This window comes from Lacerta agilis, chromosome 3 (assembly GCF_009819535.1).
Source record: "Lacerta agilis isolate rLacAgi1 chromosome 3, rLacAgi1.pri, whole genome shotgun sequence".
NCBI lineage: Eukaryota > Metazoa > Chordata > Lepidosauria > Squamata > Lacertidae > Lacerta > Lacerta agilis.
Genome location: NC_046314.1, coordinates 76560428 through 76704606, shown reverse-complemented (window position 1 = coordinate 76704606; position 144179 = coordinate 76560428). Strand labels below are relative to the sequence as shown.

General features: G+C 40.5%; 2 protein-coding genes across 4 annotated transcripts; one reads left to right on the top strand and one right to left on the bottom strand.

The window, feature by feature from the left end:
- The first annotated feature begins 40242 nt into the window (after positions 1-40242).
- Positions 40243-138526, top strand: AKT3 (AKT serine/threonine kinase 3). 3 transcript variants are annotated; one of them, XM_033144373.1, is made up of 15 exons: positions 40243-40363; positions 49715-49858; positions 91749-91874; positions 97103-97214; positions 99016-99160; positions 102977-103108; positions 104080-104145; positions 106973-107041; positions 109429-109551; positions 115454-115582; positions 119143-119357; positions 121235-121322; positions 126369-126428; positions 134549-134651; positions 136689-138526. In XM_033144373.1, exons 2-15 carry the CDS (start codon positions 49813-49815, stop codon positions 136772-136774), a joined length of 1500 nt encoding a protein of 499 aa, XP_033000264.1. In that variant the 5' UTR covers positions 40243-40363; positions 49715-49812; the 3' UTR covers positions 136775-138526. The 3 variants fall into 3 exon arrangements, with proteins under 3 accessions (XP_033000264.1, XP_033000265.1, XP_033000266.1); XM_033144374.1 differs by lacking the exon at positions 126369-126428; XM_033144375.1 differs by lacking the exons at positions 126369-126428; positions 134549-134651; positions 136689-138526 and adding an exon at positions 124091-124109.
- Positions 66326-66838, bottom strand: LOC117044031 (protein transport protein Sec61 subunit beta). Its single transcript, XM_033144376.1, has one exon. The coding sequence runs from the start codon at positions 66782-66784 to the stop codon at positions 66494-66496; it is 291 nt and encodes a 96-aa protein (XP_033000267.1). The 5' UTR covers positions 66785-66838; the 3' UTR covers positions 66326-66493.
- Positions 138527-144179: the final 5653 nt, after the last annotated feature.

The following is a 144179-nucleotide window of genomic DNA, read 5'->3' as shown; positions in this document are numbered from 1 at the left end:
TACTTCAAACCTTGCAGTCGTATAGGGCAAGTAGACATAGGAGGGCAAATATAAATGAACCACAGGCACTTATTTATCACAAAAAGTAAGGTGAATTTATTTAAAGAAATAATATTTTACATGACATACAAATGGTAACACATCTAACCTATAATGCTTCTGGGTAAAGTGGACATCTTTCTTTAATTTGCAGGTATTTGATCCAGGTCAACAACTGATATCAATCTGTGTGATCAACTCATCCTCCCACTCCAGGCCAAGGGGAGTCCCTCCTGGCACATCGAGAAGCCCTTCGATTTCAATCTTTTCACAAGATGGGAAACATCTTTAATCATTGGTTTAATAAAGAGTGTTTTAAACAATCAATGTGTGGATTGACATACAATGGGAGAAGATTAAACCTTCAGTCATAGAGCGGCATGCAAATTTAGGCATTCCCACCCTTTATGCTAAACATGATTTCAGCTGTGGACATGACATGTGTGAGACATGATTCCTCCACAGAAAATACACCCCTTGTACACCCAGTTGATCCCTGCCCTCGGCAGGTGAGGCCCTCCTGCACAAAGTAGGAATCAGGCCTTTACCCATCTACCCACTGGAATTCCCTCTCTTTGAATATTAGACACATGCCATCTCCGTTGTATTTTTGGTGCTCACTGAAGCTTACTGCAGTATTTTAAGATGAGATCTTTCCCAGGCTACATCTGTACTGTGATTGTTTTTATGATGTTTTTAAACATTTTGTCTCTTGTTCGTTGCCTTGAGCTCTTTGGGGAGGAAGGTTAGGATAGATATTTAATGATGAATAAAAAATTAAAGTGGAAACAAATTGGGCTTTGTCAGGCACTCTGTACATGAGCCAATGGATAAGCCAAATTCATAGTCATTTGCTGGTGCTCACCATCTTTATTCAGTATACTTCCTGAATGGCTCTCCACATTTTGTGGTGCCCGTTAACCTTATACGCTGAAGTTCCAACTGCTTAGCAGTGTTTCAAGACTGGCATTAGATCATTACACCCATATTTTCACATTTCCCTTTGCTGAAAACTGCTTTGCATTGAAAGTACACTTATTCTTTAATGGCAATTCATGCTCATTCATACATTTCCTTGTTAGCATGTCGTCCACATGCATTTGTTCTCTAGTCACTCTCTCCACCCCTTTGCCATATGCTTATTGTGACTGTTCAAGGGAGACTGAAGGAAGTTTTTTTGTATTAACTGTGTGCCAAAAATAGTATTAACAATTCGTTCTAGGAAGCCTTCTCTGAATACTAGCTGGGATAGGTTCTTTCTTTGGCTGTTGTTTCTACAAAGAATGTGTAGGATCTGCCATTCATAAATCAGTGATTGACATAAAGATCATGTTGTCAACAGTTCTCATTTGTATTTCATCCTAAGGGACCATGGGGAAATGAAATACTGTATACAAGTGTGCAGATAAGGGCCTCTCCAGGCTGGTGTTTTGCTACTGGCGTTTTCTGCAGCATGCTCCCAACACAACCTGCAATGTTTCTCCAATGCTACCACATGATTGCTCTTTGGATGGGCTATAGCACAACAAAGGCAGGACACAAATAAGCCAGAACATTTGTGCTATAAAGAATTTCACCAAGAAGTTACAGGATGCACACTGATTTGAAATGAAGCAGTGTGACCACCCCAAAAAACCTTGCAGGTAGTTGCCTAGACGACAGTACAGATGGCGAAACTGTGGCTTTCCAGATGTTGCTGCGCTACATCAAACTTCGGTTGTGCTGGCAGGGGCTGATTGGGCTCTCTTGACAGAAATATCTCTAGACTCTATAAGCCTTCAGATTCTGCCATGATGGATGCTAATGTGTGTTGAGCATGTCATGGCACTGTTTCAAACACTAGGCATCTCCTTGGCACCTTGGATTTCCTTTGGATTGTTGCTTTACAGCTCTAGGGGCTATGATTGTGCTGTGGTGGTCCAAAAGGTTCCATTTCACATTCTAGAATGCTCCACCTACTTTTCAATTTGTAAAAGGGGGCGCTGTTGCTCAGTCATAGAGTTGGTGGTTTCCATGCAGAATACATGTCCCTGCTTTAGTCTGAAAACCACTGCTGGTTAGCACAGACAGTGCTGGGCTGAGCTACAAGATCTGGGTCACTATAAAGCACTTTCTTCTGCATCCGTTCTTTCTCCTTTCTCAATTTACACGGGTTACACCATCTCTTGGTGCCTAAATATTGGAGCAACGATTTTTGATGTGTCATGTGAAGTTTGGGTATTATAAGAATTTATTAGCGTTTGTAATCGTCAGATATGCTCAGATATTATGCTCTCAAGTACAACAGAAAATCCTATGGATACACAACATTTATGAACGTTGTAGGCTCCCTGAAACACTGAGATCTGCCAACACTAATCCACAAGAATTACACACTTTAGGTCTGAACATAACATACTGTATGCAGTAACTCACATCAGATCAACCCATATGCTACTGTTAACGTGCCAACTGACACATGTTAAGCCACAAACACAGGGAAGGATTGGAATTGAACTGAATTTTTATATTCTTTGTATTTCCAAGGTCCATATATTAAATTTTATTTAAACACCAGCATTTTTTTTTTTTGGTTTCTTCAATAAACATTCTGTTCCAGCTACTGCATCTTCTACACCCCCTAGTGGATTTCGTTTAAGATATATGTTGTCTCCTGAGGATTATATCTTTCAAATAAGTTAACGTGACCTCATGGATTTTTTTAAAAAAAAGTATGCATGGAAACCAGATTCCTGTTATAACTATATAGGTCACTCTGATGCCAGCCCCAATTATTGCTGTGCCAGAAAAATAGTGCTTAGGGTAGATCACGCTTGCTATGGCATCAGCCCACATTTTGAAACATACAACAAAAATATGACTCTGATACTTCAGGTAAATCAGCAATGTTCTCAGTTTGAAGTGGGATTCCTAGCAATTGGTTTGTCATTATCATTTTGCCCACCCAGAATGGTGTCTGATAAGATTCCAGGATTTGATAAGTGAATAATGTTTTTTTGTTTCTTTAATAGTTGTTGTAATAACCTCACCATGGTCTTCCAAAGTCAGTAGAATGTGAGGAAAGAGAGAGCAGTGTAAGAGTTATTTTTATTTATTTTTTACATTTATATATCACCTTTTTTCTCAAGGAGCTCAAGGTGGTGTACATAGTTCCCCTTCCTACCCATTTCATCCTCACAATGTTGAAAGGGTGGGCTGAGAAATGGTGACTGGACCAAGGTCACCCAATGAGCTTCATGGCTGAGTGGGGATATGAACCCTCGTCTCCTTGATCCTAGTCTAATACTCTAGCCTAGTACCTAAAGGACCAAAGCTGCCAGATTCATAAATGGGGTCTACCCAGCAACTTGATGGGCACTTCCATAGCCATTCCATGCTTACAGTAAACCCACTGAAATCAATGGGAATTTAAGTGAGTTAGGAATAACTTGCATCTCATTGATTTTAATGACTCTGCTCCAAGTATGACGTCTGGATCTAACCCAAGATGCACAGGATGGTGGGGGAGGAGGAAAATGGTGCTTCAACTTGGCAACTTTAAAAAGAACTACCTAAAGGTAAAAAAGGTAAGGTAAAGGACCCCTGGACGGTTAAGTCCAGTCAAAGGCAACTATGGGGTTGCGGCACTCATCTCACTTTCAGGCCGAAAGAGACGGCATTTGTCCACAGACAGCTTTCTGGGTCATGTGGCCAGCATGACTAAACCACTTTTGGCGCAGCAGAACACCGTGACGGAAACCAGAGCGCACAGAAATGCTGTTTACCTACCTGCCTATTTATCTTACTTACACTCATATGCTTTCGAACTGCTAGCGTGGCAGGAGCTGGGACAGAGCAACAGGAGCTCATCCCATCGTGGGGATTCAAACCACCAACCTCCTGATCGGCAAGCCCAAGAGGTTCAGTGGTTTAGACCACAGTGCCACCCACATCCCATAATCATATGGATGGGGGCGGTTAAATTCGGAAAGGAACAGCGCTCAGTAGAAGAGTACTTGCTTTGCATTTACAAGGTTCAATCCTTCATATCTGCAGGTAGAGCTCATCTCATCTGATTCAGTGTAGTCAGCAGCGATCTAGATGGGTAATTTCCTGTGCTCCTAGGTTCAATCTGATTAACAATCCTACTGTTTTAGGTCATGATTGCTTTTAGTTAGAGTATGTAACAACCTCTTGCTTTTATTGGAACAGCCAGCTGATGGAATTGTATCTAAAGTGAAATGCTTTATTGCTGCTGTTTTCACTGCTGTATTACTTTAATATTTTATACGGTTTAATTTTTTATTGTATGGAAAGTGGTATATGTTTTGAACCATGGCATACAGGTTTATTAAGAAATAAGTTGATAAATAATACTTTGAATTAATGGGGTTCGTTTCCTTAGGATTTGCATGCATTTATACCTTCCTCTTTGGTATGATCAAAAGCACAAAACCACACTGCAAATTCTGTCTGAACTAATTCACTGCAGTATATTTCAGTCTCGTTCTGTAATAAAGGAACTCACCATTTCTGGAGACCTGAGTGCTGCTGAAACACATAATTGCTGATTGACTCGATTCTCACTGAAGTGGAAAACAGATACAAATGTCCTTGTCAGATAAATGTTTCAAATTTCACCTATCGTACTGCATCAAGAACAGCGAGATCCAAAGGGACAATATCCAGAGAGGTAGCCTTGTTAGTCTGCTATAGCAAAGACAACAAAGAGCCTTGTGGCACCTTAAAGGCTAACAGATTTCCACGAAAGCTTAAGCTGTAATAAATCTGTTAATCTTTAATGTGCCACAAAGTTGTTTTTAAAGAGAAGACTGGTTTTTAAAGTGAAATATTCATTTTGCTAACAAACAATGTTTCATTGTTTGGAAATTGCAGGAATGCTATTTGTTATGTACAGAAAATTCTTGAAAAAAAGTTGCATAGACTAAGAACACCTCCAGTGCAAAAGTACCCTGGATAAGATTTTACACAGAAGTAATTTCCATTGAGTTCAATTGGGGTTTTTGCCTAAGTGTTCACAGGGTTAGAGCCTTATTTGTAGTAAGAGATGAGTACCCAGTTCAATTTCATTGTCTCTTGTAATCTTCATTGAAGTTAGAAGGTTTCAAAATATTGTATCCAGAAGAAGAATTTGACCTCTTGACTGTTGTGGATTTAGACCTTAATTAACAGAGTTTTCAGTAATGGGAGGGCTGCAGATCAGAACCACAACATTCCTTTAGACACATGAAAATAGGCAATATTGCAAGCAACCCTATCTAATATTGGGAACTTGAAAACAAAGGAATGGAGTCTGTGGCTAGTTTTCTAATGTCATTTTCCAGAGTTGCACTTTTTCTTTTTGAACAAGCAGTCTTGTGAGTGTCACTTATTTTATAATAAGTGGCTGGACTTAGTTTTTTCAGGCCTGCTTCTTGTTAATGGAATGCCCATTACTTTTTGAAACTTTTTATCATGTCACTTATTTTCACTTTGAGATTTTTACCTACGGAAGTCCCTGCAATATTTAAATAGCAGTACTGTCAAGTTGAGTGCTGTTTTAAATAAACTAGCACTATGAAAATGTGGCAAGCTGGCATTTGTACTGCATGCACCTATATAATCATTATGGCAAAGCAGATGCGGAATGCAAGACGGCCCGAACAATCAGCACTGCAATTTGCACAGCAACATTGTTTTAGACCTAATTAGTGCTTACGCAGATCCCTTACAAAAATATGAAAACTGCACCAGGATGTAATTGTTTAATGAATTTTGTGCAAAGCTCATCTGCATAAAATTACATTTCAGCAGGGGGAAAAAACGCCCCAAGTTCAAATGCTATTTGCTTAGGAGCCAAAACATTGTGAATTTTGCCCACTGTGTTTTAGCCTTGGTGGGCTGGCTTTGATATTTCAAATAAATACTACAAAGTTAAAGCCTCCAGCTGCAGAACAACCCATCTGTAGACATTGTCTGGTATATTTGGCAGTTCTGAAAGTTGATTTCCTCTCCTCCTGAAAATAACACTGAAAAAGAAGAGAGTTATGTCAGCAGGAGGAAAAAAAACTCTACAATGCTAAATTGAAATACTTGTCAGCCATATATATAGTGGGGACAGGCTTTAGTATATATTATACTTTAATTTTTATTATACTTGTTAGCCATATATTGTCAGTTCATAGAATTCTTAGAACATCAGATGTACTTTGTGGCTCATCTCATAACTAAGGGCATTTTCCAGGTGCACTGAAACTACCTGCACACTAAGAGAATCCTACATCCATGGCAGAACTAACTAACCAAATCCACATGGCATCACATCTTAGAGGCAGTGCCATGTCTACAGATGTTGCCATTGTCATAGGGGGCAATATGGTGTAAATGGAGATTTCTAATGAGACCTTATTTTTATATAAGATGTATGCAAGCAATAAGTTTATATATTAACATGACTGACGCTTCAAACCATAGCTATATGGCTGTATATTTGATTTTGCTTTAAGGACTCTTAGAAAAGCTTTCTATTGCCCATTTTTAGTAAAACAGGGTGGTGTTGGTGTTGGACAGGAATGAAGCAGCTTCCGTGCATCAGCTCCTCCCCTCTTTATATACTATAACCAAGTACGGTGGTTTTAATCATAAAATTATTTACTTTGGGGGGGTGGGCAATTCTGCTTCCTCATCTTCACCTTTCTTCAACACCCAATACCAACAAATTTGCTCTGGCTGATATCAAGGACTGTTTTGGTTTTTGGCATTCATTTGACTACATTAGGAAAGAGAAAAGGGATAAAAACTTTAAGCAAAAATTGTGGCTACTGTGAAAGGGGAACAAAGGGACATCTGTGAAGTAGGCCACAACTGGCAGAAGAGCTATTTTACCTCCAGTGCCAGCTGCAAGGGGAAATGTGTGCTGCTCACCACCCCCACAAAGACTCCTTTGTTTTGCTGCATAAACCATGGAGTGGCTGGCAACTTTTTAAGTGATATGCTTTGAAGGCTGAAATCTTGCTTGCTTTATTTATTTGCTCTGTTCTGTTATCTATACCCTTCCCTCCCCTTTTAAAAACCCGGAATGGACAGGACTTCTGTTCCTTTACAAGCTCCAGGAAAGGGGGGCGGAGAGACGTCTGTGAAGGGAGCATCTCCACCAAAATTATTGCCAGGCAGCTTGTCACATCTAAAATGATTATTGCAAAATATTTTTTAAAAAAACAAAACTTCAGAATATAAATGTTTAGCTTATTGCTGCCTGCCTTAGCTGCTGTGGCTGTTTCACTGGAAGAGGGGAGTCTTGTTTGTTAGCATACGCCACACAAGATGCAAAAATAACAAAATTCATTCTAAACCTTTCTACCACGAACCTAATTGTGGGATTTGCTGGATTAGACCAAGCCTTAGTCCGGTGTTTGTCTTCAGTTGTGAGTTGGAAGAAAAGTGAGGAGGCTTCAAAGGTGCAGAGAAGACTCACAAAAAGAGTGAGATTAAGATAAGCATTCGCTGAGAAGAACATAAGGAAAGTTTTGCTGGAACAAAGGCCTGTCTAGCCCAGCATCCCATTTCCTAGAGCAGCAACCAAATGCCTCTGAGAAGCCCTCAAGAAAACACCTAACATTTGGTAAATGCCCCAAACACCAGATAAGGCATGGTTCCTACATATAACCACACTATTCTACAGCAACATGTCCAGTGTAATAAATGTCCGAAACTAATAAGATTAAAACCAGTTTGGCACATATTTACACAAATACACATCAGCTAATTCCCTCACCTGCCACCTGTTCTGAAAGGGGAGTGCTTGTTTCACTCGGGTTCTCTGTGCATGGAATGGTGAATGTCAGTGGCTAAGAAACTAGACTGGCCTGCTATTGAGTCCAGTGGGTTGTCATCATCATCATCATCATCATCATTATTATTAATTTGTATACTGCCCTATATCTGCAGGTCATCTGCAAATCTTGCAGAAACTGGCTTTTTTTAAGGTAGAGCACCTCTGGTATTCCCTCCCAAACACAATTTGGAAATCCCCATTCATTGGAATCTTTAAATATCTATTCAAAATCCAATTGTTTACTCAGACCTTTTCTGATGTTTGGCTTGTTTCTCCTGTTCAGCTGTTGGCTGGGTCTGGTGGCAATTGTAGTTCAAAACATCTGGAAGTTGCCATGTTGGCAAAGGCTGCCTAAAGTCCTTTCTGCTTTCCTCCCTCTTCTTCTTTGCCCCTAGAAAGCATCTCTTTGTAGTCTTTAGACTAATACTTCGTGCAGTTCCATTATTTTCAGCCATTATAATTGCAGGCATCCTCTCCACCTTAACCATTTCCTTCCTTAGCTGACTTGTTATCATCATATTTTCATAGCAGTGGTCCACAACACCGCATTCGAATATTGTAGGACATGTTTTTATAATAAGACTTGATGCTTGGCTGTTACCATAGATACAGCTGACAGGATGCAAGAGGATTGTGTTTTGTTCCAACTGGTGGCAAAGGAGACACCAGGAGAATGAAGGGCTTTCAGAGATTATGCTGCGCTACACACCCGTGATGCGTTGTTGCCACAAAGATATGTAACTAGAAAATCCCCAATGCCAGTTTATGTTTCTGTCTTTAATTAATTAATTTACCCTTCTTGAACCCACTATGCACTGTTGGTGCCTTCTCATTTTGCACATCAAGACAGGATCTCCTTGCCTAAGAAATCCAAGGATGGATTAGCTAACACAAAACAATGATTTCGAGTGCTTAAGAGACTAACAACACAACCCTTAATATCTCTGTGAGGTAAGTCCTATTTAATTAATTGGGCCTTACTCTCAAGCAAGTGGGTTTAGGACTGCAGCCTTTGACTAGCCCCTATTATTTACATGCATAACTCACCTTTCCCCCAAGGAGCTCAAGGGGGCTTACATGCTTCTCACCTTCTCCATTTTATCTCCACAACAACCCTGTGAGGCAGGTTAGGAACTTGAGAGACTGTGGCTGCCCTCCAAGGTCACCCAGTGAGCTTCATGGGTACTGAATCAGGCTTTGCACCCTGGCCTCCCCATTCCTAGTCAAACACTCTAAATACTACCCCACACTGACACATTTACTTCCCAGTGTATACGCATTTGTTCTGCCTGTTCTCACACCCCCTCACAAAAATTCAGCTGGTTGGTCTGAAACTAAAGGCATGACTTCCTTTGACCTGAGCTATGCAGCAGCAGCAGCTGCACAAGACTCACCTGCTGCCATTTTGTGTGTGTGCATGAGAGGGAGGGGCCGGGGCTGGTGAGGAAGTTCGCATGTGCCCATTTGCTAAAAGATGGGATCCTGCCTAACCCTGTCATATCTCTTTCCCAAGAGGTACTTGACTTGGGAAATACGTTTGTGAGAGTGATTGAAATACTCTGACCCTAAGAGCTTCCCTCACAACCCCTGTGTTTCGACGCCAGTAAGCTCAACCTTATAGAAGACTGTAGCTCCTTTTTACATTTCTTCTTGAAAGGCTGTTGGAGAAGAGGCAGCACACGGAGCAGTTGCTGAATGGGATTAGGAGGATCTTCCTGAGCCAGCTGCTGGTGTTTCTGTCCCTTCTTGAAACTTTTCTGCCTAGCGATCGCTATCTGGGACAGCTGTTTTCTCTGAATGCCTTTGAGAATTCTCTCCAGGCCTTTGCTCCTGTCCTTGATCCTGTGAAATACTGGATGTCTTCCACCGATCAGGAAGAAAGCAAATGTACTCTGCTCCTCCACTGGCGCCCAAGACAAGCCATGCACTGCTTTTCAGTGGCACAAGATCAGTAGGAAAACCAAAGTTAGTGTTTCAATGGAGTTTCTTACTGACTCAAAAGACTTTTCTCATTCCATAGAGTCAAACATTGCAACAAAATTCAGGTCAGGGTCTGAAGGTGATCTGCACATTTCTTATATTAGAGGATGAGAAGACTTCCCTGTTACAGAATCATAGGACTAGAATGCATCTATAGATTATTTTGTCCAGAATTCTGCTATGGAGGAATATCACGTCAGCATCCAAATTTGGGGGATATTATCCAAATTAATGTATGCCACAAAAACAGAATTAACTATGTTTCATCGTGCCAGAATTACTTGTCATATGATAGAAATGTTTAACCAAGCAAACCAGTCCTACCAGTCTCATCTTCGCTTAGACCTCAAATGATGTTATTTTTTATATATATTTCTAAAACAACTTGCTAGATGACTAAACAACTTGCTAGATCCTTTTCTTAAGGATCTGCATGGTACCCTCCTCGACACCCACCCCACACATAACTTCTTACATCTTACATGCTTCTGATTTCCCATTGCACCCTTCTCCTCTACTTTTTTTCTGGCTCTGAAAAATCATAGAGCACAATCATTGAAATAATGTCACATGTTTGTGCACCCACTCTCTATTGTACAGATAAAAATAATTCGGAAAATGGAGTATTCAGGTGAGACCAAGGACTGTGTCCTTGCTCAAGCTATAGGGGCTGTTGCCTTCAATAGAAGTTATAGGGCAGCCTTCGCTGACCTGGTGCCTTCCAGATATTTTGGACTACAACTCCCATCAGCCCTGGCCAGCACAGCCATGCTGGCTGGACCTGCTGGGGCTTGGAGTCCAAAACATCTGGGACAAACCAGATTGGGAAAGGGTACTGTAGAATCTGCCAGCAGAAACAATATTTATATTGTACAATTTGCCTCCGTGCAATGTTCCTGCATGGTGTGCTGTAGCAGATGGAAAGAGACAGGGTAAAAAATGTTAAGCACAGACCCACCAGTCCTTATCCATTTTGAGGGAAAGCCAACATAGTAAGTAGATTATAGTAGCAATGAGGCTACAGTCAGATATAAATACATTAAATCCCAAGTGTTTCTCCCTGACAGGCTTCAGAGTTCCTTTTACATTTATGAAGCTATCCTTTGTGATGTTGATGTTCATGACCTTAAGTGGAGTTGACTTAGGGAGCAAAGGTGGGTCACATTTGGCTCACAGCATATCAGGAATCAAAAAATTTGGGCAAGCAGGGTTGTTAGGGAAGATAATAGCAGCATAGGTAGAAGGCAATTGGACACACACGCTCCAAAAGTTTCACTGATGTTCCCTTTTGTAAATATGTATGAACCCCAACATTAGTGATAGGGATGGACTCTCAACAGTGATAGGGATGGACAGCTGAGTAGATGTAAATATGGCATTTTTAGGTAGACCAGTGACTTTCTCAAGAAACTTCCACTCTAAAAAAAACAACCCAAGATCTTCGCTGGCAGTTCTGGCCTCTAGCACCTGGCTGCCCTCTGAATGCTCTATACAATTTAGAGGCTGTCACAAGGAAAGCTCTCTCCCATCCGCTATTCCCTGCACCTCTGAGGGTTGCAAAATGACCAAGAGAGCCCCCTCTGCAGATCTTAACACCTGAGCAGGTTGGCTGGGATAGAAACGGTCTTTCAGATATATGGGGCCTACATCACTTAGAGCTTTGAACACTAATGTGAGTGCTTTGAATGGGGCCCAGAAACACTGGTCAATCCAGTGTGGCTGTGTTAAAACAGGGTTTAGGTGAATACTAAATGGATTACTCTAGTAATCTGGCCACTGCATTCTGGACCAGCTAAAGTTTCCAAGTCGTCTTCAAGGGCATCCTCATATGCAGTGCGTTACAATATGCTCGACCCTAAGCTACAGCGATGGCTCTCAGGGGTGGCTGTGAAAACGACTGTACACATCTCACTATTCCACAGTGTGAGGAGAGGCTTGACAGGAACACCACCAAGGTCAGCCAGAAAATCCACCAAAGCATTGAAGAAACTGGGCTGTAGCTGCTACCACCCCTGACCATTGGCCAGGCTTCCTGGGGGTTTCTGGGAAGTTTATGGGAGGGCATCAGATTGGCCATTGCTGCTTTAAAAGGTCACATTTGTTTATGAACTCTTTACAAATGCATTTTGCCACATATGGCTCCCCCCCCCCAGCATTATTCTCAGATAACCTTTTGAAGGTACAGATTGAAAATTTGGATGTTTTTCAAGAACAAAATAAATTTCCCAGCTGACTTCCCGACAAATATACACAGGGCAAAATTGTCGCTTGTATGTTCTCCATGTATGCTTTGTACATATTTTTCCTACATAGATATTATCTTTTTTTATTAGGAACTGTCATGTTTGAAGGATCACTTAGAGAGCCTTACCTTGTTCTTTAGTCCCTACAACATGCAGGGACATTTCAGGGAACAATTGCTAGCTGGAATGTCAGCCGATGTTTGGAATATTGAATTTAAAAATACTGCAAAGCAGAGGTGCTAAGACTTTATAAAGAATAGTTGCCCATCATAAAGAGCCCTGTGTGTACAGATAAATATTACATAAGAAAAATAAAGTCTAGCACCGACTAAAATAAATGGAATATTTTTATATTTTATTCCTTATTTGTTTAACAAAATTCATATACCACTTGATTGTAACAAAACCTCTAAGTGGTTTACAATATTAAACTGATTAATACAACTGTTAAAAGCAAGTAGTTGAAATATTCAAAATAATTAAAATCGGCAGTAAATGTCAATATGTCTGGATGGATTTGCCATAACAAAACTGGTTGAAGCTGGCGCCAAAAAGAATACAGCGAAGGTGCCTGTGTGGTGTCAATAGGCAGGGAGTTCCAAAGAGTAGGTGCTGGTTCTGCTGATCAGAGGCGTCAGGTAAGCACATATGAAGTAAGGTAATCTTGCAAGCAATCTGGCCTTAAACTGTAAACGGCTTTATGTAACCATGCTAACACCTTGAACGTAGCCTGGTAACAAACTGGCAACCAGTATAGATCTCTGAGGTGTGGTGTTATATGCAGACAGGTCTCACTTCTGTTCGCAATCATGCTGCAACATTTCTGCACTAGCTGCAATTTCTGGATCAAGTAAAAGGGAAGCTCCACACAGAGTGCATTGCGGTAATCCAATGTTGACTGTGGTCAAGCTCGCCTGGTCCAGAAATGATACTGCTATCGTACCAGGTGCAGCTGGAAACGGATGCTTCTAGGCACTGAGGCTACAGAGCTGCACCCAGATGCATCTCCAGACTGCATACCTGCTGCTTCAGGAGCAACCATGTCTGGGATAGGCAATTGGCAATTGGCTCATTGTACTGACACAGGTTGGAGGGGCTCACTTGGCATGTATTACTAAGACTTATTATGGACTCACCTGACATTCACTAACAGCACCACCAGGGCCCAACGGAGGAGTAGGAGGGCTGAAACGGGGGACAAGGACCACCCCAGGTGGTGGTCAGCCCCTCCATTCTGACTATTTCTTCCCCCGCCCACCACCACTGAAATTGGGGCAGCATCTTTGCAACTCTCAGCTAGCTGCCCATCTAAGTCCATCCTAGTACCATCATCTGGTATCACTGTATACAGCTGGAAGATTAGGGCCACGTATAATCAACTGAGGCCCAGTGTGTATGATTGCATGCTGATAAAACTACTGCAGCATCTTGCATGAGAAAAGTGGAACTCGTCCACACTGCTGTATATTGTGTCACTTGCAATTCTTCCCTAAACACCAAGGTGCATGGCGCAAACCGTCATGTGGAGATGAATAATCTCCACCCATTTCTGTGCTGTGCAATAATTTTGGATGACAATGTTTGTTGTTCATAGAAGAGCAGTTTTGACAGGGTTTGCGTGTAAATACCCAATGGGGCTTTGCTGTTTCTTTCTAGGCAATATGGCTTCCCCAACTCCTTTTACAGCCAGTTATGCTGTTTTGCCACTAGGTTGCAGTAATCCAAAGAAACAAGGACACTGCAAAATAGGAACCCAGTTGCTCTTTGTCAATGAGGAGGGGCTAAGGGATGGATACCAGAGAGTAGGGCCAGCCCACCCATGAGGCAAGCTGAAGCCACCACCTCAGGGTCCATAGGGGCAGCAGACCTCAATGTAGATCTTTCTTCCCACCCCCTTGTTCCTGATGTAGATCTTCACTCACCCTTTCTCCCCTGGCAGGTGCCTAAATGTCTTGGGCCAGCCCTGCCAGAGAGACAAGGTGATTCACAGAACTCCTCCATTTGGAACCATCAAGAGAATATGGGTACCCAGAGGGCTTGGAACTTAATTGGGAAAATAAGTTTATTGGGAAAATATTTCATCCGTCACTCCCTCTGGGAAAATGAGAAATCGGCTTCAGCTGCCTGTTTGCCAAAGCAAAGCCAGGTTCACTTTTATTGGCTTAACACAGTCCACGTAATTCAGTATTGGCTACCCTGATTGGCCACAGCTCTCCGGGGTTTCAGGCAGAGGTCTTTCCCAACCCTACCTGGAGACACCAGAGGTGCCAACTTGAATAAAATATGGGGGGCAGGTAAGACCTGCCTTGCATAACCAATCACATGATGCAATGCATGCACACCATTAGAATGACAATGCCCATCAACTTGGAGGGGGGCAGGTCCCTCAAATATCTTATTGTGGGGGGTGAAGGGACCTCAGCCCCCAGGAGTTGGCTGCTATGCCAGGAATAGAATAGAAAATGCATGCTATACTAAGGCCCTTCCCCAAACTCCAGCTTCATTAGAAAATACCGGTAACAGTTAAACAGTTCAGAATAAATGTTTGACAAAAAGCTGATGGAGAGTCTTTACAGTGGTGTAGCAAGAGAGACCTGGATCTGACATGTTTAGGCTCAAGGGGCACCTCTGCCATTGATAAATTGCAGGCCCTTTGGAAAGTCACTTTCTTGAACCCTCAGTTTCCCAATCTGTTGTATTAAAATGAAAGTGTTTGAACCTCAGGCCTGGGAGTAGAAGATGGCCCTTCAGACACCACTATCAAGCACTAGGGAGTCTCTACAGGCTACCCCTGTTCTGGCCACTTTTGTCTCTGGTCCCGCCCACCACTGGTATGTGTGTGTAAATAAACTACTATCATTAATTACAAGCAGCGAGCGATTTTGCACGGGGGTTACGTTATGGACCCCTGCGCACATTGGCAGGGCCTGTATAAGGCTGTCCCACCCATGCCCTGTTCTGCCCCTTTTTGTGATGTTGTTGGGTCACTTCTTGTTTCGGCACAATGCGCGTGGCCACACGCGTATTGGAGGTGCCTATAAAGTATGCTGCCTATACTGATTATTACTAGTCAAATGCCCGTCATGATGACCAATCGGAACGGAGTGCAGGTATGTCGCAGGGGTTCCTAGAGGAACACTGTGCAACAGTGCCTTGCTGGGTCCCTCTAAGTAGAGGAACTATAGAGGTGGGGGCTAAGTGATTCCCCAGAGTCAGGCTCTGGTGCCACCTTGAGCTAGTTATCAGGGTCTGAAGGACTTGTATAGTATTACCACTGCCTTGATAGTTAGCATGGCTATAGCATGTGTGTGTTGGGGTAGAGAGACATATTGCACACTCCAAGGTGGATAGTAGGTTTCACCCTTATGGATAGAGTGTCTCCAATGGAGTGCTTTACTTTTCCCTACAGGAATATGTGGCACCTAAACATTGGTGGTGATGCCAGTCCTTGGGCTGAGGGCTAAGTCTGCCCTTGGTGACACCAGCCCTTGAGAATAAGCCTGATTCTATTGGCACGGCCTTTCCTCCTTATCTGCACAGCTTCATCCTGGGTTCTTAGACCACAACCCTGAGCACAGGGAACAACGCTTGCTGAACATCGCAGGATTTGCTTATGAACAGGCATGCTTAGGATTGTGTAGCTCATCATGTTGGACTTCAGTGGGACTTTGAGAATTGCCTTTTACTGACAGGCACATCATAATCTCACTTATCTCTTTAGCCTGGCCTAAAAATCCAATTGTGAGAGCTACTCACAAACTATAAGCCTTTTTGAATATGTGTATTTAAAAATCTATTTCTGGATTATCAGGCTTTCTGGAACAAAAATTGAACAGTTTCTTTGTTTTTAAGCTTTGTGCACAATTCCTTAAAAAAAAAAAAAAAAAGCAAACAGGTAACACATATTTGGCAGGAGTAACCCAATCCTGCTCTAGGCACATTGCTGTTTATCATCCTCCATTTCATTGTGAAGCACTGCACTTCAGGAGAATAGAAGAGAATATAACCCACCAATTTGATGGTAAACAAGCATTGGCTTTAAGACAAAGCTTGCTTTAATCTCCATAATCAGGATATAGATCTGAACATGTTTTTCAACAAATCTCTGATGAAGAAATCCTATTCATGATTATTATCTATATGAGATTTTTTCCTTTTTTTAAAAAAAGTGTCTAATTGCCTTCTATTAAATCTGTATTTATCAATTGCAGCTTTCTCTGGGAAATTATAATTTGCAAAAATGCTCTGCATTCCAAGCTTTAACAGTTGGAGGTGGATGTCCTTAAGGATAGTGGGGAGAAAGTTCCTTTTTAAATGGCACATTTACTAATTATAAAATGCTCTTATCTCTCTGCAGCCAAAGCCAAAATGAACATGTGCCTTGCACTAAGAAATCCCAGGATTGTCACAACTTGTGCCAGCTGTTGAGGTTATGACACCTGTGCCAGCATCGCCAGCTCTGCCCACTGTCATCTGTTCCAACTGTTCCATCTGCACTGTTTGTACCAATTCTCCCATTTCTGCATCTGTACCTTCTGTAGAAACGGTTCCAACAATGCCAGCTGTGTCATTGGTGCCAAATATGCCAGATGTTCTATTTGTCCACTCTGGGCCAAATCAATGTAGTTTTGTGCTCATTAGTTTTAGCTGGTAGATTCTATTTCACTTTTTTAAAAAAGACAGAATCATTACTAAATCACAACTACAACTGCTTAACATCTATTTAGTCATCTATCTGTAAACACAACTTTGTCACTGTGCAGTCTGTTAGCATTACCCTCATCGTATTAAATCATGTGTGACGACTGCAAGTTGGACAATGTTTTTCCTTTCCTAAAGACTTATATAGTTTGGGGATGGGGATGGGGTGGGTGGGGAGGAACCCTATAAGAAATAAAGCTATGGAATGCAGCCTGCAAACTGCATTAATGGTTATGACAACCATTTCACCAGCCCCAATATACAGAATTGCTTTAAAAGCTGCAGAATAATTCCGAGATAAAACATCAATTGAAATCAGGACTGTCTTCACTGAAGCCAGTTGGGCTGTGCTGCTTAATTTCTGTTGGAAACCTTGAATACCCATGGTTCACATATTATGAAAAACAGCCTCAAAGTTTGCCAGGCAGCCTTACTAAATCAGGGACATCCTCAGTGCAACTTAAACAAAACAAAAGGCAGCTGGTTAGCAGCTCTCACTCTCTGGATCCCTACCAACCCTCACAGGATCACAAGTACCTAAGTCCATAGTACCTAATGCTACTCCCCATTGAATTAATAGGGAGAAATCCAGACTGAAACTCTGTTTTCTAGTCCATTCAATTGTTGCATTGGAACTCAGTGTCAAGAGGAAAGTATCTCCCTTAGCAACTGCCTATGTCTGGAGTTCTGCTACACATGCTTTCACCTGCTATTTTTGTGGTATTTAAACTAAGGTAGCAACTACCTGCCTTCTCACTGTACTTACACATAGGTTTGTTTTTTTTAATAGGGCCTCTGACCAGGCAGAGTTGTGCTTTGCTGTCGTGAATTGTCTTTAGACATTTGCAAAGCTGTGTCTTCAAGTGCAACTGGTATTAGACCAGTTTAACTGTTATTCCCAGTTCTCTCTATACCCTTGGAATAATAGAAGAATATGTGAGGGAACTGGAAACCTCTAAAAATGGATCAAGACCACACATAGCACCAAACATCTACATGTTTACTCAGCTGTAAGCCTTGCTGTCAGTAGAGAGCACTGCATCCTTAAAATAATAAACCTTCCTTTAACACTTGCTTATGAGTAAAGTGAGAATTGTAATGCCTATTGAAAAGAAGAGGTAGGTTCCATTAGTATGCATGGTTAAGCTGCCACATCATCATCATCATCATACTAAATAATATCAAATGTCTCTTTTGACAAACCAAAATGTCACAAACCAGCAGAGTCTTATCAGAACTCTTCAGCAGGGTGGGGTGGCAGGAGAAAGGGAATAAGGGGAAAAATGGCTTAATATTGAAACTATGATGTCTGCATTGATCAAAAAATCATTTTTGTTGTTTAGTCTTTGAAGGGGCATAGCTATGGGAGCACCTGTACATTAGAATTTACCATGACACTGCTTCCAATTGCTGCTGTGGTTTTGAGGAAAATCCCTCCTCTGAGGCTAGTATTTTCATTTGAAGGAAATCTTTCCTCAAGTAAAAGAAAAAGAAAAAACCAAAATGCTGCATGTTAAATGCAATGACTCATTTAACACTGTGTCTGGTTTGGCCCTTTGCAATAGGCTTCCAACTGCTTAGGGGTAAAGACAACCATTCTTGGTACAACCCTTAAGGGTTAAAACATGACATGTGTCTTGGGAAAAGGTAATTGAAGCTCATGAATAGTCTCAAAGTCAACAGGCTTAGGTGCTACTAGAACTAGCAGAGGAACCCAGATCTTTATACAACAATGCCCCATAAAGCAAATTTCAAACAAATAAATAAATACCAGGTTTAATCTCATTGACTGAATTTTGTCTCACCGTTCAGCAGCCAAATCCAGTGAGCTGATGATCGTCTGAACAAATTCTTACTGTAAAAATGTAAACAGAAACAATGTATTTGCAAATAGGTCTTTGAAAAAGATGTCAGGCTGACTTGGAAGCAGCTCATTCCTGTCAGAATTGGGGTGAGCCATTTATACCAAGCCAGGTTCATCACAGTTCTCTTTTTATGACTGCAGCTGACCAGGTCAGTTGTTGACCATCAGACAGATGGCAATTGGATCCCTGCTGCATAGTACCTGGGCATTTTTGAATCGTTTATCAATTTTTAACACAGTCTTTGGGAGGAAGGAAACCACTATCCCTAGTTTATAAATAGGTTACGAGGGCAAAGCAGAAATTAATCACTTCCTCAAGCTGGGGAATTTGTAAGCAGGGATTATTTATTTATATAGGGCCTAATACGCATTAGGCATGTAAAGATAATCAAGAGATGTATGGCTAGGCAGCTCACAAGCTAGAGAGCGGGGCAGGGTGGGGGGGGTGAGGAATGGGCAAAAAGGTGTACAGGCAAAAATGTTACACTGTTGTTTGAGGAGTGTGGTGCATCATAAGAGAAGTTACAGGTGTTACGGAAATTATGGGGGGGGGGTCACCTAAGCAAAGTCTCCTCCTGAGTAAACTCATTTGGGGTATGGAGTGATGCCCTTAAGGGGACCCATCTCTCTGCCATGATCCAGAGAGACCACGTACACAGGGAGATGCCTCAGCAGGTAATCTCTGGGTGCTTCAGGAAGCCACTGGGCTAATATCCCTCAGCTGGAATCCCATTGTTCTCTCCAAGATAAGTGCTCAAGGTATCCTTGCCAATACTTAACACCCATTCACATTGGCCCAGGGCTATCTCCCTGATATTGCTCTGTTTCCCCCATATGCTAATCTTGTTTTTCCTGTTTTTCCTATATGTCAATCATGTATAACCCTTCCCTTTCGTGATGTAGTGATGATGTAGTAATGATGTTTCCAAACTGTATTCTGGGATATGATAGGAGTTTTTAAAAGTTCTTGTAACACGGCTCTGGGTGTGCAGTTTGCCTGTAACCTATTGCGCAATAAACCCTGTCTTGTCCTTGCTCCAGTGGCTGGACTTCTTTTATTTAACTCCGCAGAAACCGTGGGCTTATCCCTAAGGGCCAGGTGGCTGGGCAGTTCCACACCTGGGATTTTCCATTACACAGGAGAGAAAAAACGATCTGCTATGAAGAGACTTGAACTTGCCCCTCAGAAAGTTCAGGCAAGAACTCTGTCTTCTAAAGCTGCCATCCTTCTTGCTATAATGTGCAGTGTGGAAAATGCACACTGCTATATATTGTTATGAGAGGAAGACCAAGGCTGAGGGTGGGTAAGTGATGCTTCCTGCTTCTTCAGGGAAAAGACTGGGTATTTTACAGAGGGGAAGGATGTTTGATAGGTACCTGATTGCCCCACTGACGGCCTTCCTTTTATCCTGGTTTTGTCACAGTCGTCCAGAAAACACCACCAGATCCACAGTGGACAACTCTGACAAAACCAGGATAAAAGGAAGGCCATAAGTGGGCCGATCAAGTACCTATTGAAGATTGGCCACAGAAGAAGAAATGTTGCTGGAGGGGAGTCAGAGGGGGGGAGGGGCTATGGGAGTAAGATTTGCTTGTTTTGATTAGTATGTATATATTTTTCCCAATTTGTTTTATGGATTTGTATATTTTAATTTTAAATCTCAATAAAGTTTCTCAACATTAAAAAAAAGACTGGCCACAGACCCATGAGTCCTAACTGAGGGATAATTAAGACAGCCATTGAAGCTATCCTCTAACCTTTTTGTACATCTTCTGAGCAATGCCTTAGAGCAATGCCCCTGCCAGTTGTAGCTCTGTAGCATAGCACCCGATTTGCATACAGGAAGTCCTGGGTTTATTGTCTGTTGCCTGTGCTTTAAAAGGTCAGATGGTAGGTGAGAAAGTGAAAGATATCTGCCTGCGACTCTGGGGGACTCCTGCTCAAGAGTATTGTCAAAGTAGACAACACTGAGGTTAAACAGAGGACAGGTAATGTGACTTGGTCAAAGGCAACTTACTAAGTTCTCTATGTGTACAATAGCAAGCCCACACATTAGCCAATCTGTTGTAGTGCCATAGCTCTGGAATAACATCTGCTTTTCACGCAGAAGGTCTCAGGTTCAACCCCTGGCATCTCTAGGTAGGGCTGGGGAAAGACTCTTGTCTGAAACCCTGGAGGGCCATCAACAGTCAATGTAGTCAGTTCTGACCTAGATGGACTCAGACTAAGGCTGCTTCCTATACTCATATGGATTTCCTTGGAATGGTGGGTTTAGCTATGCTGCTGTTTGCCGCTTACTTTAACAATGGCTGGGGAGAGAGCAGCATTGGGAAGGGGAGCCATATGAAGTGTCAGTAAGAACCTCCTGCTTGGACAGCAGCACATAATGCAGGAACATATAAGTTCTTTTTTGCTTGCGTTGTGAAGTGGGAAAGCACCATCCAACAAATAACTGAAATGCAAATATCCACATTTACTAGGAGGAAGATCCTGCTTGCAAGAAGAGATTGTAGTAATGCTAGGTGAGCAGCAGTTGCAGTAGCACTGGCGATGGTGGGAAGCAGGCCAGAGCACCTGCCAATTTCAAGCCCATTCACCATTTTGGCGCGATAATGTGCTCGCTTTTGGTTGTGTCTCTTTTACCTCCTCCAATCTATTTGTCCGGTTTCTTCTCCTTCAGTGACAAGAAAACAAGTCTGTCTACCTACTTTCCATGACCCTTTCTTCCATAGGGAATATAAAGGACCAGTATAATTTAGCTGGCTGGGTGATCAATGAGCAAAACTTGGATATGTATTCTTTGTGGAGACAGTGGAGCTGCTGGATTTGGTGTGTGTGTGTGTGTGTGTGTGTGTGAGAGAGAGAGAGAGAGAGAGAGAGAGAGGCCCACTTAGACAACTATCATGGTACAGCTGGACCTGGACTGGAAAAGTCTAGTTTCAAGTCTACAATCAACTGTGAAGTTCACTAGGTGGTCTTGGGCAAAGAATTATCTCTCAACTGAACCAATTTCATGGGATTGGTGTGAGGATAAAATAAAGCTCCTTAGAGGAAGGATGATCTAATAATGTGCTAAAGACACTTGAATTGTAGAAACCAAGGCTGTATTGCTCAATTACTAAAAATGTACTACATCCAGCATACTAAAACAAACAAACAAAAGCCCGAAAAGGGTGTGGGCAAGTAAATTGTGGAGATAACTTGTGCCACAAGTTGTGCACTTCACAGCCACCATCTAATAGCTGCCCTCATGTCTCACACAAACACTTTCCACATACTGATAATATTAGCAATGGCTCATATTTGCTGATAGGAAATTGCATTTCCCCAGAAACGTCCTATAGCAGTTTGAGTGCTGGGAACATGTGATATGGCGGCGACAGAGGGAATACATATGCGAAGATACAATAATTTGCAAAGGCATTGAGAAACTTTGTGTCCCCTTCCTACTCAACAGCTTTTAATATTGGAGCAATTATACTGGAGGTTAAGCCTGTGTTTTTATCCGAGTTCCACATTGCCATGCAGACAAACAGCATGTCACCGTAGAGACATAATATTGTGTGGCAAATGAACAAATGGCTTGCATAAATTCAAGCTGCAACTGTCTCTGACCAGTTTGAATCAATAGAAGTGACAACTCATCCAAGAAGAGTACAAATGAAAGAGAACAAAGTGTGGGCGGGTGGGGGGAGTTAACTGAGGAGAGATTTCTGAGAGCTAATAAAGGAAACGGGATGTTTGAACACAGAAAATTAGAAACTATCCTCAAAGTCATGCCCTGGTTTTTTGAAAAATGCAAAGCCCATTTTCTAAGGACATCATCTTGAGAAAGACAGCACCATTTAAAAAAACCCAGCAATTCAATAAAACAATTTAAAGCATTCTACTCTATTCTTTTTTGGTTTTCCAGCTTGTATTTAAGCAGGGTCACTTTTCTTCTCCGTTAACTCATACTTACCAACTGTACCTCCCAAGGGATGGCTTGCAGAGGACCCTGGGGAAGGGCTTGAACAGGGGGTATGGGAGGTTGCTGTCTGTTTCACGGAAGCCCAATGCTTCCAAAGATCTGGGGGGGGGGGTTTCCCCTCAACCTGCTCTCACGCCCTATCAGCCACTGCAGCGAGAACTGCAAGTCCCACTGTCCTCTCCAAAGCTGTCATAGTCCATCTCTTATGCTTCCACTGTGCTCACTCCACCTCCACAGGTGTCAGACATCAAGTCTAGACAGTGGTGGACCTTGGGGTCTTAAATTTCAGCTGTGCCCTGTGCAACACCAAAATTCAACACCCCGCCACCTTTCACATTCCATTCTAAATCATAGTTGTGGTATCCCCAGCGACGCCTCTGAGGCTATGCGCCCAGTGCAACCAACCAGTTGAGCTCCTCTAAATCCCCCGCTGGTCTAGCCCTGCCCCTTCCAGAGAGGAACGCTGCCCCTTCCCCTCCAGCTCGCAGGATGTGGGGACACCTCCCCCTGTCACCTAGGTCCCGGAGACACCTATGGTGGTGTGACAAGATGGAGCAACCCCAGCCTTGAAGCCAGGGTGCTAGACTGCTTGCTGAGAAGTAGAAGTAGTAGTAGTAGTAGTTTTGGATTTGATATCCCGCTTTTCACTGCCTGAAGGAGTCTCAAAGCGGCTAACATTCTCCTTTCCCTTCCTCCCCCACAACAAACACTCTGTGAGGTGAGTGGGGCTGAGAGACTTCAGAGAAGTGTGACTAGCCCAAGGTCACCCAGCAGCTGCATGTGGAGGAGTGGAGACACGAACCCGGTTCCCCAGATTACGAGTCCACCGCTCTTAACCACTACACCACACTGCTTGATTAACTAAGTTGTGCCCACCCCATTCCTTTAAGACAGGATTGCAGGGGGTATGGCCTTGTTGGGTCAACGTCTTTGCTTGGGTAGCCATATTGCCTGCTGTGCCTTTGCAGATCTGTGCCTTTGAACAGTTGCAGGCTTTGCCTGTTGTTGAATAGTGGTTTTGCATATGCATCATTACAACGTTTGGGAAAACCCATCATGTGAGTCTGTGCTCATCAGCGAATGGGAGCCAAGAAAATTAATCTCACCCTCTTTTCAGCTTTTTGCTCCAATGGACTCTTTTGTCCTTCACCCTTTCCTAGTGATCTCTCCCAAATGCTGTCACCTGGGAGGGGCTGGTAGAGCATATGCTTCGCAATCAGGTCCCTGGGTTCAGGGGTGTTCCGAGGCGGGGGGGCACCCCAGGTGCCATTCCAAAGGGGGGGGGTTGACAAAATGCCTACCCCCGATTGGCGGCACCTTCCGGGGTGCACACCACTTGCCGAATACCCCCTGGGATGTGCGCCAAGCCCCACACGGGCGGCGTACCACACCCCCGGGATGCGCACCACATGCTTCGCAGATGGCACACCACGCCCCGGGACGCACACCATGCCCCCTCGTATGCACGTCATGCCCCCTGGGACAAGCACTGCTCCGGGTACAGAGCAGGTTGTTCCGCCTCTGCCTGGGTCAATCCTCAGCATTTCCAGAAAAACACAGCCAGCATAGTCAATGGTCAGGGATGATGGGAGCTGTAGTCCAGCAAAATCTCCAGCAAGCCATTTTAGCTACTCTGGTATAGAGGAAGGCTGTTCACTGGATTCAGCTGAGGCCCAAATCTCAAGCCAACTTAGACCTATTTGGAGGGATCCAGATGTTGTTCAAGTCAGGCTGAGGCAGCCGCAGATCACTGCAGATTGGGTTAAGCGGCCCAGAGCCATCTGGGGTGTCAGAGGACAAGGCACCAGGCAGGATGGAGTCAGGTGGGGGCGAGAATAAGGAAAAACTACAAAAGGAGGAATGCACTGGGTAGCTGCATCTTCACTGGAGAAGGTGTGAGAGCCTTTCCCACCAGGCCTGTCCTTGCCAGGCCTGTCCTCCTTTGTGGCCGCTGAAGCAGCACCACACAGATTGGATCCTTCCATGAGCAGGAGCAGCACCACACAGCATCAGTAGTCTGCTTGGATTACTGCAATGCGCTCTGTGTGGGGCTACCTTTGAAGGTGACCCAGAAACTACAACTAATCCAGAACGCGGCAGCTAGACTGGTGACTGGGAGTGGTTGCCAACACCGGTCCTGAAAGACCTACATTGGCTCCCACTACGTTTCCAAGCACAATTCAAAGTGTTGGTGCTGACCTTTAAAGCCTTAAACAGCCTCGGCCCAGTATACCTGAAGGAGCATCTCCACCCCAATCGTTTTGCCCGGACACTGAGGTCCAGCGCCGAGGGCCTTCTGGCAGTTCCCTCACTGCGAGAAGCCAAGTTAGAGGGAACCAGGCAGAGGGCCTTCTCGGTAGTGGCACCCACCATGTGGAACTCCCTCCCTTCAGATGTCAAAGAGATAGACAACTACCAGACATTTAGAGGACATCTGAAGGCAGTCCTGCTTAGGAAAGGTTTTAATGTTTGATATTTTATTGCAGCATTGTTGTTGTTGTTGTTGTTGTTGTTGTTGTTGTTGTTGTTCTGTTGTGAGTTGCCCAGAGTGGCTGGGGAAAACCAGCCAGATGGGAGGGGTATAAATAAATAAATTATTATTATTATTATTATTATTATTATTATTATTATCATCATCATCATCATCATCAGATCCTTCAGTTTAACAGATGTTAGGCAGGAGGATCCGGACCTGTAGCTACCACCTCCCTATCATATTTTAAAGGATTTTAAAACCACACTGATTTGCTTAATGGCACAGGATGACTCAGCCCAATTTGGCGGCCCCATATCAGGGCCCTGAGCAGATCACAGGATCCATGTACAGCCATAGTGTAGAAAATACTGCACCAGATGAATCAATATACTGATCTGGCAGAAGGCAACTTTGTATATTCCACCTAAAGTGTGTTTTGTGGAAGGGTCAGCCCTGTTTAAGTGATGAAACTTTGCAGACAGATATATTCAATATCATTCTCTTGCTGTCTGCAGATCCTCCCCTCCACTTCATATTTTATGAGCAATTAATTGAGTGCCTTAATTAGAAAAGCTCTTGGATCCAGAATATCTGTTCTTGATCTTTCTGGGATGGGAATAAAGCAGCATAAATGAAATATAGGAGCAATCTTTTATGTAAATATCCTAGATAATGGTTTTAAAAATTGACAATGAGGCAGACAGCCCTCTAATCAAGATCTATTCCAGCTAGTCTAACAAAACACCCATGAATCATTAATTTTAAAAGTAACTCTGTCTATTATGCACACAACACATCTACATAATCTTATGTTCTTATTACTGCTGCACATGCCTTCTCCTCCCTTCCCCTCCTACTGTCATATGTTACAGCCACCTGTTATGTCTTACTGGTATTTAAATTAAGCCATCTGAAGTAGATGCTATTTTTCAAATGCTGTACAGTGCCTAGCACAATGGATGGTAGTGATTATGATGGATTTCACAGAAGCCAAGGGTGGAGTGTATGGCTTGCATGTATACCATTGGGTTGCCATATTTCAAAAAGTGAAAATCAGGATACAAACATTAAGTTTTGGAGCTATTTCTTATTTTTGGCTGAGGAATCCCAGATAGGTCGTATGCCAGCCCTAGTATACCATCCTCAGTTCAATCAGAATTAGGAGAGTTATCTGTTGAAGGATTGCTCTGCATATACATTTTACATTGCTTTGCATGTACATTGTTCTTTCTTGGGCAGAAAAAATATATTGGGTCAGCTATGACAATAATAATAATAATAATAATAATAATAATAATAATAATAATAATAATAATAATATATTTATACTCCGCTCATCTGGTTGGGTCTCCCCGGCCACTCTGGGCGACTACCAGTGGACTATTATAAACATTGAGATTTAACTGATCAAGCTGGAAAGTGATGACAACCTGAGAAACTATTATCTGGTGGCTCATTACATGACAATCAATTAGGGCAAGCACACCTTCAGGGCTTCTTAAAGAACCCCAAAGAAAGTGTTGGTGTAAATGAACCAGTTATCCAACTTTTTAAGCCATGTACCCTGATTCTAGGTAGGGATGTAATAAGACATGTGATTTTTTGTGTGTATGACTCATAATGTGCTCATAAGAGAGCCAAGCCTATAGCCAAGCCATGCACTGAAATCTCACCGCAACCCAGAAATCAGCTGTCATTGATTTGGGTGTTGGTCATGTCAGCCAGGTCATACATTTGCCCTCAGTCACTCAACCAAACAAACAAAACAGTCAAAGGGAATTCTTTCTGAATGCCTGACTCCTATGGGGTGTCAAGTTCTGTAACAAGTGACCCGCGATATGTAAAGATAAAAGGCTGATGCAGTAAATAAGCATGCTTCAAAGAAACTGCCAAAAGAACTGATTTCCTGTTTGTTTCTGTGAAAGTATGCCAAGAATCAGTACAGTCAGTATTTTGCAGTAGCAGACCAGAACTGGTACATAGGAAAAGTCATACCTCTACTATAGAATTAATATAAAGGTAAAGGTAAAGGGACCCCTGACCATTAGGCCCAGTCGTGGACGACCCTGGGGTTGCGGTGCTCATCTCGCTTTACTGGCCAAGGGAGCCAGTGTACAGCTTCCAGGTCATGTGGCCAGAATGACTAAGCCACTTCTGAAATTAATATACTTGTTATATATATTAAAAAATGCACAAGTTTTAATATACTAGTTAAATAATCCTAAAGTATATCTGTTATTGTTGTTGTTTAGTCGTTTAGTCATGTCCGACTCTTAATGACCCCATGGACCAGAGCATGCCAGGCACTTCTGTCTTCCACTGCCTCCCGCAGTTTTGTCAAATTCATGTTGATAGTTTCAAGAACATTGTCCAACCATCTCATCCTCTGTCATCCCCTTCTCCTTCTGCCCTCAATCTTTCCCAACATCAGGGTCTTTTCCAGGGAGTCTTCGCTTCTTGTGAGGTGGCCAAAGTATTGGAGCCTCAGCTTCAGGAACTGTCCTTCAGTGACAGGGCTGATTTCCTTAAGAATGGATAGGTTTGATCATCTTGCAGTCCATGGGACTCTCAAGAGTCTCCTCCAGCACCATAATCAAAAGCATCAATTCTTTGGTGATCAGCCTTTTTTATAGTCCAGTTCTCACTTCCATACATCACTACTGGAAAATCATAGCTTTAACTTTACAGATTTTTGTCGGCAAGGTGATGTCTCTACTTTTTAAGATGTAATAATAATAATAATAATAATAATAATAATAATAATAATAGTAATTTATTTGTACCCCACCCATCTGGCTGGGTCTCCCCAGCCATCCTGGGCGGCTTCCAACAAATATTAAAATACATTAAAATATCACAGATTAAAAACTTCCCTAAACTTCCCTAGATGCTGTCTAGGTTTTTCATCACTTTTCTCCCAAGAAGCAGGTATCTTTTAATTTCATGACTGCTGTCACCATCTGCAGTGATCATCGAACCCAAGAAGGGAAATCAGTCACTGCCTCCATTTCTTCCCCTTCTATTTGCCAGGATGTGATGGGACCAGTGGCCATGTTCTTAGTTTGTTTGTTTGTTTGTTTTGTTGTTGTTGAGCTTCAGACCATATTTTGCACTCTCCTCTTTCACCCTCATTAAGAGGTTCTTTAATTTCTCCTCACTTTCTGCCATCAAGGTTGTGTCATCAGCATATCTGAGGTTGTTGGTATTTCTTCCGGCAATCTTAATTCTGGCTTGGGATTCATCCAGTCCAGCCTTTCGCATGATGTATTCTGCATATAAGTTAAATAAGCAGGGAGCCTTCCATTCCATATATATCCATTCCCAGTTATGAACCAATCAGTTGTCCCATATCCAATTCTAACTGTTGCTTCTTGTCCCACATAGAGATTTCTCAGGAGACAGATAAGGCGGTCAAGCATTCCCATTTCTTTAAGAAATGTATATTTGTAGTATGTAGTATTATAATGCTCACTACAGTGACACAATTCAGAATGACAAGAAATCCACACTTTTAACCTGTGAACCCAGGCTCTTGCAAAGGCCCTCTACCCTTTTTTGTTTGTTTTGGAAACAAAAGAACAACAACAATTGCCTTTCCACAACCTCCTCTCTTCCTCAGTTCTGGTGGTGTGGTGGGCTTCTTTAGTGGGTAGAGGCAGACGAATTACCAGGTCTGCTTCAATGGTGGTGAGGGGAACAAATGCCACTGTCTGTGTCTTCACCTCCTGCACCTCTCACCTTCCTTTGCCTCTGCTATTGGTGTAAATACTGTTTTAAATGGCTAAAATTAAAGCTCTTGGTGCACATCTGGAGAGTGGTGGAGCCAGGGAAAAGACTGCCACTCAACCTTGCTGATCATTGAGAGAATTAGCAAGCAGCAGGTGTGGAATCCCTGTGGCTGCTCCTGGGTGTGACAATAATTAGCAGTTATTGTGTTGCATTATCAGCAGACTAGCAACCTTTTTTCCATTAAAAACAGAGCTTTCAAACTTTTCATGTTGGCGACACACTTTTTAGACTTGCATCATTTTGTGACAAAGTAATTCAGTTTTAGTAGCAAACCGGAGGTTATACGAACACATTTCCAGCCGTGGGAGAAGCACAGGGAGCGTTCGTGCAACACAGCTACACACTGCAGCCAACACGCTAACGTGTCACAACACATAGTTTAGAAATCTCTGATTTAAAACAAAAATCCTTTAATTGCATGCATGGAAATTCTCCATTGCAAATACATTTTATAACACTGCCTTCCATGAAGATACTGCAGGTGAAAGCCATGCACCCAAAAGGCTCACATAGTCTAGAAAACAATTGTCTCAAGTACATTGTTGAAGTTTTAGTTTCTTTGGGAATAACTTGTAAAAAAAATACTAAAAATACCCCACAACCTGACATTTATTGTTTTAACTTGCGGCCTATTTGCTTGTTTGTTAACTTTGTACCATGCCTGTATCCCATGCTCAGGCTGCCACCGGCTCTCTCCTGTCTGCTTCCTAAGTATCAGAAGCATATAATAAAATTCAGAATCTGTTCCAAACTTTTCCTTACTTTTGTAAAAGCAACACCAGTGACAATTTATTGCAGAGACTTATCTGAGTTTAAACTGGAATTGAAGGAAATGCTCTCCAAGGTACTGAAACTGTCTGAATTAGGAACTTGTTATTTATTTAGTACTGTATTAAAGTTGCATACTACCATTTTCAGTTTAATCATGCTTGAAGGAGCTGTTCATGATGGTGGCACAATACAGAATTCGTATGGAAAAATTCAAGTTTCAAAAAACAATTTTCTTCATCGCTCAATGGCAAACGTTAAAGGTGATTAACTTTTTAATCATAATAACAACAACAACAACAATAATTTCTATACCACCCTTTATGTGAGGATCAAAGGGCAGTTTACAATATAGAAACACAATAATATAAAGAATAGTAACACACACACCCAGTTTAAAAGGTGATAGAATTTTTAATTAGCCAAAGGCCTGCGAAAAGAGGAATGTTTTTGCCTGGTGCCTAAAGATATGCAATGAAAGTGCCAAGTGAGCATCCCTGGGGAGAGCATTCCACAAGTGGGGAGCCACTGCAGAAAAGACCTGTTCTTGAGTTGCCACCCTCCAGACCTTTCATGGAGGAGGCACATACAAAAAGGGCCTCAGAAGATTATCGCAGTGTCCAGGTCCATTCATATGGGGAGAAGCGGTCCTTGAGAAGAAGAAGAAGAAGAGTTTGGATTTGATACCCCGCTTTTCACTACCCGAAGGAGTCTCAAAGCGGCTAACATTCTCCTTTCCCTTCCTCCCCCACAACAAACACTCTGTGAGGTGAGTGGGGCTGAGAGACTTCAGAGAAGTGTGACTAGCCCAAGGTCACCCAGCAGCTGCATGTGGAGGAGTGGAGACGCGAACCCGGTTCCCCAGATAACGAGTCTACCGCTCTTAACCACTACACCACACTGGCTCTCGTATGTATGTATGTATGTATGGATGTATGTATGTATGTATGTATAAATAAATAAATGAATGAATGAATGCTACAGGAAATACCTTTGTGTCAGCTTGTGTGGAGGAAATACAATTGGACAGTACTAAATAGAAACCCCTAAATATATATAGCTGTTAAGGTACAAGTAGCATATCCCTTTGAAATATGACATAAGAACCATTCAGAATCAAGAAGAATCTCAGAGAAATGAGAGATAATTCAGAACAGTATATTAAAAAGAAATTTGTTATGTTCCCAAGATACAGAATAACAATACAATGATAAGCATTTTTACTTACCATGTTCAGAAAGGTCTTCTGCTTCAAAAAAGATGTTTAGAATTTGAATCTACTAGAGTAATCCTACAAATGTTTACTCAAAACTATATTCTACTGTGTTCCATGGGACTTGCTCCCAGGAAAGTATTCATAGGGTAGGGGCTTCAATGAGTACTTACATTATGGAGCTGCTGTAGCATAATGTGTGTGTTGTGTGTGTTTTAGCAGCAACCACATGGAAGACAAGCCTAGTGCTATGACTTTTCCCAAGTATTCCAAATATCTTCCATATTTGAGTGTGCTGGGTCCCAAGATCTTCCAGAAGGTAGCTTTTGATCATGTGGTAAATAGCCACACAACAATTATGTTGTGATAAAATGCAAATGATCATACTTTGGCTGGGTGGAGCTTATAATGAGGTAGTTTCTTCGGTAATGTAAATCATTCTGGCAGATGTAGAAGCAGAAGTCCATGATCCAGCTAAAGTCAGTCATGAATCCTATTGATATCAGTGGGACTTAAGTTAGTCACACTTGTTCTACTGGTTTCCATGCAACATAGGCACAGCTAATAGATGACTACTATCCATTACTGCCATGGAATATTTCGGGATGGATACATACTTATGCAGCAGCAGCACCAAGAATGATTTGCATTGCTGCAATCAACCATAATGTTCCTATTATGTAAAGAAGGCAGATCCCATTAAATGATATCTCTTTTAGAGAAGATTCTTTTCATGCTTATATTAGTGTACACCACACTAATTAAATCAGAACTAAAGTGAGAAAAAACAGACCTGAAATGAATGCACTCTTTTTTTCAATAGCCCTGTGGCCCATACTTGGATAGAGTACTGTCCTAAAATAATTGGGCATTCTTCAAGTGACAAATTGTAAGTTCAAATGATTATAAAGTGTCAAAGAAACAATACAATGACAGAGACTTTACCAAAGGAAATAAATGTACAGCTGGTGAGTTCAGAACAAACAGTGTTGCTAAAAACTCAAATTTAGAAGTTTTCTCCAATTTAATTACAGTTTTGGACACCTGGTCAGAAAACTGGAGAGGAAGGATGAATTTAATCAACAAGAAATTATCTGGGTGCTTCATCATCAGGAGCAGCTAACAAAGTGGAAAGACATATTTCTGGCCTGGAAAACACATGAGTTCATCATGAAATTAAGTATAATCAGGCCAAAGTGCAATCAAGACATCTATTATAATCAGATGACAAAGACAGTATGTGTTCCATCAAAAGCATAACTACTGTCCTTCTAAAACAAATGAGAAACTAGATACTGCATTCTCCCCTTTACATGATTCCTTTATATGCTAAAATAGATCAAAAGCAAAAGCAAAACAAAACAAATTGATGGGTATATAAAATTAAATGTGGAAATATCTCAAAACAAATTAGTACCTATGTACTCTAACAAAGGATCTTTCCTTTTGCTTTGGAAGTGAACACGTTTTGCCTTCTTTGAAATTGGCTAATGGATGCCCCTGTTTTGTCATTTCTCCCTTTTATGGTGAAGGTGCTTCTTTACTGAAACATCTTTAAAATTGTAATTCGGTGTTCCAAAACTAAGGAAAACTAAGGAACACTATGAAAAATACACTTTTAAATTGCCAGAGGAAATTTCAAGCCAACCCTGTTGTTTAGTCGACTGAATGAGATCTTGTAAACTGTCCAAAAAACTATTATTTCTAGAAAACAGGAACAATTTAGACAAAATTGTTGTACTTCTAAGCCATATTCTCTCTCTCTCTCTCTCTCTCTCTCTCTCTCACACACACACACACACACACACACACACACACACACACACACACACACACACACTCACTCTCACTCTCTCTCACACACACTATGTACATTGGGACACATTAGCAATCGAAGCAAAAATTCAGAGCACAGTCACGAGCCTAGGGCCCAAACGGACTAGTCATAGAGTATAGCAAAACATTGTTCACTTCACTTATTTTATGGAGACCTGAGTATGTGAGCTGGGCAGTCCAGCTTTCCCTGTAAGGATACTCAGTCCAGACTGAAGGGGTGGGGAGGGGCATGTTGCCATCATTCATAAATGCTCCATCATCCTCTTACAAAAGCCTATCAGCCTTGTGATAGGATCTGAGGGTTTGTTATTGTTTTTGGTGTACCACCTATCCTGCTGCTCAACAGTGTCCGTGTCTCAGCTGCTGCTGGTCTCAGAGGTGGTGTTGGGACTTCAACATGTATGCCAAGGCTGCTGCCATGGTGCCAGCTCAGGATTACATGGCATCCTTGATAATCATGGGGCTGTCTCAGCACATCAATGTAACAGGACAGGTTGGGCAGTTGGTTGGGCAGCAGGGTAAGTAGTACTGTTCCAGAATCTCATTTCTGCTCTGCTTGCCCAAGCACAAAAAACCACCCTAAAATTGTAACTCAGCTGAACAGGGACTGTGAAGAAATAGATGGAACCCCTATTGATCACAGAAATGCTTTGAGAGTGAGCAGCAGTAGGACCAAAACACAAGACTTCCTCTCCACAGAGAGAACAGCAGACAGAAGAAACATGGTAGGTCTTTGGTGTTTCCTAGGGGCCGTGTTGCAATGTTTAATCCTTGCCTCTGAGCCGTTAAAAGATAAGGGTTAGTAAAATCACAGCTCTGCAATGATATAGCCAGAATGACTACTGTGTTGATGAATAGACTCACTCAAGTCTGGTTCATCCATACCCCAGGACATCATTTGTTGCTCACTCACCCTCCTCGTTCCAAAACTGCTCATTCCACAGAGTTTTCCAAAAGCAAATAGGAAGCACATGGTTAACTTTAAAGGCAGACATAACCTCAACAAATGGCCACTCTGCAACACCTTTTATTTATGTTATGTTTGGTTAGTCTTGTTAGGACCATTATATTGTAACCACCTTGTGGTTTATTTTTTAAATGAAAAATGGAATAGAAGTGATTTTAAATAAATACATAAAGTTAAAATATTCAAGAAATTTTGGGATAGGAAATGAAGTAGAAATCAGGGGCTTCAGAAATCAGGAGAGCCAGTTTGGTGTAGTGGTTAAGAGCGGTAGACTCGTTATCTGGGGAACCGGGTTCGCGTCTCTGCTCCTCCACATGCAGCTGCTGGGTGACCTTGGGCTAGTCACACTTCTCTGAAGTCTCTCAGCCCCACTCACCTCACAGAGTGTTTGTTGTGGGGGAGGAAGGGAAAGGAGAATGTTAGCCGCTTTGAGACTCCTTCGGGTAGTGAAAAGCGGGATATCAAATCCAAACTCTTCTTCTTCTTCTTCTTCTTCATTAAATTATTTCTATTGATGCATTTGTAGGTAGTTTCTACTTTCTGCAAGGATAGCAGGAGAGATAAAGTTAGGGAATTTCCAACCATCAGCTGCTATTTTTATTTCTTTCCTGTACAACTACTAAACTCTGTTTTCCTTGTTTGGGTATGTTTTGTTACTTAAAGTTAGGGAATTTACTACCTTTGAAACATAAGATAACTTGTGAACTTATTAAACAATTTAAATCATGTGTATGATTTTTAGAGGTTATGTACAAAAGCTTTTTCTACTAATACAATTTGATTTACCTAAATTTATTTTAAGAGGGGCCTTGTTTTTAACAATAATCTTAAATCCTAGTAAACTGAAGAATTAATTAGCAAGCACAGAGGATCAGCAAACTAATGCTTTAGTCTGTTAAACCATCTGTTCAGGAGCACCCTACTCAAATCTTGGCATTACTAGGAGATGGGTGAATACGTTTGCTTCTTATTACTAGTTGCAAGTTCCTATTCCTTGCTGAGAACTCCTTTATTTTAAACTATGGAGGAAAAATATTTAAAAGGTTAATAATTGATCCAGCTTCAGCTGTCATGCCAAAGTTTGTGCCAAGGAGACTGATGCATGTTGGCAGAAGATCTAATATTAAATATAAATCACATCTTGTGCACCAGATTACTACATACTGTATGTATGTGTAGATATACAGATAGTTGTGCATATACATGGATGTGTCAATATCACTAGTTATATATGTTCTACTGGGTACGAGTTGCCTGAGTGACACTATAAATCTGCTATAAATCTCACTTAACTGGCCTAAGTGGCACAGAGCAGCTTAAGCCTTCACTGAAATCTATGCCACTTAAAACTTGCTGATAGAATCTTATTGTTATTAAAGTCTGACTATAAAAGATTATTGGTCGTGAATACTTTTTCTTACCAGTGAAGGAGCTCAGTAATCTAGAGAGAGAGTTTTGGATTTGATATCCCGCTTTATCACTACCCAAAGGAGTCTCAAAGCGGCTAACATTCTCCTTTCCCTTCCTCCCCCACAACAAACACTCTGTGAGGTGAGTGGGGCTGAGAGACTTCAGAGAAGTGTGACTAGCCCAAAGTCACCCAGCAGCTGCATGTGGAGGAGCGGAGACGCGAACCCGGTTCCCCAGATTACGAGTCTACCACTCTTAACCACTACACCACACTGGCTCTCTCTATCTCTGTCCACTTCATCTGACAATGTTCAGCAAATTTACTTCTTCTGTTTTTATTCTGACACATTTTTAAAAAGCCTCCAGATAGCTAACAATTAAAAACAAATGTAAATAAATATTTAAAGAATAATTAAAAATAGCATCAAGAGTTATAAATAGCTGATTAACAGTTGATTTTCTTGACCAATCTCCTAAAAACTTACATTCAATGCCATCTCATATAATGATATATGATGGCACAAAACATATTTTGGGAGGTTCACCAGTTCCTTGTTCATTTCTACATATTTTGACTATTATTAGCATGTGCCCACGCACCTGACAGTATTTTGTACCTAAGGAAAGCTTTTGGCATGGTGTAATTCAGCACCATTGCATAAAGGACACTGCCCCAGATATGTGGGTGTATGATTTGTGGTGTACACTACTGGTTTCATATTCATTTATATACATTTTGACTATTATTGGTGTAAAGGTGACATATTTGACAGTGCCTTGCGCCCTAAGAAAGCAGTGGGCAGATGTGATTCATAGAGGACACTCACCTGGATGTTTCTATGTATAATTTGTAGCGTACATCTCCAGGTTGTTTTTCATTTCTATATATTTTGACTATTAGTGAATGGCATATTTGACAGCATCTTGCACCCAAGGAAAGCGCTGGGCTGGATTTGATTCAGTGCCTTCCTATCAGTGCTATAGTTGTTTTTGTTTTTTAGAAAAAGAGGTGCTGCAACTCACCATGAACACCTCCCTCATTTTCTTAGAATGAGAGTCCCATGGACTGCAAGAAGATCAAACCTATCCATTCTTAAGGAAATCAGCCCTGAGTGCTCACTGGAAGGACAGATCCTGAAGCTGAGGCTCCAATAGTTTGGCCACCTCATGAGAAGAGAAGACTCTCTGGAAAAGACCCTGATGTTGGGGAAGATGGAGGGCACAAGGAGAAGGGGGCAACAGAGGTGGTTGGATAGTGTTCTCGAAACTACTAATATTAGTTTGACCGAACTGCGGGAAGCAGTGGATGACAGGAGTGCCTGGTGTGCTCTGGTCCATGGGGTCATGAAGAGTCGGACACGACTAAATGACTAAACAACAACAAATAAGAAGCAAGTTTTCCTACATACACCTTCCTAGTTCAGTTATATGTTCTTTAATTATCAAGACAGCAGCAGTAACAATGGCAGAAATCCTAATTTTGTTAAAATCTTTTACTAACTTGTGTGACAGCACATTTTAACTAGGATCACTCAGCAAGTAAGTGTATTTGAACTTCGGGTGAACATATTGAGCCAGATGAGGCTGTGATCCTATGCATATAGGTGGGAATACATATTCTTTAGTGCTCTAAGGTGCAAAATAATCAAAGTTTGCATTTCCACCACATATGGAAATAAGAATCTAGCTGTTAACACCCTCTGCAACATAAAGGATTTTAACGAGAACGTAACCTGGTATTTCATGGATGTGTAGTGCCACTTGTGAATTGTTTTAAAACAATCTTCTTTCATTTTATCTGACACTGACTTAAAATGTTCCCCTTTTATGCCAATATGTTTTCATCTTTTAAAATACTTGTTCTGAAAGTTCTGTGTTGTTCAATATGGAGTGCTCCTACTAAAATATAGTACGAAACAATAAAGTGAGTTGTGTACCTCTGCAAAACACTTCCTGAAAATACAAACCATTCAAATGAGTAAAGAACTACTGAGAAAACAGGAAGCTGATTATTCTAGGAATAGAGGAACAAAGTAATACTAAACATACAAATTGCCCATTTTCTAGGAAATCTGTTTATTAATAACAGATAAGTGTTGTTTTTCCCCTTAAAGCAAGCCTGTTTTATTAGTAATTAAATGTTCCTTCAAGTTACAATCTTGTGAAATTAGGGTGTAGTATTTTAAAAGCAATAATAAAATCTAAATGGCTATGGATTCATATTTTCATATTTACAGGCAACAACTGGCACAGTAATGCTGTGAAAATACTCTTTTCCTGTTTAGAATTATACAATATCCATCTAAAAGTCACTACTAATTATAAATAAAATGTGTATTTCTACAGAATTGAACTGTAGTTCTAATTTCATCATTATAGATGGCCTCAGGCAAGCCATGCTTCTGTTCCTCTCTCTGCCCTAACCCTGCATCTCCTATGTGGACATAATGCTGGCATATCACTTTACTGGACTATTTTAAGGATCACTGAGACAATGTGAAGTTTATTGTTTTATTGCATTGCTTAAGTTTTAATTGTAAGTGTTGAAGTTTTAGTAATAAATCAATAAATAAATAAATACTTGAACTATTCAGGTGATGCAACTCTTACAATAATCTATGAGAAATTTATGCTCGCACTGAAGCTACTGGTCCTCCCCTGGGATAAACATGCTAGCATATGGGCCTCCTATGCCTCTGAACTTTAGAAAATTGTTACTTGAGAGACTTTTTTTAAAAAAAATCACTTTAAAATGTTTTGGTTTTTCCCAAAACATTACATTTCTCTTCTTGGAAGTTTTAATATATAGTCAGTTTTTCCTATATTATTATTAATTTAAGGCTGCAATCCTATGCAGTTATTGGAAGTAAGGCACATTTAGCTCATTAAGATTTACTTCTTCATAAATATGCAGGGAGGATCAGACTGCACTAATTTCTTTGGAATATGGAGTGGTGTGTCCCCCTTCAAAATGGGGGGTACAGTTTGAACTGGATAATTATTTTCTGAATAATATTATTTTTATTATTTATTACCCACCCTTCACCCTAAGGTCCCAGGGTAGGTTACAACATGAAAACACAACTACTTCCATTCCGATCTCTCAATCTTCTTCAGGGATGATACCACACTGAGTTGTGTTTTGTACCTCATTGACTGTTTCCCTTAAAAATGGGTGTGAAAGAGGTGGTATTTAAATTGAAATATTTACTTAGGATGCAATCCTATACATTTACCTGGAAGTAAGTTCAACTAAAATTAATGGGGCTTTCTTCTGAGTACAGTAGATATGCATAGGATTGCAGTTTGTTTATTTCTTTTCCAATATTTGTCAATCACAACAGCTCTCAAACCAATACACAATAATAACAAACCCAGATTTATAGGTGGATTACAGTGATAGGTCCAGAATACTAAGTGTTGCTAATAACATCAAATTGTGCCTTGAATGTACACCAAAATTCATTTTATGTCTCAATGCTATATGCATTCTGCATTTTCTTTCCTTTGAAAATGGCTGGTTTGAGGTACGTTTGAACTTGAAATGTAGAATTGTGGCCGATTATGCATTAAAAAAGGTCACTGTGACATTTCTGTATTCAAGTTACCATGCCACCAATGGGAAACCTGTAGCCCTCTATGTGCTGTACCAACTCCCAACAGCCCCAGCCAGCATGGCCAATGGTCACGGATGATGGGAGATGTAATTTAGCAGTATCTGGAGGAATACTAGCTTCCCACCCAAGTTAAACCAAAGGTTCATTTTCCTCAGCTAACAATATTTGGGTGTAAAATATAGCTATGGAATACCCAAATCCATAGCAAGGCAATACCTTACAACCAATCAAAATTTTCACAAACAGCAAGCAAGCTTCCAAGTTCTTCAGAACTCTTCGACACCGACAGCAGTTGCTCTGCAAAATGGGAAATCAATTTTAATTTTTAAAGAATGATAAACATCAGAATATAAATATGCATTTCACTTGTTTGCGAATGCACATGCATTCTTCTTGTGCGAAAAAGGGCAGGCTTGAGAGTGCCCTGGCGAAGTGCCAACTTTCAAACACTTCAGTGGGGATTTGTCGTGGATGGGTGGGTAGAGAAATACAAGGTGCTTCTTGTTGCAAGCTGCAACCTGTAAACTTTTGTGATAGGGAAGAAAGGCACAGCCGATAATAATAAGTAATAATGATGATGTGTGACGCCTGTCGTTGTTGGTCTGGACACAACAGCAGCACCATGATGATGGCAATCTCTGGGCACCGTTTGCCCCTTGTGCCTGGGAAAGGGGCACCCCTCTCAAAATCTGGCCGGGCAGAGGATTCTGGCTCCGGCCTTGCTCTGGTTTCTTCTTTCCTTGGTGGGGGCGCCTTCAGAGCCACCCTCGCCGCCTTCCTGCTCCTCCCAGCAGCTGCCTTTTCTGAGGTGCCTCTTCCTCCCCGCTTTCCCTTCATCCTCGTTTGCTCCCGCCCATCATCCTTTCCCTCAGCTTTCCCGCGTCTGGCGGCCTGTCTGGTTCCTGCCTCCTCTTTTTACCGCCCCGTCTCTTTTTCACCTCAGCTTCCCCCCCCCGCCCCCATCCTCGCCTGTCGGTTGGTCAGCCACGCCGGCTCCTTCCTGCGTGCCTCTCCCTCCCTCCCTCCCATTCATCCTCTTCACCTCCGCCTCCCTCCCTCCCTCCGCTCTGTCTGGCTCCCCCCGCCTTTTCCCTCCCTGCTCTGTCTGGCAGCCCCCCGCTCCGCACATCGGCGCTTCTCGCGAGAGCTGGGGGATGCCGATGCTGCCGCTGCCGCCGCCGCCTTGGAGGGGAAGACACTCGGGGGGGAGCCAGTGACGTCGGGAGTTTTCCTGAAAGTCAATAACGAGCCTGGCGGAGGCGGCCGAAACAACGGCGGCGGCGGCGGCGGCTGTAGCGGCAGCCAGACCGAAGGCTGGGCCCCGGGCGGCTCCGGGCACACTGAGCCGGGAGCGGGAGCCGCCGCCCTGACGTCCGCGGATGCTGCGGCCGAGCTGCCCAGGCGGGCGCCGCCGTGAATAGCGGGGAGGAGAAGCCGCTGTCTTATGTAGCCGCCGCCGCCCCTCCTGCGTCTCCCTCGCCGCCCGGGGCCTGGACCCTTCCCCACAGCGCTGAGGGGAAACAGCGGCCGCCGAAGGGCCGAGCCCGGCGGTGCTGTGGGGGGTGGGGGGCGAGGGAGGAGGGAGCGCGGGGGGGCCCCCTGCCCGGAACCGCCTCCGCCTTCCCGCCACTTCCACACCAACGGCCGAGCATCCGCCGCCCTCGCCTCCGCCTCAGGTAAACGAGCGTGGAGCTGGGATGGCGGGCGGGAGGGCGAGCAAGGGAGAGGATGGGCGGCGGGGGATGCTGGCTGGCTGGTTGGGCGCTGGCTGCTCTCGGGGCACGTGAGGTGAGGTGAGGGCGGGAGGAGCGGCGGAGGGTGGGGATGCCTCCTCGGCTGCGGCTTGGCACATAGGCGGCGGCTCCGGCCCCCTTCCCCCAATTTCTGGTGTGTCCCCTCCCCTCCCTCCTCGACGCTTCCCACCCTAAAGGTGGGACGACACATCTAGGGCCTAGTAGTGATGATCCCCGTCAGTATCCTTGTGCTGACAGAGGGAGGAGGCGGCGGCGGCGGCAGCAGTTTCCCAGCTCCTCCTTCGCCAGCCATCACTCACACCATATAAAATATAACAAGTCCCCTAGACTACTAGTGCGTGTGTTTCTGTGTGTGTGTTTGGCGGGGCCTGACAGGCTCTTGTAGAGACACAAGAGGTTATATAACATTAAAGACGCGCGGCGGGGGGGGGGGGCGGGGAGGAAAGGGAGAGAGATGTGTGCTTGGCCACGAGGCACAACATACAGCGGCGGGCGCGCGCGCGCACGGGCGCAGTTATTTATATGGAATGTGGCTTTTCATCTGAAGGGGATGCTCGGGGAGGGGGAGGAGGGCGCAGAGCGTTACCTGCGCACCTGGTCTCTCCTGATAATACTCAGCCCCCACATCCAGCTCCTCCACCCCCCCCCCCCGACGCACACACCTTCACGGTCACTGTGACTCCTCACACGTCCACATATTCCCCACCCTCTGTTTGTCGTGGATCAGAGGTAAATGTATATAGCGAATGGCCTTAGTTTAATGAGTAATAAACGTTTCATCGTCTCTTTAGAACGTGTCTGTTTGCTAAGAATAGAAATAGGAGAGGATGGTCTGTTCTGTTCATAGTAGTATATTGCTCTGGTGCTTCTGGCAGCTGTGGCTGCAAGTAAACAAACCAACCTCTTTCTGCGCATCAATCTTGCTGGAACAGCCATTATGATGGCTGCTTTGCACATAGAGGAGTTGATGTACAGTACATGATTACTCGACAGACACTGCTGCTTACCCACCTCCTACTTGTACAGACCATGATCTGAGGAGATTGAATAAACTGACACATGTTACAGTTTGTAAAAAAGGCCTGTTAGTAAATAGGATCATCCTTAGAAGTTAATCAGTTATTTGTAAACAAAACCTAAAATGCTACTTTAAAAATAACAATGTGGTACCAGAAATTTAGATATAAGGGCACATAAAATTTCTTTTTAATGGTATTCAAACAATTTGGCATGTTTTCATTCAAGTTTTATTATAATTACTTATAAATGTATACGTGATGGGTCAGGCATAATGCTGGCAGTTGGGAATAAATAAAATAGTTTGATGTGTTTTTATTGTCTATGTCTTAATTCAAAGTTCTTATAGATTGCACTTTAAACTGTGAAGTAGATTACTGAAGGTTGGGTAATCTAGTATTCTCAAAGTTTGGCAAATCTAACCTGTATTATTTGTACACACTGGATCGGTTTTAACAAAGTAAATCTGAAGATTGAATTTAATTTGCTAACAATATATTTTAGTAGCTGATTATTTGCTATCATGTTTCAGAGAGCTTAGAGATAGCTGTTTCTGGGGTACAACTGAGAAACTCTAATACAGTATTGGGGCTGGGTATCTTGCCAACTTTGCTAGAACATACAGACATTAAAATGCTATGAAATTCAAAGGAAGCTCTAATGTGTGTAATTTTATTTTATTTTATTTCAAATGTATTCTGTTTTGCCTTTTATAGAAAGTGTATTTTTACTTGAACAATGCAATTCAAGAGTAGTTACAAGACAAATAAAATGTATAGTACTTAAAAACTATTTGTTTTGACATCATTAAGTATGTTAATTAAGCAGATTTTGTTTGTGGTTCTGTTTGTTTTCCTGTGAAGAGTTTTAAACTGACCCCAATATCTTTAATTGGATTGGACTGCTAATTATAATGTATGTATGCCTTGATTGGATGAGGCAAACATGGATGTCCAGATGAATGGTTCAGAAGAAGAGTATAGTACACACAATTATATCAACTGTCAGAAGCTCTGTATATGTATATTTAGCTAATAAACTCACAGAAGAAGTCATTTTCTATCTAGAGATTTGAGCTTTCTCTGTTCCTATGACAAGGGATTTACTCCTAGGAAAATATGCATGGAAACAAAACCTATTGCTTTGGTTTATCTGATTTGAATGTAAGCAAGGCCATTTAAAAGTACTACCTGTTCTTTTTTTAAACTAGCAACTCATGCTAGTTATGTTTGTTTAGAAGTAAGTTCCACTGAGTTCAAAGAAGGCCCCTCCCCCAGTAGATAGCTCTGTTGGTAGAGCAAGAGACTTTATCTAAGGGTTGTGGGTTCAAGCTCCACAGTGGGTGAAGGATTCCTACATTGCAGGGGGTGGACTAGATGGCCCCTTCCACCTTTACAGTTATATGATTCTATGTACATATATTTGCAGCTTTAACATATGATATATTGTTGTCTAAATTGAAAATATTGCCTGTATGCAAATAATGACATACATTTTTCAAAGCTTTCTTGACAAATGGGAACTTAAATTGTGTGCAGAATTATGCCTGGAATACTTCATTAAGTTGTTTCATCTATAACATAATTAACTGACAGATTATTCCTTATGCTTTGAGCACCTCTGTAAAGATGGGAACAGCAATATATAATATTAAACATCAAATACATTGAGCATTAATACATTTGAGCAACAAGTTGAGCATTTAGACTAAAATCCTAAATTTATTTGCCTTGAGAGTTCATGTCCTATTCATGTTAAGTGGAATTTACTTCGAAGTAAATGGGATTAGAACTGGTTTGTAAGGGTATAGGTTTAAAATACATACTACAGGAGCAAGTTCCTTAGTCCATAACTTTATGCACACTTACCAAGAAGGAAGCCCAATTGAACACAGTGGGACTTGGTTCTGGGTAAACATGGATAGGATTATTCTATATGAAACAAAAGTTTTTTTTTAGTATGTTTGTGAGTTCATAATCTAGATCTTTAACAGGAAATTAGGAAGTAATCATTAGAATATGTTTAGATTCCTGTTATGGCTTCATAACACATGGTTTTATTGTGTGTGTTTTGCAGAAAGTGTAAGATTTTTTTTACTGCTTTGTTTTTTTTGCCATGTATGAAAATCTAAATCTGTTGGATTTTCTAAGCCTTTGACATGTTCTAAAACATATATTTCATATTTGCTTGGAAGAAACACCTACTCAGTTGAAGATTTACTCAACATTATTATTATTTACAGTTAACAGCGTTGAGACAGTATTGCTGTGAATTTGAAACTTGGGGACTGCATGAAGGATAATTTTTTGAACATTTGACATGTTTTTTAAATGGTGTTATTGAAGTAAATAGATGCAAATAGGTGACTTTACTTACATTAACAATTTTCTCTCTATGAGAAATGGTGGGGGGACCATATGTTCATGAAGATCATATAAATGCTATAGAATTTAGACATGTACTCCTGAAGAACCCTTATAGGAGTAACACGTTTATTCACGTGAATACAGCTTGGATAATGACATTCTAATGGTTTGAGCTGTGTTTAGAAATCCAGAAGAAATGTCATTATTGGAAGTCTAATAGAGATTTCAGAAATCTATCTTCAGGACTAGAGCAGAATCCTCACTATGGTGCTTTTGAAGCTGAATGTTGATGCTCAGTTACAGCCTCAGTGCAGGAGCTTGTTAAGAGGCATCCTGTAGAATTGCCATTGTGCTTTTTACTCACATGTATAAAGTTACTTGTGTGCCATGATCTTGAAAGAAATTGATGCTTTAGGAAAAGATCTACCTTAGCTGGCATTAATAATATATGTGTTTTATTCTTTCCACTGACTTGACTAGATACTGTTTCAGCCCTTCAGTGAATAAATACAAAAAGCGCTATCTTAAAGTTAACAGCCATGAAATAAATGCTGTATTATCCAAATTTTGAGAGATAACTGAATTCTCATAATAATTATTTTCTCAAAAGTTGAGTTAGCACAAGAAAAAGAAACTATATTTATCTCTCATGTAATAGAGAACCTCATGTTTGCAATCTTGGACATGACTATACTATTTAAATATAAACAATTAAACATTGAAATATATAGAAAGATGGTGGTGCATAACTGTATCCATCTGTATCCTAAGGTGCTTCTCCATTGATGGAATATTTTTTCATTCACAAAAAGCAAGTTAGGTTCCAAACTGGTGTCTTCCTATCTACAGCTTAAGTAAGACTATATTACGCCAGAAGCAGCAGTTTGTCTTACCCGTATATGTAATTCTCTGAGAAGTCTCTAAGGTACTTCTTGAACTCAAAAGTTCTTGTGGATTTCATAGTGTTCTTTTCTTGATCTCTCTAACATTTTGAGACTAAATTGCTTTATATTTTGGCCAGATTGTCAATACTTTGTCAGATTTAGGCAGATTTGGAGAACTATAGGTGGTTAAAACGAAAATAAATTGCGAAGAGCTCCAAAAGGACCTATCCAAACTGAGTGACTGGGCTGTAAAATGGCATATGCCATTTAGTGTAAACAAGGGTAAAGTGATGCATGTCAGGGCAAAAATATCTTAATTTCACATATATGTTCATGGGGTCTAAACTGGTGGTGACTGACCTGGAACAAGACCTTGGGGTTGTAGTGGATAGCTCAATGAAGTTGTTGATCCAGTGTGTGGCAGCTGTGAAAAAGGCAAATACAATGCTAGGGATCATTAGGAAAGGAATTGAAATAAAACTTCCAATATCATACAAATCTATGGTGTGATCATATTTGAAATACTGTATACAGTTCTGGTTTTCTCAGCTCAAAAAGGGTAGTATAGAGGTGGAAAAGAGCAACCAAAATGATCAAAGAGCTCTCCTATGAGGAATGGTTGCAGCCTTTGGGGATTTTTAGTTTAGAGAAAAAGTGAGTAAGAGGTGATGTGATAGAAGTTTACAGAATTCTGCATGGCATGGAGAAAGTGGGTAGAGGAAGTTTTTCTCACTCATGGCACTCATTAGCTTCCAATGAAGCTGAATGTTGGAAGATTCAGGACAGATAAAAGAAAGTACTTCTTTACACAGTGCATAGTTAAACTATGGAAGCAGTGGTGGCTACCAACTTGGATGGCTTTAAAAGGATTAGACAAATTCATGGGAGATAAGTCTATCACAGACTCCTAGCCACTATGGCCATCTTCCACCTCCACTGTCAGAGGCAGTATTCCTCAATCCCAGTTGCTGGGAATCACAGATAGGCAGATCCTGCTTGTAGGCTTCATATAGGCAGTGTTTGAAATTAGCCAGGCGCCTGGTGCATTTTGCACCTGGATATCGGCCACTTGTGACCAAGTGAAGATACCTTGGTCCCGGATGGCACCTGACGTCTCTATCCTCAGGAAGTGCATGCCCGGGGATCATTGGTTCTTGACTGTTTTCACACACTAATGCGACATCCTGTAGAATTCTATCAGTTATATTTTATCTGTACAATCAGAATGAATTTCAGGAACCAAAAAGTTGTATTGAAAAATACAACTTTCAAGCTGTCTGCCTCAAAGATGGCAACTAGGCATTCCATTTTGGCAACTGTAACCCTGGTTTAAGGAGCCACTTGGTGCCTAGCTTATATATCTGAGTTTCTAATACCGCTGATAGGCATAGGTTGGTCATTGTGAGAACAGGATGCTGAACTAAATGGATCACTGACACGATCCATCTTGGTGCTATATGGTGTGGATTTTGCCAAGGCTTATTTTGGAGTGCAGGAACATATAAACTTTAGTTCTCAAGTTTAGTACAGTGGTACCTCGGGTTACAGACGCTTCAGGTACAGACCCGCTAACCCAGGAATAGTACCTCAGGTTAAGAACTTTGCTTCAGGTTGAGAACAGAAATCACGTGGCAGCGGGAGGCCCCATTAGCCAAAGTGTTACCTCAGGTTAAGAAAAGTTTCAGGTTAAGAACGGACCTCCAGAACGAATTAAGTTCTTAACCTGAGGTACCACTGTAATTGATCTGGTTTGCAAACTTTCATGTGAATATGAAACTGGGAATTACTGGCCAATTTCTGCTTTTGGATACTCAAATATGTGATTCTTAGCACTTTATTAGGGTGGAGTGGGGAACCTGAAGACCTCCAAATGTTAAAACGCCAAGACTCCAAATCCCATCATTCCCAGTTATCCTGGCCAATGGTCAGGGATTATGAGAGTTTTAGTCCAGCAACATCTGGAGGGCCACAGCTCCCCCACTTCTGCATTAGGAGCTCATGGTATCAGAATTTTCAGAGTATATGTTCTTAAAAGTACTTTGATGAATAAGGAATACCTTCTGAACAGGTTTAGAATTGCTAACTGTAGTGCTATCATTTTTATAGGAGTTCTGTGAGCAACTGAAATGAAGGATTTCTATGCATTTTCGCCAAAGCATCCATTGCTGCTGTTGTCCACTGTGATATAAGGGGTAGCAGCACTACAGACATTCATATCCTTGTTCCAAATATTGTCTTGCACAGCTCATTTCATATTCTTCTACTGAAGAGAGATGAGAGAGAAAGGGGATACCTGAATTCATTTTTCTAATGTTGCAGATATCTATTCAGTTATGCACATGGTATGGAGGAATACCAAACTTGCACTATCCCTGCTAGATGTAATTTATCCTCCAAAGCAGTTTTTATAATATATTGCAGTTTCATATGTTATTTTCACTAATATATGGATTTTTATGCAGACATTACCAGGATGTATGTATGTTTGTACACATTGCTGGAGAAGTGCATTACAAAATTCAGATAAGTGAATTTCATACATTTGTTCAGTATGTGGTAGGTTCAGCTTTAAATACAAACTTAATTGCATTTTTCCTCCATCCCTAGGTTGGGGGGCACTATACTACCTTTAATAGCTACAGCGGTACCTGATCCTACCTTTAATAGCTACAGCGGTACCTGTATTTCCAGAATGTACTGTAGTTATTCATGGCCCTCATTCAGTGGCATGCAAATTGTATTGTTATCCAGGTTGTTTTAGCATCTGCCTGAATTTGCTGAGAGCTGTTATCTGGAGTTTTGTAATGAGGTGTTGCCAATATGTTGATGACACCCAGCTCTATTGTCAGTCAGCCTTTGGGACAATAAATTGAAGCTGAATCCTGAAAAGGCAGGTGTTCTGTGTTCCAAGTGCTTAAGTTTGTGAGGTGGGAAGATGGCCTATTCTGGACAGGGTTGCTATCACCTGGAAGGAGCAGGTCTTTAGCCTGGGTGATTCTCCTGGATCCAGCACTCGGGTAGCTTCAGTGGCTGAGAGTGTCTATTTCCATCTCTGGATAGTTTGCTGGCTATGGTATCTCTTGGACAGATATAACTTTGTCACTGTTTTATGGTTCCACCTCGCTTTTTGAAGTTGTTTTGTTGCATTTGGAATGGTTTTACTTTTTATAATAGTAACAGTTTTTCTGTTTTTATCATTGTATATTTTATTCTTATAAACTGCCCTGGGACTTTATGGCAAAGGGCGAGCAAGAACTCTTATAAATAAATAAACATGATGAAGCAGATTTGTGATCTGCATAAATTTCAGTGTTAGAAACTCAGATATATAAACTAGGCACCAAATGGTTCCTTAAACCAAGGTTGCAGTCGCCAAAACAGAATGTCTTGTTGCCATTTTTGGGCAAGACGGCTCTAAAGTCACTTTTTACAGGGATAATCTTACCTCTTTTTCTTAATGGTGACACAGACCATTCATAACGTAGGGACATTCTTAACAACTTTGAGCAGGGCGGTGGGATGGGGTAAGTGAAGACAAGTGACAACAATTAACTATAATGTTTTTCACTGCTCCTGCTTAGGATGCACAGAAAATGCATTTTGGTTCCTGAAATTCATTCTGATTGTGCAGATACCTGTAAAATATATCTGATAGAATTCTGCAGGATGTCACATTAGTGTGTGAAAATAGCCCAGATCCATTGATCCCCAGATGGTGGAGATGTCAGGCATCATTCTGGTGCCCAAGCACCTTCACTTGGTTGCAAGTGGTCAGTAGTTAGGTGCAAAATGCGCCTGGTGCCAGGCTAATTTCGAACACTGATATATTTTTATAAGAATAAGCAATTGCTTTTATTTTTAAGTGATGTCCTTAGGTATCAGAGCATGAACCTTCTTAGAAGGGGCATTCCCTTTGGTGTGGGAAAGAAGGGGTAATGGCTCTTCCAAAATGGCATTTCACCCTCCACAGTTTTGTAAATGTTTGTATTTAAAAGAATTCCCTAAAAAAAAATGTTACTTGATTAATCAGGGACATCCATTCAAACAGCTTTCTCCAACATGGTGCTGCTGTCTAGACATTGTTTAACTTGAACTTTATCAGCCCCAGCCAGCATGGCCAATTGTAAAGGATGATGGGACTTGTTATCCAACAAATTCTGGAGGGTAGCAGGTTGGAGAAGGCTATTTTGAATCAGTCAGAAGGGGTTTAACAGGTTGATCTAAATGACCAGCTAAAGTTCACAGCTCTGACTTTTACAAATGGTTTGGCTTTTCTGAGTCAGCAAGGATCAACATCTAGCAAAACAACTTGCTGTATTAATACAGTGATTTTTTGGGATATTGACAAGTATGTTTAGCAGTGAGCTTGTTCTTGAAATCAGCGACATAGCTAAAGCACTGTTTTTGTTTTCCCAGGTGTATTTGCCTGGTAGTATCATTGCTATCCTCTAGGTGCCAGGTAAAGGCTATTCTGTTCACCTATGCATTTAACACTGTTATTCCTCCCCATGCTGTTTTTAGGTGATATTTATGTTATTGATCTGAATTTTTGTAAGCCAGTTTTAGGGGGAAGGTGGCCTATAAAGTTCCTAAATAGTAACCATTTGAAAAAGAGCTGTTTGAGCGGATTGGGTGTCAGGCAACAGTACACATCAAGTTAATTCCCCCCCCCCTTTATGAGTATGGGAAGAAAAATATGAGTAACAAATGGGAATTATAACTGTACGTTATGTTAAATAAAACAAAACACGAAATACAAAGAGGATAATTGGAAGTTTGAGAATGAGTGATTTCAAGTGCTGACGGTTGGTATGTAGGGTATATGAGAATAAATGTGTGTATGTAAATTTTTATGTTTGAAGTTTGAAGTTATGTATGTAATGTATGTATGTAATTATGTTTGAATATGCTTGAATATGTAGTTAATATGTGATGAGTATGTTTTATTTGTTATAATTTTAAACAATAAAGAGATATTAAAAAAAATTCCCCCTTTATACTTACAGGTTGATTTAAGATACGGAAAAGTCAGAAGAGACTTAAAACTCAAAGCGATACTGCAAAACAATATTTCTCTGAATTGAAGGCTCATTGTGGAGCTATCATGAGCGATGTTACAATTGTGAAAGAAGGTTGGGTTCAGAAAAGGGGTAAGTGTTGAATTAAATAATATACTATCCTGTAAGAATTGTTCGTGGATAGTGGCTGTATTTCCTCCCCTTCATTTAGTAGTTGTTGGCCTGTGGTGTGGGGAGGCAGCGATGTGTGCTTCTTTACCGGGCTGCTGCAAGCTACAGCTTCTGCAAAGCATCTGTGTTGCAGCTGCTAGGGGCTTGCAAGAGAATTGGGAATCGAAGGTGAGGCCTAGCCTCCATCAGCTGGCTGGCAAGGAGCTGGTTTGGAAACCAGCATGGCTGTATTTAAACAGCAGTTGGTGGTAAAATGGGAGATAGGGCAAAGAAGAGCAACTAAGAAGAGAGGACAGTGGAGAGGAGATGGCTGGGAGGATAGAAAGAGGAGAAAAGGGGAACAAGTGGGCCAAAATCCTTAAGAGGCAACCAGAGGACAACATGAATCAGGGTTTTTGACTGGGAACATGAGGTGTGATTCAAAAGGAAGTGGGGAGAGGCTGGAGGTAGTGGGGGGGGGAGGACAGAAGGCCATACCAGGGTCCCACTAGTGGTTTAACTTCTCCCTTGGTAAATGTAGCAGTAGATCAACTGCTCTGAGTGAGTGAGGAGAAGGCAGTTCCCCATAATCATCCATGTGGACTAGGAGCTGTCCAGTACACATGGGCTGTTTATTCATGCAAACCTTGCTCCCTTAGCCCAGCAAAATAAACATGTAACTGCAACAGCAGCCCAGATGATCTAGAACAGTGTTTCCTGGGATTACCTGATCTCTGTAAATTATATACTAACGGGATTGATGGATAATAGCTGTTCTGAAATGCTCTCCCACCCGACCCATTCACTGTAGTATATTTATGCTTTTAAAAACAGGTGTTAATGGGTAATGTGAAGGAATGGGTTTTACTGCCCTGAACTGCCTGTATCTTATATGCGAGTGCATATTTATCCTGGTGTATATGCTTTTGTATTTTATGGTAATGTATGTTTCACTTGTATGTCTTGCTGAGTCCTAACTTCATGTCCATAACAATAATGTGCTACTCAGCGAAGCAATAGAGAGACCCTGGAAAACCTTTGGAGGCAGTTTGAAAAGAGGCAGCCTAACAAAGACATAGGCTGGATCTAGACACATCAAAGAAGCGATTCAGTTAAGTGTGTTGTAAACGTCTAACAGGGAAATCCTGTTGGCAAAAGATGCGACTCCACAGTGCCAACTGGTGTCAGTGTTATAACGCATATAAAGTGCTGTATCTTTACGAATGTAGCTGGGTCCAGAATCTCTTATCTGGTGGCAGCAAGTATCACAACAGTGGAAGGGTGGGTGCAAGCAGAGGGATACATTCTCTTGTGTCCAGATCTCTCTTCCTAAAACAGCATGAGGTCCAGGTGGTTGGGACAGGCCCATCACAGGTACCGTGTTTCTCCTAAAATAAGACACCGTCTTATATTTTTTTTGCTCAACAAAACACAGTATGGCTTATTTTCAGGGGATGTCTTATTTTAACCGCGTCGCATCGGTACGCTGCATAGCCATGCCTCTCCAGGCTGTTTTAATGGGAGGTACCACATCACTATGGCTTATTTTCGGGGTATGGCTTATTTTTGGGGAATGGCTTATATTTCGCAAATGCATAGAAATCCTGCTATGGCTTATTTTATGGCTATGTCTTATTTTAGGAGAAACAGGGTAGCAGCACTTTAATCTGAAGGCAGTTTTAACATATTGCTTTGATCACACACACATGAATTACTAAGAAGTCTCACTGAGTTCAGAGGTACTTACTGCAAACTAAGAGTTCATTGATTGCAGCCTTTATCTTTCTCATTTCTAAATATATATGAATCTTAAGAAACTGTTTTGGATCACTGTGTGACATTGCTTTAGCAACATAGTGTTCCGTAACTCTTATCCAAATACTATCAAAGAACATTGTGCTCAGACCAATGTTCTAACGGTAAAATGGTTTAAGTAGCTCAGTGAGTTTAAATTGTTTTTAGTAAGTGCTGATAAAGTTAAAATACATTATATTGAATCTAGAAGTTGAACAATTTATGGGTAAGATCCAGTATCATACCAGCAGCTACAATGTGACTTCCCCTTGCTGTGCTCCCCACCCCTCAGGCCATTGGTTCTGGAGTGCCTCCCAACATTCTGGAGCAAATTTGGAATGTGGGGCTGCAGAGGGAGAGAAGTAGAAGAAAGAAAACCCGTTTCCACAAGCAGAAGTTCATTGCCCAAGCAGGATGCAACAATTGGATATTACCCAATTTAAGAAAAACTCTACACAGGAAGGCATCATATGCATATTCATACATATTGATATAAAATAGTGAGTTCTGTACATTTTGTTTTAACATCCTTTCTTTGTTTTCTGTTTTATCTGATGCTTGCCACTACTTTAAAAACTTGTTTGATGGTAGGGTAGTGTTACAACGTCAAACTGGACAGTGGTCCACATTCTGGAAAGCATGTATGTATTCTCACTTTCATGTGTGCACACAGACAAAGGCTCAATTACATAGTAAGGCACAGGTATGCTCTTTCATGTAGACATGCAAATGCATTCTTTTTCTTAGTAAATGTTCTAAACAGCAGAAGCTCTAGACTGGCTTTGTAGTTAGGCACTGCTCTCTTTTTGGGTGGGAAGGGATCCAGTTATATCATGATCAGGAAAAGTTGGGGTTTTTTGTGTTTTTTTTAATTGTACGAGAATTTTACATTCATTGTATAATCTCCGTCAAGTATTGAATTTCCCATACAGTTTTTCCTTTTTCCCTTCCCACCCCCCTCCCCACCCATGGTCCATTGCAAGGGTTCAAACAGTTTTTTTGTTTGGAAAAGTTGGTTTTTGCTATTTTGGGCCCCTGTGGAACTTGCTCATTCATGATCTCTGCTTACCTGGGAGTAAAGTAAGCCCCACTGAACTTGATGCTGAAAACAAATTGGTTTTGGGAGGCGGGTTGCAATTGTGGCTAAACCTGATTTGAAGGGTGACTGAGGGCTATTTTTGTGCTACATTTTGCTGTGCGGGTTTTTAGAGATTTCTGCCCCCATCCCCATCTTTCATCAGGAGCTGAAAGGTACTACTTCCTGATTGGTAAATTGGGATTCTTACAGGAAATTAAAGGAAACAACAACACACGCTTTGTATACAAAATATAGCATTTCAGAAAGAAGCCTTAATCTTCCTTCCTGCAGTGTGTATGTATGTTCCTGCGTTAATTGGGACTTCCTAGTTGTTGTTGTTGTTGTTAACCTTGTTAACGAGGGCTGCTGCATCAAACAGCTGTGCAAGCCTTTGGGAGGCAGAGATGTGAGAGGGCATCAGAGGAGGGAGGGAAGAAAGGAGGAACAGAGGTCAGTGTTGCCCGCGGCACCCCTACCATCATTCAAGGCACCCCAGGGTGCCATGGCACACTGGTTGAAAACCACTGGTATATTTACACTGAGGCAGTCAAGGTGCCTGGTGACAGTTTCTGATGTCTTAAGTGACACTGTTGCTGACATCAGCCTCTAAATGGCTATTTCCTTAGGCAGTGGTTTCAAAACTGCCCCTGCCCCCCGACCACTTGAAACTTGTTAAGGAGAATGTTGGACTACTTAATTATTTTACTTTCTGCTGTAGCTGCTGTATGATTTCTAATGGTATTTTATTGCTTCCTTTATTCCTTATACAATTTAAGAAATAAAATAACTAATAAAAATCAATATGAATATTTAATATGATGGATGTGCTGCCTGAGATATTTAAATGCATATCCACAGACCATAGTTTGGGAAGCCTGTATTTCTGATTGCTTAGACACTTTAACTAACTTAAAAAACCTGCTTGTGTAACTTTACTTTGGTAAAACCTTTACATAGGGCATCCTCTCAGACTAACTCAGCCACTAGCTCCCTTTTCATCTTCACCAGACATACGTTAATAACACCCTACATTAATACATCCAAGTCTCAGCTTCCTCACCAGCTTTTCCTCACATCTTCTTCATCAAACTCCGTTCTTCCCCAACTCTTCAACTCACAAAAATCTCAACTGACTACTAGAACCTCCAGCCAGCAGAGCCTGTTGTCACCCAGACCAATCATAATGAATTTACCTGATCCAGGCTCTGCCCAATAAATGCACAAAGCAATCCTCTCTTTCCCTTTCCTCTTATAACCTGTCACCATGAGGCTACTGCTTAACAGGAGTAAAACGCAGTATCAGTACAAGGCCTTGAACTTTGACAGTCAGAGGTCCCAGAATCTTGCCATTGATGATTCTTTTTAATAAATGACATTTGTATTAAGTGGGATTAATTACAGCATTCCAATATTTTGTCAGCCTTCAAATGCTGTAAGAAACAACTCACTTTTGGGTGGCAGGCTGGAAAAATAATATCCTTGGGAACCTGCATTAGGCACCTGCGATTTCTGCAGCCCTGAACTTACTTAGATTGGTATTGTGAATTACTTAATTCTAACCATAGGAAGAAGTGCATCCGCAGAGAGTTCTGTAGGTAGCAAAACAGAAAAATGGGGTAAGAACGTAAAAAGAGCCCTGCTGTATTTCTGAAGTCAAACAGGGCGTGACTGCAGTCAGTAGCCTGCTTTTGCCTTTGTTGCTCCAAAACTTAAATTCAAAGACATGCTGCCTCTAAAATTGCTCAACAAGATGAGGGTATATACCTGTTGTCATGTGTAGAGAAAGACTGCACAATTCTTTCAAAGAGCAGATGAGGCACTAAACCTGTTTCCACATTACAACTTAGAGTTGCAGGTGGGAAACCACCTGAATGAGGTTTTCTCCATGCAAAATAATTCACATAAAAACATGCATTAGCAAAAAGGGTTGTTTTGATGTGCACCTTTTGAGATAGCATCATTCTTCTACATTATTTACATTTGTGCAGTTAAGAGTTCCCGGTAAGATGTATGCTGTTACAAACAAAAATGAAATATTTTTTAAAATGTGTAACCAAAATGTGGGTTTTTTCTTTAGAGGAAGTGTAAATATAATGTTTAAGAAATTGATAAGCAAAAGAACACCTGCTTTTTAAATACTGCTAAATGATAATACTTAAAAGGTTAAATAAAAATTAGAAAAGCTTTGAATTTTGAAGCATTTACAACAGCTAGTAATATCACTTACTGAAGACATTTTTGTCAAAGTTGAAGAAGTTAGAGCTAATTAATTTCTTGGGAGACATATGATGAAATAGTAGGTGTGATAACATATTTGAGTAACATATGGTCGTTATGAGGCACCTTTCTAATGCCTGAGCAGCAAATTAAAAATAGAATTTTCATTTTTTCAGTATGACTTATAAAAGGTCTTTGGTATACTGTATTGTATTTAACTAGGTTGAGTTTCATTGTAAGTTAACTTTACTACTTCATATTTGTAGTGGAATTATGAAATCATACTTGGACTGCACTACTTCTTGTGGTCTGTCAACTGTCTATATAATGCTCAGTGCTGAACTAGATAGGTCTTTTGGTTTTTACATAGAGATTTCAAAGAGAAGACTTCCTCTCAAAAGGCCTGAAAAACCTGGTCCATTTATCTTATACTCTCCCTGTATCTGCTGACTTGGGCACTGAATTCTTCAAGGGAGGCCTTCTAGTGAATTGGCCAACGATTGAAGCCTGTTGTGTGGTAACATAGGATAGGGTGTTCTCTGCATGGGAACTTTGTTTGTGGAACTCCCTCCCATTGGAAGTATGGCTATTTCCCTCTTTCCTGACTTTCTGGTGTCAGTTGAGGATAAATATCTTCACTCAGGCTTTCTATTTTTTTGGGGGGGGGGGGAAACAGAATTTAAAGTTCTGTTACTTGTATTTTAATGGTTCTTTTTGTGATTTTAATATATACTGTTTTAGTTCTGTTAGATTGTTTATATTTTGTATACTACCCTGAGATTCTGCGAAGTGAAGTGAAGTCTAAAAGTACTATTATTATTACTACTACTACTAGCTAAGGGCCTGAAGTTTGCTGGATGTGGTAGAGCAAGGCCTAGAGGATTTTGAGTACTAGGGTTTGTACTGTTTTTCAACATTGTGATATATCATCAGCTAAACATCATGAAGTATCACAATGTCTGAAATAAGGATGGATCTGTGTACAGTTGTACCCCGTGTTACGCAAACGATCCATTCCAGATCGCGCTACGTAACACGGGCATGCTTAACATGAACACCCCCCAAAACAAAAACCCCAGAAGTTCTCGCGTTTTTGAGCTTCTGCGCATGTGCGAAGTGCGCAGAACGCTTCTGCACACCTGTGTGCACCCGTGCGTTGCGCGCGCTCAGGGGAGGACTTCCGGGGCACGGAGGTCTGTAAGTCGAACATACACAACATGGAGCGTATGCAACTTGAGGTATGACTGTAGAGGCATTGACTGGCTTCATGGTCCCCCCCCCCCCATTGTGATTTTTGCACCCCCCCCCCCCAATGATCCACAATATATTGCCAGGTCAAAAATTATGAAACTGATATCACGATACGGATTTTAAACTGGCTTTGGACGATATATTGCCCAGCCCTATTGACTACTTTCCTAATCTTGTGCTCTTCTTGTTCCTCACTGTCCCTTTCGTTATTGTTGCTCTGTTCCTCAAACTGATCACAGCCTCTAGGCTGTTAGGATGAGGTAAGCCTCAATATATCCACTCACCTGCTTGCCCTTACCCGTTCTACATTCCTGTCAAAGAATTTGTCCAGCTTGTAATGCTTGACCATACAGTGAATGAAGCACCATATTCCTCAGAAGCTGTTCTTCAGCTCAGTATATAAAGCAAGATTATTTATATGAATGATCAGCACCCAGCCAGCCTGCTTTGTAGACTTATGCATAAAAGTCCTTTTGAAGACTCGGCTACATTAGTAAAGAAAAAGTGTATTATATGCATTATAAACTGTGACACCAGATGGCGCTGTGGAGTCCCGTCTTTCGCCCATGTGATTTTCCATTATGAATTTTACAATGCATTTTCCAAGAATGCTTTTTTGATGTGTCTAGATTCAGCCTGCGACTTTGTATGCCACTTTGAGACATTTAATGTAGTAACAGAAAAAAATCAATAAATAATAAATGGTAGTTGTTATTTAATATTACCCTCTTACTCTCAAGAAAACTTATCTGCAAAGAAGCCGCTTGCAAAGGAGCACCCACAGAAGTAACTCCTGCTGCTCTTGGTAGGGGATGGAGAGCAAAGGAGAGCAACATCTTAATACCCCTCTGCCCCTCCTGGCTATTTAATTCAGAACTGGATCCAAGGTGGGGCGGGTGGTCCTCAGGGTGGGTTTCCTTAATCTGGGACCCTGGATTAAGGTCATGGGGATGATGTGGATTGGCCTGACAATAAAAGCTAATTGTGTGCCTATTTCTATTTTGTTGTTGTGGCTGTAATTTACCCCCTCAAATGAATATATGGGATGCAGATTTTTAATAAATAAATAAACCATAGTGGCCAAATAGCCAGAAGCCTGCATTGTTACATACACTTCCTGAAAAAATATATAAAAGGATTTAAAATTCCAGTATTTCAGGAATTTTTAGTAATTCTTAAAATAAGCTTCACAGCAAAGCTATCACACAAGTGCATAAAATCTGGACTTCCAAAAATCATTTGGAAAGGCCATAAGTGTCACAAATAGAAGCAGAGGAATCCTACAGTATTTTTTCCTGCATAAATAACATTTAGGAAGACTCGTATAGCCAGTGTTGTTGTTTTTATTGTCATCTTCTCAAGAAAAAAGGAAGCAGTGTTGGCTTTGTTTCCAGTTTTGTAGGCTTATGAAAGTAGTCCAGACAGTTGTTTGACCTCAAATAGACCTTTTAGTCTCTGGCTTGTCAGAGGACTCAGACAACAGGGAGATCACAGTTGATTGGCATTCTGATCACAGGCAGCCACTAGGCTCAGTGCATAGCCAAATACTGCTTTAGGATTTAGACAGAGCCACTCTGGCAAAGCAACCTAGTTGTCAGAGTAGCTGGTGTTTTCTTAAAGAACTGTTACATAATGGAGAGACTGAATACAGCTATACATGCTGCTTTTTATAAATATAAAGTGTATTTACTCCAAGAAAATAAACATTTTCCCTTGGGGAGCACATTCCCTGCTTTTGTTGAACTTTGCAGTCACAATAGTAAGTCACCTTTATCTCTGTGTTTTATCTGTTTGGATCTATAGTTTTTGTGCTAGTGAGAAATTCTTTAAAATAAATTATTGTGTTATTAATAGGAGAGTGAGGATAAAATCGCAAGCTGGCTGTGCTGGACTTTTGGGGACCTAAGCAAGTGTCATCTGGGAGTTGCTGTCACCTTGTCCACTGTTCCCACCCCCATGGACAGCACCAGACTTCTGCTACTGCTGCCCTATTTTCTCCTCTTCAGGTCTAGCCAACTTGGATGAGCCATTCCCCACTCTCTCCGTGCTGCCCTGGTTATACTGTTTTCTGCCCCAGCTTACCAGGCAGTGTTGGGGAGTGCCTGCTGATGAGGCTCCAGCTGCACCATGCTGTCCTCAGTTCCCATAATTGTACTTAGAAACACTTGGGTGAAATGAAACAGTTGGTACCTTGGAAGCAGGCACTTTATTGTGTAGTGCCCCACCTGACCTCAACGTATAAAAGAGAGACAAAAGGGAATGTTGTGACAAACAGTACCAGTGGTTGGTCATGCTGCAGCAGTAATTGGTGTGTATATATGGCTACTCATGCTGGGTGCTGTCTGTTTGTTTTGCGCCATCTCCCCAGCATCTGCTGCTGACACCTCCTCTAGTGGTCATTCCCCCACTCTGGCTGTGGGACCCTCTAAATGGGCCTCAAAGTCCAGCCCTAAGAGAACTACTACTTTGCTTTTACTCATTTAATGCTCTTAGTCATCTTTGCTCTTGTTTTGATCTGATAAGTTTTTATTAATCTCTGAAAGTCCAGATAATTCTATAAATGTGCTAGCAATCCTTTTTGTTTTTGATTTTGTGACAGCGTTGTTGCTTCTGCAGATTGTGGTTATTAGCTGATGTTTGCTGGTTCTGTTTGGTCCATTAGGGTGAAATAATCACCAATCATTCCATCCTTTAAAACCCATTTCCTGCATTGTCTTCATTTTAGAAACAGGATATATTGAGGACAACTCCGTTGTGTGTTCGTCAAATGAATGTGACAAACCAATAGTGCATCTCAAAAACAATTCCAGTGTAAACTGTCACTTTTTTGCTATTGACTGACTTTTTGAAATTTCTACATGAATGCATTTATGGAATAAAGTTATGCTGTGAATTGATTTTGAAAGTATTTTTAAAAATCGGTGGAAGCAGCTGGCATGTTACATATTACACCCATTCTTAAACAGCTATACTGGTTGCCTATTGTCTTCCAGGCCCAACTCAAGGTTCATATGTTGACATTAAAGTCCCGAATGACCTGGGGCCCAAATATCTAAGAGAGTGTCTTCTCCAGTATCAACTTGCCTGTTCAGTATATTCAGCAGGTGAGGTTGTCTAGTGATGATCCCAGCTCTGAATGAAGTGTAGTGTGGGGGCTGTGGAAGAGCCTCTGTGGTGATGGCTGTGTCACATGACTTTGAAATGATCTCCCCACTGAGGTGTACCTTGCCTCTAAACTATTCATTTTGACAACAGGTGAAGGCACACCTCTCTCATTGGGCTTTCAGAAGTGGAGAGGGGCGATGTCTGGTTTCAGCATGACTTCGTTGCTATATTACTTATGTAGATATTTTATGTGAATTGGTTTTAATCATTTTATTATGTACAGTATTTCATTTCATTTCATTACATACCACCCTTTGACTGTTGTGCTGAAGGGCAGTTAAAAATATAGTAATAAATAAACAAATAAATAATTTTCACTGCAATGCATCAGGAGATGATCATCCTCTCAAAAGGAAGGAAAACTGCTGTACAAAAAGAGAAAAAATAAAACAGTTATAGAAATTTGTTTAATAGTTTCCCCCTTCACAGAATAATTGCAAATAACTGGTAATTCAGTTAAGTGCAGACAAAATTCAGTCTGCTCATAATGGAAGAGGTTGTCTACTAATGTTTTTGACATATTGTAATTATTGTGCCTCACCCCATGTGAAATCAGTGCGAAAACAGAAAGGCCTTTGATGAAAGCTGAATTTTCACTTGGCTTAGTGAATTTTATTGTGTAGACAGAATTAAAGGTTGAGAATAGGAGTGAGAAGTCCAATAAGGAGACTTTTTTTTGAAGGATAATGTAAGTGTTTCTATACAATAATTTGGTAGATGATCAGCGTGAAATGACTGGTAGTAATCCATTTTATTGCTGTTTGCTACTAGTTGTTTCAGTCAACTTACAATGACACATTGTGAATTTTTGTACCAATTTCTGTTAGGCCAAACAGACTAGCAAGATCACAGGGAACTGGTGCAACAAATGGTAGCACAAAAACAGCTATTGTAGCACATGGGGATTGGTTCCTTTTTTCTGAGAAACCTTCTCTTCCACTTCATGTTTGGAGCTGCTGCTATGGAGGAAGCTCTGTTTCAATGCAGTCTTAAAAAGGCAACAGTAACTTAGAATGCAAACATGATCTTTTTTATGTTTATATGCTTCACTGCTCACCTCTTTCACTCCCACAAGATTTGTGCTGAAAGTGTTGGTTCTTGATAGACCTTTGCTCTTTCAATGAGATAAACTCCTTTGTCAACAAGTATCTCCTTTGTCGGACTGTAATTTTTTAAGAAACAAAATCTTTTTATTTAGTTTATGGTTTGCAACCAGCACTATTGGACAGGTAGGAGGGGGGAAAGTGCAGGAAAACAGCTAATTATAGTAATTGCAGCTGGTTTCAAAGTACTTCTAACAGTTTGTGCATAATGCTTACTTGAAAGCATCAAATGGGCGCTAGTTGTGAAATAGAACACCTGTTTGTTGTTGAGCATGTGTTTATGCAGATGATTGTTGTTGTCAAAGCACCTTGATGTAGAGTAGTCCTGTTTACATTTACATTCTCCCCAAAGGATTAACAGTGTTCTCTCAATAAATTTGCAGTCTATTCTCCTCTCAAAGGCTGCTGTTTGGAGGGTGGTGTGAACGAGGCAACAAGTGCTTGCTAATCACTTGCATATACATAATTAGCAACAGTCTGGTGCACTGGAGTCTTTGTATAACCAGAACAATGCTGATTGGCAGCAGTAGATAACAATAGTTGTGGCAAGATGTTGCCTGCTGGCTGTTTTGAAGGTATCTTTACCTTTCTATTTGCTTCACAGTAGGTTTTTTGAGTTAACTGTGCCACTGCTCTAGTTTCTTATACACTAGTTTGCTTTGAGTTAGTAGCACAGCTGAGCCAAATGGTGGTCTCCTTCCACCATGACCCTAAATTGAATTTATTGGGGGGGGGGAGGTCCCAACATTTTTTTGGGGGGGGAACTAACTACACATCCCTCCCCCAGTCTTTATTAGGTTGGTAAAACCCATCACACGATCATATTTGATATCATACGTACTTGTGTGTTGAATACCTGAATCAGTGAGAAAGTTCTATCTCCCCATACAACCTGAAATTTATGGGGGTCTCAGTTGACTATGAGGGGGGGTAGCCAGGCCACCAGCCAAAGCTGATGGAAGGCACCCTGTGCCCCTGAGGCCACCTGAGCCTCAAGTGACAGGAAAGGATCCAGAAGTACCCCCAACCTGTGTAGCTGCTCCTTCAGGTATAACCATGATGAACTCCCATCCATCTGGTCTAGGGAACCACCCGCTAACAGTGCCTCAATCTGATCTGGATTGAGCTTTAGTTTGTTGGGTCACATCCAATCCATTATTGAGGCAAGCCAATGGTCCAGCACATCCACTGCCACATCTATAGATGTAAAGGAGAAGAAGAGCTGTGTGTCATCAGCATATTGCTGACAACTTACTCCAAACCTCTCAATAACTCCATTTAGTGGTTTCATGTAGATGTTAAACAGCTACCTGATCTTGTCCCTGCAACTGTTGGCTGTGTTGTTGTTCAATCGTTCAGTCGTGTCCGACTCTTCGTGACCCCATGGACCAGAGCACGCCAGGCACGCCTATCCTTCACTGCCTCTCGCAGTTTGGCCAAACTCATGTTTGTAGCTTCAAGAACACTGTCCAACCATCTCATCCTCTGTCGTCCCCTTCTCCTTGTGCCCTCCATCTTTCCCAACATCAGGGTCTTTTCTAGGGATTCTTCTCTTCTCATGAGGTGGCCAAAGTAGAGAAGAGTTGGCTACTTGTGTATATTTCTATTGCGTGAATTCCCCTTTCTTCCATTTCTTATAAATGTACTTCTTAAATCTCAGCTCATCTATAAGTTCCTTAGGCAGCCACACTGGTTTCTTTGGATACTTCCCAATCTTCTTTCCTGCTGGAATTGTCTGCATTTGTGCCTACAATATTTCACTTTTAAGAAACTCCCATCCATCTTGCACGCTCTTTGAATATTTCTGAACATGGACTCCCACCCAGTAGTTCCTTAAGCTTCTTGAGATCAGCCTTCTTAAAGTCCTGAGTGAATGTCCGACTATACTCAGCTTTCCCTTGCCTCTGTATCATGAAACCCAAGAGGCCATGATAACTTCTTCCCAAGGTTCCTTGTACTTCCACTTTATCAATCAGTTACTCCCTGTTGGTGAGGACCAGGTCCAAGATAGATGATTCTCTTGTTGCTTCTTACACCTTCTGGGAAATGAGACAGTCAGTGAGGCAATTGAGCAATTTGCTAGACCTTACATTCTTTGAAGAGTTTGAGTTCCAACAGATATTAGGGTAGTTGAAGTCTCCTATGACTATTATAACTACTTTTTGAAGAAGTGTGCATGCACACGAAAGCTCATACCAAGAACAAACTTAGTTGGTCTCTAAGGTGCTACTGGAAGGAATTTGTTTTATTTTTTATTTTATTTTGACTATGGCAGAGCAACACGGCTACCTACCTGTAACTGGTACTTTTTGAATGTTGGTAATTGCTCTAGGAAGGCTTCATCCAAATCTTTAGTCTGGCTTGAAGGTTTACAGCAGACACCAACAGTAAGGTCACTGTTGTTTCCCTCTCCTACAATTTTTACCCATACAGTATACTCTACCGGCCTTCCATGCTCCAGGTAATGAATCTCTTAACAAGTGTAAATATAATGCTCCTCCTCCTCCCTTATTGTTTGGTCTATTACTTTTGAACAGGTTATACCCTTTAATTTCTCCATTCACATCATGAGTCATCCCTCTAGGTTCTGTAATGCTTATGCCATATTTCCCACCCTGTATTAAGAGCTCCAATTTGTCTTGCTTGTTTTCCATACTCTGTGCATTAGTATGGAGGCAACTGTAACCATGAGTCATTCCTTCCAGCTGCTTCCTCCTTGTAGTTTCCTAGCCTTTAGCAGGTTTCTGTAGCACCACCTCAGTTTCCTGTGCATCAATGAAGCTATTATCCCCAGTACCAGGTGTTCCCCTGACATCTGTAATATTGTCTCCCTCACCCTCAGGATTTTGTTTAAAGCTTTCCTGATCAAGTTCACGAGACTCTTAGCAAACACATTGTTGCCAACCATTGTGAGGTACAGCTCACAGAAACCATGGTCCAAGAAAACAAACTTTTCCTGAGAACACCACCTGTGCAGACAGTGTTTAATTTCCAGTATTTTCTTTTCTTCCTGTTCAACAGGAACAAATGATGAAAAAACAACCTATGGCCCAAGGCACTTCAGCTTCCTTCCCAGAGTCTCTTAGTCCCTTGCTATACATCAAAGGCTGTGTCTGGCATTATTGTTTGTACACACATGAATCAGAAGGAAGGGGTTGTGGTTACTGGACTTTATAAGATTTGGAAACTTCTCTGTCACATCGTGAATCTTTGCACTTGGAAGACAGCACACCTCCCAGGACATCCTGTTACCTTTGGACACTGCTTCCTCTCTCCCCTTCAGTAGGGAATCACATACCACCACCACAAGTGTCAAGGACTGGCTGAACACTGAGGAGTGGTGGGTGGATTCTGATGAGTGGGCACTGGGAGAAGAGGGGTTGGAGACTCACTTGGAAGAAGGGATCAGTGAATTGCAGGAACCTGTAACAGCCGGAAAACAAGAGGCAGAGGCAGGAGAAGCTGCAGAATTGGAGCGAGAAGAACAGGGTCAGGAGGGAGAGATAGGTCAGGCTGGTATAGAAACAAGGGCTTCCACACTTACTTCTCCTGCTCCACTGTCTCCCAGGACCAGAAGAGGATTGAAGTGGAGGACTAAAAGGTCACATGCAGGTGGAGTCTTCGCCTGCTTGTGTGCAGTTCAGATAGGGGAGATACATAAGCCGAGTTTGGGGGCAGGGCCTCTCTGTTGCGGCAACTGCCTCAGCGGTTGCATACCTAGGAATAGCTGAGAGACATAGGACTGATGGGCTTCCTTCCCTTTCCCTAACTTGCAAGTTTACTTTTGACAGTAAAGAGTTAATTCCTAACTGGACATTCCATTCCTGTCAACAACACTCTCTTTCTCCTCTAGGGAGTGGCAGAAATCATTCTGTGCACTATATCTTCCACAGCTACCTTGGTGTCTTCTGGCACCTGCAACTGTTGTCCTTGTGCCTCTGGCTCATAATTTATGTCTGAGGTGAGGGCATGGAATCAATGTTGCAGACACAGTGTGGCTCCTGACAGTTCTGCTTCTGTGTGTCACGTTCCTCTAGGGGTTCGTCTCCTGCAATGGGTGATCTTCCTTCCTGGGGCACCCTAGCTGCGTCGCTGTTCCAGGATAGTTCACTCTGCTCTGTTGAGAAATTCCTCATCTTGACTAGTAGCTGAAAGTTTGAATAGGCAGGCCTCAAGTTGTTGTACCTTCTCTTGCAGCAAAGCAAGCAGGTTTCACTTGCTGCAGATGTAGTTTTGTACATTCTCAGACAGGAAGACAAACATGGTACAGGTGTTGCAGGTCACTGCACCAGCTCTCTTACCATCCATGTCTCTTGTTCCTACATACACCATTAGACAATACTCTGGGCCTCCCCCTCAAAATGCCTTCACAAATGTCCTGGTCACGATCTCCCAGATGCTGCAATCAGCTAAATAGAGCTGCTGCTGGCTGCTAACTCCTCCCCCAACTCACTTCCTCAGTCAGCCTGGCTTCTTCTCAGCAGTGCTATACTGTATACATAAACCATTCATGATGAAATACCTTTCATCAAATACCTTTAAGAGTTATTACAGTATATGAGGATCCATACCCTATTGCCAGTTTTTATGACCTCATATCCTGATATAATTGTAACCCTTTTTCCATCCAAGTGATTACCATCCAAGTTAAATATTTGGAAATTCAAACACTGATTGAATAGATGACGCTTTTACTGCTAAAATATGTCTGCATTTGTCCCATATTGTAAACCAAGTATTTATTATGTAACTTTGTCTACTCTAGAACTGTTTCCTAACTGCCTTAGGAAGATTTTTAATGTAAATGCTTAATGAAAATTCCTTCATAGGTCTAATAGTAAAACATTTATCTTTAATCAGGCCTTTTGTTGATTAACATTCTGTATCCTTTTAGATGTGTTTGTAGGAGGGGGGTTATTGGTTTGTTTTTTATTTCATTATGTATTTTGTGTTCTGATTTTGTATGTTTATGTTGTGAACCACTCTGTGATCTTCAGATGAAGGATAGTATACAAATTATTGTTATCATTTATTAACTAGCCCCATTTTGCTAAACATGACATAGTAATTAGTGAATGGATTTGATGGGTGTGCTGGAGCTGTTAAGTCTACTTGTCTTTTATTTCTTCATCATTTTAATACAACTGGCCCCTTGGCAGCTGCATATACAGTTTTCAGGATAAACTGCAAATGTTAACTTTTGTGAGATGAAGACGGTGTGGTGTTCCTCCTCTCCTATCAGACAAGCTTTGGACTTTTACTGTTTTCAACTTTGTGTGATCTAAAAGTGGCAGTGAGTGATCTTTCTCATTTCATTCAAATTTTGAAGTAGTGGTGCAAGTAGAATTTTTACTTGTAATGGGCATATTTGTTCCTAAACAGCATGTAATTTACTAGTATAATGGACAAGTGGTGTGCCAACAGTATTTAAAGGTGAAAATATCCATAGTCTGCAGTAACAATGAAAGTTCTCTTGAATTGTTTTAGGAGCAAGTCAGCACATTTTCAAGAAAATCACAATTAGCAAGTGGGAGGTCTGTGAAATGTTTTGAGGTTGAAAAGGGAGCCATGTACTCATAAAGGTTTGGAACTACTGTTCTATACATTGATTTTAAACACAGCTACAGTTTCATAATCCTGTAAAACTCAAGTTCCTCAGAAGAGTTGTTCACATCTGACATAATGACCACCATGTTGTCTGCATATAGGCTCAGCTTATGCTTCCTTCCTTCAGCCCTGTTTTTTTTTATGTAGACAAATTTTAATGAAATAATTTGCACTTTAAAGTATACATAGGAAATAGCAATAAACTTTGACAGAAAGGAATCAAAAACCCTTCTTAGAGAAAGTTTAAGAGTCCATTCAACAGCAAAACCAATTAAGGAAAAAAATCAATAGTTTTATCTAGAGAAACAGCTCAAATGACTTGACTCCAAGTAAACTCTGAAAGCTACCATACTTTTGGTCCAAATCGTAGTTTTCAAGTTGGCAGGTGGGATATAGTGAAGTCTATGACCGAGTGTATTTGCCCCAGATGTGCAACATGAATACAGATGCAATAAAGAGGAGACTCATAACGAGAACTGGAACAGGACCAACTTTGAGGCCGGGGGAATCCTCTGTATAAAATCTCCACATCCCTCCAGTGCCTGCAGAAGTTGTACGGCCTGCACTCCTTGTTCCACAGCTAGCACTTTTCCTCTGCCTGACGGTGGATCCTGGGGCCCGCGAGGCGACGGCTTTGCTGGGCGAGCGGCCGGAGGCGCCCACGTTGGTGGCGCTGGGATTGGGGCCAGGCATGGCGAAGAGCGGCTCCGTTGGCTTCTCACAAACTCCCTCAGCCGGCAAGTGTCGCCTCCGTCGTCGTGGCGGATTCCCCCTCCTCCTCCTCAAGCGACGAGAGCTTCAGCCCTGTTTTTAATCTTATCTTGATTTTTTATAACATCAGCAAGTTGTTAACATGATAATGCAAATAATACTTATAAGATAAGTAATATCTTATCAAATTCTCTTGTTGAGGTGACATTTTAGAGTTCTTACTATTGATTATTAACACACCAACATTTTTTTAATGAATGATGTTTATTTGCAGAAGTTTCCCCTTAATCCAAAACCTTTCATAAATTCCATACATTTCCTTAACAAGAACCATTCTAGCTTGTCATAAGCCTTTTTAGTGCCCAACAATAAATATGCAGTTGGAGTTTGACTTTTATTTATGTGGCCTATAATATGTAATGTTCTTCAAGTACTTATTGTTAAAGATCTTAATGTATGTGGTGATGATTTTATTTATTCTAGTAGCAAATAGCAGTGTTAAAATTTTGCTGTTATGGAATCTGAATGATGTTGCATCTTTATCTTTCCCTCTTGAATTACAGTTATCTTGCCCATTTAATGTTCCTGTGGCATATCATTGAATTAATGTGTTTAATCTGTTAGCTCAGGGGTTGGGAAAACTTTTGGTCCAGCAGACCAGATTTTTAAATCTCCCCATCTCCATTGAGCAACTTTGACAGGTGGGTGGAGCCACCCATTTTTTAGTCATGTGACTTGATGGCAGGTGACTGATAGGTGGGCCATATCACCTACTTGTCAAAGCTTAACCACAGGGGTGGATTTCCCTGCAAGATTGAAGTTTCCACTCATCAGCTGATGAATAGAGATTTGAGTCCTGCTCTTTTCAGGGATCCGAGCAAGGTTTCACCTTGTGCTGATCAGTAAATGTTGTTGCTTTGGCTAGGCTCCAGTTCCCTATGGGGAAGTGGTGGGCACAGCCAACAACATTTTCTTTTACTTTTGGCATTTGAAATTTATACAAAGTTTTAAAATACCTAATTAATTCTTCAATTATATCATCTCTGTAATCACTGAGCCTCTTTCCTTATTTGAAATGTTGGTTCAAATTTGCTAAATCTTCCTGCATTTTATGTAGTGGCACTTTGTCATCTCCTACCTCCAGACTTCTCTCCCCCTCTATTTGTAAGGCTTCGTTGGACAACCACTTTGCTTTATTGCATTTCCTTTTCCTTGGGATGGTTTTTGTTGCTGCCTCCTGTATAATGTTACGGGCCTCCATCCATAGTTCTTCAGGCACTTTGTCCAGCAGATCTAAATCCTTAAACCTGTTCCTCACTTCCACTGTGTATTCATAAGGGATTTGGTTTAGATTGTATCTTACTGGCCCAGTGGTTTTTCCTACTTTCTTCAGTTTAAGCTAGAATTTTGCTATAAGAAGCTGATGATCTGAGCCACAGTCAGCTCGAGGTCTTGTTTTTGCTGACTGTATAGAGCTTCTCCATCTTTGGCTGCAGAGAATATAATCAATCTGATTTCGATGCTGCCCATCTGGTGATGTCCATGTGTAGAGTCGTCTCTTGTGTTGTTGGAAAAGAGTGTGATGACCAGCTTGTTTTCTTGACAGAACTCTATTAGCCTTTGCCCTGCTTCGTTTTGAACTCCAAGGCCAATGAGGCCTTACAAATAGCCGGGGAGAGAAGGCAAGCAAAATGCAAGGGAGATAGTGAAAGATGCAGGAAATTGAATGCAGACTTCCAAAGAATAGCATGGAGAGACAAGAGGGCCTTCTTAAATGAGCAATGCAAAGAAATAGAGGAAAACAATAGAATGGGAAACACCAGAGATCTGTTCAAGAAAATTGGAGATTTGAAAGGAACATTTCGTGCAAAGATTACCATGATAAAGGACAAAAGTGGTAAGGACCTAACAAAAGCAGAAGACATCAAGAAGAGGTGGCAAGAATACACAGAGGAATAATACTAGAAAGATAAGGATGTCCCACATAGTGTGGTTGCTGACCTTGAGCCAGATATCCTGGAGAGTGAAGTCAAATGGGCCTTAGAAGGCACTGCTAATAACAAGGCCAGTGGAAGTGATGACATTCCAGCTGAACTATTTAAAATCTTAAAAGATGATGCTGTTATGGTGCTACACACAATATGCCAGCAAGTTTGGAAAACTCAGTAGTGGCCAGAGGATTGGAGAAGGTCAGTCTACATCCCAATCCCAAAGAAGGGCAGTGCCAAAGAATGCTCCAATTAACACATAATTGCGCTCATTTCACACGCTAGCAAGGTTATGCTCAAAATTCTACAAGGCAGGCTTAAGCAGTATGTGGACCGAGAACTCCCAGAAGTGCAAGCTGGATTTCAAAGGGGCAGAGGAACCAGAGACCAAATCTCAAACATGCACTGGATTATGGAGAAAGCTAGAGAGTTCCAGAAAAACATCTACTTCTGCTTCATTGACTATGAAAAAGCCTTTGACTGTGTGGATTACAGCAAATTATGGGGGGTTCTTAAAGAAATGGGAGTGCCTGACCACCTTATCTGTCTCCTGAGATATCTCAATGTGGGACAAGAAGCGGCAGTTAGAACTGGATATGGAACAACTAATTGGTTCAAAATTGGGAATGGAGTACGACAAGGCTGTATATTGTCTCCCTGCTTATTTAACTTATATGCAGAATACTTAATGCAAAACGCTGGACTAGATGAATCCCAAGCCAGAATTAAGATTGCTGGAAGAAATATCAACAACCTCAGATATGCTGATGACACAGCTTTGATGGCAGAAAGTGAGGAGAAATTAAAGAACCTCTTAATGAGAAAGAGGAGAGTGCAAAATATGGTCTGAAGCTCAACATAAAAAAAAACCTAAGATCATGGCCACTGGTCCCATCACATCCTGGCAAATAGAAGGGGAGGAAATGGAGGCAGTGACAGATTTTACCTTCTTGGGCTCTATGATCACTGCAGATGGTGACAGCAGTAACAAAATTAAAAGACACCTGCTTCTTGGGAGAAAAGGGACGACAAACCTAGACAGCATCTTAAAAAGCAGAGACATCACCTTGCCATCAAAAATCTGTATAGTTAAAGCTATGGTTTACCAGTATTGTTGTATGGAAGTGAGAACTGGACCATAAAAAAGGCTGATTGCCGAAGAATTGCTGCTTTTGAATTATGGTGCTGGAGGAGACTCTTGAGAGTCCCATGGACTGCAAGAAGATCAAACTTATCCATTCTTAAGGAAATCAGCCCTGAGTGCTCACTGGAAGGACAGATCCTGAAGCTGAGTGTCAGGGAATTGTCCCCGGCGCAGCGCAAGGTGGTGGAAGGGCTCTTGGGATGCTACAGAGAGCCCCAGCCCCACCTGACCAGCAGCACCTCCTCTGGCAGCAGAGGAAGCAGCGAGGCTTCCAGCGGGGAGGGGCATGCATTTCAGGGTATGGAGGGCAGAGGCTCTGAGGATGCTGGAGAGACCCTGCACTCCCCTAGCTCAAGGGGTGATGAAGGAGACACGCAGCTTCCGTCGACCCCAAAGGCGTCGAGGGGTGAAACGAAAGGGTGGGAGGCGGGGTTTTCATATACCGAAACTCTTTTGTTGGGGTCAGAACTGGAAGGGGCCATTACTGGATTCTGCCGACGCTTGATACAGACATGAACATTAGCTCTGCACTGTACATAGTTTGCACAATAAAACTATTAAAGGAAACTTGGAGTTTGCCTGCTTACTCATGAGCAACTAACTGAGGACCTTACACTGAGGCTCCAATAATTTGGCCACCTCATGAGAAGAGAAGACTCCCTGTAAAAGTCCCTGATGTTGGGAAAGATTGAGGGCACAAGGAGAAGGGGACGACAGAGGATGAGATGGTTGGACAATGTTCTTGAAACTATCAACATGAATTTGACGAAACTGTGGGAGGCAGTGGAAGACAGGAGTGCCTGGCGTGCTCTGGTCCATGGGGTCACGAAGAGCCGGACACGACTAAACAACAACAACAACCTCCAGACTTTTTGGATAGTTTTTAGAGGAGCGTTTTCTAAAAACAACACATACACCCCAGACATTTTCCCCTGGTAATTTATATGCTCAGGCAGGGGCCTCACACTATGAGCTTTCATTAAAAAATAAATTATGTCTCCATTCCCTCTAAACAAAATCATGAAGTAAAATATGTAGGTATCTTTCTAGCAATTTCTGTGAAGTGTACTCCTTGTCAGTATTTTTAGCCTATGAGTGGTGTCAGAACTGTGGTAGATAAGTGAGTTGTTTGGACACCAGGCAATAAACACCCTGGAGACCTAAAGAGCTGCTGTTCTCCCCTCCTTTGCCTTCTTCTGTCTGATTTTTTAGTCCTTGGATCTTTGGTTGCTCTGTTTTGTTGTACTGCCTGCCAGCCAGCCAGCCAGCCACATGGAGCAGTCAGCAAGCAGTACTTGAGAGGCCTTTAAAAATATGTGTTGCAGTAGGGGAAGATGTGCTGCCTGCTGCCCACATGGAACAGTTGGCAGGTAGCTGCTTGAGAAGCATGTGGTGGGGGAAGACGTATGAATCCTCCTATTGAGCTGCTTGAGAGGGCCTTAGTTGACTATGATGTGTGTATGAATATATGGCAACCCTTCGTTGTTTCTACTACATGCAGTAAAGCAGGGATTGTTCCAAAGTTGTCTGGTGGGTAGGTTGGGTGGGTGGGTGGGAGCCTAGTGCAGAGGCATCAAGATGATGGTGATAATGATGATCACCTTTTCCCTGCTTCTAACTAAGGTGGCTTTTTTGTGGGGGACTGGAACCCCAGAGCAGAGGCATCATTAGTATCATTACTGTTTCCTCTTGCCTGTCTCACAGCAAGGATTGTTCCCAAGTTGTCTGGGGAGGGGAGAGCTCATTGCAAATGTAGAAAGATTATTATGATAATCTCCTCATATATCTCTAATTTTGAGAAGCTTGTAGAGGACATTCAGCCATAAACATCACACTGCTCTTTTGGAAAGTTTACAGCTTCTTAAAATTCTAGCAGTTTGACCTTTTGTGGCATAAGTTTAAACATGTTGAGATTATATTATAATTTTCTCAACATAAATGGGTGAAGTACTAGGTTTGTGTTGAATCCAGTGCACCATATTTTAGAAAGTAGTTATCAACTTTAAAAGGCATGTATACATCACTGTCATAAATCTAAGAATTTTCTTGTTAACCATAAGTCAGGAAAACTTTAGAATACAATGAGTACCCTGTATATCAGGATATCACAGCACTCTTCTTCTAGCACATGCTTCCTCCTGAGTCTATGGCATGGATTAGTAAATAGAATGTAAGTTAGCTGGAGGCAATTAGCAATGTTTGCTTTCTCATGTAAGATAATAGATGAATTTAAGCACAGAAATTGTACATCACTTGGAGCACTCAACGAGACTTTCATTGAGAAGATCTGATCTAGGCGCAGACACTTTGCTTTCACCGAGTATTGTACTGCTGTAAAATCTGTTTTTTTGGCAGTCAACATATTTTAAAGTATGACTGCTCTCAATTATGCTTGAACTGGTACTTGTTGCTGCACCAAAAGACAAATGACAGTGAAAAAGTGAAAGCAAGTGTGGCGTAGTGGTTAGAGTGTCAGACTAATACCTGGGAGACCTGGGTTCAAATCCCCACTCAGCTGTGAAGCTCACTGGGTGACCTTGGGGCATAGGCTAACTTATCTCACAAGGTTTTCATGGGGATCAGATGAAGAAGGAGAGAACCATATATACCACCTTGAGTTCCTTGGAGAAAAGGTGGGATATAAATACAATAGATACATAAATAGATAGATAGACAAACAACAATAGATAGACAGCAGTAGATAGATAGATAGGAAGGAAGGAAATAAATAAATAAATGTGTAATTGTAACTACATAATCTTTTGTGGAATCTCTTAAGATTAATGACCCTAGGGAATAACCATTACTGATCATCAGTTTGTGAAAATCCAACCTTGAAATTATCTAGATAATAGGTTATTACATTATACAAGTGCAGAAATTGCACATACATCAATAGCCCCTTCACTCAGTTTTGTGCAATTCTACCCTTCCACTGCAGACTTGTATCATACAATTTCCACTACCCGGGACCCTTGACCCTCTGGATAGCTTTTGCAGATGAAGGGATGGTGTGGAGCTACAGGGAGATAGAGTGGAAGAGAAATATTGATTGCATAAGCTACCTTTTGCTTGCACAACTATTTGATACAATTTGTTTAAAGGTAATATTTATACCCAGGACATCTTTGCTTATAGCTCATATTCTGAGCCACACCAACTCTTGAGCAGTGAGATACACATGCAGCAAAAGGTCATTTGATCACAAGAAAAGTGTAGCAGAGAATAAGATTTTTTTTTGTGTTTTATATTTGACAATGTATCAGTTGATTGCCTAAAACCAGGGGTTCCCAGGCTGTGGTCCGAGAGCTTCATTCAGATGATCCATGGCATGTCTGTAAAATCTAGCACAGTGCATTACAGATGGCATAACAGGCAGCAAAATCATTAAGTGGTCTTTGAAGACACACAGCAGTTTCCATGCAATCCGGATGGGGTGGGGTGAGAATTTTGGGAATCACTGCCTTGAAACTTCTGTCATTTCATTAATGTAAGATTGACCTTAAGTAGGAATAGATTGCTCTTATGACTTTGGTTATAGGCAAGCTGGCTCTTGAACTAGTATTGCTATATATACATAGGTATAGCTATTGATTGTTTCCAGTCATTATATGTACTGTTAAAAAAGGAGAGGAAATCTCCAGGTGTTAGAAATATAGTTTATTCCAGGTGTGGACATTTCAAAAAAGGATATTTCCTTGGGGACACTACAAATATCTGAACAACATAAAAAGGAAATGGGCTTCTGAGAAAAAAATAAAATAAAATACATTATCATATTCTCATACGAAATAAAAGAAGGATCTCCCTTCTTGGACCTGGAAATAAACCAGGACATTTTTTTGCTCTGATTTGCCTGTCAGTAGTGCTGCCTCTGGTTTTGTGGTTGGTTTTGTGGTATGCAGTATGTAAAAACTTTTCCAGTTTGGTTGAGTTTCAGTGACTGGAGCTCAGCCAGCAGGTAAAGAGCAGGACATTTAGTATATTTTAATGGATATCTTATGTAGAGTTCCATTTTTTGTTTTCTTGTTGGCTTGTAATGGAGTCAGCTAGAAATTTAAATAAGAGACATAGACACTCTTCCTTTACAGAGGAATGTCTCATGCTAACTTTTAGTTTATGAAACATACTCACAACTATAGTGTCCATGTTTTTGACCAAGACATTTATTCTTCAGCTGTTCAGCACAACATAGTTGATATTTAATTCTAGACAAATGTTTACAGATGTTTTGACATCTTGTATTTTTATGTCGTGCGGCTGTGACTTTTCTCATATGAACTTCTGTATCTTGCACAATGGCCTGTTCACACGTGGTTTGTAGAAAAGACTATAATTAGTATTTTGTATTAAGAAATGCCATTATTCAACTATTTATATTGTGACCCCCCTCCAATAAAAATGAACTATTATTTGAGGGGTGTTAGGATTGTTTTAGAATTTGTTAGATTTATGTACAAGGCTAACGTACTATGCCCAGACATTTTGGTTGCTAATTATGCTTAACTTCCCTGGAGCATCAGATATTCAGATCCATCTTTATGAATGTGGTGGAGAGAATAACAACTGTAAAACAAAGCACTGTGCATGTAAGTGACTGTTTGCGTGTATTTCAGAAGGGATAAATGCTCACCATATGGTACAATTACTGTGTCCAAGTTTTCAAATTAGCTTCTCTCATCCTCCTTATTACTGTCTTTAAAAGGAGAGGGGGAAAACCCAACATGATTTATCTACTCTGCAGCAGAACTCTTGACGCAAAACAGCAGCCCAGTTCTGTCCAGTTTTTTTCCCTAGCATAATAGAGGCTGTCGGACTTTTTATACTAATTACTGTGTGAGCCTCAGATGAACCCCCTTCAATTCACAGGGCTTTGTTAAGGGAGGAGCTGTCAATGTGTCTGCCCGTTTGCAGCTGTGCTGTGGCTTTAGCTTGCTTAACATTATGCTGCTTTTTAGACTTGACAGAAGGGATTTTTTTTATTAAAGCAAAGCAGCCTTGTAGCGAAATGGTTTAAGCAGCTGCATTGTGGCAAAGCACAAAGAAGTTATTATTGTGTCTGTTTGGGGGGGGTAGAATGGAGGGGAGAGATATTCGGCTGCTGTTGATGCCGATTGTTGACTTGCCATCTGCCAGATAGGGAGAAGAAAAAAAAATGACAGCTCCAGCAGGGTGTTCAAGAGGTTGTTTGGAGAGACGCATAAACATGTGCAGATGTCGAACTGAATAATGGCAAGAACTTGAGACGGTTTATGATGCTGCTGCTGTGTGTGCATATACAGAATAAATGTATGTGGGGGGCTGGTTGGGGGGGAGGATGCACACTAATTATCCTTGTTCCTCCCCACCTCCTTTCGTTCTGATAATTAGTTCAGGAGTTGAATATTTTCCCGCCCTTCATCATTTATAGCTGAAAGAAACCTTTCAAATAGTTAAACCAACTTTGCTTCATAGTTTTTAAGTTTGATAAATGTGTGACTTCTTGAAAGAGAAGGACTAATGTAATTATCTTGATAGCAGCCACAGTATAAACAGGTGCTTTATATGTTCTCTCAAGTAATTCTGGATACGCATCTTAAAAGTGAAATGTTAAACATCCCTGTCATCACTTTGCATTTGTATACAGAAAATGCTAATCATGAAAATTCATTTTTTATATGCATATCATCACTTAGTTGACTTAACTCACTTCAGAAACTAATGTTCACTTGCCTTACTCTTATTTCAAATTATTCTGGAAAGGTTGGATGGATCAGTACCTATGAGAATAGTATTTCTTTCCTCCCATGTTTCTGTATATTAGCTTAACTGTGTTAGCTATATTAACCCAACTGCAGTCACATCTTTCCTACTTTTCTTTCTCTCCTCCCCTTCCACTCCCCCCTCCCCTCCCCTGTCCCAAGTTATGTTGTTTGGTATCAGTAAGTATGTTTACATTTGATGATTAAATACTAATATACATATGTTACTACAGTCCCACAAGTATATTTTAGGAACTGAAGGTTTATTTCTATGTAAACATAATTGATTATACTCCAAATAGGTATTCCATTGCAGTTTTGCAGGCAGTAATTTTGAATAGTTATGTGAATTAGGGCTTCTGATAATACTTTCTGCATTTAGACACAAATCAATGAGTACGAAATATTTGCAGTTTAGAATGGTATTTGCATAATTAAATAGCTTCATTTCCCTAGTACAGGTATTTGTAGTTGTGAATTGCATGGGATTTTTACTGTTACAATGTGCAGTAGAGTTCACCATACGAAGTGATGCTGCTTCACACACACAGCCTTTCAAATTTCTATATAAATAAATACTTACAAAGGATTGTTATGGTCATTTTGTAAGACACCCAGTTTTCTTATTCAGTAACTTGTCACAATATCTTCCTCCTCTGATATTCACTATCCAATCACTGTCTTCTCTGCTCTGTGTCTCAGTGATGGATCCCTTAAATAAAGTTACAAAGCAGAGTTTTTCAGAATAGTGGTAGTAGTAGTCCTTATAAGGTAGCTGGAAGGATAAGAAAGATAAGGATAATTAGATAACATTGCATATTAAAGTACTGTATAACAGGAGGTGGTCAAAACTGATGTTGAGAAGGGATAATTACAAAATAGTGTGGTGCTAATAACAGATGTAAAAAATAGCAATTACTGTTGCAGATGTAATGCTTACTCATACATTTTAGTCATCTTGATTTTAGTTATCTTACAATAAAAGATTGAATAGTTTTGAGATGTAAACAAATGGATTTTTGGAAATCAAAATGACAGATGAATTGATAATCAAATTGCTGGAGTTTGTTATGGGAGTTTATTTGAGAGATATAAAGGTGTATTTATGTATTATATTTGTATGTGCTTTATTTTAGGAAACAAGATATGGTTTTTGGTTTTCCTTAAGATAATAAAGATATTGCCCATAATGTGATGAATGCTAATTATGGCGTGGAAATTACCATTGCCATGAACCTCTGATTAAGCATCATTTTACTTACATTTACTTTGAGAAAAACATTTGGAAAGTAAACCAGATTTGACTGTGTCTAGTAAGAACTTTTCTTTTGAAACTGCTGATGTGCCAAGTACACCATCTCTTGTTTTCATTCATAAGTATTTCTAGACAAAGTATGAGACAGATCACATGTGGACCACTGTGTTATGAGCACCACAGTTCATGAAGGATGTTGTCACACTGGGAAGGCTTCAGAAGACTGTTGCAAAGGGTCTAGAAAAAGAATCTTAGAAACAGATGAAGCCAGCTGAGCATAGTTACCACAGAAAAGATAGGCAGGGATCAAGTGTTGCCTTCAAATATTTGAAAAGATCTCTGAAAGAAAAGAGACAGGAATAGCTCAGTTCATCCACTTTGGCTAGAACAAGAAATAGTTGTTATGACAGATTTGTTAAACTTGGCTTTGGCTACTTTAGATTTTTGGATATGCCTTAGGTGAAGACTAAGTGGTTTGCCATCTACTCTTGACTTTATGACAATGCTTTCATCTGTTGTTTAATGTAGAATGATATTATAATTACCGGTAACTGCTGCCTGAAGTGCTAGGAAGAAGAATCCTAATCTGATGAATCTCTCCTGAAGAGATTACCCTCTAGATTGGGTGAAATGTGCACAACATTTTATAGAAACCCTGGGGCTGTGCATGTACCTGTCATTGCTTCATGAGGTATGTGCAGGAATCTACTAAACAGGTGAACAGTGTGATCAGTTTTATAGCACTGAGTTCTATTGTTGGAGGGGGACTGAATACCAGATCAATTTCCTTTTCTTCTTGCAAGAGTGACCCATCATGTCAAAGCTGAACATTGTCTTCTAACTCTTCATTAGTGGTTAGGGCTCAGTGATATCTGGTTTTCCACATCATGATATACCAGCAGCTAAACACTGTGATATACTGATATATCACAATGACTGAAATAAGGAGCAAGGAGGAACTAAGGTGGGGAGGAAGAAGCAGCCGAGATACGTTGTCCAGACATGCACAGTCGATCCAAGATGGATGCGATGCACAACACCCCTCCCGACCGGAGAAAAAGGTAAGCCTTTACAGCTCCCTGTAATGGCGCGGCACCGCGTTTTAAAGCTGCAGGGAGCGAACAGGAGTGCTGCTGTTGGCTCCCTGCAGCTTTAAAACACGGCGCGACGAGGCTCCGGTGCGCGGGGGGGCGGAGTGGGATCGCGCCGCCATTTTGGATGGCCGTGCGCGATCCGACGCCGCCCCCCCGCGCACCGGATCCGCGTCGCGCCGCGTTTTAAAGCTGCAAGGAGCGAACAGCAGCACTCCCTGCAGCTTTAAAACACGGCGGGGCGAGGATCCGGTGCTTACAGTGGTACCTCGCCAGACGAATTCGTCTTGCGAAAAAGAGCCATAGACGAATTCGTCTCGCGAGTCAACTAAAAACTCGCAAAACCCTTTCGTTTTGCGAGTTTTTCGTTGTGCGAGGCATTCGTCTTGCGGGGTACCACTGTATACAGATAAATATTAGGTGCTTCTCTCCTAGGGAATAATGAAATTGATATTTTGGACAACTGGTGAAAGTGATATAAAAGTTGAATTGCAGAAAAGGTTTCCTCTAGTTGGCTGTTTAATGAGAAGTTGGAGTGAGAAATGCCTCCTTCTGCGCCAGCCCTTGGTGGTTACTCAGCTTTTCATAAAATCCATACATTTTTATTCCACATTGGGAGGTACATAAAAATACTGTAACAGAAACATGCAGGTTTGTAAACAATTTCTTTTGCAAACATAGACTGGAGAAGAAATCTTTCAAAATTTGCATTCTGAAATCAGTACAAAATAAGTGAGATTGTGGCTGCAGTCTTACCGGTATATCCACTTGCGTGGGAGTAAGCTTCAAGTGAACTCAATCAAACCTAGTTTTGAGCAGACATATATAAGATTGTACTGTGTGTCACTTGCTCTGTGCAGCTTTAATATTTAAGTCTGAACACATGCCTGTTTTTTGAAATCTTTTTTTTTATTTTTACTCCAGATGATTTCAAGACATTATATGCATCTTTGCACTGATAGCCATCCTCGGATGATAATGCACGTTTCCTATAACATCAAGCTGTTTAAAATATTAAGATATAATAAAGTGTCAAAACAAAACAGATTCTGGGGTTATTTGGCAATGTAGTTTTTTCCTAGAAACCCACCAGACTTGCTAGAGTTAAACATGTTGAAACTTTTGCTTCTCGTTACTGAAAAGCAACCCCCCCCGACAGTGCTGGTCAAACAGTGTAGAAGGATATAATGAATAATTAATGAATATTAGGGCTGTAGATCACTTCGACCATATGTGCAAAGCTTTGAAATATGTCTAACTCATATGGTTAGATAAGTACTCAGGACTGATTTATACGAATCGGTTGCAAATTCAAGAACATATATGCGTTGGGCGTACCCATGTCAGAGGCGAAAACAATGAACATAGTCTTCTTCTTTTTTTTTAACAGAATTTTATTAGCATTTTCATAATATAACACAAACCCAACCCCACACCTACAAATACAAAAACAAATACAAATACACATAAAGTCAGGATTCTTCTTCTTGCTTATGTACCTTACACAAAAAAAAATTCTAGTTCTGAATCTTGACGTTTGACTTCCCCCGCCTTTTCACCTTCGGTTTTAATTCAATATACTATTTCCTTAACAACTTTTTTCTATAAAAAGATTTAACTTTACTTAAAAAAAAGAAAACATACTTATCTCAATCTTTGCATTATAACCTAAATCATAACCAAATATTCTTATAGCTAAACTTATTTCTTCTGTCCTTTATCATGCTGCTTTTAACTTAAAATTCAATATCTCCTTGCTTATTTAAAATAAACTTGTAATTAACAGACTTCACACTCCGATTTCGGATACCATGGCAGACCATTTAAATTATACATTTAATACTTCAACCCACTCCCCCTCTATCCATTGTCTTTTTCTGTCTTTCTCCACAGCCAAATCTCCCTTTGTCTTCCTCTGAGTGTCCACAGATCCAGGCAGCGTCCACAACAAACCCAGCATCGAGCCTCAGGGCGTTCCTCATCTCCAATCTGGGCTCCTCCGATTTTTTTCCTCCTTCTTCTTGTAAAAATCTTAATTCTATGTCCCTTGCCCCCGAGCTGCCACCTCGGGGTCTGGATATTGTAAATTTTCCCGTTTCAGATTCCTTTTCCTGTCGGGTTCGCCCAGCCATTTCAGACCATTCTCCAAGCGCCCCTCCCAGCTCTTTGCCAAGGCTTGATTCCATTGTGTAAAACTTTTGAAAGGCCTCCTCTGTGGAAAGTACATCCTTTTTATGAATAATTCCACTCAAGACCTGTAGTTTCCGATTAAGCAATTCCATCTGCAAGATAGTGAGCATTTCCTCATCCCTTAAATCAGAGTTCGATGCCAGTGCAATCACAAAGTCCAGCATTTTAAGAGAGAGGGTGAGTATCAGATTTCAGTTCCTGTCTCTTCCTTCCTTTGTTTCAATTTTTCCCCACGACAAACCAAACCGCCGCCATTTCTCCGAAGCCGGAGTATAAAGACCAAAACTTCAAACGGAGATATTTTTTCCCCAGTTAACCCCCGAAGGGAGATCTCAACAGACTCAGTTTTCAAATTCCAAGTACTTTCTATTGATTGTTGTAGCAGCAGTCACTTAAAGGGTTAATCTCTTTCCCCACTCGAAGGGAGGGAGGCGGGCTGCCTTTCTTCTTTCCCCCAGAGCGTTCCAGGAATACAAAGAGTCAATCAATTACTCACAGCCTCTGGGTTCTTATCAGCTCCTTAATGACAGGTAGAACTTAGACGCTCATCACAGGCTTTGCCGCCGCATTTCCATCCCGGTTGGGGCATGTCCCCTATAGCCCGGCTCCGTCGTCCCTTCACCCCCACTCCCCCTTTACAGGGGGCGCGGGGGAAGGGTTCGGAGCCACAACGGGCACAGCCGGGGAGCCCAGGGTGCGGGACGCTCTTCCCGCACCCCAACCGGAGCCCCGCTATGCGGCTGCAGGGCTCCTGACCCCCGGGATGAACTGGGTGCTTCGCAGCCGAAGCAGCCCACGACCACCCATAATGGCGTCAGCCGCCGGAAGCCTGAACATAGTCTTCTAATCCATGTTGTTAACATGTGATTGTCCTGAAATATTTTTAACTGCCAGAGAGAGAGGAAATAGATGACAACCCTGAATCCTGATTAGTTTTATGTTTAGCGACCTGGTATAATTCAGTCAAATCTAAAGCATACCAGTTTAGAATTCTTAAATGTATTTTGTCCATAATTTTTGTTAGAGATGGAAAGAATTTACGACATCTTATGTATTTTACCATAATTGTATTACAGTAGTATTAGAAAATATAATCCCATTTTTATCTAGTACAATTACATATACATAAAACTTGGTGAAATAAACTATTCTGTATCATGCATAGGATTTTTACCTTGAAATTGACAGAATAATAAGAATGCTGATAATGTGTTGGTTTAGGTATCAGGTTTTCTGGAAAGCATACAGGAGTTATTAATTCCAGTGTCATTATTTGTTACACAGTTGGTTCAGTCACAATGTGGGATTAGCATAATTTCCTTCTTGATTAATTTGATTAGTTGTGAGAGAGCACAGTTTCCAGAGCCATTGATAATATGTGTCAAAGATTCTAGAAGCATGTTTGTACTTTCATTTAATAACTAGTGCATTTACACACCTATGCCTTAATCCAGCCCTTGCATCAGAAGGGCTGGTGACATGGGAAGAGGGCTCAGTGATAGGGCAGTGCAGAGCAGTGTACATGGCAGTCGGGTAGGGAGGATGTGGTGATAAGATGGATCACCCCCCCCCCCAAGTATTAAGTATTAAGTTCAGAGCAAATTCATTTTTAAAAATGGAAAGAGTTTTCCAGAATTCTTGGATTAAACACCAATTTTTCATTTCAGTAATGAAATGTACATCTTTCATTGCATATTTCATAATCGTTTTCAGTTTTTTTGTAAGGATCATTTAAATAATGAGCAATTAATAATTTGCAGAATTGTTGTGACCCGAGATGCAATTCTTTGATATATTTGTGAGTTGAGAAGTTTTAAGATCTACCCATTAAGTTAATACATATAGATTTCCATGGTAAAATTTCTTTTTTTTTAAATAGAAATGAATAAACACTTGTGAAAAGTGACCATAATTTTTGTGTTCGCTGTAGGAGGATGGTTCTAGTTATGTTGAGTTTACACATGTTTACTCATAAGTAATTTAAAATCACTGCAGTGGTATTTACTCCCTAATAAATGGGGTTACAATTATGTACATAAATCCTAATTCTACAACAAATTTAAAAGGGAAAGTGTTGTCTTTAATAGCCAGTGATTCACAATTCTAGATGGCATTGCAATCCTTAATACATTTACCCAATGCAGAGAGGTGCCGTTTGATCACTCTTTATGTGTACAAAGGACTGATATGGACCCCAGTTGCACACATAGCTTTATTCTGAACTTACAGAAGTGAAGTAGGAGCTCCTCTTCTTTTTCTGGAGAAGTGAAAGTCAGACAAGTTCATTTCAACTCCCCTCTATCATGCATACTGTAGAGAGCTCTGCAATCACCATTTGATTTAAGTGAAACTAATTTTACTAAAGACCTGACTTTATTGTGCTATTTCTGAATTTATTCATTATTTTATTATTTACTAAATTTCTGAACCACCTTTCATCAGAAGAACATCTGAACAACCTCATTTGCCTGTGGTTTTTAAACGATATAAATTTATTTATTTGAAAAAAGGATTGTGACAATTTAAGTTTAAGAAGTGTAGTGTTACTACCAACTAATTAATTTATCAGATGTACAAAGCTCATTTAATGGACTTTAGGGACAGTACTTTGGGAAAAGAGGGAGTTTCCCCTATAACTAGTTTTAAATGGTATTGCTAAGAGAGGAAAACACTTGCTTCTATGTGTCCCAGAATTTCTAAAAACTAGTGTTTTGCCTAAATTCACATTAAGATCAGGAAATGGTAATACTCACTAGTTTTATCTAACTGAATCGTTATTTTTAGCATTTCCCCCTATTTCTTAATAATTGCTAGCCTGGGACAATATTTAAGCTTCAACTCTAGTTACTTTTGCATTTGACAGCTACTGTGTAAATTGAAATTATTGTGTGAGATTTTATACACCCCCACCCCCTGTTCTTGGACTCTTAATTCTGATTTTTAAAGTGTATTGGCAGTTATTTAAAATATTTTGAAGCAAACGGCTGAATATTTCCTGTTTAACCAAATCACAGACATTTGTTTTTCTCTATTTGGAATACTATTTGATTCTAAAAATAATTAAGGCTTACTTAGTTTTAAAAATTGAAAATATATTACAAATACAATGCACAAGAATCCAAACTTTCTAACAACCTTTATTTGAGGCACCGACAGTTGTCATTCTGGGTAAATATATATATATATATTATAATGTCTAATCTTAGGTAACACTGCCCTCAGAGGGCCAAGGTAAGTAAATTCAGTTTTTATAACAATTATTTTGGCTGGGGAACTCCTTTTAAGGTTGCTTCATTTGAAATCCTATTTGTTTATTCATCTTATATTTGTTATATATATTTCATGTAGTTTTCATTTGTTTTATTTCCTCTATTTTGCTGTATTATTTTATGTCTGGTTCTAAAGGGCATCTCTGTATTTATACCTGGTTTATAAAGGCATAATCTAGTTTGAAATTAAGCAATCCTGTCTACTTGGTTTCTCCCCAACACAGGGGCTGCTTAGTAAATTGATAAAGCATTTCAAACAGATTTTTTTTGGGGGGGGGGACATTGTGTGTGTATGTAAGAGAGAGAGAGGAGAGAAGAGGAGAGGAGGGAAATCTCACTTTTGTCTATTCAGCAGCTGTTGCTCCCTTTTAGGAAGTCCAATGCTGAATTCTAGTGTATTACCGTAACTCTACATGTGAATTAGGTATATTTTTCATGTGTGATTTTTCTGTTAGGATGATTTTTCCTCTACTGTTATCCATATGGGTAAAAGTTCCCCTTCCAGTTCTGCTATCCTAAATTAGTTGAAACATGTGAACACATCTTCTTACTAGAAGTGTTATATTCAGGCACATCTATTTTCAAGGTTAAACAACACTGTTTGACTTCAGCTCCAGAGGTGCACTCTATTGTCTCTTGAGACAGGCAGATGCCAACAACTTTTCTTAAATGATCTAGGCCAGGCATAGGAGCCAACTTCTGGGGCTGAGGGGTCTTCAGCCCTCCCAATAAAATATTTGAGGAGGCTGCCCCCCCCATAGTTGATGGGCATTGCCATTCAAATAGTGTGAGTGCACTGCATCATGTGATCAATTATATGGGGCAGGTCTTACCTGACCCCCAATATTTTATTGAAGTTGGCACCCCTGGGGCCAGGGATGGGAACCTGTGTTATTTCACTCTGGGGGGATTTCCTGCTACCAGGGCTTGTGATTCTGTCAACATGCCTAGTTGACCTCTGAATTGGAGAAATGATATGGGCAGATGAATGGTTTTCTTCCAAGCACTTTCTTTTGGTAGAGCTTAGGCTCCTTGGTTTTCTGAAGGGGAAACAAATTGGTTGGACTTATATCAACAGGGGATGAAAATTAAAGACCAGGGACAACTCACACCCCGGCTAGTACCTCTTAATCTCCTACCTTTCGGCAGGAGATATAGAAGTATAGTCAGCTGCACCAACAGGTTAAAGAGCAGTTTTTATCCTTGGGCTATTGGGCTGCAATTGACTTCCGACAAGCACACAGAGTGTGAACAAGGCTGAGTGTATGGGGGGGGAGGGGGGCTCGTTTAATTTCACTGCACACAGGTGGTGTAGTGACAATAAATGTTTATTTATATTTATTTTATTTACCAATCTGACTAAAAATGAGGTAGACCTCATTTTAAGGTGTCCTCTGTGGTGGTAATGGCGGTGAAGAAATTACACTTCTCTGCCATTGTTACATTGACACAGTTTTACTATTTGGAATATTCTGCTTGCTGAGAGGACTGTTACATAATATTTATTTATTATTATTTATTACAATAGCCCCAAAGGTAGTGAGGAGAATCCCTCAGCAACTTCAGCAGCAACCAGTTTATCATAACACTTTGATGATTAAACCATGTGTATCCATTCTAGCTTAGACTCTGTATATGAGAGCAGCACCTATGATGGTGGCTCCAGTGTGTGTTTGTCCTATTTTTATATATAAGTTTCCGCTTGTTCAGCCTGAGAATATGGACAAGTTGCTTGGAAGACTGTGTTCCAGACCACTACCATGACAGTTTAAGAACACTAGAAGGGGACTGGGCATGCGGGTGAAGGAAAATGTGCATGTTTCCCTGGTTGAGAGCTGTATTCCAACTAGAGATGTGAAAGCCCAGGGATATAAGGTATAAATATTGCCCCCAAGTCTGTCCACCTCCCAAAAAATGGAAAAAGGAGTGCAGAATATTTTCTTTTAGAATGACAATTAAAATGTTAAAGACACCCCTATGATGTCTAAAAATTATGAAACAGAAGACTTATAGGTAAGACAGTATAGATAATTCCAATTCCTGTACACTGAGGATAAGCAATCCCTGAACTGTAAGCTGAAAAACTTCTCAAATGCAAGAGCACAATGTATTTCTACTTCTTGGGGGCACTGTCATTATCACACGAGAAAGAAGAAGGGAACAACACCTTGTTTGCTTTGAAAGAGTGGAGAAACTTGTTTCAATCTAGGAAGGAGGAGAAACAGGAACTGAAACTGTTAAGGCCAATTAAATTTCATGTATATTCATTGATTCTCCCAGTTCTTTTTCTCAGTTCTTTTTAGGGAAATAAGTGCTGTATGTCTGCTTGACACTGTGAAGGACTGGAGGATACACAATAATTTTCTTGGTTTTTCTATTGTTGATGGTTTCTTCTGTTCTTATTGTTTTTTTGCCTGCTCCTCATAAATTGGCCGAAGAGGTCCTTTACAATTCAGTAGCTTGCAGCTCCATTTGTGAAATATTTTTTAAAGTAAATTCGTTTTGCAGTTATTTTCTGAATAAACTGTATTTTAAATATATAACGTAGTTTTTATGACAAACCAAGTTATCCATGATACATTTTATGTTCCAAAAATAATAAAACGACTTTCAATCAGCAAATGGTTATATATTTTCCCATTCCCTTCCCCCAGATTTCTTATTTTTCTAAAACTAACCCCTTGTGGGAATACTTCGTGGGTGCACCTGCACCTACGGTCGTTTATGTTTGTTTGTTATTAATTATGAGCTATTTAATGTATCCCTCCTCAAGAAAGTGAAAGTGAAAGGAGGACCCAGCAGGCGGCTTGCCGCTGAGATCCCTCTGCCGGGACTTTTTGGCTCCAAGTTCAAATTGTTTGGTGGTCAGTTAATCTGCTTCCCGCCCTTTTCAGGGGCAGCAACAGTGTTCTGATTGGTAAAAGTATTGATCATGACGTTGTTTGTTCTTGTCAATAAAAGGCTGCGGCTCCCCGTGCTGGGCGAATAGGTGTGAGATAAGAGAGATAGAACAAGACATAACAAGAGAGAATTACGAGAACTAGCTAGCGTGGAAGACGGTGGAACGGACAAGCCCAGAGAGAAGGTTGCGTGGCAAGGTACAGAGAGAACGAAACAACCCACGCGGGTCAGCCAAAGCCGTCTTCAAAGAGACCATGGTCGTAGTCTTTATTTCATTTTAGTTTGAATTTTTACCGTTTACCAGTGTTTTATTTGGCCGCCGTTTTGGCCACCTTTATTTTGGTGCTTTACTTCCGGAACAACTTAAGAGGTCGCAAGCGCCTGCAGATCCATCTACGAGGCATTCATTCATCCATTCAACTCACTCATCCTTCAGATTCAGGCCGGCGGACAATCTACTTCACGGCATGGTGTGAGCTGGGCTCCGGAATTACCGGCCGTCCCGTCCGCAGGCTTGGCCGGTGCTCCGTGCAAGGGCGCACGTGAGGCGCTGGCCACCAGATCCCCCAGCAACTGGTATCCCGCGTGCAGTTGACTTTGTCCTGTGCGCGGGAGGCTCCAGCCAAAGAATCCCCGCAACCCCTCAAGGGAAAAACAGTTCCCCCCATGGCTTCAAGATTTCTTGAAATTTTTACATCACTATTTCCAACTTCATTGAAGAGAATAAGTTGTGAGAACTTAATTGAAAAAAGCCTCCTTCAGGCCAACCACCCTTGATAATTCTTGGCTAGTGTAACTTACTCTTTTAGACAAAACAAAATAAAAAATAACAAAATTCCTTCCAATAGCACCTTAGAGACCAGCTAAGTTTGTTCTTGGTATGAGCTTTCATGTCCATGCACACTTCTTCAGATACACTGAAACAAAAGTCACCAGACCCTTATATATAGTGAGAGAGTGGGGAGGGGTATTAATCAGAAGGGTGGTGGGAATGGGTGATTGGTGTGGAAAACCTGTTGACGACTGTTAACGACTGCAGTTGGTCTTACAGGAAAAAGCAAGAGGTGAGATGGCTAAAAATAGCTTTGTCATGTGTAATGAGATAAGAATCCAATGTCTTTGTTCAGACCAGGTCTCTCCATGGTTTTAAGTTTGGTAATGAGTTGCAATTCAGCAACTTCTCTTTCCAGTCTATTTCTGAAATTCCTTTGTATTAAGACAGCTACTTTGAGATCTTGTATAGAATGTCCTGGAAGATTGAAGTGTTCTCCTACTGGTTTCTCTGTTTTGTGATTCCTGATCAGATTTATGTCCATTTATCATTTGGCTTAGGGTTTAGCCTGTTTGTCCAATATAGAGAGCTGAAGGGCACTGTTGGCATTTGATGGCATACACAATGTTAGAAGATGAGCAATTAAACAGTCCTGAGATGGTGTGTTTGATGTTGTTGGGGCCAGTAATGGTGTTGTCTGGGTGTATGTGGCAGCAAAGTTGGCATCTGGGTTTATTGCAGGTTCTGGTACCAGTGTCCATGCTACTAGAAGGATTTTTTTGTTTTGTTTTGTTTTGACTATGGCGGACCAACAGCTACCTACCTGTTACTCTTTTAGAATAAGATGTTGGAGCAAGTGGTGACAACTCCAGGCTTTCTTGGTTGACACTATTTAGATCAACATGGCCCAACATTTCATACCAAGTGTGCTGCAAGAGTACTTTGACATGAAACCTGCAGGCTGCACAATGCCTTGTTGTGTGGCATGGGGGGGGGGAATTTGACTCCCCCATCTCTTGTGCTGCCTTCCCAAAATTGACTAAGTGAGGGGCTGGGATTTGGGAAGGAGTTGCGAAAGTCTGGCAGGGTCCTAGAACTCCCCATCTCATGTCTGAGTCCTCATGCTTCCTTCCTAAAGCCCAGCACCTCACTTGCCTAGCTTTGGGAGGGCAACACAAGGGCTGCAGGGGAGAGATCAAATGTTGTTGAGGACCACTGAAAAGGCACTGAGGGCCGCATATGGCCCTTGGGCTGTGCGTTGGATCAGCCTGATTTATATACTTTCCTATCTTGGTCCTAGTTTTGAGGGTGAAACAGCCTTTGTCATATTGTACTAGGAACTTGAAAAGAGAATGCATCTCATTTGGTTCTGTTGGACCTTTCAGCAACTCAGTACTTACTATCAACCATAGCATGTTTCTGAGGCATCTGGCTGTTCGCCTCCTTTCAGTCCCTGTGTGCCCCCAGAATCTGTCTCTGAGGATCTTCTGGTGCAAATTTTGTGGGGTGACTACAGGAGGGGAGGAGAGGAAAGGAAAGGAAAGGGAAGGGAAGCCTCATTAGATTTCACCTTAAATGAGCAAAAAAGAAACAACTATCCACTTAGCACAGCAGCATTCTTTTTATAGTAATCTATGTTTTCATTTTAAAACCATTCTTGCCCCCTGAAATAAATGGGGTTTAAAGATCCACATCTTTGGCTAGATGTACTTGGATGTTAAAGACCTATTTTTCCCAATTTAATTTAACATTATTAAAGAGAGAAAGAGCATCAGTTAAGCATGTACTTAACCTTTCCACTGGGGAAAAAAATTGAAACATGAATTTTGAAGTTTCTCCTGAATCCACAGCTGCAGCCTTGGTTGGACCTTCCTGTGCTTTATTTTCTAAGAAGAATGAGTTGAAATGTCTGTGATACAACATGAATTAGCTTAATCCTATTTTAAGCAATGCTCTGTAGTAGCTTTAAATAGCTTGACCGATATATAAATGATGTGAATTACTCAGTTTTCTCCAGTGCAGTGTACAAAATTAGAGACCTCTTCCTTAATTATAAGGAGTATGTTTCTGCAACCTAAAAGGCGTAAATGTAAGCAAAATAATAATTTAGCTTACATTTAACACAGCAGGAAGTTGGATAGAAAATAATACTCTAAAGCAAAACTACTGCTATCTTAACTACTCCAGAGTTGCACTTGATTAAATTATCACAAAGTGTTTCCTTCCTTCTGTTTTACTCTATGGATTACTGGTCCACTCAATTTAGCTTTTCAAATGTGAATATTTGACCTTGCCTTTCATGTTATATATTCATATTACTAATACTACTAGGGAGTGGAAATGTCACCTTACATATGTGGTTATTTCTATCGTTCTTGTCTTTCATATGAAACCAAAAGTAAACACACCTTAATATTATAAGAACTAAAATGGTTGCAGAGAGCTTTTAGCAAAATTCAGATTTATCTCATTTATTAATGATCTTATTTATTAATTGATAGAGTTATTAGTTTGGTAAGTCAGCAGAATGCAACAAACACTCAAAAAAGTCTCACAATATCCTTGCTGATGAAATAGTAAATGTGGGCTGAATTACACTACTACCATGTCAATCCACAGGTATTTGAACAAACGGATTCAGTTAGGACATAGAGGGGATGCTTATCAAATCTGCAGATAACACAAAACTCAGAGGACTAGTAAACCGAATAGATGACAAAATCAAGATTGAAAACTATCTTGACATGTTGGATACTTCGCTGAATTAAATTCCTATATTTAGGTTCAGAAAATCAAAAGGATACATACAGGATGAAAGAGATCTGTTTTACAGGATCTAAAACTCTTAGCTGATGACAACATGAATATAAACCAGCAATGCAGTGCACCTGCAAATCATAAGCTCTAATAACTGAAGCACAGAGTCAAGATTGATAGTTGTAATACTTCCACTCTGTTCTGAACTGGTTCGGCCACTTCAGAATGCAGTGTCCTGTTCTGGGCAGCACATTTTAAGAAGGACATTGACAAATTGCAGCATGTCTTGAAAAGGGTGACCAGGATAGTGAAGCATGTATAAACCAATCCTTGCAAGAGATAGTTGAAAGATCTAGGTATCTTTATCCTGAAGAGGTGAAAATTAAGGGAAAGCATGATAACAGTGTTCTTAGCAGCTGTCACACAGAAGATGGTGTAGACATGTTCTTGCATTGAATGTATCATCTAGTTGGCCCTGAGAGAAATCCCTGCCTATTTTAAACCCTCTGGGAGGGAAGCAATCTTATCTCAACTGTACAGTGGTACCTCGGGTTAAGAACTTAATTCGTTCTGGAGGTCGATTCTTAACCTGAAACTGTTCTTAACCTGAAGCACCACTTTAGCTAATGGGGCCTCCCACTGCTGCTGCGCCGACAGAGAACGATTTCTGTTTCTATCCTGAAGCAAAGTTCTTAACCTGAAGGGTTATTTCTGGGTTAGCGGAGTCTGTAACCTGAAGTATCTGTAACCTGAAGCGTCTGTAAACTGAGGTACGACTGTACTGTACTGAGGTTTGGAAAAAAACTAGAGATTCCAGCTGTTTTCTGCAGCATCAATGAGCCCTTGTGGGAAATGGTGTTGGGCATTCTCCTTGCCTGAAGGCAAACACTCTCTCCTAGTCATTTGTGAATGTCTAGATGTCCAGTCAAAGGAATGCACACATGAACATATTATCAGAAGATCCGACACAAAAGCACAGTTGAATCAAATAAGCTGTTTCCAGAGAAACATTTTTTAATTGAAGCAGAGACAAATGTCATGCTTTCAATGTCTATTTTGTTTTTTACTGTTACAGGTAGGTAGCCGTGTTGGTCTGCCATAGTCAAAACAAAATTAAAAATTAAAAAATTCCTTCCAGTAGCACCTTAGAGACCAACTAAGTTTGTTCTTGGTATGAGCTTTTGTGTGCATGCACACTTATAAAGCTCACACCAAGAACAAGCTTAGTTGGTCTCTAAGGTGCTACTGGAAGGAATTTTTAATTTTTAATTTTGTTTTTTTACTGTAACTATGAGGTACATCAAAATTGTTCAGAATAGTGGCCAGGGTGGAAGAGAAGTTAGAATCAAAACAGTGGTTCATGGGCAGAGCTGGTGCTCAACATACAGTGGGACACCATCCAACTTCTTTTCAGGTGGACCTAACATCAGTCTGCTTCTTTTTTGTGGGCATAATTGAATCTGGCTTAATTTGAAACAAAAACATCCCACTCCCCCCCCAATCCAAATGAAACCACTCCACTTCATTTTTTCCCTTCCATTTCTAGGACTGGGTACTTTTAAAAAAATTAAAAGTAGAAGAGAATTAAATAAGCCAGGTTTGCAAGGTTTTTATCAACCTGTGCTACTGTGCCCTTAACAACAGTTAAATCTGCAGAGATTCACAGTAGAGGATGTTTAGGTACGTTCCTGAATAAGGTTTCACTTACTGATGTCTGTAAATCTAACTATTGTTAAGCAAACAGGATGAGACCCATGCAGTTTTTTTCTGATCATTTGGCAGCACTACAATGAATATTTCAAGATATACATTCATATTAATCCTGTTTTCTTATATAGGTGAATATATAAAAAACTGGAGGCCAAGATACTTCCTATTGAAGACAGATGGCTCTTTCATAGGCTATAAGGAAAAGCCGCAAGATGTGGACCTACCATATCCTCTTAACAACTTTTCAGTAGCAAGTGAGTATCTTCAGTAACCACTCAAATTTTATTTTAGCGGATCACCAAACTCACAGTACACTGAAAAACATTGGAAAGGCATATATTTTAGCGTTGTCTTTTAAATATCCTTTTGGTTTGGTTAGAAATTTGAAATATTCCCCCCCCCAAGTCCAGTTCCTGTATAAAGTTTCATACACAAAATAGTTATTAGACCCCCAAACTCTGGGACCTGGAAACATCTGCTGAAACCTGTACATTTTATATAGAATTGCTATGTATGCAAAACTCACATACATACCTATATAAGGAAGTTAAGTGGAGCCTTCTCTAGATTTAAAAATAAGTTTTTAATAGAAATGCAACATGATGTTCCAAGCAAATCTAAAAAAAGATGAAATACATAAGTTGCTTTGCTAAAATGGTGTAATGTTTGCATCACAGTGTTGTAATTCACATTAATATTTCTTGGTTTACAAAAAATAAGAATCCATTCATTCTGTTTCCTAGGAAAATGTTGGTGTTAAGTCATTAATCATAATAATTTTAACAGTAAAATTATTTTAATCTGTTTCAAGGATCATAACAGAAAAGTTTTCTGGGGGGAAAGAACATCAATAGTTTACTATACCAGAAATGCTGCTTTACAACTGCAATTTATCAGCAGTTTCAGTGCCCTAAAATCTTGATTGGATGTGGTGGCATTGAGTATTATGAATGAATGAATGAATGAATGAATAGAAAGAGAATGGTAGGGTTGCCATATTTCAAAAAGTGGAGCTTTTTTGGCAAAGTTGTTTAGTATATGGTAGATATGGATCTAGACAACACATTACTTAAAGAGCTACATCGTTTGATGCATAAGCACTTAATTCTGAGTAGAATGGATTGTGGTGCTGGATGATCAAGATGTTATGATGTTGTACTGGATCCAGAATTTTCGGACACCACCTTGTAGCGGGTGGTGGATCTTTTTGAACTCCTACAGAGTAGTTCCTCTGTATGATTTGTGGTGACCCTGTTTGTTGTGGGCTGCTGTACCCTCAGTCCTTGGGGGATGGATGCAATTTCATGCCATCATGTAGGGAACACTCTTCTAAGTGTATAGTTTGGCATACTCTTAAGCTTATTTGAACTTCCAGTTTAATGGGGATATTTGAGGAATGTCATACACCTCTCATTTTATTTATTTTTATTACAAGTCAAGTAAACCTCCAAAATGACAAGACAAAAATGCCACACCCATGCACTTTTCTTGAAAGAATCCACACAAGAACATTCTGTCAGTAAAAATAATGTTAATATTCCATGCACACAAAACTAAGAATATGGTCATATCAGTCCCCATTAATAATGCAGTAATGTTTCAGAGGTGTACTTTGGCCACCTCATGAGAAGAGAAGACTCCCTAGAAAAGACCCTGATGTTGGGAAAGATGGAGGGCACAAGGAGAAGGGGACGACAGAGGATGAGATGGTTGGACTAGCATGAGTTTGGCCAAACTGTGGGAGGCAGTGAAAGATTAGGTGTGCCTGGAGTGCTCTGGTCCATGGGGTCACGAAGAGTCGGACACGACTGAACAACAAATGTTTCAGAAACTTGGTAGATTTTGCAAATGAAAATTTTTATATGTGCTGCTCTTAGTTTGAAAACTCGCTATAATGCATAACCTATATTGCAAAATAAAACAATATGTAAGTACTAGGTCAGTTACAATACCTAATAGTGAAAATAATCTCTTCCAGTGAGCCATGAGGAAGCATAACTTTATTCCTATTATTATTTATTTTTATTGTTTCTATTTAACATGTGTTAGCATGTTAATACAGTATGTTTTGTAGTTCAAAACTTATAGCAAATCTTATACCAATATAGCTGTGTTTGCTGACACTTCCTTAGCTACAGAAGCAGTTGAACTGTGTAATTCTGCCCTGCCCGCTTTTTTATCTGTAGAAACTTTAGAAACTAGTGCATACATTGTGTCTCTCTCTCCCTAAAGAGTTTAGAAGGATTCTGACAGGATTTAGAATTTTCTAAAAATACTCACCTGCTTGTGAACACCCTGGGTTTCCTTTTGAGAGCAGAAATGCAGTGTATAAATGACTTGATAAAAATGCCCAAGGAATCATAGCAGGAGGGGCCTTGGAAAATGAGTGCAAGCAAAGGTTCTTTGGGTTGAGCAAGCATACAAGTTGCACTTCCCTTGCAGTTGTAGACATCACTTTTGGGACTTAAGCTGCTCTGTAGAATTGCTCATTAAGATGACAATAATTTCAAATATTTATCATGGATTGACATCCCCATAGAATGACTAAAATTGTTGAATTGGACATATGCATTTAATAAGCTTCACTTAGGCCAGAGCTACGCATTACATGAAATGTGTGGGTAGCTGCCAAATGGAGCAACCACATGTTTAATTTCTTCCTCCATAACATCTTGATGTGTGCTTCTTTGATCCCACTGAACATTCTTAGCTGCTGCTGTCAGGGAAATGAGCATTTCCATGATGTCAAGACCTAGGTAAGTTATCTTCAGAATTACAGAGGGAGTGAAGGTAATTAACCATACGGTAGCCTTTTGGCAGAATCTGACAAATGTAATGTGTAGTTTTGGCCTTAGGAGAGCATAATATTGTATATATGTTGGTTCTTGAAACGGACTGTTCTTAACCATGTCGAGAAATGTTAATTAAAAAAACTCTTTAAATTATTAAATGTCCTTAATGGAGGACATTAAATGTCCTTAATGGGAAAAACTATGCTGGAGGTTAAATAGTTAAACATTTAACAATTCAAACTTTAAACTTTTAATAATTTCTGAACAGATGATATTTTTTTTGGTAGCTTTTTTTTGGAACTGGCAGGTTTTAGGCCGTCTAATTGGCTTCCCAGCTTTACAGAGTAATTACAGCTTCAAGCAAACTTTGTCATCTGTGGTTCAGAATGGTGTAAGATAAACAAAATGTTTTGATATACAGCTTGTAGTTAAGAGCTGTTCAGGAGAGTTTAACATAACCGTGTCATTTAGAGACTAGTGCAGTTTTTGTTTCAAGCCAATAGTTGCAATATTACAATATTTTTGAGTGTGCCAGACGTTTTAGGGACGTGGTAAGGAAAATCACTGGGCATTTTAACACATAATTCTAAACCATGGTTTAGTGCTACATGCATGAGCCTCTCCTCCTTTGGCATGGTCACAATAGATTAGAAGCTTCTGCTTTTAAACTATCCAGAGCCCTTTTTGTGTCCAAATTTAGGAAACTCTGGATATTTTAAAGTATAATTTAGCCAGGCCAGGCTCAAATGTGTGTTTTTAGTTCTAAAGTGTGGGTGGAGATATGCCATAGCAAGATGGGCAGGTGGGAGGACACAAGCATAAACCTATTTTTTTGTGCTAAATCATGGTTTAATGTTACATCTAAGACAAAACAGTTGTTTCATGTTATAGAAATGATCCCAGTGGTTCAGAAAACTTTTAAAATAATGTTCACCATCCTGGCCATGGAACAGAAAAAGGGGAAACTTTTTCGCACTTTGAATATTTTGCTAACATCATGTGCCTATTTATTATTGTGACAATGTTCGATCACTCCAGTTATTAAATTCTTAAAACTCTTATGACTGCAGTTGTCTTGAATAATACTTAGAATAAAAGATGTAAAATAATGATCCATATTTCTTGGTTGTAGATAACTATCATGCTGGGCCTGCCTGTTTTTATTGGCTTGCTCATCTTTTTCAGTGATACTCTAGAGTTCCAACTGTTTTTTAATTGAGATTCATCTTTTTAATTACATTTGTTTATGTATAGCAGCAAACTTGAAGAGGAGATGATTGCAGTGTTCACTTGGTAGTGACCCAGCAATGGCTTGAACATTCTGAGCCAGTACCAGTCGCCAGATTAATACATTTTGTACATTTAATTATTTTCCAACATTCTTTTTCTATAGGTGCATACAGTTTTCATTTATTAATAAAGAATATTATAATAGTCATTCATAGCTTTGTTTATTTAAGGGAAAGACATCTAGCTGAAAGATGGAGCCCCATGCTTTGGATGCATAAGAGTTAAGGTTCAAACATTATTAAGCATGATTATCATAATCAAAAGCTTGGGAGAAGAGATACATCTTAACTTGGTGGTGAAAGTATGCTAATGTCAGCACAAGACAGCTCTTGCTGGGAAGAGCACCCCAAATGTCCTTTCCCTTGTTGCCACTCTCCAAAGCTCTCTGATAGGAGACACCAGGAGAAGGGCTTAAGATGATGAACTTAGTGAGTTTCAACATGCATGTATGTGAAAATCTGATCATTCTATTTATCCCTAGAGCAATACAAAGTAATTGAGTGGCTTTATTTATTTGATACATGTCACCTTCAACATAGATTTATGCTCCATGGGTGGCTAACAGAGTAGTGAGAAAAAAAGTACAATTTAAAAAACAACAACAATGCATACAAACTAATGTAGCAAATTAAAACAGCAACAGCTGGTAAACTCAAACTAATACAGCAAATTAAAACAGCAACAGCTGGTAAACTCAAACTAATACAGCAAATTAAAACAGCAACAGCTGATAAACTCAAACTGTTCTAAGTTAAATAATGCTTATGATAGCAGTGCTTAGAAGCCCGGAACAACATAAATGTTTTTGTCTGGTACATAAATGACAGTAATGAGATCTCTAGGTGGGCATCCTTGGAAAGGGCATTCCAAAGGTGACGAGCCACCACAGAAAAGACTCTCCAGTTGCTACCTTCCACTCTGTAGGGACATGCAGAGAAAGACTTGGGATGATCTAAATGGATGAGCAGATTGAAGAAGAAAGTGCAACAGATATCTGGGTCATAAGCCATGTAGAATTTCAAAGGTTAAGAGTAGCATTTTGAATTGAGCTCTGAAATTCACTGGCATCATTAAGAGTTGTTTCACTACAACCAACCTAGCAGGGACCTCACCTGTTTTCCAAGATGTTTATAGTCAGAGGCTATGAGATTATATCCCTTGGCTGCAGCTCACCAGGCCCTGTAGATTTGAATTAATTCAAAGTTCCCTTACTAACTCATTTCCTAGCATGGGCTGCAGCTCCCTCCTTGCACCATTCATTCTAGTAATGCAGCCTTAAGTACTAATGTAGTCTTTAACTGTAGTCTTGGATTGAAATAAAAAGTGTATGTACTTGGAACAAACTAGTTCATATCCCCATATTATAAAAATCAGCATCTTGAAAATGTTTCCCCCCCTAGAATGCCAGCTAATGAAAACAGAGAGACCAAAACCAAACACATTTATTATCCGATGTCTTCAATGGACCACTGTGATAGAAAGGACATTTCACGTAGATACGCCAGAAGAACGGTAAGAAATGAATGAAAGTGTTTCTTGTTATCAAAGATTTCTTGTTATACAGGCAGACTTCTATAAGGAAAAGATTTGCTCCAACTTCTAGACTTTGTGTGCATTTCTTTGTGTGCACACTTTCAGACTTTGTGTGCATTTCTTTCAAAAAATGTGAATAAGTATACACAAAATAGTTCTAATTCACGGATGGCATCTTTAATGTTTTTATAACTTTTTTAGTTGGCTTTATAATATTTCAATCTTGTGTATTATTAATACACAGTTTATTTAATTAAAAAGGTGTGTTTTACCCTATAAGTATAAAGTATCAACATACAGGAAGATATAGTACTTGATGTTGATTGCAAGTTTATGATTTACTGTAATTCATTAATGTTGAGTTCTGCTGTGTTTTGCAGTGTCAGTTGAGTTCTGGTTGCTAAATTGTATATTGATTTGTGTTTCCTTTCATTATTCTCTACATTTAACTTTATCCCTAACTTTATCGGTGTATTCATAAATTTAATGTATTCTAATTGTTCTTATACAGTGGTGCCCCGCTAGACGAATGCCTCGCAAGACGAAAAACTCGCTAGACGAAGGCATTCGTCTAGCGGAAGGCTGCCCCGCAAGACGAATTTGTCTATGGGGCTGCCTCGCAAGACGAAAAATTTTCGTCTTTTTTCGTTTAGCGAAAGCGCGGCTGTCATTGCTGCTTCGCTAGATGAAAAACCCGCTAGACGAAAATTTTCGCAGAACGAATTATTTTCGTCTAGCGGGGCACCACTGTACCTTGATTCTAAATATATTAGTCAGAAGAAAAATTCCAGTACCATCAATTAATTGACATACTTTCCAAGGTCCCTGTTCTACTTAGAGCAAATACTGATTCTCCTAGTTACTCCACTTCCTCTGTTAAGTGAATATAGTTGCCTGTTCAAGCATGAAACGGGGTGATTTGCTTCAGTAGTATTCACTAGGAAATAGCTGACCCAGCTTGACAAAGCATGTTTTTTGTAGTATGCTACTACCTTACAGTATCAGCCAGTGATTTCCTCAGCAGGAGTGCTGTGGAAGGGTCTGACGTGTGCCTGTGACAACTTATCCAGTGCTCTATGCCCAGAGTGGGGAGGAAGCATTGATCCCACCCCTCTCTACCAGCTACTGAGCAGGGGTATCTTAAGGAGGAGGGAATAAAGATGTTTTTGGGTGTATTGTTGTTTTTGTTTGTTATGGTATGTGTTTCTGTGATTTTATATTGTAAACCACACTGTGATCTTCAGATGAAGGGCAGTATAGAAATTTAATCAATATAGTTTTATATAAACTATATAGTATCAGGATATTGCAGGTCTGGTTTTTTTTTTAATTCAGAAAAGCTTTTGGGTAAAAAGCATGCCTTTAAAGGATATTGTAGATCATTTGTCCTGGGCACAAAGCTCCAACATAGCTTAAAAGATTGGACAGGATACACAGACATTTGCAATACCATTCAATTCTTATGAAATAGTCTTTTCCTGTAGATCTTTGAATATGTGGTATTTGGTCCAATTGATTCCTTACACCTGCTGTTAAGCATGTAGCTCTCTCATGGGCACAGCTTTCTGATCATGGGAAATCTGCCTATGGAAAGTCAGCACAAAAGGAAATACCTGAGCACAGGGTGCAATGTATACATTATAGGCAAATGCAGTAGGTGATTTGATTGCCCTCCATTTTTTCTATATTTTACACGGTTTATGTAGGTATTCCCTCATGCCCCTTTTAGTTGTATATTTATGAAATGTATTTATTAATAAAACTGACTTATTTTTGATAGGGAAGAATGGACAGAAGCCATCCAAGCAGTAGCAGACAGGCTTCAGAGGCAGGAAGAAGAAAGAATGAACTGTAGCCCAACCTCACAGATTGATAATATAGGAGAGGAGGAGATGGATGCTTCCACAACCCACCATAAAAGGAAGGTAATTGGAGATTCCTTCCTATATTTTAAAAGTGCAATCTTATTGCATTGGCATATTTCAGCTTGTAATTTGTGGTGAGCTCAGTTCTCCAGTAATTTTGTGTATTTCATTATAATAAATTTGGAAAGCTCAAATTCCGGAAACTCAAATGGCAGCATTGTGCTTAACTCCTTCTAAATTGCCATTCCATTTCAGACACAATGACAAATGATGCTTTGTTCATGATATTGTCATTCTTGTTATTGTAACTGTTAAAATAAATTTAAAGATCTGTATGCCTGGCAACTAAAAATACGCCGTCTTTGCGTAAATTATTACTTCTTCAGAGAACTGTATTATTAAAATATATTGTATTGATTCTGAAAAGGATTGCCATTTCAGTGGATTGACCTGTACCTTCCGACCCAGTGAGCAAGCAGCCTCCAAAACTGCTGTAATCAGTTGCAGTGTTTCCCCACAAAAGGCCACAAGCCCATGGTTTCCTGGCTAGCTGAGAGCTCTTAGCTGTTTGGCAATGGTCACATGGCCATACATCCCTGAGCTATATTGGGGCACAGCTGCCTGTGCTAAGGACGGTCTCATCAGTGCAGCACTGTAACATTTGTGGATCATTTCCATAGAATACACTTGGCATATTTTGGACTTTGCGGTAACTGTAGGGTCTTGACTGTGGGGTGTTCGTAAATTGTATCATACCGCAAGTGCAATATTATATTTAGAGCTGATATGAAATGTTTTGCTACAGATGTTGAAATGTGACAGCTAGCTGAAAACATGCCAAACAATACAAACTGCAGATGGAAAACAATTTTCAGAAGCCAAAATGTAATCAGTGTCAAATATACTTCTTTTAAGACCAATAAATACTGTTTCAGGTGTTGCTAACACAAAACCTTTCATGTAGGCTGTCTTAATATTCAGCAGGTATTAATAGTAGACAACAAATACATTTTTTAAATCATATGAATTTGTCACCATTCAAAATATCTTCCCGTTCAGCTTATACTATGTAAAAACAATTTAAAACCATAATAAATCTCAAACTATATGCTAGTAATAATAGCAGTGGGGAAACCTTTCAAATCTTTTAATTCATTTCCATCAGCCAGTTATCCTAATAAAAATAGAGCCTTCTGCCTCTTAGGCACCTTTACTAAAATCAGTAATGAATAGAAACATTTTAGTGCCTGCCTAAATGATAGTAAGGAAGGGGCTGATTGTATCTGTCAAGGCAAGGAGTTATTCAGAGTTAATTCAGGTTTGTATTATATTAAAGAATAATGTTGCTTGTATTTTCCTTGACTTTTTAACCTCCCAAACCCCTTTATTATCATTTATCATTTATTAAATTTATATACTGCCCTATGCCCACAGGTCTCAGGGCAATTCACAGGATAACATGAAAGCAAATATTTACTGGTAACACTTTTATTATTATTATTATTAATTGAAAGGCTGAACAACTTGACTAAAATTATTTTAGTTGTTAATATTATATCATAGTATATTCAGGGGTTTCCAGTGTGGTGTGCCCACCAGTACCTCCTATGGCACTTGCAAAAGGTGTTGATAAATATCCCCTCAAAAACCCACAATTCTGCAACACTGTTAGCTTTTCTTGTTCCGTTCCTGTTTGCACTGACTCAGCCTCTACTACATTGAGCATACTCCCTTAAATGTGCCTATATTTTGTTGGATACCAGGATTGAACATCTATTCTCCCATCCATTTTAATATCTTAATATCATTGATTATTGTACATAGTTAATGTTATACATTAGCTTTGTCACATATTTCTATGTCTAAGACCAGTGATTTTTGTAGCAGATGGTACTCTTATGTGAAGAACATAATCAGATTATGAAACAAAGAAAGACAAGTGCTCTGTTCCAAGGAATAAATCTGTACAGGAAACAAAGTATTTATTTAAGTTAAATAAAAAATTGTTTTATCATCATTAATCTGATTTTACTTCAAAGCTTTTCCTTTCAAATGCGTTCTTAAGTATGAAGAATTTCCCCCCTGATTCTTTTGCCTATTGTGGCATCAAATAGTGCATAGGAGATGAGGTGGTTCTGTTGTTTGCTATCCCATTGCCATGCTTGTGGCATTGGAGCAAAGAGACAAGCCACCCCCGACCGATGTGTGAGTCCACCAACAGCTGTTGGTTGTATTGTGTTTGCATCTGTATTATAATTTTGGTAGAATGGAGCCATGTAGATAGGGCGCTGTATTTCAGTGGGCATTATTACTAACTTACCAGTAAGTCCATTGATTTCAGTGGGGCTACCCTGAGTATAGCTTTGTGAGATATAATCCATGCTTCTCTAGGCCTGTTATTGAGAAATTAATTACATGGTAGTGATAAATGATGATAGAAATTGTAGTCCAACAACTTCTGTAGGGCACCATCTTGGGTTCCTTGGCCCTAGGCTGTTCAGCTGCTTGGAAAATTTCTGAGCCCTACTGATGAGAGCTCTTTAGCTGCAGGAAACATAAATAAAGATTTACTTTCCAAAAGCCCACAGGGACAGAACTTAACAAAACCTTATGAAACATCCATAGAATACAAGGGGTAGCTTTAACTACTATGCGTTCTTAATGTGTGTTTTAGTGAGATATTTCTCTTTAAACAAAAAAAGTTGATTAAACTTGAGGATATATATTCAGAAACAAAATAGTTCATAGCTGTCTGTTCAGGATTCTTTGTGGGCATGCAAAATTCCTGACACTCTGGGTGGCACTGTTGCACTATAGCAGATCAAAGGAGTTTGTTACACTTTGGATTCCAGTTACTATACAATAGTTAACTTTCACATATTTGGAAAGCTATCATTTATGCCCAACCTATAACTAAAATGTCCCAAGTTCCACCCAAGATGGTCAGGTGCAAAGAAGGACAGTGTTCCTACAACTTTGTTTTGAAGAAGAGGTGATTTCAGCTCATGACAAGCTACAAATTGCTGAAATTCCCTCTTCTTTACAAATATTAAAGATTCAGTAACACTGTCCTCTTTCCTGCCTAGCCACCAACAGGGAAACATATTTTAATCAATCCTTAGTTGCCAAAGCTGTCCCCCTTCCTTTTTTTTGAAGCTTTTTCTTCAATGAGATTATTCCATAATAAAATCCCTCTTTCCGTTGTGAAACTTCTTATAGCACACAAGGTTTGTGTACTGATGTTTTGATTTTCTAAGGCCTTGTTTAGATTGCTGAAATTTTATTTTTGTTCTCTTATAACAGATAAAACAAACAATTTGCAAACTCTGTACTCAGAATAAACAAGCTGATTGTTGGCATTATGCTGCAGTCTGTGACTGGCATGGTATATGATCAGCAAACCATGTACATTCAGAAAATCTGCCCATGTGGAGCTTCAAAGCCAGCAGCATTATGGTGTTGAAGAAGGCTTTAGGGAGCTGTCGTATTTCTGCGTCCCTTGGCTCTTCTGCCATTCATAATCATTTTTAAACTGGCATCAACAACAGTCAGTCAAAGCTAATAATTATTCTTATGTGTAATGTATATCACTTATGGAATATAGGATCACTTACATTTCATACATGGGTACATCTCCTGGGTGCCAACAACTGCCCATACATATTGGTCGTTCTTGAAACAAACAAGGGAGCTAAAAATGTGACCTTACAACAGAGGTTTTTTTTTTTCCTGTTTGGAACTTCATCCATGTGGTCTATACACTTGTGCCTTTTTCTTGGTAATTGTGGTGTTTCATGGCAGGACAGCAGCATTTTAATGAATACAACATCTGCAAGGTGTAAATCCTACTAATTCCCAGTGTTGTGCTCCATACAGACAATGAATGATTTTGATTACTTAAAACTACTTGGCAAAGGCACATTTGGCAAAGTTATTCTGGTTCGAGAGAAGGCAAGTGGAAAATATTATGCTATGAAGATTTTGAAAAAGGAAGTTATTATTGCAAAGGTACACTTCTATATTTAATGCACTATTACTTGTAAATATACCTGTGTGCTGAAAATAATTTAATTTGAGATGGTTGCTGATGACCCAAGTGTGTTGGGTAACCTCACTTTTTGTGTAAACAGAGGAAGGAGAGCAAAGAACTCTGGGAGGCAGGAACAGTCCCCTCAGTTTTTTCTCTCCTACCTGACAGATCTGATCGTTTTCTCCCAGCTCTTACTCATCTTCCTTTCAGCTAAGTTATTCTACTTTCAAATATTCATTATTTTTCTGGTGCTTTCCAGTTCCCTCCTATTCCTCTTTCACTTTCCTGTTGTGTTTGATTTCCGACTTTACTCAGTTTTTACTCAGTTTTTTTCCTTCCTCCGCTACAAATCTTGTTTGTATAGACCCTATCTATAAGACAAATCTTGAAAGTTGCCTGCCTGCTGACGTAGCTGTAGAATTACTTAGAACAAATTAACATGTGGTTGAAGCAGTCATGATTTGTTAATATTTTGCAGCAATTTTCACCAGTCCAGGTTGCCCACATGATGCTCCGCCCATGTTTTTTTTTTTTTAAGGAGTGACCAAACCATTAGTTAGCATATGAAGCACCCCGAAAAGCTTAAAATTGTAGGTACAGTTAAGTGATTTGCAGAAGCTGTGTGCTGGTGTGATGGTGGCTGATGGACTTCATATCTGGGTGGGGGTACCTTGGGAGTTAGAGAGGTGGCATGGTGGCCAAATTATTTTGATTTTCTCCCCATTCTCCATTGCATAGATATTGAGGACAAATACTTAGCACCTAACTAAACTTAAAAGCATTCCTACTGTCACAGTTGCGTCTTCTAATAGTTGTGTGGCCTTCGCCCGTTCTGCCCCCCCCCCATCCTCCTATCTTGCAAAGATACTGTGAGCACTTAAGTATTGTAGTTGTACAAATATATTTGTTTCAAATATTCATTACTACAATTACATTTTTTACCCTTTAGGATGAAGTGGCTCACACACTTACAGAAAGCAGAGTACTGAAAAACACTAGACATCCTTTTTTGACGGTGAGTATAAATTACAATTTTAAGTGTAAAGCTATATAATGAGAGGGAAAAGTTACAGGTGCCTGTCATCAGTATAGTACTGTTTCAATCCCTTCTTTGGGGTCACGTTTGACTTTTGCTTGAGATATTGGAACATGGTTCATCTCTTAAACTTGCTGTTTCAGAGCCAGTGAAAGCAACATTTGTGTTGCAGTTCATCTTTATGTAAGATCTGAAATCAGCCTTCATACCACTGGGAGGAACAAGTAAATGTTGTAGAACAGAACCTTGTCTTCTCTGCCAACTTCCTATTTGACTTTTGTTTTGATTCTTAGGGGTAGAAGGAGGTGATATATTCAGACCCATCTTTCTGTTTTACTGTCCACCAGGTTTGTGAGCCTCTTGTACTTACAGTATAAGAGAAGAGTTTTTTCAAAGATGATGTTTCTCATATTTGTGTCAGATGAATTCCTCTTTTCAGTGCTAGCTGGTGTTTTCACTACCTAATTTTTCACAAGTTTATCTTCAGAATTGGTAAATATAGAAACTGTTAAAATATACATATCATTTAAAAATTACTTCCGTTCTGAAGAATTTCCAGACTTGTATAGGTAGTGACTCTATTCTATCTAGAAAGTCTTTCTAAGTAACAAATAATAACCACCAGTTAATGCCAGCCAGTATTCTAAAAGATCTATGTAAACAGGACATATACAGAATCCTGATAAATGCAGCCAGAAAGTACTCTGGAGCCTGATGATTTGCCATGTTGATGTCAGTTTCTTTGGTAAACCCATCCATTGCCAGGACCCAAGACGTTTTTGGTCTTGAAGTATTTGCATCACCAGCTATGTTTTGAAGATTTGCCAATTACCGGTGTTAATGTCCACATGATGGTGCTGGACTAAACAGATGGAGGACATCAGCTCTTATCAACTTCATAAACTGTGACATGTTTATTTAAAAAGGAAATAGAAGCAGTAATGGGACACTCCTTTACATCCTGATATATGTTTGGGTTGCTTCTGTTTGATCTTCCAATACATTAATATTGCATTAGTCACAAGAACTATAAATTATGAGATAGGATTTAGAATGTACAAATTACATTTCCCCCATCATTCTTTAAATGTTTCAAAGGGTAATCAATTGTGTTACTTTTTTTCCTTTGTGCTTCAGCTTGTTCCCAACTCATTAATACTTTCTTTGTACTTGAGAAATTTTCATATTACAAAAACAACAACAACATTCTTCTGTAGTGGCTTCTAATTTGTGGAACTCTTCCACTCGGTCACTTCTGGTGTTTTAGGATGAGTGTTTAGGAAAACATCTATCTGTTTTCAACAGATCTTTGAGTTTCAGTGGATGTTGTATTGGATGATTGCTGCTTTTGAACGTGTTGTGGTGGTAGTTTTAATTGTAATACTGTTTTAATAGATTTGTGGAGTGAGATGGGACATGTGTTTGTTTTATTTTTAACCTGATTGTAGCCGCTTTTGATAGAAATAAAAGAAAAGCAGGATATAAATGTATCAAAATAAAAGAATAAATATACAGGCTTGGATAGATACTTATATTGAGATGTGAATGTTTGGAATCTTCCACATCATATATAGGTATTTGTCAGCATCTGGTATAACTCTTGAGATTTCAAGGATTTACCTTATTTTTCGCTCCATAAGACACACTTTTTTTCCTCCTAGAAAGTAAGGGGAAATACCTGTGCGTCTTATGGAGCGAATGGTGGTCCCTGGAGCTGAATTGCCCAGGGGCCAAGAGCAGATTGTGCTTTTTATTTTACAAAGAGAAAAGGGAGTGTTGAAAGGACCCCGCTCAGCAGCTGATCAGCAAGAGATTGGGAGAGAGATAAGAGTCCCGCTCCCTTTCAGCCCCGCCCTCCTTTGTTGAATGTGCTGCAGAGGGAGGTTGTTTGTTTCCCCAGGACATGTGACTGGCTGATTAGATTATCTGTCTGGAAACAGTAGAAAGGCTCCCTTTCCTTAAGATTTTTCAGAAATGTGAGTTAAACCCCATAAAAATGGGGCCTTTCCTCTTTGCTTTCCCCCCTTTGCAAAAGGAGCTTTGCTTTTCCCCCTTTGCAAAAAAAAAGCTGCAAAACCTTTAGCTGATCCTCAAAAAAACAAAACAAAACAAAACAAAACAAAAACACCCAGGGCTTTTCCCTTTGCAAAAACAGCTGCAAAACTTTTAGCTGGTCCTCAAAAAAAGCCAGAGCTTTTCCCTTTGCAAAAAAGCTGCAAAACTTTTAGCTGATCCTCAAAAAACAAAACAAAACAAAAAAACAGGGCTTTTAGAGGAGGAAAACCAGAAAAATATTTTTTTCTTGTTTCCTCCTCTAAAAATGAGGTGCGCCCTATGTGTCCTATGGAGCGAAAAATACGGTAATTGGTTTGCATACTGATTAAACTTGCTTTTCAGTTGAATACTCTTTCTTGCCAAAAGAGATTATGCTTTTATGCACCTTATTTCTACAATCCTATGCTTATTGAGGTTGATACCCACCACCATACAAGCAGACATGCCCTTCCCCTCCCCCCTGCGGTCCCCACCACAATTTGCTTCAGAGAGCCCTCCAACACTCTGGAGAACATGGGGAGACTTTGGGGTGGGGGAGGAGAGGAACGGCAGCTCCCATTGTGCTTGTGAAAGTTCATTCAGCTGACATCATTGAACATCTTAGCTAGGAATAAGTCCTTGATCACAAGTGTGGCTTACTTCTTAGCAGAAAAGTATCCAGTTGTGCTGCAGATGAATTAAATAAAAAGATGCAACTAAACGTTATGAAAGCTATTCATAACTGCATTTTTTGTTTTTTGTTTTCTTTAAGTCTTTGAAATACTCATTCCAGACAAAGGACCGTTTGTGTTTTGTGATGGAATATGTCAATGGAGGAGAGGTAAGTCAGACAATGTGGTTTGTGGTGCTCTTCTGATCCACACACACCCTTGAATTACAGATCTTCATTTTTTCCTTTGTTCATGTATTCCTTTGTTAAAACCACGAAAACATTAGTTTTAGCTGCTAGGCATGATGGCTGTTTTATATCCAGTATCAGACGCAGTATACCTCTGAATGTTAGTTGCGGGAGATCATGTTTCTGCTCAATGTCCTGTTTATTGTCTTAGGTCGCCACAAGAACAGAATGCTAGGTGAACCTTTGGTGTGATTCAGCAGGGCTCTTCTTGTGCTCTTGGTTCATTATATTACCTGTTAGAAGTTTAAAGGTGGGATCCAGGCCCCTCCCTGGCCAAGTGCACTTCTGCTTATATCAGAGTCCCTTCCTACTTGTGAATCTTCTCCTTCATCAACAGCCTTCCCTAAGAGCTGTACACATACAGCAATGTTAAGTGTGCCCAGTGGGCATTTATAGGAGGCAGATTGCATTAGTTTGCTAGTTCTGAGGGAGTCTTTCATAAAAAAATAGTTATTATTGCTACATGGCAAAAGAAAAAAAATGTCGTTACAAACTTTTCTTCCTTGCATCTCAGTGGCCAAGTCTCAAAAAATATTGAACTACTGAAGATTGCTTTTGGAAATAATAAAACATCACTTTGCTTCTTTTCATACTTTACTTTTGATTTTCCTCAATTTTGTCAGACAGTTTTGCCACCACTTTAGGCGTAGATGCTTCTCTTAAAGTAAATATTTTGTCTCTGTGTGAGGGAGAGTGATTGTTAGTTGTTTGTACTAGAAATAGTCTACTTGCAGACAGGAATCAACTGTCAGAACATGAAATTTCATCTGAAGGAAACTTGCAAGTTTCAGTCTTCAGTGTCTGGCTCTTACTTCCATACTCATCACAATAGAATATAGTGAAGTTGGTTTTGCTAACCCTAGGTATTGTAAACTAGGGCTAGTGTTGGCGCAGATACAATGCTATACCGGATTTGCATTGTCTAAAAGAAAATATTAACTTCACATGATTAGGCTGATGAAAATAGTTTCTGAGTGTTCCTGGGAACTTTTATAACCATGCTTAAGAAATAAACTGGATTAATTTGCTGTACCTGCAATATACCCGTACATACTCGAGTATAAGCCGACCCGAATATAAGCCAAGGCACCTAATTTTCCTACAAAACCTGGGAAAGCTTATTGACTCGAGTATAAGCCGGTTCACCTTTGCTGCTGTGGAGGAGGAGGAGGAGGAGGAACAAGCAGCCCGAAAGCAGCCCTTTGGGCTGCTCCTTCCTCTTCCTCCTTTGCCGCTGTGGAGCTCACCCCATCGCGGGGATTCGAACCACCATTCTTCTGATCGGCAAGCCCTAGAGCTCTGTGGTTTAACCCACAGCACAATGTTCCCTTGTGTTATACAGAGAAGGCTGGGATCCTGTCCTGTTTAAGCAGGAGCCAGGGAAAGTGAGCGCCTGTGGTGTTTTAATACTTCCTTAACTGATAGGCTTTCTGTCTTCTGGGGTCTAAAGTTTGCATTTATGTGAGCAGTTCAGGAATGGAACAAGCTGCCTGGGGAGAGTAAAGAACCGCCGTTCTTGTACACTTCTTAAGGAATGGTTGACTGGGGTGAGCGGGCGACGGCGGCATGAGTGGAGAGAAAGGGCTTCTTTCTCGCCGCCCCACCTCCTGCCTCACTCGAGTATAAGCCGAGGGCAGCTTTTTCAGCACAAAAAATGTGCTGAAAAACTAGGCTTATACTCAAGTATATAAGTACCATAGCAGAGCTTTCCAAACTTTTCAGGTTGGTGACACACTTTTTGGACATGCATCATTTTGCGACACAGTAATTCAGTTTTACTAGCAAACTGGAGGTTAAACTAACCCTTTCCAGCCCCAGGAGGAGCATGGGGAGCATTTTTGCGACGCACCTACATACTGCAGCCAACACACTTAACATGTCACGACACACAGTTTGGAAAGCTCTGTACTGTAGTACCTTGCAGTTGTGTGTATGCATAGTAAATAGTCCCAATGACTTCATTGCTAAAAAATAAAAATAAAAAATGGAGGGAGGGGCAGGGGAAGAAAAAAATTAGAGAATGATGATGATGCACTTTTTTCCTTTGGTAACTGAAGGTTAAATGGGTAGCAAGCAGAATGCCTTAAACAAGATTGGTATATTGATTAAAATGCTGATTTAACAGCTCGTTTTTTCCCTTTGGAAACCTGGAAAAGATAAGCCAGCTGCTGTCTAAGAGTGCTGAGTGTCCACTGAGAGTACACTATCTATCATCACAATATGGTGATGAGAGGTGTTTTATGTTTCTGTTAATTTCCCCCACTAAATCAGTAATTATTGCAATCCTGTCCCTGCTGTTTACCCTGCAGCTGTTTTTCCATTTGTCGAGAGAGCGGGTGTTCTCTGAGGATCGCACACGCTTCTATGGTGCAGAAATTGTTTCTGCTTTGGACTATCTGCATTCTGGAAAGATTGTGTACCGTGATCTCAAGGTAAAAAAAGAGAAGTAATCAAAATGTTGTTTTTGAAAAGACTATTGGGACAAACACAAAGTAATTATAAAGTTACACTGTTTTGAGAAAAGTAACTAGCCGAGGAAAAAAAGTGCACTGTAGATTGAAGTTCAGCAAAATACCCAACACCCAATTTCAGCCTATAATATCTGTATTCTGTTATTTATTTATTTAAGTAAATGATATGGAAGATTGGTCCTTGTTATATGAATGAAGATGAATATGTAAATTGTGTACTTGGCTGAAATGAGTTGATTCATCATGTGAGTTCATATAAGTAAGAAAGGCCCCCATACAGCCACAAAATCTTGTGGTGCAGCAGAACCCTTGGTGCCTTATGTTCGTGAGTTAGCTTCTCTGAGAAAACAATATACAGTCTTTTTATTCCACATGTCCAGTGTATTATTCAAGGCATCCTCCACCCTTCGGTTATAGATAGGTAGTTTGCCTGTTTACCAATTATGGATATAATGTTCCTCAACCCTTGATCCCAGAAAACAGAATCGAAATGACAGCCCTGAACATAGGCCAGTAAGTGCCCATATTAGTGGTCCCACCAACAGCTATTCGATCCTAGGCTGGTGTGTCAAACTACACTGGTGCACCACTTTGAGAGTGTTCTCCTGTACGTTGGCAGAAACTGAGGAGAAGGGCTCGATAGAGCAGATTCTCACTGAAGTATTTTCATGCAAACACTGACCTGAGCAGAGAAGAAGCAACATAAGGGCAATTCTATGCAGGACTCAGGCTGAGTAGTGCATGAGGGCTAAGCTTAGATGTTGCCTCTTATATAGGAACTGTTTCAGAAACTGGTTCTGTCTTCACTGAGAGGAGGCTCTTCATTTAAAGGTCTTCAACAAACTTTCACTTCAATGGGGTACTGATGAGTAGAATCACTGAGCCACTGAGCCAAAGGAGCGTAACACAAGAGTGACACCCACATCATACATTTAAAGCACTTAACTTTCTCCAAAGGATCCTGCAAACTGTGTTCTACCCCTCACAGAACTACAATTCCAAGCACTCTTTAACAAACTACAGTTCCCAGGATTCTTTGGGGGAAGCCATGTGCTTCAAATATATGGTGCGGATGTGACCAGCATCTGTAGACCGGGGGGGTACTAACTTCATGTGTGACCTGTGCAGAACGCTTCTGCGCGTGCGCATGCGGCGAAACCAGGAAGTAAACACTTCCGGGTTTGCTGTATTCGTAACCCGCGCCGTTCGCAACCTGCAGCGAATGCAACACGAGGTACGGCTGTATTCATTTCCAAATATTGTAGTGTAGTAGATCTGGTTTGGCAGAGCATCACAAGAATCCTTATTCACAGATTGGCAAGAGCAATGACATCTGTAATCTCGTTAATTGGCAGATCTCATTTCTCCCCTACTGTTCATAATACAGCAAAGAGTTTTGCAGCACAATGAATATAGTTCTCTTTCATATAATCAGACTTCATTGTTTCCTTTAAATTTATAACACAATCTTAGTTATAAGGGCTCTGCATCTTCCAAGTACTTACCCTAAGAGATATGAGTGTACCAGGAAGAGGTTAATCACAATTGGTGTTTGGAGAATGTCAAATACCATCGTCCCTCATCCCATTTTGTAGGCTGTTTTGTAAAAATGTGGATCTGGTAGTCTGTGCTCTAGTTTCCATTTTATTTTTATGCCTTTTTAAAAACAGCCTGCGAAAGGTTTTGGTAGGTTTCACATGACATTGAGTGAATAAGGAATAAGTTATGGTAATTTTCTCACTGGCACATGGAGGGCAGTCCTGTTCCTTGGGATAGTCCCTCTTTCTTGCTGTGGCAAACAGGATCCAGAATCTTTATTTCCTTCTCAGCCAGGGGAATGGGGCATCCAATTCACCAGATTGGTCCTGCCTGTTGCATTGATTGGTTGTGTCCTTAAGGACCTAGTAATATTAGGGGTTTCTTCTTTCTTTCTTTCTTTCTTTCTTTCTTTCTTTCTTTCTTTCTTTCTTTCTTTCCTGTACCCCTTCCTCCTCTCTCCAACCTCTCTCTTTGTTTGGTTCCTAAACTCCAGTTCTCTACTTCCCTGCTGCTTTCCTCTCCTCTGTTTCCTTTCTACTCACCTAGAAGCCCCAGCCAGCAGGAAGCTACTAGCTGTAGGCAATGCGGGTGGCACCACCCACCCACCCCTTACTCATAAGTGTGGTGTGGAATGGCTGCAGGAGGGTGGTGAGGAACAAAGCTTTTGGAAAGAGGAAAGGTGGCTGCTTCTTCACTTGGTGCTTCAGTGCCCCCTTGCAGAAATTATTAAACAGCAGCTGCCAGGAAGGCATGTGGGGGCATGGAACAGTGATGGGTCCTTCTTAGTGCTTTTCTTAAAGCAGTGAAAGGGCAGCTGACCTACATGCAGCACCCATTGCCCAGAATGCCTGCAGTGGTGTCCAGATTGGTATCAATTTGCGAGCTTCACAGCCATGAGTGGAGCATTGCGTTCAGAGCACAGCCATGTGTACAAGCTCTCTTTGTGATGTTTAGTGGGGCTTCATTGGGTAACCAGGTGACCACGTTCACCATTTCTTATTGGGTGAAAGAGGCTGCTGTCCACTCATATTGGACTGTGGGGAAATCACCTGGAGAAGGGGGTAGCAGCTCATTCTCTCTGGTGGCCTCTATGTCAGCTGTCTATAAGGGCATAGAATTGTAGAGTTGGTAGGGACTCAAAGGGTCCAATCCCCCGCATTGTAGGAACTCAGCTAAAGCATCCATAACAGATTGCCATCCAACCTCTGTTTAAAAATCTCCAAGGAAGGAGAGTCCACAACCTCCCAAGGGAGTCCGTTCCATTGTCAAACAGCTCTTACTGTCAGAAAGTTTTTCCTGATGTTTAGTTGGAATGTCCTTTCTTGTAACTTGAAGCCATTGGTTCAAGTTCTACCTTCCAGGGCAGGAGAAAACAAGCTTGCTCCATTTTTCATGTGACAGCCCTTTAGATATTTGAAGATTGCTATCATATCTCCTCTCAGTCTCCTCTTTTCCACACTAAACATACTCAACTCCTTCAAGCGCTCCTCATAAGGCTGGACTTCTAGACCCTGGATCATCCTAGTTGCCTTCCTCTGCACATGTTCCAGCTTGTCAACATCCTTAAATTGTGGCACCCAGAATTGGGCACCTTATTCCAGGTGTGGTCCGAACAAGGCAGAATAGAGTGATACTATTACTTCCCTTGATCTGGACATTATACAGTGGTGCCTCTGGTTACGTACTTAATTTGTTCCGGAGGTCCGTTCTTAACCTGAAACTGTTCTTAACCTGAAGCACCACTTTAGCTAATGGCTGCACCGCCAGAGCACGATTTCTGTTCTTATCCTGAAGCAAAGTTCTTAACTTGAAGCGTTATTTCTGGGTTAGCGGAATATGTAACCTGAAGCGTATGTAACCAGAGGTACCACTGTACTTCTGTTGATGCAACCTAGAATAGCATTTGCCTTTTTTTGCTGCTGCATCACACTGTTGACTCATGTTGGGGTCTTGGTGGACCACCAAGACCCCTAGATCCTTTTCACATGTACTGCTAATAAGCTAGCTGTCCCCCCATTCTATATTTGTGCATCTGGTTCTTGCTGCCTAAGTGCAGGACCTTACTTTTGTTTCTATTGAAATTCATTTTGTTAGCTTGTGCCCAGTTCTCTTATCTCAGAGATATGTAGGGTGGCTATATGGGTGTCTTTGCACACTTTTGCTGAGCATTACAGAATTGATGCCTTTTCCTCTGCAGAGATGGCATTTGGGCATGGAGTGCTCCAGAAGGTTGTTAAGGCATGGCAGCCTTCTTCAGGAGTTGCTGTGTTACATCCTGAGGAATAGGACTCCATATGCATTAGTTTTTCTAATGTTCTGCATGCTGGTTATATGTTTAGTGATTCCACAGTTTGGGGCTCCCCAACAGGGTGACTCCCATTGTTTACAGTTGATGTTTATGCTATAGTGGGGTGTTTCATAGCAGGCAGAGGCACTCTGCCAGTTGGCCTGGTGGTTGAGGATTCTGGATCTGGAAGGAGGAACCATTCCAATGAATAGGACTGCCCTCCATTTTCCACTGGGAGCAAAAGGTCACACAGTAAACAACCTCTGCTTTCTAGAACAGAGGTAGGAAGCTTCCACCCTGTAGGCCTAATTAGGCCCATCAGGCTTCCCCATTTGGCCCACAATGTCATCTCTGACATGCCCAACCATACCCACTTTCCCAACATCATCTGTACATTGCCTAGAGACAGTATATAATTTTGTTTTAATAATAATGTAATATATGATGTCAAACTGCGGGAGGCAGTGAAAGATAGGCATGCCTGGTGTGCTCTGGTCCATGGGGTCATGAAGAGTCGGACACGAACTGAATGACTGAACAACAAATTTGATGTCAAAAAACATGGCTCAGCCAAAAGGGGGTTTGCAGGAACAGCTCATTGGTGGTGCCTGCAAATCCCTGGGCAATGTCCTGGGCAACATAGTGCTTAAAAAGGGGCTTCTGAAGAGTCCTCGGTGCTGGGAGATCACTTGATGTCATTGTGACATTGGGGGATCAACAGGTGGATGACTGCATCCACCTGAAAAGCTTGGCCTGCCAGGGCTGAGGCAAATAAGAGTCTGATCTGCTGACCAGACTCAGTTCCCCATTCCTGTTCTAGAATCTAGCAGGTTTATAGATTTCTTTTTATGCTACTAGCATGATGTGATCACATATCCTTCCATAATTATATATGATTTCTGCACAGTTCAGAATACTACTATTTGGCTAAGTGACACAATATATTTTGTCCATATTTTCTATCACTGTAATGGGCAAATTGGATCAGATTGCCAGATCAGCATTGATAAACATCATACAGTGCATTTCTACTCAGAAGTAGGTCATTTTGAGTTCAATAAGAGCTACTTGTATGTAGTTGTATAGAGGAGCAAATAGGAGTATTTTTTTATCTGTACATATCAAAGTAAACAGTTGATACATTTAAGAGTTATATGTATCACGTGTGGTCTTCGCATATTCACACTGCTATCCAGGCTTACGGTGATGTCTCTGAATGCTCGTGGAGTACTCCTGAGGAATAACAAAACAGGCAAGCAAGCAGCAATTGTCTTACAATTTGGCCCACCAAAATGAGCAGCTGGCATTAAATTTAACTGTGTTGTCTCACTTTTGCCTTGCAGCAAATGAAGTGGTTCACAAGGTCCTGCTGATCACCCTTGATGGAATGAAAAGTTCATAGGCCACTACTTTCAGTCTCTTTCTCTCTCCCCCCCCCCTTCTAGAGCTCATTTCATATTTGTTTCTCTAATTACAACTGCAAATAGTATTCAAACTGAGTTTAGATCTGGTTATCTGAACTAGGAATAGGAATTCTTATATTTCCCAAATAAAAATAGTATCGTCGGAACGCTGTAAATGACACTTACAGGACCAAACTATGGAACCAAACTAGATGAGACACAAAGGATCTGTGGTCAAATTTCCTGCTGTTTCTATTTTCCCCTCCCTTAAAAGTAGCTGTGGGAAGCATCTAATTTGCCACTGGAAACTATTATTTGGCTCTTTGGCAAATAGTATTGTGTATGTGTGGGAATATGATTAAGAAAATGTTACAGGGGAAAGGGTTAAACATTCTTGACCAAGCACTGTGGGCTCTGATTCAAACCGGGGACCCAGCAAATGCTTATAAGAGAAGTTTGAAACGTTTGGAGAATTGATAACCAATTTCCAGTGCCTCATCTGGTTTGGCTCTTAATAATAATAAAAATTGTAATAATGACTACAAAGTTGCTGGGTGGTTTTTGTTGTTGCTGTTAAACAGTGATTTCCCTTTAAATGTTGAAAAACCAATTTTGTGTTATTTTTAACATACAGTTAGAGAATCTAATGTTGGATAAAGATGGACACATAAAAATTACAGATTTTGGACTTTGCAAAGAAGGGATCACAGATGCAGCTACTATGAAAACGTTCTGTGGCACCCCAGAGTACTTGGCTCCAGAGGTATGTCAGCATTTTACTTTGTACATTTTAAATATGTAATATTTCACTTAATTACAACGTACTTGTCAATAGTAATTGGTATATTTGAAAACTGGAAAATATTGTTACAAGGGCTAATACTTTTTATAGCCTTTTATCATGATGATGTTTAAATGTTGTTTAAACATTAGCACAAGTATTTATTTTCAAGCTAATAATTTTTACAGCAGAACTATTAAAATATTTTCCCATATATAGATCAACTCCTATGTACATTTAATTGTAAGTGAAGCTTTTTCTTAAAAATAAGAAGCATGCTTCTTTAGTATTTTCACGCAGCTATCTAAATACAGGGCATAAAAAGAGAAAGGCACAGATTACATGGTTGAAAATAATGGGATGGGAATTTTAGTTCTAAGGAATGACTGGAGGAAGTTCAAGGAACACTGCTAAAGCATCTGTACCTGAAGGCAGCTCTGGCTTAATCTGAGCAATTTAATCTCCTGGAAAATATTTTTCTTTGAGAATACCTCCAGTTAAGTTTTGCCAAGTTTTCATTAATATTTATCTAAGTTAATATATTCACCAACTTTAAGAGTGGGTTTTATTTCTCAGGGTCAAGAAGGTTCAGAATGCCCCCTTTTCCAGTTAAGAGTGCAGAGACTTTTGTGGAGCAAAGCAACTGCAACCTGCTCTCCAGCAGCCACACATTCCCACTAAACCCTGGTTTGACTTAGCATGAGAAAGACCAGCTCAGTTTGCATCTATCAAAGGATGATGCAACCATTGTAATAGCTTCCTGTGGTGATGGAGATACAGTAGAATCAAATACCAACTGGCATAGCTGTTTTGCCTTAGTGTGGTACTAATAGGACACATTGTTGTTTCCATTTATATCAATGAACTGAGCCAAGTGCCAGAAAACATCCTAGTCCTATTCAGTGTGATAAGGAAGCTTCTATGTGATATTTGAGTCCAGTCTTTCTTTCAGTTGAAGCAGTAGATAACTGGGTCCTTTTGTTGTAATAATGATTGAAATCAAGATCCTAAGTGGTCTGATACTTGGTTGCATTAAGATCTATGTTTAGATAAAGCAGCTGGTTTATTTTGTACATTATCTATGTACTTTACTTCACTTGTATCATGCTGTATAGGGTCTGTACCTGACACAGAACCTTAGCATTCCCATTTGTTGGTTTCTAACGCAGAGCTTTCCAAACTCTGTCATGACACATTAGTGTGTCAGCTGTGATGTGTAGGTGTGTCACTGGAAAGTTTAACCTCCGGTTTGCTAGTAAAACTGAATTACGGTGTCACGAGATGATGCATGTCTAAAAAGTGTGTCACCAATATGAAAAGTTTGGAAAGCTCTGCTATCACCTTTATGGAAATATAAGCTGCAAGTCTGTGAAAGTTGGTGCTCTTGGTAGCTACTTGACAAGTAACAGTAATATGCAAACTCAACAAACAAGAACCTCTTGTAGAAATGTTGCACAACTTCTGCACTGTAACTGTGCTTCCTTTATATGCCCATCCTGCAGGGTGTGATGTGCACCCTGTCTGGAATTGTCTGATGCTTCACTGTTACTGAAGCTAAACAGGTGTAGAATTTGTAAGTCCCTCAGATGACAGACCACTGGAAGCCTCATAAAAACAGAGTAAGTACTAGGTGGACAGCAAACAAGAGTTCTTGCACAGTTGTCAGTATTAGAATCCAATTAAACCTGTCAATTTAGATTTGTACTTGTACAAGTTGTTCATTTCTTTACAGTTCTTTAACACTCATCCTTCAAAGAATGGCTCAGAATACAGTATATTTTAATTTTCCTGTTTAATTGGAGAGATGTTTCAATGCTTATGTTCTTTGAGAAAAATAGGAAACTATTATTCTGTTCATTTACTTATTTAATTTTAGAAAAGAATATCTTAAACAGTTTACATCTATCATAAGACATTACCGACAAAATTTAAAAAAATTGCAAATACATTATGAAATTCCATTTGTAAAAGGCAACAAATTCAGAAGCTAAACTAATTATTTGAGCTTCCAGCTTTTCTGTTGAGTTAGCAATACCTGTTCAATCCTCCAATTGTAAAACAGTTTAAAAAATCCAATGTAGCTCACATGCAAGACCCAACAAAATTAAGTGCTAAGTACATTTTTGGCAGTTCACTTTTATTATGCCCAGTCCTCAAATGCATGAGCGGATAATCATCTGAATGTTACTTATTTTTCACATGCTTATGTGATCACACAAAAAGTGCATGCTAAAAAGAAGCAGATGGTGACAGATGGGGAAGGTTGAATAAGGTGGCTTTGGAAACCTAGAAAAATGCACTTCTGTAATAGTGTAAAAATAAAAAATTATTTGATTGCCAAGTTACAGATAACAAAACAAGAACTCAGGATGAAACCTTGATCGTATACGATAAAATTATTTTACAATAATCCTTATAAAATGTCTTATTATGATGATTGTATCGTAGCATATTTTTGTATATTTTATAATGAATAAAAAATGATGCACATGTTCTTGGAAGTAAGTCCCATTGAACTGTACTGTACTGTAAAACTTACCTCATCTACTTAGCAGTTGGGGGACTCGATTGGGTCTAGTGTAGCTTCAGCACTTGCATATGGATGAATCCCAGTGCTCCTCGCATCCAAAGTTATTTTACTGGTGCATGTTTATTACAAAGGAAGTATTTAAGTTCTTCCCACATCCCCATTCAGCCTCCCAACTCTGCATGATGCAATTTTTTCATGCCCTATAGCATGATTAGTTTGCATTGTTCAAAGACAGACATCTGGAAGAGGATGTGAGGGGAGCCCCCTTGAGCTGGTGGCAACCACACCTGTCTTCTCACAGTGGAAGCAGGGGGTGATGAAAGTAAGGGAGATTGCATTACTTTAGAAGTACTGCACCCGGTTTAAAAATGACAGAGTCATGAAATATGACATGAAATAAAACAATAAGTTTAATAGTGGTCAGGCTACCTACACTAGAAAATTGTCATGGAACTGTCCCCGATCCAGTGCAGAGTGGTGCAAAAGTTTTCTGAGTATAGAGAGCCCCCACAAACAACTCCTCAGCAATTCATCTTCATCCAGCGGGAGCAGCAGTGAGACCTTGAGTGGGGAGGAGGGGGAAGTCCAGGGAAGTGCGGACCAGGGCTCTGGGACGGTCCGAGAGACCCGGCACACCCAGGGAGCAGAGGGTGTCGCACCCCTTCCGTCTCCCCACTTGTGCAGAGGAGCCAGGCACAGGGATGGAAGGAGGGGGTTCCGCATCCCGCGACTCTTATGCTGGGGCAAGAACCAGAAGGGGGCATTCCCGGTTTCTGAGGAAGGATGAGACGGATGTGATTTTGATGCTTTGCACTGTATATAGCTTGCAAAATTTGAAAGAAGCAGCGGACTTTGACTGGTTACTCATGAGCAACTACTGAGAACCTTACAGCAATCCGGAAATCATTGCCAGTTGCTTGTGAGTGAGATCCTGTGCCACTAAAAAAATTGACACACACCCTTTAAAGTAATGACTAGTGTAAATTTCAGTACTTTTCTGTTCCTGTTTTAGGTTTTGGAAGACAATGACTATGGCCGTGCAGTGGATTGGTGGGGCCTTGGAGTTGTTATGTATGAAATGATGTGTGGCAGGTTGCCATTCTACAACCAAGATCATGAAAAACTTTTTGAACTAATACTAATGGAAGATATAAAATTTCCCCGAACATTGTCATCCGATGCAAAATCTCTACTTTCAGGTCTCCTGATAAAAGATCCAAATAAACGGTAAGTCTGAAAGAATGCCAGTTATGCACAAGTAGGCATTTTCATCCTAAAATACATAAAGGGTGTGTAGCACACATAGCATGCATAGACAACTAGTTCTGGGGTCTGCCAGAATCCTTGTGCAAATTCTTTTCTGCCCAGCATTCTGTACATGTTGCTTAAAGGGTTGAATGTTGCTTTCTGGTCTTTGACTGCAATAAAGATTGATTGATTGAGGGGAGGGTTGAATGTTTTCCAGTCAAATATTGCCCCTAGAGTAGCAGGCCCTTCTAGGGATTTTTGTGCATTTTGTTCATTCTTCAGGCACTGGAGTCATCCTTGATTTTCTTAAGACAGACCAAGACCAAGGCCTGGCTCCAGACACCCTCAGGAGATAGGCAGTGGCCCTAGGCAGTGTCTTCCCCCTGGTAGACCACTGCTGTGTGAGAATACACTCTAAGGTCAAAGAGGTTGCTCAAAGGGGTCACTCACCAGTTGGGGATTGTCATGAACTTGAAGTTGAGGAAAGGTTATCTCCCATTCCAGTAGACCACAAGAAGTTTCCTTTTTAAAGGTACCTTTTGACACTGCCTCCTGGAGGAGTTAACCTTTGCTTGTATGCTCTGTTCTCCACTGACCAGCCTGATGATAACTCGAGATTAAGTGGGTAGTGCAGAAGCAACCTCAATGGCTAGCTAAAATATGTCTCAGGGCTCATAATCTTCCAAAATCACATTCCTGATTAATGCTCCATAGAGGTGGAGGCTTGGAAAGAACATGCTGTATCAGAATTAATAATACACATTTAGATTTTCATCCTGTCTTTCAAATGCATCTTCCCAGTGGGTTCAATAAATTACTAAAAATGCCATAACACAAGTATTACTTAGAAGTAAACTAAAAGCAGCAGCTCTGCATATATGAATTAAAAGAGGTGGAGCTCTTAAGTGGTGTGATGAACAAGCTAGTTGCCCTCTATCACCAATTCAAAATCAAGCCAAAGGTGGACTTGTTTAGTTTGTTTATAAGATGATCCCTACCCATGGCCTAACATTTACAATGGTAATGTAAGGTAGCCTGATTAGAGAGAAGGTGGAAGGAGTGTGAAAAAGATGTTGATTAATAGCAACGTTATCTTTTAAAGCAAGCAGGGAAATGAGAACCTAAACAGTAATAGAAGCAAAATTATTTTGAGAGGTGAAAGCAGGCACTGAAATTCAACACGGAAGTGTCACATTTGGGATGAATTCCAAGGCATGGCAGGCAATAACATAAAATAAAATAGAAATGTACATCAGATGTAGAAGTGCTGTAGGGGATGGGAAAGGTCCTTATCTGCTGTGTTTCAAAATCTGTGCTCAGGTTACTAGAAGTCTTTGTAGTTCAAGAGTCTTGGGGCCTATTTATATTACACTCCATATCCAAAACTGCTTTTTTAATTTTAGAACAACTTAGGTGATGTTATTACTCAAAACAGAACAGGAAATGCAAGTACTTCATGCATCTTGTGTATCATTTGTCTTGTGTGAAATATATATTTGCAATAGAAATGAATTATTTTTTTAAAAATCTCTCCACATGCGCACTCCCTGCATTCCCAAACCTGCTCAACTGAATTGCGGGTTGTAGCTAGTGTGGGTGGGAATACATAAACTCCAAGCTTTGCTCTTGAGGGTATTAATACTAGATGTGTGCATTCTTAACTTTGAAAAAATGAATCCATTAACCTCCAATATGAATACACATAAAACAGGTAAGTAACATCTTCGTCAAATGTTGTGCTGTTCCTAGAATGGTTTTAAATTTTGGTGAAACTAAACTTCGTAGGTAAAAAGAGCATCCTGCTTTGCTTTGTTTTTTGCTAATAAGAGTTATGTAATTTATACTTTCCCAAATAGTCTTGGTGGAGGACCAGATGATGCTAAAGAAATTATGCGACACAGTTTCTTTGCTGGAGTGAACTGGCAAGATGTATATGATAAAAAGGTAGGTTTGTATAGGATGGCACTGAATGCTTAAGATATTGCACATCTAGATTTCAGTTACATTTTTTAAAAAGGTAAACAGCAATTTTTATAGTTCCATAAACTAGTGAAACCATAGGCCAAAATTCAGCGCTTTTAAGTCCCGTTGGTTTCAGTGGGATCTTTAAGTATGTGCATTTCTCTCCTACTGAACTTAATATGACTTGGAAATGTCAGAAACCTAGAAGCACCCTATGACAGCTAGAAGTGGACGTGGAATTCTGTTTTTAAGTCACTTCTGTGTATGCCAGTCTACAGCCCAAGCTACTAGCCATCCAGGATAGGGACCAGGGGGTGAATTTAGTTTTTTCTACAAAGCTACACATTGGGAATATCTAAGAGGAGCTACACATCTGCAATATTTTGGGTTGGGTATTCTCAGTCAGAAATTGTATGGATATTAATCCATTCCTAATTATGAAATGTCAGTGTCTTACCCAATTAGGTTAAGATCATTCTTGCTAAATATAAATTGTCCCATCCTCCCCCAAAATTGTTCTGTCATAAAAATATATTTTTTAACGTAACAATTCTTTTTGCTCAAATTATCAGTTCTGCTCAAATTATCGCAAGAGAACTATTAAGCAGCATCTCTTTGTACAAATGTAATACATTTTTTTTTACTTGTTTCTCTTTTGGAAATTATAACTGTTGTATGTTTTAAATATATGTGTGATAGTCAAAAAGGAAATCAGGCTAGGATATTTGTATTACAGAAATACACTTTTTATGCTGTTGTGCTGCATCTTGTCTCATTACGTTTGAAGGGCATGCTAGTGTAATTCATCATGACTTGACAAATTATTTTTATTCAAAAATGTATTTCTATGAAATTGATTCTAGTTTCTTAAAGGGTTTTAAATATTCTTTAGCCTCTCAGGCAAACATCCCTTCTCTAGAACCTTCCATTCCTGTTTGAGCCTTGGAGGAATTTTTCCTGTCTTATTCTGCCTTGGCCAGTCCCACTGTTAAGGTGAAAAATGGTGTTTTAGGTCAATCTTTGTATCAGACTGATTTGTTCATGTAACATTTTCCCCATCCACAAGTGCTGAACGTTTCCAAAAATTGAAAGTAGTAAAGTTTATAAAAATAAATGCAATTAAACACATACTAAATACTGTTTTGACTGAGGCCCAAATGAAAGAATAATAAAATAAGTCAAATTTGTACTTTATTTAGTAGATTCCTTTTAATAATATTAGTAATAATAATAATAATAATAATAATAATAATAATAATAATAATAATAATAATATCATTTAATGCAAGCAAGGGGAAACACTGGCCAAGCCGATCCTGGCCCACCAAAGGGTCCAAGTCTGCTTGCAAGGCCATTTCCCTGAAAATCTGCCAGCCTGTCCATCAAGTTGTTAGGAGGACAGTGTTCAGTCCTGCTGCAGTCAGTGCATTAGCGGTAGGGAATGTACTGGCAAAGCAGACTCCTGCAGCTGGCAAGTTTGAACCCTTTGCTCATCAGCAGGAAGTGGAAGGTTCAGTCCTGCTGGGGAGTCAGTCCTGTGGGTTCAACTCCATGGGGAATGCCCCGGTGAAGTATGCCCTTGCAGCCAGCAGGATTGAACCTTCCGCTTGTCCATTAGTGAGTGAGGGGTTCATTCTAGCTCAGTTTGGCTGCACTTGCCTGTTGCTCTGCTAGTAACAGGCACATGTAGCCAAAATAGGTGTGGGGATGTTTGAAAGCCCTTTTGCAAAGAGCCCTCACTGCTGGGCTCTTTGCAAAAGGTCTCTCAAGGAGCACCATGCTGCACTTTGAAGCCCCGACAGTTGGGGTTAGCTCAGCATCACTGACCACACCTCCCTGTCAGATTTGGTCCTCCACTGGCCAGGACAGGCTTCCCAACTCTGATTGAATGTAACCACATAGTATGGTGCATTGGTGTAAATTTCTGGCAGAGTAACTTATTCTGCACTAAGAGACTCATGGAACATGTAGCAAGAGCCAGCAGGTGAGGAATTATTCAGAAAACCTCAATGGGTTGGATCCTGAGAACCATGAGTGGAAGGGATGTCCCCACTTATTTTGCACCACAGCTCCCTGCATCCCCAAAAGGTTGTTATATGAAGGTTTAGGGACTTTTCATAATGGTGTGGGGTAGAACAAACGGTGCTGCTTGGGGAGAGGAGATGGACTAAAACTGGGCAGAGGCAGCTTGGGCAAATGAGGTCAGAGAATGGCAAACCTTTGATTCTGGACTGACACTGGTTGTGATGAAACCTTAGTAAGCTCCATTAAAAGAATAAAATGTTTGATTTGGTATCATGAATTCTTTAAAATTCACATTTTATTTGTTGTTTGGTTCTGGTTTACACATTATTATCATAGATGTTAAGCTGTTTGCTGAAATTATGTTAGCCTTTTCCTGGGACATGGCAAATGTATTTAACTTAGGGAACTTTAATTCCAAGGGTCACATTTCCTCAGAGACAGCTTTATTGGGGTACATGCCAGTGGTGTGTGTGGTGGTGGGGCATTGTCAAAAGTTGGTGGTGATGGCTGTCTGTAATATCCATAATCCTCATCCCAGCTCATAAACCTTGTTTCTAATTTCAGTTTTAGAGCTTGTAGCTGCTCACATTTAATTAAAAAGTGAGAGTTGTGTTTCCTCCACCTTAGGTATTTGCACATGAGATATCTGAGCTCCTTAAACTATTAAGGTTGTGTTCAGCTAAATTCTACTGAAATTAATGGACCAAATGTCCTTTTAGTTTCAGTAGGTCTACTTGGAATATGACTAATGTTGAATACAGCCTGTATGCATGACACTGAACTTGATGGTCTACCTTTCTGTGTTCTAAGTACAGTGGTACCTCGGTTTACGAACTTAATCCTTTCCAGAAATCCGTTCTTAAATCAAAACCGTTCTTAAACAGAGGCGCGCTTTCCCTAATAAGGCCTCCTGCCACCGGTGCCCTTCCACTGTTAGGATTCCATTCTTAGACCAAGATAAAGTTATCAAACTGGGACACTACTTCCGGTTTTGCTGAGTTTGTAAACCGAATCATTCTTAAACCGGACTGTTCTTAAACCGAGGTACCACTGTACATCATATTTTGGGGTCAGGTATATAAATTATTCTTTTAGTATTTATTATTAAATATAGTATAGATTCAAATAGTAAAGGTATATTTAGATTTAAGTTACAGCCGACTATATCCAAAAGGCTTTAGTGGTAATTGCATTATTAGTCCAGTCTGTATGCTACACATTCAAGCTAAGAAAAATTATTAGTCTGGATTGCGTACATCCCCTGCTGTGGTTTCCGTAATGGTGTTGTGGGCACTACTATTTTAAACTGATAGGTTTTTTTGTTTGTTTTGTTTTTTCCTTGCTTTTGGTTGTTCCCTACATGATTCCATGTAGTTCAGCTCTTTTCTTTTCCTATACCAGAATCTGGGATGAAAGTGGGTGTCGCCTGCTCAATGTGTTAATACAGAGAAAGCTGTGTTTGTTCTCTTCACTGATAGATAAAGAGGACAGGATGGTGTGTCTATCACAAAGCTTCCATGCTTCCATAGTGTGTGTCTGTGATTGGGGTGTGGTTGCAGATGAACCAACTGAAGCAGAATCCATGGGGGGGGGAACCCAACCCAAATAATTATTGATAGAAAGCTGTTTGATCTATGAGGCTTGAGGACACAAGTAATTAATGGTGTTTCAGCTTCTTCTGCTCACTTAGGTTGCAGTCTTGTGATGCTGTTGCTGCACATAGATTTTCTGGCCATCGCTGTGACATGGCCAGTAATGCTTTCCTTTAACTACAGTTGGTGAGTAGGCTAATGACCATTTCCATACTTAGACATGGCAACCATTGTTCATACTTTTCCAGCACACTCTATTCTTGAAGGCAATTTGGAACTTGAAGCAGTGCTAGGTTGTTTGCAGATGCTAGCTTAATGGTTTAACAGATGGGTCACCAGGAGTGCTGAAGAGCCAACCATAGCTTCCTATTCAGTATACTTTTGGGCAGGGTCAGCTGGCAAGGCAGTGCCATGGAGCTGGCTTCCTGTTAGCAGTGTCACTGCTGTTGTCTAAGTGCAGGGGCAAGATAATGGCAAGGCCAGGGCAACGGAAGTACCAGATTGGCTCTGCTGTGCACCTGCGCCACCCCAATCTTGTTACCACCTTGTCCCATCCCACCTCATCTTGGTAAGTGACCACAAGGCCAGCACTGCCCTGTCACACTGACCACTACTGTTTTGGGTTTTAATCCATAAAGCCCAGAAAAGGGCTATCCTACTTTATTTAAGACAGTGTTGTGTCCTTATAGTGCAGTAGATGAAGACAGCAGTTGCTTTAGATCAAGGGTAGGTTTCTCAACCAATTCATTTACTGTAAAATAGTAAGCTTGGATCACGGGGACCCCTGTATTCACAGCTCCTCTACCTGTAGCCCCGTACCACATTCCACACCACCCTGAAGCGTCCCTTTGGCCTTAGGAGTGGTGTTTGCACAACGCACTGCACTTGAAATAATGTCCCATTGTGCAAGCAGAGCTTTGCTTGCTCTTCTCTGGATCCTAGCCGTGATTATGTTTGCCACATGGCACCCCAAAAGTCCTAAAATCCTGAAAGATTCGCAGTGTTAGTCTGAAAAATTGACACTGGCAAGTGTGAGTTGTTGCTGTAGGAACTAAGTCATCTCCAATGCTATTTGTGTAAAATTGTTCTCTACGCATAACCTATAGTGGGTATACAATCAAATATACTATTATTATTTTTTGCACAGTTTTAGAGCAGTTCCTAGATTTTCTAGCAACATTTTTTTAAGGTGCAGTTGTTACAGTTCTCATTAGAGAATCTAGAAACAAAGGAAGAACATCTCTTTATTCATTTTTTTTGGGAAAAGTTAAACTTCAGGCATTGTGTCCCTACCCAACTCTAACTCTAGATGTTCATCACTTCCTTAACGTATATTTTTCATGATGCCACTATAGAAGGAATATTGTTAGGAAGGGGTTTCTTACTGCATTTCTCTTATTTTCTTCTGGAGGTGGTGTTGAAGTTCCATGTGCTGGTTCCTCATTTCTTGACAAGAGTTCTTCAGAAGCTGGTAATGTTTTTTAGAGGGTTTCCCTCTAAAATTGGGTGATTTGTTTTGACAGTTTCCATAAACTTCTGTTACCAAAGGAATATTTTGTAGGATGTACTGTGTACAGTTATTTTTATCAATAAAGTAAAATAGCATTAGACTTGGAGTACAAATACAGTATCCCAAGAGTGCAATTGGAAAGTGCTTGTGTCGCTCCTTTACCCTACTGTACACTGGGAACAAAAGATCTATGAGACGGAACCAGCAGCACAGACAACCAAGGTACTTCAGGAGGGGGGCAGAGGATAATAAGTTATGCCAGGAGTTTGTGAGGAAGGAGAAACATTGTGATAGCTGGAATGGTGGAAATGGAAGTAAAATTTTGTGACCTACGAACAGATACAGTCTTGGTCACTCTTTAGACATTATTTTAAAAGTGCTTAATGTAAGAGCCCAATCCCATATGTAGTCAGAAGTAAGTCTCATTTTGTTTATTGAGACTTGCATTCACATAACTTTTAATAGGTTTTGCAGCATTAAACTAAGGTGGGTTTTAAAAAATATTTTCTGCTAGTAAATTACTATGGCATATTTTGAGGGTCAAAAATACCATTTAGATTTATACAATGAATGGTTTTATATCTTAGTTTTGAATCTGACAGGAGCGTATAGGTGTTTTTTTTAAAAAAAAAATTGGTATTTGCTGCTTTTTTCTCAGGATTATTTCACTGAGATTACATTTTCATTTCTTAAATTTGTATTAGGCCTTTCAACCCAAGGGCCCTCATAACAATATATTAAAAACACACAAGAACAATAAAACTTACAGTATAAAATAGGTCTTGGAGTGAAACAACATATCAAGAAATCGGAAATTTAGACAGTCCCACAGCAATCTATCTTTTACACCAGCCATATCTATAAACTTGGGGAAATAAATGCATCTTAATCTAATGTATAACAGTGTAGGGATGGATCTTGATGGAGAGAGTTTGAGAAGTTTGTGTTCCACTTTGTCACATAACGAGTTATGGATGCTCACGGAACTGTGAGCAGGGCCTCTCCCTCAAATCTTAAGTAATGGGATGGCAGGTAAGAAGGGACGCAGTCCTTCTGATACTTGTGCCGTAGGCCATATAGAGCTTTAGAGACACAGTCAGCATCTTAAATTTGGCCCAGTAGCAAACAGGCAGCCAGTGCCAAACCTTAATTATAGCTGTTACATGAATCCACTTCATGGCACTGGTCAGTAACTTGGCCGCCACATTCTGCAGTAGTTCCAACTTCTAGATCATCTTCAAGGGCAGCTCCCTGCAGAAGGCATTGGTTACCAGAGCATGTAGTATCTTGGCAGAGCAGAAGTTGTAGCTGGTAAACCAGCTGCCTGGGCCTAAGGCAGGCATCCCTAAACTTGGCCCTCCAGCTGTTTTGGGACTACAAGTCCCATCATCCGTAGCTAACGACCAGTGGTCAGGGATGATGGGAATTGTAGTCCCAAAACAGCTGGAGGGCTGAGTTTGGGGATGCCTGGCCTAAAAAGACAATGATGGCTACAAGAGCAGCCCTAAGCTACAAACTTTCTCCTTTCGGGGAAATGCAACTCTGTCCAGAACAGATAGTCTTCTCAATAATGAATATTGCTGATAATGTTAACATGCTTACACTTTTGTCTGACGGTTGCTTTATGCTGGTAGAGAACACTTCTGTTTGTGTAAGTGGGGCAGTCAATTTTTACCGATCTCCCTTACCTGCCGTAGCCCCTTGACAAACTGCTTCTGAGGGTTGGGGGAACCTTCTAGAACAGTGTGGGGTATGGCATGGAGGGCTCAGTAAAAACAGAACTCTGAGACCTGACTCAAGCTCTGTGGTTTCTGCTTGTGCCCTTTGTGCTGTTTTCTTCATGACACACAAATGTGCAACTTGTTAAGCAGTGAAGTTAGTAAAGTCTCATCTAAAACATATCAGTTCACTGGGGAGGGGAGGGAGGGCAACAATGGCCTTATCTGTGGATTGTTTCATATCCAGTGTCATATTGGATGTTAGGAATGAACTATGTTGACTAGTAGGGCTTAAACTTGGCTAAAGGTCTAGATTTCAATGTGCATAATATGCAAGAGGAATTAGAAGGGAATTGTCATATAACTGCAGCAATAGAGTGGGAGAGCGTTTGCACTACTTTTCCTCCGAGTATGCTTGAAAGCGAACTTGATCCAAGTTCAAATGAAAGGAAGTGACCAAACCACAGTGGCTTTGATGAGACTGTGGCCTGGATTTGCTTGGTGGCCCTGATCTGGCAGGCCTGTTGACAGCTCCATGTATAGCGCCCTTGTGCAGGCGCAATCAGCACTACACTATCCCTGCTACGTTAGAAGTCTACAGGTGGATCTGCACAACTCTCCTAGGCAAGCGTCTGAGCGGCTGAATCAAATAAGATTTGAGTTAAACGTGAACAATTGTTGCAACATCTTTAGTAGGACTATGGCTTGGATCAAAGATTAATAAGCCATGGCTTGCTGTCAAATATTGGATGGATTTTTTCATGTTCTCAGTACCCTTTGCAATCAACACAGTGGATCAGTTCCATTGTAACATTTATGATCCAGTGTATATTGTGGGCATGCTGGAGCACTCCCTCTTCTCTTTCCCTTGCAAGGTTTTTCTGGTTTAAGTGATCCTTAACAAACCAAAATTTGAAGAACAGAATCCTGGTTTACAAACCTAATATATGGAGACTGCTTAATGATGTAGACATCATGGAAATCTGGTTTACCAAAGCAGGAAGTCTGCTGAAAGTGGGACAGCAGCTAAAGCAGGAATGGTGTGTTGGAATATAAATGTTTTGCTTGACTCAATGGATGTGTGCCTGAATTATTGTGGCACTCATGCCTGTCAACTGATTTTCATTTTAGCTGTTTTGGATGCAGAATGCAGTACTTTTTCAGTAATAGTTCTGTTTAACTATGTTTATGTTCTTACAATTCTAGTGTTGCTCCATTATTTTTTTCGCCTATGTACCCTGGAAATGTGAACAACAGTCGTACCTTGGAAGTCGAATGGAATTATTATTATTATTATTATTATTATTATTATTATTATTATTATTTAATACCCCACCCACCTAGCTGGGTTTCCCCAGCCACTCCGGATGGCTTTCAACAAAAAATTAAAATAAAGTAGTCTGTCAAACATTAAAAGGTTCCCTTAACAGGGCTGCCTTCAGATGTCTTCTAAAAGTCTGGTAGTTGTTGTTCTATTTGACATCTGGTGGAAGGGCGTCTCACAGGGCGGGTGCCACTACCGAGAATGCCCTCTGCCTTCTTCCCTGTAACTTGGCTTCTCGTAGCGCGGGAACCGCCAGAAGGCCCTTGGCACTGGACCTCAGTGTCCGGGCAGAACGATGGGGGTGGAGATGCTCCTTCAGGTATACAGGACTGAGGCTGTTTAGGGCTTTAAAGGTCAGCATCAACACTTTGAATTGTGCCCGGAAACGTACTGTGAGCCAATGTAGGTCTTTCAAGACCGGTGTTATATGGTCTCGGCAGCCGCTCCCATTCACCAGTCTAGCTGCCACATTCTGGATTAGTTGTAGTTTCCAGGTCTCCTTCAAAGGTAGCCCCACATAGAGCGCATTGCAATAGTTCAAGTGAGAGATAACCAGAGCATGCACCACTCTGGCAAGACAGTCCGCGGGCAGGTAGGGTCTCAGCCTGCGTACTAGATGGAGCTGGTAAACAGCTGCCCTGGACACAGAATTGACCTGCGCCTCCATGGACAGCTGTGAGTCCAAAATGACTCCCAGGCTGCGCACCTAGTCCTTCAGGGGCAGTGTTACCCCATTCAGGACCAGGGAGTCCTCCACACCTGCCTGCCTCCTGTCCCCCAGAAACAGTACTTCTGTCTTGTCAGGATTCAACCTCAATCTGTTGGCCGCCATCCATCCATCCTCTAAGCGCTTCCAGATACTCACACAGGACCTTCACTGCCTTCACTGGTTCTGATTTGAAAGAGAGGTAGAGCTGGGTATCATCCGCATATTGATGAGCACCTAGCCCCAACCCCCCGATGATCTCTCCCAGTGGCTGCATATAGATGTTGAAAAGCATGGGGGAGAGGACAGAACCCCGAGGTACCCCACAAGTGAGAGCCCAGGGGCCTGAACACTCATCCCCCACCACCACTTTCTGAACATGGCCCAGGAGGAAGTTCGACTTCCAAAGCGTTCAACTTCCAAATTGTGGCTTCTGATTGGCTGCAGGAAGCCCCGCCGGACATTTGGCTTCCAAAATAATGTTCGAAACAGTCACTTCCGGGTTTCGATCATTCGGGAGCCAAAACGTCCGAGTTGCAGGGCGTTCGACAACCAAGGTACGGCTGTCTTAGGAAGCTTTGAAGCAATACAGAGTGTTGCTTTTTATTTCAGGAATTAATCCTGGAAATGTGGGTGAGGTTATGTAATACTGACTTACTTATCAGCTCTGTAGAGAACATAAAATGCATTTGTTCCAGTTTAGTTGGATGAGAAACCACATACTCAAATGATTGTTGCACATGTTATATCTCCCTGATCCAGCTACCATGGCTAAGTGCATGGAGCTATTTTTAAAAAGAGTAATGGTGGCTATCAGTTTTATGAGAAAGAAGAGATGCAATTGAAGGGTTAGATTTAGTCAACCTTCTCTCTGTTATAAAGTGCTTTTTAAAGAGGTGCATAGAGGTGGGACGTGGGTGGCGCTGTGGTCTAAACCAATGAGTCTCTTGAGCTTGCTGATTGAAAGGTCGGCAGTTTGAATCCGCACAACAGAGTGAGCTCCCATTGCTCTTTCCCAGCTTCTGCCAACCTAGCACTTTGAAAGCACATGAGTGCAAGTAGATAAATAGGTACCACTGTGGCGGGAAGGTAAACAGCATTTCTGTGCACTCTGGCTTATGTCACAGTGTTCCATTGCACCAGAAGCAGTTTAGTCATGCTGGCCACATGACCCAGAAAGCTGTCTGTGGATGAACACCAGCTCCCTCGTCCTGAAGCGTGCCACACCCCATAGTTGCTTTTGACTGGACTTAACTGTCCAGGGGTCCTTTACCGGTACCTTTTTTACTTTACACATGCATAGACCCATCAGCTCTATGTTTGCATAGTTGGATCAGGGCCATTGCATATAATGTGTAGTCTAAACATCAGTATGTAAATTTGACTTATTTTAGTCTAGCCAATATTGAGCTAGATGATCCAGTTGTCTAAGTATAAGACAGCTTCCTGTGTTTTCTCTGTTTGAAGACTGAGGTTCAAACCCCCATTTAGTTGTGAGGCTCACTATCCCCCATGAGCTCCATGAAGAAGAGTAGTATAGAAAAACGTAATTAATAAAAACAGACGGAGTTATAAGCTGCTATGCACAGTTGAGAAATGAATCTTAATGTACATAATGGCTGTGCTTGGACATCACAGTAAACCATGGTTTATTAGAACAGGAATGAGTGTAGCCTCCTACCAGGTGCACAAGGTCCCACCTTCCCTTTTTCCTGCTCTGGAATGGCTTTTGCAGTCTGTTTAAAGCAAGCCAACTTTAAAGTGTAGTTTATGAAGCTGGCTTGCTTCAACAAATCGTAATTAAGATTAACCACTGTTTATGTAAAATGGGAATGTCGTGTGAAAGCTTTTCGTAGAATGATCCTTCCTTCCTATTAGGGTGTTGCACACGTTACTTATGTGACATTGGTCAGTGGTGGAGGCACTGCATCCTCATATTTTAAACGTGCATGGTCCTTCCATTATATAATATGGCTGAGCATGTTGCAGTGTACCTAGTGAGGGTAGATTATGGGAAGTTAAAGTCCTCCATCCTTCCCCAAGGGTTGGACAGAACAGTGCTTGAAGGGGGTGGATCATGTCTCCATATCTCAATTTTTTTACAGCTTTCTCTCAGGCTTTTACTTAGTAGAAACCTCATTAGCACCTGGCTCCTTCACTGCACTTTGTATCTTTATGGGATCTTCCCAATGCTGCCCTATATACCTACCCTTTCTTTTTATATTGTATATGCTGGAAGCTGCCCAGGGTTGCCGGGGCAACCCAGTCACATGGGCGGGGTACGGATAATAAAATGCTGGTACTGCTAAGTGTTGTATTCATACCAAAACACAGTGAAAGTCAAAAGCAGCTTGTTTGCCACTAAAATGTTTAAAATATTACAATTTTACCCAGTTAATTGAAACACATTGAATGTTGTTGTTATACATTGGTGCACATTGGTGTAACTAGGAATTTTATGTTCTGATAATAAACTTTTTTTGTAAATGCATTGAGTTGTTATTCAAGATACGATTAAACATGTTTGCTTGAGTCATAGGTAGACTGGTTGAGCTACCTATCCATTGCATTTTATTACAAAGTTATTGCTTGTAAAATGCAACAGGAGCAGCATGGGAGGGGGGCAGATACCTTGCGGTGGGCACTTCAAACATGTCTTAAAATGCTGCCACTAGTAGTAATGAATGATGCAACATACAAGGTACAGTGTTTGAAATTCAATTGTTCCAGGAATTTCTGCTAATGTAAGAGGGCGTGGATGTGATTCCCCTGTCTCTGCTCTTACCCATTCCACTTTCCACACTGCTCAGGAGGGCCCCAAACACCCTGGAACCAATTTGCAGGGAGGGTATGGGGCTGCAATGGCAGGGGGAAGAAAATGGCTTGCTTTCCTCTTTTAAGTTAGTGGATCAAAATCCACTGTGTGTGTGAAACAGCACTAATAGATTTCACCCACTAGGAGAATAATGTAAATTATTGTGTGTAGCTATAGAATTCTGTTAGTATTTAGAATAAGACTATAATACAAATACGCATAGTATTCTTATTTTCTTTAACGTACAATTGAATATTTCAGTTTTTTGTTTCAAAAACTTTGGGTTGTGGTGATGTAGAGTAACATTTTACTTTCCCTATGTATTGAATGAAATTCTTTGTGGTATCAGAAGTGGATCTGGTATTGGCCTTTATAGTTGCATGTTTATAATGGATATAAATTACAAATCAACTAATTGGAACAATATTGCTATGGGAAGAATTCAACATTGCACTAAGGCAAGAGTTCAATCAGGGTGAGCATTTTGGCTTGCCCAATGAAATGATCCCCCTCTCCTCCCCCCATGTTCTCCCAATACCCCTCCCCCGAGCCAATTAAGGGGGGCGTGCAGGGGGAGAAGAAGGGGGAAAGCCCCATTGCACAAGCAGAAGTCCTTGCATATGGCTTCCACTGACATGACTCATTTGTTGAATCCCGCCCTATGAAAATGCTTCAACACATTATTATTTTGACATAACATTTGAATTCTAGCAATATCCAAGTCCTAAAAAGTCATTTAGTCATTTAAACATGTGTTCATGAGTGCTGCCATATTTTGCAGACAGTGTTCTATTCCCCCATGAAGGGAGATACTCATAGCAGCCACACATTCCTGTTGTCCAGAAGGCAAAAAAAATGAAATGTCTGTGTGAATGTGTGTTGACACTATATTGTAAGAATTAACTGAGGAACTTCCTGCTCTTCTTCCTTTCTGCAAGGCATATTGCATCTATTATTGTAGAACTGAGAAGGAGAGAGTTTGATTGGAGCAGGTCCTGATGTTGCCTTCACCTGGCCTCCTTGCTCTCTTCATACTTCTCACAAGATGCGTGCTGTCCCTCGTGCCAGCGAGCTGGGTCTGTGGGCTGCCACTTTCCCGACATGCCCTGGAGTGATACTATGCCAGTGATACTCCAGGGCAGGTTGGGAAACTGAACTGGTGCTCATAGACATTGTCAGAGTAGGAAGAGGCTGCTCAAACTTTGAAGCAGCTCTGATCAGGACAGTGGGCAACAAAATAGTCAAATATCAATATAAAACCACAAGGAAAATAAACATGAAGCAGACCAGCAGCTTTTTCATTTTGCAGTTTCAAGACCTAGAATAGAAAAAACTGTGGCCTAATGGCTTGCCACAAACTGGTTTTTAGGTAGACTTTCAATCCAGGATCATTGTTGTACCAGCTCTTTGTTCTAGCTACTGGGCCAGAAGAGCTTCATGTACTCTTTTATATACTCCTGTTTTTAGCTTTATTGTGTTCATATTCCTTAATGCATTTTTTCTTCCCTATTATTTCAGCTTGTCCCTCCTTTTAAACCTCAAGTGACGTCTGAGACAGACACCAGATATTTTGATGAAGAGTTTACTGCTCAGACTATTACAATAACACCACCTGAAAAATGTAAGTGTCCCAGAAATGTTTATAGCATTTTAGGGGTCTCTGTGGATTTAGAGAATTTTTTTGTGAAAAACGAAATTTACATACCGTACCCATTTTCTGCCAGCAAAGAAACAGCATCACATCCTTCAGGTGTGAGGTTGCAGCGTCTCTCCTAAGTGATGTTCTTGTAACAGAAGAATGCACACTTCAGGATTAAGGACACACTGGCACTCCATGATAGAGCCTGAGTTCACTTTCTGTCTCCTCAAACTTTTTTCTTGAGTTGCTATCCCAACTCTAATAAAAATGAATGAGGAAACTCTCAGAAATATCCATGGAATGAGCAATGCTACAGCATATTTAACACGAGTTAACTATTTGATACATGGTACTCATTTGACATTGTTTTATTAGCATGTTACAGAACTATACTGATAGGACCTCTCAACATTTGTGTTGTATGTTAAACATAATGCTTTAGTTTATTCTGCTTAAAGTTCTAATTAATAAACATTTGCTTAAATAACCTTTAGCATTATAGGATATTGCAGAAGAAATTGGTGAACCTTAATAGAATATATTCTCTTTATGTTTTCCAGTCAATTGTTTTATGAATTTCAGTGGCATCCCAAAATGTTGGGAGCATATCCCTGTTGCGAGTCTGTGCATGTGTGCATGTAACCCGAACCTGCGGCTGAGGGGCTTGAAAGAAGCAAAAGTTATAATTTAAGCCAGGAGTCACTTTGTCTCACTTCATGTGCAATATGTATATTTGTTTACTTTTTGAATATTTAAAAGCGCAACCAATGTGCATGGAAGTCAATGGAACACAAGGCTTCTAAAAAAAGTGTTTGCTTGATTTGGCCTGGGAGAAATTTAACTTGATTGACCTTTGGTACAACTTGAGAGGCATGGGGAATTTTTGACTGGGTATCCAACCTGAACCCCACTTCTGACCTGCAATATTAACAATAAATTCTATAGCTGCCATGAGCTACTTTTTCTCTCAGCGCAGTCCTCTAACTTGCTATAAGAGTGAGCTATATGACGGCATTGTTGTGTCCTACTCTCGCAGCCCAACCTACAACTTCGAGATAAAAAGAGTGGATAGTACTGCAGGGTTGTTGTTTCCTCCCAACTTCAGCCCAGCCTGCAGTAGGATTCTGATCCCCCTTCAGTGTTGTGGCAAACCATTGAAAGCCTGCCCTGTAGTGAATTACACTGCAGAGCTGTCATAAGCAGCTCTCTCCCAGCTGCAGCCCCTTCCAGCTTGCAATAGGAAGAGTAAACTGCTTTGAAATTTGTATCAGCAGGCTTTTTTTAAAAAAACACAACAAAACCCCACAATGAATAAGAACTAAGCATTTGCTGCTGTGTGTTGGGTTTGTTGGAGGGTAGGAGTGGGGTTGAAACACTCGCATTCAACATAGAAATCATGGGTTTTCTCAATTTCTGTGGGCAGCTCTCGCATCCCTTGGGACATTTAAAAATAGCTTTTTTAGAGTGAACAAGAAAGTGACTGACTCAGAAAGTGAGATGGTCCATCCTTTACTTTTTAAAATTTCTTATCTTCTCCAGTCACCATTTTGTCTTCCAGTTTTAAGTGCCCCCCCCCCCCCCCGTCCTTCTGCTGGGGTTCTTGTAGGTTCCCCTTCTTATGTTCCCTTCCCCAGAAGATGTTTTTGTACTTTCTTTTGTGCCTGGGTGTTTGTTGTGCTTTTAGCTACATAAGCACAAGTATGGGAAAACTCAAACGGCTATTAGAATGAATGGTACAAAAATTATTTAAAAAAAGAAACTTGAAATCTGCAAAGTGATTCCTTGTATTGTTTCTGTATTTGTTAAACCAGAGGACACAAATCTTCTTGTAGGTTCCAATACTAAGACCCTGTTCAGCACACACAGCTCCATTAATACAATGGGTTCCCCCCTTACAATATCTGACTATATTTCAATATATGCAAAATACCATATATCAAAGTAAAACACTATTTTTTAAAAAATAAATGTGTGAGGAAAGCATTTTTCTCAGATTACCTTTAAACTTCCCTTCCACAGATGATGAAGATGGTATGGACTGCATGGACAACGAAAGACGACCACATTTCCCCCAGTTTTCCTATTCTGCAAGTGGACGGGAATAGCTTGTTGTTTTGTTCTGCTGCTTCACGGTCATATTAGATTTATCACTGAAAATGATTCCTGACATCACCACCAGTACTTGCTATTATTTAGGATAGCAGAGCACTTTCAGAGATCATTCCAAATTGAACAAGTTCCCTTCCTGACCAATCAGCCTCTTTGATTTATCTGCATGACATTTTATATTGGTCTAAGGTCCCCTGCTGTTACTGCTGTCCACTGTCTCAGCATGAAAGTAACAGTAAGAAGCAATCCAAAAATGTTGTGATGTTAGATGACAAATTCTCAATGGTGCATTTTGTGCACAGCTGGTTATCATTCTCTTATCTTCTCAGAGCAAAGGCTAAAAGACACGTTGATCTGAGATGTATTCCTCACTTCTAGAAGACAAATCAAATTCTAGGAAAAAAAAGATGGTTTGTGATGATTTCTCACATCTCTTTGAGCTGGACAGAACAAGGAATTGTAGAAGGTGGTGGTGTATATATGCAAAGCTTTTGGTAGGCATATCATCACTTGAATCAGACTTGCCATTAACATCTGGATGAAAACATTCCGGAGAAGGACTTATAATTGTTAATATATATAAATATATATATATATAAATATATATATATATTATTTTTTAATTACTGTTGGTTACTACACAAGAAGCAAAAGGCTGGGATCACCTAGCCTCCACTTAGACTTCCAGATTCACGTGCAATTATGGAGAATTGAACTTTTAAAATGCAAGAATTTAAGACATAAAAGCAGCAACTGAAGTTGTTTAAAGGTCTTACAATTTGCATCTCTCTCATACTTTTCTTTTTCTTTGTCAATATACATCACCTTTGGAGGCTGAAGAATGTAGACAGGCATAACAACATCGCTTTTCACCAAAATTTGTACACTAAGGTAAACAGGAGTTTGCCTTACATGTTTTTACTTTTGAGTTTGTGAATTAGCTTTTTTCTTCAGGTGTTTTAACGGAATTATTTTTGTTACACTTCAATAGTATTTATTTTTAGTGACGATTGTATGTATCATGTTTGCAAATGCTGCTATATCCTAGAAGAGGCTTAAAATTTATTTTGTAAAGTATGGAAGGACTGTACAAGCTGAACAAAATAATGCACTTTTTTCTCCCATGTGAAGATGTTAACAAGACTCTGAAAGTGTACCCTGTACTTTGAATCAGGTTTCTGTAGTGGAAAAATTTCATTATTGTCAAGAGAAAATCCCAGCACCATGCACTCTCTACTCCATGCGGTATAGGAGTCTGATAGTCACTTGAACTTTTCAGTGATATGGAGGTCCACAATGATTACAATGAACACCCTTGTGCTATAATGTATCAAACAATATATTAGATTGATGGGAACAGCCATTTAAAAGTGATGTTTGATTTCTGGCCACAACAGACATAACATTGTCAGTGTACCGAATTACCTTTCTCATCATATTTATTGACTAGGATCTTTGAATCCTTTATTTTGTTCTTTTAAGATGTAAAAATGTTGAGGGAAGGCAATCTTTAATACAGCCTTTGGGGCTGGGAGTTGGGATTTTCCAAATGAGCCACTAAATGTAATAACATTGCATGCCAGTGGCAATGACATCACCAAATGCCACTCCATGGGATTATCATCAAAGTATCTCGGCTTCATTATGTTTTCAACTCCTGTAACAAACTGTGATTTAGCTTAGTATTACGATTGCTGTGTATGAATGTGTACATGACTTCTGAGAAGAAAATAATATTTACATGCAGATGTCTTAGCCTCTTGATGCTGAGAATTTCGATGTCCTGGAATGAAAACCGCTGCAGGCAGTGGGACATGCCAGGGCTATCAAGAGGCATGTAGACATCTTTTGAAGGCAGCTAAGACAAACACATACTTTCCATAAGCAAAGTAGATTTTATTGTATCTTTGCACCACAGTAGGCCATGATTAATGGACACCTCTTGAGTGGATGGAGTACAGAATATAACTACGTCTACACTTGGTGTTAGAGGTTGTGACACTGAAGTAGTAACGAACAATCAGAATGACTCAGTGGCTAGACAGAACTTTTGTTTTATGACCAGTGTATACCAAATGTGATCACTTGATAATATTTATGGTGGTCCTGATCCTGTGTTTCTTATATGCAGGAATTTCTCTGCTGGCCAGATGGACAGTGCAGTCAGTTGTGAAGTTCTCTTCACCATTTAGTGCAGGAAAGGGGAGAGAAGAGCTCTTTCACCTTTGCCTCCAATCCAATGAGCAGCCCTATCAAGCATTAACACCACTTGTTATCTGTGTGTCAGATCTGTACCAGCCTAATCTTGCAAGGGGCACCACATGCACAACCCTGGGGTTAGATGTGGAATCCCTTCCCTGCGCAGGGCCCTTTCTTAGGTAAGCATGGGATCTGCACATGGAATTGCCCTGATGGATAGGAACAAGTATGCCTTTCCATGGCTTAAATATTTCCTAATCCATATAAATATTCTTTTAGATGTAATAAATTTATCAAGCTGCTATATCTCAGTGTTAGAATATTATTTATAGAAGCTATTGAAATCATGCAATAGGTTAAGCAGTGTGGGAGCCATTCCACGGAGTCCCATTTCCACAATTTGAGAAAAACAACAAAATTGTCCAAATTCTTATTCTAATCACCATTTAAACATTAGTGTATTTGCTTTAACAATATATCTGATTGATTTCAGAAATGGTAACATGTTTGTCTGGGGACATAAGTAAGCTCTTTTTCTGTGGGCTGGTAGAAAGGTAATGGTAACTTTTTAATAAGGGTTTCCATTTGCAGGCCTGGCTGCTCTGTTTAGTCTTTGAATTGGGAATATGAAATAGATAATACACACACAAAGCTGGATTCCTTGTGTAAACCAACAGTGATTTTGGTTAATTCAATTGAGGTTAGCCTTGATACAAGACTGAAAGTATTTACTCATCAAAATAATATTTGCTTTCATTGCCATGTAGGACTCCTCTTCCAAGACACGTGCCACCGATTCTTGCATGCATTGCACTTGTTTTGTTGTATACCCCGTAGCTTGCCTTGTGTAGATTTCTAATCAGCCCAGTTGTAGGATTGGCTAGGGAATACATGGGGTGCAATCCAACAGCGGCCATCTGCCAGCAGCATGGATACCATTGGTGTATCAGATAACCCTTTCCTGCAGCCCCTGAAATTGCTCTAGAGGGTTGGGAGGCCATATGCAACAGATTTCAGGAGGATGGGATGGTGGAGGAAAGGGAAGTCTGCTCACGCTATGTTGGGTATCACCCATGGTATTTCATAAATGGATATAATCAGACCATCCTTCTAAAGTAGATGTGCTCTACCATTCCAGAGGCATTCCTTTACATGCATTTGCTCACAAGTATATATGCATCCTTTGGGGGTAGTCGTTCTTCATTTATGTTTATAAAAGTCCCATCAGTGAAGTCTGTAAATTATCATAATGTTGATCTTCAAATAATCTGTCATCCAGTGCATTTATGGCATCACAAAAAAGCAGTCCAGCTGTTCCTGGCATCTTCAGAGCAGGGGTAGCCAGCAATGGAAGGTTTTGACAGGTGCAAATTTCTTATTTGTCAGGAGATTACACTTCAGCCACACATATCTATGACTGCTGTCCTGAAAACCTCGTGTTGTCTGGCTTAGGAAAACCCTGGAAGATTTGCAGAGTTACCCTTTTGGCTGTCATGTGGGCACACTTCTTATCACAATTCAGCATAGGTCATGGTATGGAGAACTTAGGTTTACCCAAAGTTGCAAAGAGATCAACACCAGGCTGAAATCTAGCCACTAACTAGGGACTATGGAACAATAGTCTCCAGCTTGCTCCACCATCACTCTTCCTTCGTACTACGTACTAAGAAGCAGCAGCTTTGCATTCCTCACTTGACCCAGTTTTCCCTGCAGCCTCATTAATTGATGGGAGGATCTAGAGGTGAGGAAGGTGCAGGGAGATCTCCTCCTCACAATACTACAGAGGAGAATGCCAAAGAAATTTTATCAAATCACATTTCTCTAATTTATTACAAATTAGCCCACAGAATTACATATGTTCCTAGACTGTACAAGGCATAAGTTTTGGCATGTCAATTAATAGTCTTGTTCTGACTATTTTTGTCAGCTCAAGAAGGCTCCAAATAGTGTCACAAATATTTTAACAATAGATGGTCACCTGTCAGGTCAGGTCATTGTTGATGTATTCCGCATTGTGCAAGTGGAAGTCTCTGAATTGAGCTTTCCTTTGCCTTGGGCTTGGATGTGGCAAGAACTGAACTGTGGCAGCAGTGAACTTCCGCTTGCATAAGGTTGGCTACAGGCCACTGTAGCCCATGTTGTTGGCCTAATGAGCAGAACAATTAAAGGTGGCTTGATATTTCAGGTCAGCTGTCTGCATTTACTGTATTGTTTGCATATAGAACTTTGTTAAGTTACATTTAATGTGGGGAGGGAAAAGAAAGCAAAAATGGTATTTGAGTTCATGTTCCTACATGGAATGACCCTTTGGAGGTTGAGAGAAAACTTCAATTCACTCATAAGAATACATAAATCAATCAAAGCTGCAGCTAAAAGACACTCTTGAAACCTCTCTTCTGCTTCCCCTCAGCTTCCTCTTGAGTTTGGCTAGACTTTGACAGGAGTTTGAAAAAAACATAGTACATTTCAGACTTGTTGACTCCAGCTTGTACTGGCTTCCAAGACATTGTGTGTGCCCTCTTGTACTGCAGCCATCTTTGAGGAAATAGGTCATTTCTATTTATGTTTTGGCAGTTTTGCACACAAACTTTGCTTTCCACCCTAACAATTCTTCCAAAACATCTTTGCTAATCGCAGAGCCTCTATTCCAGTATTGTTTTATAAAACTTTCAAATTGTTTTTGTTTGTTTGTTTCTTGAAGCTGGCAGTTCTTGCACAGGCCATGTGCTTTTTCCTAGAGTACAAATGTAAGGTTTTTCCTTACTAACTGCAGGGTCTCTATATTACACCTCAATGTACACACTTTGCTGCTACTGTTTGTACTGTCTACAGTAGAATTTCCTTCTCTTGCTCCTGGTATAGTGCATTACAGGCAAGCATGAAATGTAAAGTATTTATTTAAATAAAAACTCTAAAATGGTAATTGAATTACCTCCCTGTAGCTTTAGAGTTTGTGAAATCTCTTGACCTTGCTAGTTCTTTCATTAGACCCATGACAGATCTAGTCATATGGTTAAGGACATTAAGCAGACACTAAAAAATCCAAGAAACCGTATTACTGTTGGTCATACTTAAACTGTTTATTTCCTTAAGCATATGACCCACAAGGATGTGAAATAACAACAGCTGGTTTTGTACACTGTACATCCTTAGTATTTTTACACATATATGATAGGGAAGCACATTATTTTCCTTCGTAAAGACAGCTTAAATAAAGCACTATGTCAATCTGCTACTTATGTGTTTATTGTTGTTGCTTTTGTTTTTGAGGTGCAAACATGTATAAAGGTTGCAACAAAAGAGTTTTTAGTTTTATCTATGACTTGAGAGCAACTTTATTTCATGAAAATGGTTTTGAAAAGCAATATCTTTGCAATTGCAAATTACTGCAGATATCTTGAGTGCTGTGGTATACTTTAGAAAAGTATATTATCGTAATATGCAGCCCATCTAAAAGCAATTCTACAATTTTATTCTGATGTGTGTACATTCTCATCATATCTGTGATAAGTGACAGATAATGCTATGTGCATTGTTAGCTGATTTCAATTTTTTATGTTTCTTGGAAATTTACTATAACTTGCTGCCTTCCTTTATGGAGGTTTTTTCTTTTCAAACAGTTGAAAATTCCATAACTAAAATCATACACCAAGTGCTAGTGATGCGGAAGATACTCACTGTCCAAAAAACCCACAGTCCAGGTAATATGGGGGGAAATAATAAAGAATTGGAAGAGTACACAAAAAGATGCATGGTTTATTATAAAGTTTGTAGATAGACGTAATGAGGATGATGATAACAAGTAGAAGGGCTATTAAGGGACAAAAAGAATTTGTAAGAGTTTATTTTAGGAAAACATTCAAGGTGTAAAAGGATAGAGCAAGTGCAAAATGAAAGATTCTAGGCAAAGGCTATGGATGGGAACTTGGAGAAGAATGAGAAAGTAAGCTTATGGAGAGCATAAAAGACTAGAACAAGAATAAGTGGGGTGACAAATGAAATTATTGTACGAAAACTGATAATTCTGACAATGCTTGCTTTTCCAGGATTGCAGAAAACAGTTACAAGTTTAGTTGAAGATGTGGAACCATCTTGAGAAATGCATCGATTCCAACAAGGCAGAAGTGTAAAAACTAAACATTTTGTTGTGTTTCCATATCATATGAGAATACACATGGTATCTACCATGTGTTTGGTCTTTGAGGTCCAAAAATCATTTGTGATCTTTCGAATTCATTTCAGAGTTTACTGATATTTACATATACAGGTAGGTAGCCGTGTTGGTCTGCCATAGGCAAAACAAAATAAAAGATAAAAAAATTCCTTCCAGTACCACCTTAGAGACCAACTAAGTTTGTTCTTGGTATGAGCTTTCGTGTGCATGCACACTTCTTCAGATACACTGAAACAGAAGCCACCAGACCCTTATATATAGTGAGAGGGTGGGGAGGGGTAATAAAATATTCCAACAAAAAAATTAATGTTCACAAATGACTCGCCAACCTCAAACACACACACACACACACCCCGCTCCATGTTGGAATGTCCAATTTACAAGATGGCTCCACATTTGAAATAAACTGTAAAACTGGTACATATGATGCTGAAGAAGTAAACGATCTAGCACTGGCTAGAAAGAAAAAACATTCCTAAGGATGAGGTGTAGCCAATGGGAGAACCAGAAATGTAGTTGGATGGGCTGCCTTTAACTAGTCATTGATAATTCTGATGGAGTTTTGGTCAGAATGAAAGCAATCAGGATGGGGGGGGAGAGAAGTAGAGTCTACAATAGTCAAAGTGAGAAGTAACTAAGGCATAAACAGGCCTTTTGGCTGGCCCACACATTCTTGTTCATCAATTGATCTCATCAGGTTATTACTCTAAGCTGAATGTGTGGATTGTCTCCATTGATATGCATTGTATTTTGAGTTGGCATCTATGTGAGGTGGTTGATCTGTGATGTCATTGTGGTGAACAAATGGCATCACTTGACAGCATGTTCAACAGTCAATGACTGCAGCATGTGCAGTTGGTTATGTAAGGCAGACATCTAGCAGTGTGGCAAAATGGAAGAATAGGAAGTTTAGCAGTAGAATGCTTTAGAAGACCGAGAGAAAAGAGAGAGGTGGTAATCAAAGGCTACAACGCTACTGTTCACTGAATTTATAGGAAGTTAGTTGATACCAGTGAAAAAAGAGTTAG

What these genes read in the sequence shown, in the direction of transcription:
- AKT3 (XM_033144373.1), top strand. Translation starts at nt 49,813, where the DNA reads ATGAGCGATGTTACAATTGTGAAAGAAGGTTGGGTTCAGAAAAGGG. An exon ending in CTAGACATCCTTTTTTGACG is followed by an intron (nt 104,146 to 106,972) that starts GTGAGTATAAAT and finishes GTTTTCTTTAAG; the next exon opens with TCTTTGAAATACTCATTCCA. An exon ending in CAAGAGTTCTTCAGAAGCTG is followed by an intron (nt 126,429 to 134,548) that starts GTAATGTTTTTT and finishes CTATTATTTCAG; the next exon opens with CTTGTCCCTCCTTTTAAACC.
- LOC117044031 (XM_033144376.1), bottom strand. Translation starts at nt 66,784, where the DNA reads ATGCCTGGCCCCAATCCCAGCGCCACCAACGTGGGCGCCTCCGGCCGC.